Below are 110,426 nucleotides of genomic sequence, written 5' to 3' on the forward strand. Positions count from 1 at the left end.
TCTGATGTATTTTCAGATAGAACATTTCACAGCTTCCTATGGCTGATATTTTTGGATGCCCTGTGGGGTGCAGTTCCTCATTTAGAAATCTTCATAGTTCAGTCATTCTCTAATTTTATCACATAAAATAAAGTGTGTGTATGCCCTTCTCCACAACACCAGGGCCTGATTAGCATTTTTTCAGCTTCTCTTTTTTTTAAATTTTATTTATTTATGAGAGAGAGAGAGAGAGAGAGTATGAGCAGAGGCAGAGGGAGAAGCAGACTCCCCGCTGAGCAAGGAGCCCGACCCGGGGATCAATCTCAGGACCCTGGGATCATGACCTGAGGCCAAGGCAGCCACTTAACCAACTGAGCCACCCAGGTGTCCCCAGCTTCTCTCTTATTTTGAGGACAAATGGGTAAAAAACAGAACAAAACCCTCTGCCTTCCAAATGACTCCAAAAGTCCAGCAAGATGTGAATAGCATCTTGTTATTTGTGAACAAGGGACTGGGGATGCCTTTCTTTGATTTTTTTTTTCCTCCCTGATCTTTGGTTGAAAATCAGCTCCCGCCCAGAGTGTCTGCTTGCATTTCTAGCGCACTGGGTTATTACCAAGTTAAGACAACAGTAATGATACAAATCTGTTACCCAATTACTCCCATTCACAGTCTTCACCTTTAGGGGAATTTCTCCAGTTATTAAACATCGTTTCCTAAGTATGTGAAAGCCAAACAAGAATTCTGGAGGGTAAGGTCCAACTTCGCATCACAGAATCAACAAACACAGTCATGATGAGCTCTGTGTACTTACCTACGAGCACCAAGTGAGGGGGGGAGGGGGGGAACCCCACTTGAATTCACTAAGTGCATTCCTGTTTATTAAAATGCCTTCCACTGGACTTATCCAAACATGACCTCATCTCTTAGGGAATGAAGACCTAGTTATCTGAAGCCTTCAAGCATCTATCACCTCATGGCCCACCCCTCCTCACAACAAAGTTACCCACTTAATGGCAAGAGGATGTGTTCTCTTCTGATGAAGCTGCAGAACAGAGAAGTCATAATCCCCCCTCCCCCCCACCATCGCCATCCCCGCATCTGAATGTCAGCTTTGGAGTCACATCCTGAGACCTGGTGCCTGCCTTTCATCTTCCTGCAAGCTCTCCTCCAGCTTCTGAAGAGACCACGTGGCATACCAGCTCAGGTGCAGAGGCAGGAACCTCAGAGCAAAGACTTAAAACCCTCATGTCTGTTGACATATGAGAAGGCCCTGTGTTTCTCATCAGCTGGCTGATTTGTGGACGGCCACATTTCTGGAGCTCCGCCAACTGCCTCACCTGATGGAAAATGCTTATGAACTTATAAATCACCTTTGAATCTAGTTTCCCCATAGAAATAAAACAGATTGCTGGCTCCCCCATTGCCGGAAATGTATTTAAAAGCTTAGCTGACTGACTTAACAATGTGAGGCGATTAAGGACTAAAAATCGTATTTAAAATTCTATTAAAAGAAGACTAGTGAAGCGCTGTTTAGGGCTGGGGGTTCTGGAACATAGGAAGAGCAGGTAAAAATAATAGATACCTGTGATTTTGTTTGAGTCACAAAAAATTACAGACTCGAGTTAAACAGTGGACCTATTACATTAGTGCAGTGGTTTTTAAACCTGCCTGCAAGCTGGAATCACCCAGGGAGCTTTAAAAAAATTCCAATACCCAGGCTGCATCCCACCCCAATTAAATCTGAGTGTCGGGGGGGGCGGGGGCAGGTCTTTATATTTTTTAAAGCTCCCAGGCAATTCCATTGCGCAGGCTCGGTGGAGAAGCTCTGCACTGCAGAATGGGTTCATCTACTTGGCAGACAGTTTCCCTTCGTCATCTCTGCCAAGAGCTTCTTCAGGGCTGGACGCTGGAATAAAAAATAGCTGATCGATTGACTGAGTCACACGCATATATAAAAAATACATGCACACATATTTTTATTTATTTAACTTAGGCCCTGACAATTAGCATACAAATCAGAAAAACTGAGTGCCTCGGAACTTACATCGCCTCTCCAAATCTTTAAAGAACCAAACTCTAAAAAACACACATCAAAGGTATTTAAGTCATAAAAAAACACACACGCACACACAAACTTTAATCACCTTCAGGAACCATGATCCAATAATATATTTAATAGGTAAGATCTCGTTCATCAATATACAAAAGAAAAAAACAAAAACAACAACCCTCAACTTTAAGACACATGCCCTTAGCAAGAGCACTTAGAGTTAGAATGGTTTATCGGTAGCAGTTTGAGGTAGCATATTTTGTAAAGGAACAGAAGTCTCAGACCTGCTCTGCAGTTTCTCCTGGATGCCATGGGACAGGCCCTCAGCCTTTGCTCTTGGGAGAGGAGGGTGAATTTGTCCGTATTCACTGCCAAGTCAGCCTGAACTCACTTCCTACCCTCTCGCCATGGCCATGTCTTCAAACACTCCATGTATTGCAGGTTTGGGAAAGGGCGAAAGCATCCCCTCGGTGTGGTGTCATCCCTGGCTGAGGAGCTAATCTTTCTGCTACATGCAATTCTCACTGGCAGGACACACATGTACCCAGTGGGAAGGGAAATCTTGCATCATGGCACTTTGTTTTTAATTGGCTCTAACAATGTAATTAATTAAGAGTGACCAACTCCTCTAAGGCTCTACAGAGTACTGTTTCTGAATATCCCCCCCTCCATGATTCTGGCCCTTCAAAGGCTCTCCCTTTTTTCTCCCCCTGAGTACGATATTTTGGGGTATCATTAAGCTTTCTGTAATTTTCCTGGCAGGATAGTGAGCAGGAAAGCTTAAAAAAAAAAAAAAAAAATCACATGAAAACAACAATGAAATCCAGGTACAGGAGCCCACCCCAAGAACAGACTTCCTTTGTGCCACTTGAAACGACCCACGTGGACAGTTCAGGAACACGGCCTTCTTCTTTTTAAAAAAATGTAAATATTCAGCTCAGCTCTGCATTTTAAACACAAATATACAGTCGAAACAGGCTAAGGATTAAAGCTGCAAATACGGTCCCAACAACTTCAAACCTTGGTGCAGATCAAATTTTTTGCCCCGGGGGCCCAAGTTTAAAGGGATGTCAGATCCCTAAAGCCCTTTCATCCCAGTATGCTTTCCGTGTGAAACTTCGACCCTGGGAAGGAATCAATGTACGAATGAATAAAAATAGCACATGCCCCAGGCAAAAAAAAGGGCATGAGCTGGGCCTGAGTTGCCAGTTAAGACTCTGTCATTGAGCATCCTATAAAATCTGCAAAGGCTGCCGGCCCCGATCCAGGGCCCAGGGCATCACTGAACACACCAGCCACCTGTCAACAGCTGACCCAAAGCAATGACACAACCGGGCATCAGACTTCAAGTATCCAATGTACTACAAGAGCTGGTCTGCTCAAGGACTCGGGCTGACCCTCAGAGGCCCCCACCACACCCCCACGGCATCCTGTCCTACAAAAGGTGAAGCTGCTTACAGTCACTAAGAGACACACGGAGTGGCGGGTGAGGGACAAGAGAAATGCTCTCCGAATATACCAGTCTAACAAACACAAATAAATTCTTCAACACTTTGTACAACTAGAAGGTGCGCGAGCTGGTATTCAAGCCATCCCTTTAAATTCTTTCGTCCCCTCTCTGTTATCAAACAGGAAAATGGTTCCATTGGGTTAACAGTGTCACTTTAAAATGCCATAAATTAAATAAGTTAGTTCACATTTTTTCTTCCCCCAGCACTTAAGTTACAGTGAGTCCCTAATGTGCTTTTGCAGTCTGCATTAACAGCTCCAGATCTCTCCGGCGGACAATGCTGGCTCGGGGACAACCGTATTCATCCAGCTGCAAAGGTAGGAATTGTTCGAGCAGCCCAAGGCCCTGGCCAGCAGGACTGGTAAACAGCTTAGCCCATGATGGTTTAAACTTTCCGCTGAATCCCAAAAATATTGTACTCCCTTAAAAAAAAAAAAAAAGTGCAATTTGTCCATCTACTCATTCCAGGCAAGACAATGCAGGAGGTGAGTCGGAGGTGAGCAAAACAAAGATAGCTATGAAACAGAAAAGCTACACTTCCTTACGTCAATGAACTCTGACCACCCACCTCTTGCCCCAAATAACAAACCACATCCCCAAACGCTTCCTGGAATAATGTCTCCTTATTTAAAAATTATCTTAATGATACCCACTCCAGCAAAATAAGCTCACGAAGACAGGCTAGGGGCTATAGTCCACCCTAAAAATGCGTCTGTGGCTGGACTCATAAGAACTTCAAGGAATAATACAAATACAAACCTTTGTTATAAAGATGAGCTGGTTTGGCTAATCCCAGAGGTACTAACGAATCGGAAATATTTAAATGCTTTATTTCTCCTCTTGTGCTCAACAGAACAATTGACCTGTATGTAAAAGTCAGAAAATTGGAGGGAATTTAAATAAATCAGCATGTATTGAGTACCTTTCTGAACTTAATATAGCATAGAAATACTAGATAAAAGCAGAACTAAAAACAAACGGGGGGTGGGGGGAGCTCAGATGCTTTTCACTTCCCTGCTGTTACAAGTTCAGGCTCCCCAGCCCCACCCAGGACAGATGTTCTATCTATTCATGTCCTATTATCTACTTATAAAATAAATGAATAAACACCAATTTTAAAAAGAAATACAATCTGCGCCCCATGGTTTGGTTTAAATGCCATGTTTATTATGCAGCATATCAACACATATACTTAAATCTGTTTGTGGATTTTCTCTTCTCCTGATCTCTCTCGCTCTCTCTCTCCTCTTTCAATGCTATCCTGGCTTAATTACTATGGCCTTGTGATTTATTTTAGTATATTATAAAACAAGCCCCTTGTATTATTTTAAGTTGTTTACAAAGATTTTATTACTCTCCCACATTTATTCTTCTACTATCCTTTTCTTCAACTTTTATATAACCATTAGTATTCATTTTCTTAATGTGGGTCTTGACATGTCAATGTCATTCTAAAGCAAGGGTGACCATTCAGAGTCAGAACAGAGGTCCTACCACAGCAACCTTACAGGCCTGACCCTCTTCAGGCTCGTCCCATGAGATCACTTACAGGTCCCCAGGGACCCGCACACCCCAACAATCCTAGTTCTCTAAGAGACATTGGTAGTTGCTCCATAACCTCTTAACACTTAGTTAAGATACAACATACAGGGGCGCCTGGGTGGCTCAGTCAGTTAAGTCTTCGGCTCAGGTTATGATCCCAGGGTCCTGGGACTGAGTCCCATGTTGGGCTCCCTGCTCAGTGAAGAGTCTGCTTCTCCCTCTCCCTCTATAGCTCCCCCTGCTTAGGCTCTCTCTCTCTCAAATAAATAAATAAAATCTTAAGGAAAAAAAAAAAAGATACAACATACATACAGAAAAGTATCACTAAGTGTATAGCATACTGAATTTCTGCACACTAAACATACTCATGTAACCAGCCCAGATGAAGAAACAGAACACTACCCATATCTTAAAAGCCTTCCTTCAGTCCCCTTTCCAGAAACAACCTAGTGACTTTTTAATGAGTTGGTTTTAACTCTTAAATCTATAGGGTATCTTACAGGACTGCCGTGTTATCCTAAAAATTTATGGTGAGCTGTATGCCCAGGATTGGTTTCAGTGAACTGAGTACATATTTTCACCATTAGGAAAAATCTTTAAATCCTTAAAGAAAATTGAGGCCTTGGAAAGGAACTCCCTAGAAGCATCTCAAAGCAGAAGACAGAGCTTCACCTGCACACTGAATATTACACTCAAATAATTCAATGACTTTACGGGACTCACTGAAATCTGGTTCTGTCATATGTAAAGAGCGTCAAGTCATCAGATGACTGAAGAGGCGTTCAAAAACTAGACAGGATCTCACTCCCCAGGAAGCTTATGCCCTTCCCTTAGTTGCTTCATTAAGTATCTGCTTATGAGTCAGCATCTGCAGCACATCGAAGGGAGGCAGGGAGGAGCCTGAATTCGGCTCCTTGCCTCTAGGAGGCGGGGCCTAACCAGTCGCCAAAAAGAAAGGCTTCGCTTATGTGCATGCTTCTTCAGAGACCAACAAAACAAACTGCATCAGGCCAGGGCTCTTAAAAGAGAGACCAGATACCTGTCCACTTAAAACTCAGTGGACGGGGGCGCCTGGGTGGCTCAGTCGTTAAACATCTGCCTTCGGCTCAGGCCATGATCCCAGGGTCCTGGGATCGAGTCCCGCATCGGGTTCCCTGCTCAGCAGGGAGCCTGCCACTCCCCCTGCTTGCGCTCTATCTCTCTGTCAAATAAATAAATAAAATCTTTAAAAATAATAATAATAAAAATAAAATAAAACTCAGTGGACTTTCTAGTCACTTCCATGTGAGCTAGGTGGTGAATTCACAGCACAATGCTGTCTTATCAGTAGGACAGATGGCCACAAAGGTCAAATCGTGTATAAAATTGCTTTAAACTGGAAATGAACCTTCTGAGTGAGTTAGGTGCAATGTAATCGACCAACTACTAAAAAGTGGGCAGAAAGGTTCCAAAATACCGAGCAATTCCCCTTCTAAGAGGTTTCACACCATTTGCAAACTCTGCTCACATCCAGGCTCTCGCTGAGCAATACTATGCAGTTTAGACCACATGGGCGTCAATCGGAGACGGGAAAGGAAATGACCACCTTTCAACAGCCCTAAATGCCCACACCGTAAAAGGGTGGAAAGACAAACCAAAGCTTGGTGTTAACCAGGTGTCACCTGTTCCGATGGCCTGTCCCCTCTTGCAGAGCAAGCGTCACCTACCTTGGAGGGATACCTGTTCTCAAATACTCCTCCACGCGACTGATATCGGCAGGAGAGAAAATCTTTTTTTCCGTTAACCGGAAGGGAACGCTGCAGGCATCCACAATGAGGAGGAGGATGCCCGCGTCTTGGATGGTAAAGTCGGTGCCATTGACCTGAGAACAGAGAAACACGTCTTCTGCTGTCATCACCCCATTCATATCTCCAAGATGCCTCACCTTTGATGAGTCCGAGCCCTTCCCTCGGTCTTCTAAACCCATGAATCAAATTCTATTTCCAGGATTCAAACTGCATCATCCAGTGACTCTTTCTCCGCCAACATCTGAAACCCTGCCAGTGTTCTAGATTGTGCCTCTGATTGGTCTTTACTGGTTGGATTGGATGCTCTGAGCAAGGCGCGGCAGCTCAAACTCAGATGAGCAGCGTGACTCTCGCTGCCGGCGTAAGAGCTTCATGCCTGCCCCACTCTCCCACTGGGGTCAAAGCTTCTAAACTCAGTGACCAGGCCCCAGGCTCTGTGCCACAGGTCCTATAGCTCACTTACGGTCACACTGGTTCAGAGAAAATACCATGCCTTCCCCGACACAGCAACCCCCCAGCAGAGTTTAGGTTTGCAACACCAGAGGCGCTAGACGGCCTCATCTCCTTTGTCCCACCCATAGCTCTCCTTTAAAATCAAAATGGAGGGGCGCCTGGGTGGCTCAGTCATTAAGCGTCTGCCTTCGGCTCAGGTCATGATCCCAGGTCCTGGGATCGAGTCCCGCATCGGGCTCCCTGCTCCGCGGGAAGCCTGCTTCTCCCTCTCCCACGCCCCCTGCTTGTGTTCCCTCTCTCGCTGTGTCTCTCTGTCAAATAAATAAATAAAATCTTTTTAAAAATTAAATAAATAAATAAATAAATAAATAAATAAATAAATAAATAAAATCAAAATGGAAAAGTGGTCATTTCATCAGGATATAAGCCACAAGGTATTAATAGATTTTGTTCACAATTATTGTGAGCTGAAATTTCCAGTAGTCCTCTTTAAATTACATTAGCGGTTTGAGACCTCTTCAAGAAAAATGAACTCTAGACACATCCAAATATCATTAATTTGTCAGCCAGAAAAGAAGGAAAAAAGACTTGCTGGACTAAAAAATAATTGAACACTAATTTAAGCCATAGGCAATGTTCCTAGTTTTAAATGTGTAAAATTGGGGCACCTGGCGGGCTCAGAGGAGCGTGCAGCTCTTGATCTCGGGGTCCTGAGTTTAAGCCCTGCACTGAACATAGAGGTTACTTAAATAAATAAATAAAAACTAAAAAAAAAAAAAAAAAAAGGTTTATCTTGAAAAAAAATAAAATGTGTAAAATTATAAACTATGCTAAAGCTAACAAAGGAGAAATGCCATCATCACTACACTTGTCCATGTTTGGGGAAATTTTATTTCTTTTTTTTTTTAAGATTTTATTTATTTATTTGAGAGAGAGAGAGAAAGAACGAGCGCTAAGGGCAGAAGGACAAGCAGATTCCACACTGAGCAGAGAGCCCAACACGGGACTCGATCCCAGGACCCCAAGATCATGACCCAAGCCAAAGTCAAACACCCAATCGACTGAGCCACCCAGGTGCCCCTAAATTTTATTTCTAATCGCTACTGGTCTCATAGGAATCGAATGATTTTTTTTGGCTATGTTTATATTGCTCTAATCCAGAGAACAATTCTGGAAATCCTTGAGGTAAAGTACCACTTTATATTTGGGAAGACTGGAAGTGATTCTCTTATTTTAAAAAATCTGAATGCTTCAAATTGAGATACATTTGAGAAAAAATATATAATGATCCTCAACACACTTAAACTGTCCTCTTGAAAAGAACCCCTTAAAACCTGTTACTTAAAGACAACACAAAAGTGTCCATAAAGACTTAAGAAACACCATGTCCTAGCAAAGATTCTTCAGGCAATGCTTGGGTAAAGTATCGGAGGTAAATATGACAAAACACAATACTGTAACTTTTCTGGGGTCCTGAGCACCCCATGTGCAGCAATGGAGTTAAAAAAACTGTCTTCAGGGCGCCTGGGTGGCTCAGTCGTTAAGCGGCTGCCTTCGGCTCAGGTCATGATCCCAGGGTCCTGGGATCGAGCCCGACATCGGGCTCCCTGCTCAGCGGGAAGCCTGCTTCTCCCTCTCCCACTCCCCCTGCTTGTATTCCCTCTCTCGCTGTGTCTCTCTCTGTCAAATAAATAAATAAAATTTTTAAATATATATATATATATATATATATATATATATATATATATATATATATATATATAAAAACTGTCTTCAGACCCTGGAGCAGAGCCTGCCTGAGATTTTTTGGGCAAAACAGTATCTTCTTGAACTGTTTAGTGGACTTAGTGGAGCAGAGCTACTCAGCACCCACTTGCTTCCCTTCTGCAACTAACTCTCACCAGATACCATGACAACAAGGCTGGGATCAGGTTCTCCACGCAGCTGACTGCACTGAGATGCTGAGCTAACAAATTTTACGCCAAAAAAAATTACATCATGAACATGCTACAAAATGAACAGTTGCTAACAGAGGGCAATAGGCATACATATATAGTTGGGAAATCTTTGAGCTACATTTAAATAGAGATAGTCTGTCTTTCTTTTTAATTTTTTGTGTGTGAGGTCACAATATCCATCTGCTTAACAAATTTTAAGGGTACAATACATAATTACTGACTACAGGGACTATGTCATATAGCAGATCTGGAGAGCTTATTTATCTTACCTGAAACTACATGTCTGTTGATCAATAACACCCCATTTCACCCTCCCCTCCCCAAGTAGGGATATTCTTAATTCAGAGTTCAATCCTGGAGATGGGTGGTGGTGATGCTTGCATACCATATGAATGTACTTCACACCACTGAACTATACACTTAAAAATGGTTAAGACAATGAATTTTATGTGATGTATATTTTAACACAATAAAAGAAATTGGGAAAGAAAAAAAAAGAGTAAGATATAATTTTGTCCGCATACATGTGGATTTGTGATTGTGTTGCTCACTACTTTAAAAAACTGAGCTCCTATGGTTGGAGGATGCATCCAACAGGTGTAGGGGATTAAGAGATACAGATTTCTCCAGTATATGTATGTATAAAATACAGAAGTAAAAAAAAAGAAAAAAAGTAAGTCACAGGGAGGAAAAGTACAGCATAGGGAATAGAGTCAGTATTATTGTAATAACTTTGTATGGTGACAGATGGTGACTACACTTACCATGGTGAACATTTCATAATGTACATAGATGTCAAATCACTATGTGGTACTCCTGAAGCTAATACAATATTGTATGTCAGCTATATTTCAATTATAAAAAAAATGAGCTCCTTAAAGAGACCACGTGAGGGGCGCCTGGGTGGCTCAGTGGGTTAAGTGTCGGGGTCCTGGGATCGAGTCCCGCATCGGGCTCCCTGCTCAGTGGGGAGCCTGCTTCTCCCTCGCCCACTCCCTCTGCTTGCGCTCTCTCCCTCTCTCTCAAATAAATAAATAAAACCTATAAAAAATAAAAATAAAGAAACCACATGAGGCTAGGACCAGGCCCTGGCTAGATATTAGTTAGATGTCTAGATAGCTGCCACCCCGAGAGCTCATTATACAGTGGCACTCTGGTCAACCTGATTTTGGACAGACCTCAAGCCAAGAGCTGGTTACCACCGGCTAGCTTGGCTCTTCACCCAAATTCTATGTGTTGACAATGAGGCTCAGGCCTATACTTCCATAAACCCGCTTAGAACAGAGGACTAATACTTGGTGAACCAATTTTAACATTCACCTCAAAGTCATCAATAAACACAATCCAGTGAGAAAAAAGACTTAATACATTTAACGTACTTAAAAACGCAAATGTTGGGCACCTGGGTGGCTCAGTTGGTTAAGCGACTGCCTTCAGCTCAGGTCATGATCCCAGGGTCCTGGGATCGAGCCCCACATCGGGCTCCTTGCTCCGCGGGGAGCCTGCTTCTCCCTCTCCCACTCCCCCTGCTTGTGTTCCCTCTCTCGCTATGTCTCTCTCGGTCAAATAAATAAATAAAATCTTTAAAAAAAAAAAAAAACGCAAATGTTTAGGAGGTAGTTATACCTCTATTATATTGCTTGCCACCAAGCGGCTGTTGCCAGAGATAATTCATGTCACCGGGATAAAACATAAAAAGTGAGAAGCTGAGGCAGGGTACGTGCCAGATGGTACTTACAGAGATAAAAGACAGGTCTCCACGCTGAGTCTCTGCTTTACTGGGTGACTGGAATTGCACGGGGAGGTAGCTTTTATGAGGATCACTAGTAAACACCACCTAAACAGGGAAGAAGTTCCATATTTCTGTCAACCACATCTTCCTTCAAAAGGGCCTCAAAATCAACTCAATTATATCAAACCCAATGGTGTTTTTTCTCCCCTGTGAACTTTTTCTACAGATTGAATGGCCTGGATTTCCATCTTTTGATCCGGATTTAATATAAGAAATGTATGTTCCTCATTTTCTGGAATAATCCCAGTCTCAAATAATTGTAATCTTGTTCAGAAAATCAATTCTGCAAATGACTAAGTAAATGTGCTTTACACTTAGACGTTTGTCCTTTTCAGACCAGCTATCTTAAATTGGGACTCAGTCACTCCAGAACTGAGAGAAGTAACGGTGACAAGCATTACACTGTTCAAAAGTGCATCACCAGGCTAATCTTCTACCTGACTTGCAACGTGTCCCATAAATGAAGCCACACCTTATATCCAGGCCCCTAATCTCCCTGTTCTATTGCCTTCTGTAGCTATCGCTTTCCCACAAGTGCTTCATCTCCTTTCCCGCCACTCTGCCTTTGCAGATGCTGTTCCCTCCCCCAGAATGCCCTTCCTTGTTTCCTTCCACTCCTTGAAATCACTCCCAGCCTCCAAATCCCACCTTGCACCTCCTCCCTAAAGGCTTTCTTCTCATTCAAAAGCAGGCCGAACTCTCTCACAATTCAGCACTTAAAGTATATATTCCTGATGAATGCATGTCAACAACTTCATTCCAAGGGCAAACAATCATCATGATACTCAACGTTCAGAAGCTCAGGTTTGGAGTCAAAAACCTGTGTGAATTTTCCTACTTACTCCTCATGTACGTGTGTTTCTTTCTGACATTCAAAACAAACTCATTCTTCAAATTTCCAAGTAAAAGTGAGGTTCCCAAATGCTTCAAGTACTTTGCAACAGTACCAAGTCAGTAATCGATACATTTTTTAAAAAATAAATTCTAGGGGCGCCTGGGTGGCTCAGTCGTTAAGCGTCTGCCTTCAGCTCAGGTCATGGTCCCAGGGTCCTGGGATCGAGCCCCACATCGGGCTCCCTGCACCATGGGAAGCCTGCTTCTCCCTCTCCCACTCCCCCTGCTTGTGTTCCCTCTCTCGCTGTGTCTCTCTCTGTCAAATAAATAAAATCTTAAAATAAATAAATAAATAAATAAATAAATAAATTCTAATCAATGTTTCAAGCACAGACAAAAAAACAAGGAATGCTAAACATTAATGTATGGAACCATTTAAAAAGATAGGCTTAGGGTATTTCCAATGATGATTATTTTTATAAATTATCATGTTGCAATTGTTATAATAAATTATATAATATTTTCTGTAATGAAGGACGTTAACAAATTCAGCTTGAGAATTAGGCTGGAGAACTTACTTCCCCACAAAGATTATCTAAAAATATCACTTTAGGGACGCCTGGGTGGCTAAGTCAGTTAAGCATCTGACTCTTGATTTCAGCTCAGGTCATGATCTCAAGGGTTGTGTCATCGAGCCCGGTGTAACAGGGCTCTGCGCTGGGCATGGAACCTGCTTAAGATTCTCTCTCTCCCTCTCCCTCTGTCCCTCCCCCCCAGAAAATAAAAATTAAAATAAAATAAAAAATAAATAAAATGTCACTTTAATAGTCAAGATATTACATGGTACAGGCAAGGATCTATATAAACTTCTTCATGTACATGGTTGGCTTGGTTGATGGGTTGGTTGGTGAGTTGGGTGGCTGGCTGGTAGGTTGGTAGGTGGGTTGGTGGGCTGGTTTTAGCTGAGGTGGGAGAATAGAAGTGGCACAGGGATATGAAAGATTCAAACTGTGGATAGTGAACTGCCTTTGAAAAAATACTCATATATGATAACAGGAAGAATAAATCCATGTTCCTCTCTCAGACCTTACTGCTACCAATAGGCAAAAACAAATGAGAAACATTTTTGATTCAGTAGAACTAGGGTGGGACCAAGAATTCTAATATTTTACAAGTTCCCAGGTGACGCTGATACTTTAAGAACCATTTCCCTTGGGTGCCTGGGTGGCTCAGATGGTTAAGCGTCTGCCTTCGGCTCAGGTCATGATCCCGGGGTCCTGGGATCGAGTCCCACATCGGCCTCCCTGCTGAGCTGGGAGCCTGCTTCTCCCTCTGTCTCTGCCCCTCCCCTGCTTGTACACTCTCTCTGTCAAAAATAAATAAAATCTTTAAAAAAAAGAACCATTTCCCTTAACCTATATTTATCTGTGTAAAGGTTAAGTATTAATTAGAGCAATATTAACTCTATACTTCTTTTTCACTTGGAGCTGGTCTGACTTCCTTTGAAAACCCCATGCACAACTTGAGCTCATATTTTGGATTTACTTTCATTGCCATGTTTTCTCAAGATCCAGAGGGAGACCTTGTAATTAAGAAGGAGAAGAATTTTACTTCTAGCCAAAGTTAGTTTGTACTTTTAATTACAGGTAAATGTAATAGCACATGCTTCAAAATTAACAGTAGCTTTCCACCTTAAAAAAAGGGGGGGGGGGACAATTTTCATATGAGTTGCATTTTTTTTTAAGATTTATTTATTTATTTTAGTGGAGGAGGGGCAGAGGCAGAGGGAGAGAGAATCTCAAGCAAACTCCATGCTTAGCACAGAGCTCAATGTGGGGCTGGATCCCACAACCCTGAGATCGTGACCTGAGCCAAAATTAAAAGTCAGACACTTAACCGACTGAGCCACCCAGGTGCCCCATATATGAGTTGCATTTTTGGAAGAGAAATTTTATAGTCCTCAATAAAAGTATTTTTCTACATGACTGACATGTAAATCCAATAGCAATACTGTAACAGAGTCACATCTGAGGGGGGTAGGGGGAAGATGAGGACCAAAAAGTCTACAGTCATCCAAGGTAAACGGATGTATCACGGGGTAAAATATTTCTATTATGAATTTGGACTAGTTTGCTTCTTAGGATTATCACATTCTAGAATGGGCCAAAATTCAGGAGAAATCATGCAGTATTTATAACCTGGCAAGACCGATGTTTCAAAGAAAAATGTGCCTACTGCCAAAATAAAGGAACAAACAAAAAACTGCTTTTTGATTCTTTTCCGCCCACAGCCTACTCTTCCTCCTTGTTTACCTGGCGGGTCCCGCAGCCTTGACAGAGCTTGGTGAGCATGGAGGGCATGCGCTTGAGTGCTGATGGCTTCCTGTAGTACTGGGGATATGCTCTGGCCATGCAGTTACTGATGTCTTTTGAGTCTGTTGCTGCCTGGATCTTGACTCTTTCACATCCCTGAGATGAACAGTAACTGTGGCCGTCCCTGTAGCTTTTGGCTTTGAGATACAAAAACAGCAACCTGAGCGGAACACAAACCAATCCACGGGATGTTAGACGGACTCTCACAAACTCACAAAAATTCCTCACATTGGCCTCAACCCCATAGGGCTATTCCTCTAATAAAGTAACTTCTCCTTAAAAGAAAATAAATGACAAAACTAATGAAGTCGTTTCTCCTTCCTTTCTATCCTCCTAGGGCCCTAAGTCAAATGCAACACTACTTTCAGAAAATATTTTGATGACCCGATTCAGTCATTCTGGAACATATCAAAGTTAATTTCTGGAGTGAAATAGTTCAATAGGTAATTTGGGAGGACGGACTTTGGTTTGGTTCAAAACTTCCTTGGAAAATTTTAGACTTGTGTTGAGTTTAGGATTTCATAACTTAGTGTGGTGGTTTTTTGTTTTTTTCTTCTTTTGGTTTATAAATCATTTTGGTTTAAGGCATAAATTTGAAATAAATAAAAATAGCAACTGTGACTTGCTTGGCTAAGGCCAAGATATGGTCTCCCATCAATTCCTGTGATGATTACTAAGAGCAGATGGGCCTGAGGTCCTTCTGTCTGTACTTTGGCCAAAATCAAGGGAAAGGAACAGACCCGCCCACTCGGAATTATCCTCCTGCTGCCAAGATGAATGGAAAAGTAACTTCCAGGCAACAGTCCAACGTCTGTCAGCAAACCTAGTCTTTCTGAACCAAAGAAGTCAAGACTATAAAGCATTTGATCAAATGTGATTGATTACTGGAGATCATGAATTCATATTTTAATATGAAGTCAGTGAACAATGAAAAGTTGCAGTTATGAGGTAAAAACCAGCCATTGTCCTAACATCAGTACTTTTAACATATATACATAAGGAATGAAAGGGGCCTAATTAAAAGTCATCAAAATGAATAGAATTAAAAAAGAATTAGAACCTCGAAGGCTGAGGGATTCTAAAAATGTCGGAATGGAGAAAAATATTTCCCAGCTAATCATTCATTTGTGATCCCTAGACCATCCTCACAAATTGGGGTGCTCCATTTATTTTTGTGGAAAATCAACAGGGAATGTGGAAGTTCTGTCATCTGTAGAATAAATGTCCAAATAGGTTGTTTTAAGTCTTACTGAAAATCAGCGACAATTATGGTAAAAAAAGACTTAAGCTCGTCACACAGGCTGCTGGAGGGGCCCTGGAGGGCAAATGAGCTACATCTTCTTCAAAAAACTAACAAGACACTTAACTGAACCCCAACCTCATGCCCCTTCTCCCCATTCTGAACTTTCATCTTTCCCCCAAACATGCCATGCTGCGTTCTTCCATGCCTCCATGCACCTATCCGCACTGCTCCTGGGGACACCTGACCCCTCTCTTTTTCCATCTCCTCCTACTCATTCCTCAGGAGTTAGCCCCAGTGTCACCCTCTTGGGATGTCACTGGTCATCCTATGCTGGGCTTCTGGGTGACCTCAGAAGGCACAATGAATATCGCACTATAGGAATTACAGCATTTAAACCTCTAGCTCGCTAATGACTTGCTTTACGGGCCCATGTCCTTCAGTGGACTGTGAAAAATGGGTCTTATTCACATGAGTATCTTTACAGTACCTAGACAATGGCATGTGATAGGAATGTCAGCTTAAGGAATGGATACTGAAGGAGCATGCTACTTGCTGGAAGAGTACAGGAGATCAAGCCTACCATAGCCCAAAGGCTGAGAGACTGTAACTGGATAAAGGCAGACAAAGCCAACAGGACCCCGGGTGAACAGGATTAGAATTAAAAAGTGGAAAGACGCAGCCTAGAGAAAGTTGAAAGCAAATACGCCATGGTTAACAGTGGTTTGGTTTGGTTGTTTTTTTAAACTCAAGGTCAGCTTGAGAGATCACCTTAAAGGAAGAAAAAAATGAGCTTTTCCTGAAATATGAATTCTTTCCCATGTAAATAATCATCTTAAGGGCTGTCATAGAAAAAAAAAATTATTTTAATTTTCAATTGGGCCTACTGGTTCTTCATTGACAAGGGTAATTTCTCTCTCCCAATTGCCTTAATAGGTATATGCAAACATCTTCATTTGATTCCTGCCGCCAACTATAATTACGAGTCCTTCTACTTCTCTAAACCTCTAATAGTGATGAGCAGAGAATTACCCACATCAGCTGCTTTCCTAAACAGCCGTCCCATCACAACCTATTCTTAGTTAGGCTGAAGAACTAGTAATTTCACCATTAAAGAAAAATAGCAATAATTCTCATTCACTGGTTGCACCCAATTACCCCGTGCTGGAGTCAAAATAGAATTTCCTCTCAGACTGCTTCCTCTGCAATTCTTCCAGTGAATGCACAGGCTCATATTCTTCCATTTTGGATAACGAGCCATTATGGCGCTGTAAAAAGCCAAAGGTAACCTGAAAACTTGTGTTTGATGGATAGCAGAGGCCAAGTCGAATCCAGTCATTCCTGTAAAGGAGAGACAATAAAACAATGAATTCACACTTGAGCCTATGTATCTTGAGTACTACAGCATATGTAAATTTCAGCCACGATTTCTCTCCTCCTTAAATTTCTGATGCGTATTGATTGAGCCACTAACAATGGAAGTTCTGTACCACGACATACTAGCAAATCGCCTGCCTCTGTACGTTCCCCAAACTTCTCTTACCAATATATTTACGACAATTGTCTCGCTTACAAAAATGTCTTGGTCTCAACAGGACTTAAGAGAATGTGAATAGAAGTTGGATAAAATGTACTTAGACACTACAAGAGGATAATAAAATTAAGTGAGATTACTGGGAATGGGATGCATGAAAATGGAAGAAACACTAACAGCCTGACAGTGGGAGTGGAGTGTACGCTGGTAAAATCTTTCCAAAGAATTTTTTTTAATTTTACTTACTTTTTTTTTTTTTAAGTAATCTCTACACCCAATGGGGGACTCAAACTCACAACCCTGAGATGAGGAGTCACACGCTCCACAGACTGAGCCAGCCAGGTGCCCCTCCAAAGAATTTTTTTGTTCATAAATGTATTTTTTTCCTTTATGATTGCATTAGGATAAAAACTTAGTGGTAAAACTGCTGGATATAAAGGCATATGTATTTTATTTATTTATTTATTTAACAGAGAGAGAGAGAGAGAGCACAAGTAGGCAGAGCGGCAGGCAGAGGGAGAGGGAGAAGCAGGCTCTCCGCCGAGCAGGAAGCCTGATGTGGGGCTCGATATCAGGACCCCAAGATCATGACCTGAGCCGAAGGCAGATGCTTAATCAACTGAGCCACCCAGGTGCCACAAGACATATGTATTTTTAAAGCTTTCGATGCATATTACCAAATTGCTGTGGTTTTTTTTTTTCTTACGTAATATCCTGTCTTTAGATACAAAATCAACACTTTCTGGAAACCATTAAAAATATTTCCCCTTTTTTAATCATTTGCTGATTGAAGGCATTTTCTAAGTTGTGGTAAAATATCCATAACCAAAAATTTATCTTTTTATCCACTTTTAACTCCACGGTTCAGTGGCATTAAGTACATTCACAAGGTTCTACACTTACCACCACTCTTCCAAAGAATATTTAAACAACAGGTAACAAGGCCTTAAAATTATTCATGCAGATTTTACCAGTAATCCCACTAAAGAATAACTAGTAACAAAGACCAGGAAAGATGCTTTACACAGTATCATTTATAATAGCAAAAAGGGGGTGTAGAGGGGCTGGCAGAAGTAAAACAAGGTATGTGCTCACGGAGGAAGAGAGTAGTCAAGTAAATTTTGGTATATCTATATGCTCCGAAAACACATAAGGGTGGAGAGAGACAGGAGAATAATACGTTTCTAATGCCTCACTCTGATTAGAAGAATTATAGGTTATTTCCATTTTCTTTGTTTTTCTCTATTCTCCTTATTTTATTTAATGAATAAGCACAGCTCTTATTGTTTTTAAAGTGTTATTTGTAGAAATGGCACTGTGACAGGATCTATGACCTCTCCATAATCACATTAAATTTGGGGGGGAAAACTGTCCTTCTCTTCCTCTTGCCTCTGACCATGATGTAATTTTTATAAACTTTCAGCTACTTAAGCCAGGAAAATCTGACTGAACTTCCAAAGCCCATGCGGATTTTTGAAACTTCTGGGTTCAGCCTCGTTTCACTTTAAAAGATTTTTATTCACTCAGTACTTTTCCAAAAGTTACGTGTGATCTTTACAGAACCCTGTATACCATTTGGTTGTAATCTCTCGCCTCAAATTCATACCCTGCCGGATAGAAGTCTCTGAATTACTGATCACTCTGACATTTCTCCTCGGTCCTCTCTGACCATCACTGTTTCTTTCACTGCCTTCTCTGCGGCTCATTCCTGGGACTGGTCATATTGGACTGGCTTTTGGAAACCTCATCCTGGACACAATGTGAACTAAGGATTGGAGGTGGGGAGATCACGTAGGATCCAGGAGAGAGATGATAACGGTCTGAACTCAGCCACAAGCAGTAGGGGTGGAAAGAAGTGGAGAGACTTGAACACCGTTAAGGAGACAGGACCAACAGGCTTTGGTCGCTGATGGGATGGGATGAAGGAGAAGCAGAGTCAGTGATGAGTCCTGGGATTTTTGCCTTGGTTGACTCAGTAGGCAGGGTGGCGATTCTCCAGCAAAGGCACAGAGAAATAGCAGTTAATGTTAGAGGAAAACAGTCATGGTCCGGTTTAGAGCAGGTGCTGGGGCCCTAACATCACAGAAGGGCAACCACTGATATTCACAGCTCCTTGGAAGTGACCTACGTAGAGCTGAATTTCTACATGTTCTAGGCCCACCTCTGTTCATTTCAAGTGGGTGTTTTAAGAGAGCTGTGACAAGTCAGAGCATTAGGACCAGCCAGGGGAATAGGCCGTTTCAATTTTTCCAATACCTATCTGAGCAGTCTCATGGAGTCCCCAGCGTTCACCATCACACCCAACTAGACTGGTTACGATGGCCTTTCGAAATTGTCCCATTCCTCCTTTCCAGCATCATCTGTCACTTCCCCTGACGCACCCCATGCTCCCATCACACTGAATCCATCCGTCCCTGAGCAGAACCAGCCCTTTCTCAATGGTATTGCTTTTCCAACAAGACTGGTCCCTTAGTATCACTTCATCCGTGCAGCCTGGCCCAGGCCCCGGAGGCAGCATTATTGCTCTATCCTTTTTCCACTAAAAATAGCACTGGTTTGTCAATGTACTTAAAATTTATTCTACCTGGGTAATAGGCGCTCCCGAAAAACAAGTCCTTTTCTCATTCATCTTTAGATCAGCAGGCACACAGAAAACACTTGAATAAATTAATGTAAAAATAGAGCCTTTGATTGAAAGTAGTATTATTAGGACAGACAACTGAAATCAAGAAGGGACAGAAAGATGCTTTCCAGCAGGCGTGGTAAGTGCCTGGCATTCACACCCTGATTCTTCTCCCTCTTGCCTGTAGCTGACATTACTTATCAATCACGCCGCTCTCTTCTGTCAGGTCTAAACTGGGCCTCGAAAATTTTTTCATTTTCTAGATAACCAAGTGCTCAGTTGGAATGCCAGATAAAACTTCTTCCCATCCCAGCTATGGGGAATTAAAGCCCTCGACAGACTATAGTAAAGGCTCTTGTTAAGTGGCTTTCTGCACACAATACTTCGACCACAGACAAAAAGAAATGTTTTTTAGGGACGCCTGGGTGGCTCAGTCGGTTAAGCGGCTGCCTTCGGCTCAGGTCATGATTCCAGGGTCCTGGGATCGAGCCCCACGTCGGGCTCCCTGCTCAGTGGAGAGTCTGCTTCTCCCTCTCCCTCTGCCTGCCTCTCTGCCTACCTGTGCTCTCTATCTATCTGTCAAATAAATAAATAAATAAATCTTTAAAAAAAAAAAAGAAATGTTTTTTAAATGACAGGATTCAGTCTGTGAAACTGCTTAATTCCATCAACAAAAAACATGTAAGAAGAACAAAGTACGTGAAATCGGCATTCTTCACTTGCTACCAAAGCAATATGGTATCATTTGTCTCCACGAAATTACGACTTGCTCCACTATTTGAAATAACAGTAATGCAGACATACTTGTTGAAGTTTACGAGGTACAGAAAAGCAGTCCTTGGTGCCGGTCCATTCCAGTGGATGGTGTAGCCCTTTTCCAGCATGATCACAGGCTGGTACTGAGGAAAGGTAGCCTTCTGGTTAATGCCCCGGAGCACCATAGGGTAGGAGGGATACTCATCTCGCGTGATGGTCATAGTCAGATTCTGAGTGCTCCATGTCTGCACATAAACCTTCAAAAAGCAATTAAGAATTAAAGGGGAGAAGACTCTTAACTACAGAGAACACACTGGTGGTTACCAGAGGGGAGGTGAGGGGCGGGGGGTGAAATAGGAACTGGGGATTCAAGAGTACACTTATCGTGATGAGCACTGAGTCATGTGTAAGATTGCTGAATCACTACATCATACATCTAAAACTAATCGAACACTTTATGTTAACTATACTAGAATTAAAATTAAAAACCCAAGGGGCGCCTGGGTGGCTCAGTCGGTTAAGCATCTGCCTTCGGCTCAGGTCATGATCTCGGGGTCCTGGGATCGAATCCCACGTGGGGCTCCCTGCTCAACGGGGAGTCTGCTTCTCCCTCTCCCTCTGCCCTTCCCCCTCTGTGCTCCTGCTCTCTCTCTCAAATAAATAAAAATCTTTTTAAAAAATTAAAAACTTAATAAATTTATTTTAAAAAAAGAATTAAAGAGGAGAGAACGAAAGCTTAGATAAGCTAAACAAACATCTGCAGCACAAAGTTCATTGTCTCTCCTTCCAGAACAGAGGTTCTGTGATCTGAGCCAGACTAAATGAGTAGTAGCCAACTTCATCCTAAGTTATACTTAAAATGAAGCCGACTTAAACTGGAATGGTAAAAACAGACCAAGCATTCTGCTAGCCAAGATCTTCATCATCTCTTCCACTACCACAGGCCAGCTTATTCATCAGAACATAAAACCTTTGCGGCTTATATAGCTTGTCAAAGAAATACCTCAGTCTGAAGAACACACATACAAATCCGTAAATTAATATGAAAACTGATACCCTCCAGTCAAATCTGAAAGCCTTTCCTCTAAAACAAGAGATGGAAAACTGAAATATCTTTGAGCTTTGGCTTTCAATTTTCCATGACCTACCTCAGCCCAAGAAGTCATTTTTCATGCATTCAAAAAAAAAAAAAAAAAAAAAAGCTATAAAGCACTTTGCAAAAACTGGAAAAATATATTAAACAGAGACAAATTTGAAAATTCTGAATTTATTCCAGTGGCATTTGCGCCCCTCGCTGTGCCAAAATGAAACCTTCTCCAAATGCATCCTCCAAAGAACACACCTCAGAACAATTTCCTAAAACAAATCATTATCCTGTAACAGAATTCTCCAGGAGGATTAAAACATTTGCAGAAGACGGCATTTAATCCACAATAGTTCTTTTTCTTCCTGTCATTTCTACGTTTTGTCTGTATTGATTCCTCATGTATACAACCCATGAGCCAGAAAAGCTCCTTAGGTCTCATTCATGTTTGACTATTTCAATATAATAACACTCTTCTTGGGGCGCCTGGGTGGCTCAGTCGTTGGGCATCTGCCTTCAGCTCAGGTCATGATCCCAGGGTCCTGGGATCGAGCCCCGCATCGGGCTCCCTGTTTAGCGGGAAGCCTGCTTCTCTCTCTGCCTCTCCTACTCCCCCTGCTTGTGTTCCCTCTCTCGCTGTCTCTCTCTGTCAAATAAATAAATAAAATCTTTAAAAAATAATAATAATAATACTCTTCTTTATGGACACCCCTTAAAGATTTAAAATAAAGATAGGAAATACATATTTTGAGACTACCAATTGTCTTCATTTAAATATATTTAGTATGTACTATATATTAAATTATAGTTACTAGACATACATATTATACTTATTTTTAAAAACGTTTATATTTAATCTATATTTATTATATAGATTATATAAATATATAATATAAAATATAAGTTAAAATAATATAACTTTAAAACTAGGTTGTAATATAAAAAACAGATTATATATATTAGGTTATATGTAATAGACAACAGGAGATAGATCAATCTCCTGCCTTCTTTCAAATCCAGAAAGGATAGGAAGTGACACATGTAACTTTATTTTTTTTTTAAGATTTTATTTATTTATTTGGGGGGGGAGAGAGCAAAAACGGGGAGCAGCAGAGGGAGAGGGAGAGGGAGAAGCAGACTTCCCACTGAGCAGGGAGCCTGATGTGGGACTCGATCCCAGGACCCTGGGATCATGATCTGAGTCGAAGGCAGACGCTCAACTGACTGAGCCACCCAGGCACCCCTGTAACTTTAATTCTCCTTATGTTTCCACCTTTCTTCCTGAGCCCCTTTAACCCTCGAGTTAGCGAAGAGTTAAAATATATTTATAAAAGCCAAACAACTATTATTGCATCTTGAGATCCAGGTGCTTCTACCTTTTGCCTAAAAACATATAGTCTTATTTTGTTTCTACCTTTTGCCTAAAAACATATAGTCTTATACATTATCTAAGTAACAAATGGCTGCAGATCTGGGCTCCCAGCCCAAAACCCAAATTCTCAGGAGAAGATTTCTGACTTGTGGTCCTACCATTCCCAGAACCTCCTAGGAAGCATTAGATGACTTACTTCTTTCTTCGTCCTCCAATAAAAATTGAATTACTACTCTGCTTTGTAAGATAGGATTAGGTTCACATTCTCGAATACATTTGAAATCCAAAGGGTTGATGGGCACATTTATAATAATTTTCTATTTCATTGGTGAGCACATACCACTTTCAGACACACACCCATGAAATTTAACTAAAACTGTAGCTACAAAAAAGAGCTAAAAGCTTTTTGGTTTTGTTTTATTTTAATTCTAGAATTTCTACAGCATCTTAGGTTAACTTAGGTTTGCTGGCAATTCTGATTAAGAATAAGATGAAAGGAAAAAAGAAATTACATTTCAAACCACATTCTTTTCTTCTCTACTCTAGTTAATTCTCCATTTTTTCCTCGTCTTTTCCAGAACTTAGGCAAGAATAACATTTTTTTTTCCTTATGGGGATGAGAAATCCCACAACAAAGAAGTTAATACTCCTTTAAAATTAAGCCAGAAAACTCCCTCCAATATTTATCCCTCTGCCTAATTCTCTAATTTAGTAGAGATAATGACCCTGAAAGCAAAGAATAAATCTCCCTCTCAGAGGGCACTGTGGTAGCATGGCAAGAAAACCTGGCCTAAGACTTAGGTAATACGGGTTCTCACCCCACCTATATCCCAAGCATATTTAACCAAGGGCAAATTGTCCTACCACTCTTGGACCCACGTTTCCACTTGTTTAATTGCTTTGGAGCAAGAGAACTTGAAATAAAATTGTATGAGTCCATGATCCCTCATGAATTTTTTTTCCCTTTTTTCCTAAAGAAAAATCATGCTTTGGAGTCCATGATCCCTCATGAATTTTTTTTCCCTTTTTTCCTAAAGAAAAATCATGCTTTGGAAAGGATCAATCACGCTGAAGAGCAGGAGAACCCTGCTCGTGGAAGCGATGCTGCTGGGAGCTGGTTCGGAGCCAGGCATCGTAATGCACAAGGGCTTACCTGGGCATAGTTCCCGCTGCAGACCACCGCGTTCCATTTGGTAATGTTCACACAGCTCGGGTGGCGGATCAGGTAGTTGTCAATTCTTCCCACATAAGCATCCTTGTATCCTGTCACAGAGCCATCAATGTCGTGGAATATGGAGTTCTTATCACCATCCAGCTCGCAATCTTCAAACCAGGGGCCAGGCTTTCCAAAGAAGACATTCAAAGACACCTGCCGGCAGTGAAAAAACAGGACCTCACAACATGAAGGCTGCTACCATCCTGGCTGGCATCCCCTGCAAGGATCCAACAGCATATCTATTTCAACCGCTTTAAGGTTAGAGCACTTGCGAGTCACAGTTCACGGTCATCAACAATGGCACCCAGTCAGTCAAACTGTTCAATTACTTATGACATGGTTGGGCAAAAAAAAAAAAAAAAAAAGTTACAGAGCCTTGCGGATTGTGGAAGCCAAGTGGCAAATGTTTAAAACATATTTGGTGTTTTCCTTTTTTTCCATTTAAAAACGATTACCTGCTCTCCAGACAAAACTAACCTTGGTAAGAGACTCAGAACAGTCGTGGGAAGGGGAAATATGCAGTCATGCCTATTTGTTAAAAATTATAAACTTTACACTCAAGGTGTGTGCATTTCCCTGCCTGCTAATTATAACTCAAGTAAATAAAAATCTATTATAAATTCTATCTTCTGAGCTAGTTCATCATTTTATTTCACTCCAAATGCTTTAGTTGCTTGTTCATTTGACTCCCCCTACCCATCCCACCACCAAAAAACAAGTATAGCTGCAAACTGAAACACCGTCCAAGTGTTGCCTTGGTATGCTGGGGGACCGCTGGACGCACCAGAATCTGCTGAAAAGTGTTACTGTCTCCTCAACATCGACCAAACCCAGCAGAGTAATTTCCATGTCAGGTAGAGTTAATTTAAGGCTTTTGTTAAACACATAGTTCACAGCTGCAAAGCAGGCTGCAGGTGACACGTTTTATAGTCCTTAGCTGCTTCTTATTAGTGGTAAATTATTCACGTTATGCAAAGCCTTGCAGATACACCTCTAAAATGCTTTCATGTACTCATCACCCTCGGATGTTGTAAAATCAGCTGAACATCTAAATGATGGGCAACTCAATGAAAAATCAGTGATGTTTGGGACAAGTGGCTCTACATTCTTAGTTGTAGGCTTTTTTTTTTTCATTTCCCTGTACCTTCTATGGTTGAATCTAAGAGACGTTTAGGGCATATTTCCCACCTTTTCGGAGAGAACGAAATTGGCAAACCATCCCCTTTACAGACTGTTCCCAGGGCATTAGCACCATCAGACCCCCCCAGGCTGATGACCACTACACTCGAACAGCACGGATGTTAGAACTCGGGAACCCCACAGCCAATGTTAACACCCGATGAACTGTTTTTCAGAACAACTGCATCAGGGGTCACTAGAACTCCGCGTACGGAAAGGTCTGTGTGGGCAGTAAGTGAACGCCCAACCTCTACCCTGGAAAGCTGCTCCAAGGACCGCCCTATTTACTTATATGGGAAGCTATCCACTAGTGTAGCCCTCCCTCTTTCCCCTGGAGTCACAGGACCTAAAAGAGAACCGGTCAACCAAGATGGCACCCCAATCTGCACCTGGGCTTCTGTTTCATGCCTCAGCCATTCTGGAAAACCAGATACAGACTCTGGTAAACTATCCCATGTTCTATTTTAAACGAGGCAGAGTCTGCCTGTGGACATGAATGAGAGAACCACGAGCCACTTCCCAGTTGCAGCCCCCGTGGGAGCGGTGAGCAAGGAGGCCTGAGACTCAACCTCCCTGTTCCACAGTCATCTTGGAACAGGCAAGATGGCGGAGGGTGAGGTACGTAATCAACTATCCTGTGTGCTCAGGGTCCAGACGGCACTGATGAAACTACTAAGAAAACGATTTCTCTAGGCTACTGCATTGTAAACAATTATTTCTCAGTCTTCTTTGCAGTCTTCATAAAAACCTTCCAACAGTTTGTAGCTGTATCTGGCTTATACCAGCCCCGTACTCCTCTTCTTTCCCATCCTTTTATCCTCTGGTTCCCCAGAAGACTAAGCCCCAGACAAGTAAAATACCAGAAAGAACTCAGCTCTCTTCGTAGATTATTACAAAGAACTTCCCCAAATGCTATGTCCTGCTGTTCCTCTGAAACTCTCCCATACCCATGCCCGTGTCATCACTTTAAGCCAATGTCCCTTCTGAGGTATCACTTGAAGGTCAAAAATACCTCAGGTCACACGGGACTTCTGTTCTCAACTTGAACTCAACAGGACAGTGTGCATGGAATGAGGAGTCTCTCTTGCATCTACTTCTCCTGCCAGTTGTAAAGACTCAGTACAACTGAGTTACTTTGTTACTTTGTGTTTTTGTCTTTGGGAATGAGCTATTCTCCGCCCCCCCCCGCCCCCGCCCCCGCCATGGTCACCACATGGGTACAGTAAGGACATACTTACATGTGGACCAAACTTCACGAGGGAGATGTTATTCCTGGGAGTTATCTGCCAGGGATTCTTCACGAGGAACCCAATAGCACTGGTGTACCTATCCGGGGTGGGCACGTATTTTTTGAAAGTACACCTGGTTAGATGAATGGGTCCGTCATAAATCTGAAAGCCTCTAATGGGGAACGTCCTGTTGAAATACAAGATTTTGTTTAATGCACATGGGCCCCTCCCTGTATCGGCACTTCACTCACACATTTGTTTTATAAACACTATTGAATCTCCCGGACACACTAAGCACAATTCTAGGATCCAGTGGTACCAAGATAAGATCCCTGTTCAAACGAAACATACACTGCAATGGGAGAGGCAAAGAGAACAACAACGGATAATTTCAGATAGTAAGTGCTATGGGGGCAGTGAGAGATGGTACTACGACAGATTGGGGGTGAGAGACATGCTGTTTGGGACAGAATGGAGGCCCCTCTGAAGACGTGACTTTTACTGCCTTGAATCAACCCAGTTAAGACCTTTTATTTGGGAACGCATACACTTTCATTTTGATTCCAAAATCTCTGGCAGGAGAACAAAAGACAAATCTGTGCTTTCACAGAGAGAACCTCCTTTCAAGCCACTAAATGATAGTAATAAGATGAAATGATACACTTAAAAGTATAAAAGTGTAAATCCTCAAGGCTTACTATGTCAAAGGGGCTGGCTGGAATGAGAAATTCAGTTTATTCATTTTCCTCCTTTCTGTTCAAACACAAGCTCCTTAACCGACTAATCATATATCATTAATCATAATCAAGGTACAAAAACCCGTAATATTCTGTATCCTTTAGGTGTCTACCCTGTTAAATTCTTTTTTTTTTTTTAAAGATTTTATTTATTTATTTGACAGAGACAGAGAAAGCGAGAGCAGGAACACAAGCAGGGGGAGTGGGAGAGGGAGAAGCAGGCTTCCCCTCGAGGAGGGAGCCCGATGTGGGACTCGATCCCAGGACCCTGGGATCATGACCTGAGCCGAAGGCAGACGCTTAACGACTGAGCCACCCAGGCACCCTACCCTGTTAAATTCTTTAATGGCACTGCCGAGGATTTCTACAGCAACTTTAGTTTACAACTTGGCAGTGTTTTACAGTAAAAGCGTACATGCTAGCAAGGAAATGAAATAGTCTGGTTAAAAAATCTATGCATCTTGATATATTTCTAAGGATAGATCCCAAAATGGTTCTCTCTCATAGAAAAAGTCGTCAAGACCCAGTAAAATAAAGACTGGATCTATTGACCAATGAGGAGTCTTTGTTTTGGAAAATCCTCCTTCACAAAGAAGCAGTAAGCATTTTGAAATAAAACTGGAGGCCACATAATGTATATGATTGTCGAGTCAGGATTTTGCACACCTGAAACATAATACTGTAAGTCAACTATACTTCAATTAAAAAAAAAGAGGGGCGCCTGAGTGGCTCAGTCGTTAAGCGTCTGCCTTCGGTTCAGGTCATGATCCCGGAGTCCTGGGATCGAGCCCCGCATCGGGCTCCCTGCTCGGCGGGGAGTCTGCTTCTCCCTCTCCCACTCCCCCTGCTTGTGTTCCCTCTCTCACTGTGTATCCCTCTGTCAAATAAATAAAATCTTTAAAAATAAATAAATAAAAAGAGAAAAGAAAAAGAAACTGCAGGCTAATGTAAAATAAAAGAATGGAGCTGGCCACCATCAAACTCCCACCATCTGCCAACCAACAAGGTCGTTTTTCGTTACACATCAGAAGAGACAGCCACAGCGTAACTGTGACAGGCACCGTGCTGAAGGCAAACTCACAGGATTTGAATCCCACCTCAGCCGCTTTTAGTAAGCTCCTCATTTGTAAAGCAGGACAATGACAGTACCTACCTCATTGGGCTTTGCAAGGATTAAGCGAAGAATGAAGTATTTAGGACGGGGCCTGACACATTGTCAGCGTTTAATAAATGTTAGCTATTAAAAATCCATGAAGTTTCTGTCCCAGTGGTTTCCACATAGTCTGGCCAACAGCAGTGCTACACAGAGCGTAGCTTATAATGGCATTCAAGATTTCCCAACGACAAGCACAGGGGGAGTGGGACCAAACTCACTCTTGGCCAGAAGCTAGGAAAGCCTGTTTGGCCCTCAAAGCTAGCAGCCCGTTGGGCCCATCCCCCCCGACCCGTCCTGGCCCAACAGCCACAGACGGTGCACAACTTCAAGGGAATCGCTGCTTGATGGATTCTGGCAGTAGCTCTAATGTGAGACCTTTAGAACATGAGTTGTCAGGAAACAAACTGAGGGTTGCTGGAGTGGGGGGTGGGGTGGGAGGGATGGGGTGACTGGGTGATGGACATTGGGGAGGGTATGTGCTCTGGTGAGCACTGTGAATTGTGCAAGACTGTTGAATCTCAGATCCGTACCTCTGAAACAAATAATGCAATATATGTTAAGAAAGAAAAAAAGAAGAAGAAGAATGTAGCAGCAGGGGAAGAATGAAGGGGGGGAAATCGGAGGGGGAGACAAACCATGAGAGACGATGGACTCTGAAAAACAAACTGAGGGTTCTAGAGGGGAGGGGGTGGGAGGATGGGTTAGCCTGGTGATGGGTATTGAGGAGGGCACGTTCTGCATGGAGCACTGGGTGTTATGCACAAACAATGAATCATGGAACACTATATCTAAAACTAATAATGTAATGTATGGGGATTAACATTAACAATAAAAAAATAAAAAAAAATAGAACATGAGTTGTTTTTCTCACAAGGAAAATGAGGACAATTCCAAACTTCGTCTCAGAACTAAGGTATGGATTACGTAGTTAACAGTTCCCTAAAAGCTCTGAACAATCTTTCTGGGGGTAAGTACTATTTTAATGACTCTGTGATTATTTTGACAGAAAATATGCCAGTAGTCTCCTCCGTACAACTGAAACACTGGTAATTATATGGCCGGGGTTAGGGTTTGAGGCAGCTTCGGCTTCTACCACTCTTATTTTCTAGGACTCGTTTCAATAGGTTATTTCCTTTTTCCGGTGGCTATTTCTGCAAGCCAACCTCACAAATTGAGGCAAAAGTGACCTCATGTCATAGTTTACAATTTGGCCAACTTTCTGTGGCTCAAGAAAGAAGAAAACAAAAAAAGCGGCAGCTTATATAAGGCCTCACGCAAGAAATGAAAAACGAGATTGCTTCCTTTGTTAAACAATTGATAATGAAATCTATAAAGCATTTGATTGTTCATGCTCCAGAATTCCAGAAGATAACATACACAACGGTAATAGCAATGATACCAAAAATAATAATAGTGGTAATTAGATAAGGTGGGAAAAGTGTCACAGTGGGAACCAGTCCACCCAGGATTACTACAGAATCTTCCGTAAAGGGTTAGGTTTTCATTTACTGTTCAAATGTAACAGTCTGCTGCTAAGCAATGCTTACCTGTTCCGAGGCAGGGTCCGGGGCTTCTGGTCTATTCCTCCAGTACCCACATACTTGTTCTGACCACCCTGGAAGCCGTAATTCCTGCTCTCCCCAACAAAGAGAGATTCGGACACCTCTTGGCTGGAGCCTTCATCACTTGGGAAGCTTCCATCGCTGTGAAAACGAGTATAACCATTACCCTCCCCTCTCCAGGAGATTTAAATTGACCCTCAGATAAAGGCAAGCGATAGCTGGGGACCCCTGGGTGGCTCAGTCGGTTGGGCGTCTGCCTTCGGCTCGGGTCATGATCCTAGGGTCCTGGGATCGAGTCCTGCATCGGGCTCCCTGCTCAGTGGGGACCATGCTTCTCCCTCTCCCTCTGCTGTTCCCCCTGCTTGCGCTCTGACAAATAAATAAATAAAATCTTAAAAAAAAAAAAAAAAAAAAGGCAAGCTACAGCTGGAAAAGCTGAAAGTTTTCAAAACAGCCAGGAGCTTCTTCAAATACATATTATCAAGTCATCAGAAAGTCCTTCTAAACTGTGAACATACCTCATAGAAATCAATACGTGGTTTGCGGAGTAAACAAACGAAACTGCATTCAGCAGCAACAATGGATTAGTCTCAAGCAACAGCACTGCAACCGGGAGAATGAACTTGCCCAGAAAGTAACAGTTTCGAGGGCAAGCACGTTTACGACAACAGCCCAAATAACGGTTCTCCGGAGACAAAGATGTCACATGACAAGTTCAGGTCTAAAAGATCACTGCGAAGTTAGACCAGCTTCTAGGAAAGAAGTTACTTAATATGTTCCCAACTGTTATTCTTCCTCTCAAGTGTTTTCTTCTTTTTTTTTTTAAGATTTTATTTATTTATTTATGAGAGAGAGAGAGAGAGCACAAGCAGGGGGAGTGGGAGAGGGAGAAGCAGGGTCCCCACTGAGCAGGGAGCCCGACGCAGGGCTCGATCCCAGGACGCCGGGATCATGACCTGAGCCGAAGGCAGACGCTCAACCGACTGAGCCACCCAGGCGTCCCTCAAGTGTTTTCGTCTAAGCAAAAAATTTGACGGACCTGCCTTTCTATGTAATTCCAGCTATATTAACCTCCAACTTTGGTACGAATTCAATTAAGAAAAATGTATTTTTGGCCCTCTAGTGGTATCAGGAAGTGGGTGCTGTTTTGTTTTTTTTTTTTAATGCTAATATAATGATATAACATTCCTATGTCTGATCAAACAAAAACAAAAAACCCAGGCTATTATACCTTACAGCTTTAAAATAATCAAGGAAGTATTTTTAAAGTGACTACAAACCTGGCAAAGGTCAGTCCTATTCCATTATCTGCAAATCTAGAAGAGAAAAGAGAATAAAGAACACTTGATTTACCACCTCATGTGACAAGAGATCATTTCTCTCAGGATTCAAGTTTTAGGAAATGCAGAAGGTTCCAATAATGTTTACTCTCCAAGACCACAGAAAGCCGTTTCACTTCCCAGTAGCTAAAAGCACAGACTCCACAGTGAAGGCACCCGGTTCAAACCGTGGCTTTGCCGATTACTGGTTGCGTGACCCTGCGTGACCCTGCGTGACCCTGCGTGACCTTGAGCAAGTGACTCGAGCTGACTCTCCCTCAGTCTGCTCACCTAGAAGTTGAAGCAATAACATAACCCTCCTCATCGGATACTCAGGGGCATTAAACATCCTAATTAATCGCACCCCTTTAGGACAGCGCCTGGCACAGAGTCAGCAGGCTGCAGTGTGGGCTGTCATTGTTACTTTTATAATTATTTTGGAAAACAATCAGATCATGGTATCCTCTTTAAAATCTTCAACACTAATACCCAAGCTACTTCTACAGACTTAATACAAAATTAATTTTTTGCACGATGGAAGTCAGAGGTGACGGTAAAATGCCAGGAGCTAACATCAGTGCTAGCCAGAAAAAACATGTTTTTCTAGACTCTTGAACACCAACTCTTAGCTCAACGTACATGAAGACTTCTCCTAAAATTATACAAATGGGAAAAAGTGAGATGCTTACTGATTCAAGTCATGTTAAGACATAAGTCAACAGACTTATTAAGGTGGAATTCACAACTTTTGTTTTGAATGGCAGTGGAAGAGTATCAGAAAAACTTCTGAGTTTCCAAAAGGAAAGGAAAAAAACCCAGGTAGTTTCAAAATCTTTATTTAGCTCTCTGACATAGACCATGTTTGTTCTATCAAGTTAAATCCCCAGTTTCTGCTCAATCTCATCAAAAAACTCTCATGTCGGGCGCCTGGGTGGCTCAGTTGGTTAAGCGACTGCCTTCGGCTCAGGTCATGATCCTGGAGTCCCGGGATCGAGTCCCGCATCGGGCTCCCTGCTCGGCAGGGAGTCTGCTTCTCCCTCTGACCCTCCTCCCTCTCATGCTCTCTGTCTCTCATTCTCTCTCTCTCAAATAAATAAATAAAATCTTTAAAAAAAAAAAAAAAAAAAAAAAAAACTCTCATGTCACCAGACAAGTTCAGTTCCAATAAAAGCAGCAGAATTCCAAACATTTGCAGTCCGTGAGCGCGAGCATACTTCCTCAGAGCTCACCCTGTCTATTAGTAATAATAATATGATTCCAGGGGCGTCTGGCTGGCTCAGGCAGAAGAGCAGGCAACTCTTGATCTCAGGGTTGTGAGTTCGAGCCCCACGTTGAGTACAGAGATTATTAAAAACAAATAAACTTAAAAATAATAATAATACTAGGGGCGCCTGGGTGGCTCAGTCGTTAAGCGTCTGCCTTCGGCTCAGATCATGATCCCAGGGTCCTGGGATTGAGCCCTGCATCGGGTTCCCTGCTCCGCGGGAAGCCTGCCTCTCCCTCTCCTACTCCCCCTGCTTGTGTTCCCTCTCTCACTGTCTCTCTCTCTGTCAAATAAATAAATAAAATCTTTAAAACAAACAAAAATAATAATAATAATAATAATAATAATAATAGAATTCCAGAAACTATCACTGTACTTTTAGTATACTGGGGTTTTTTTTTTAATAGCTTTAAAAAATAAATACATCAAAAATAAATAAATAAATTCATACATACATCGGTGTTATCAGATAATGACTTTGCAGAGAATACCTACGCTGAATTCTGAACGACAATGTCTCCCCCTCTGACCCAAGCTCCGTTGTCATTATTTTTAAAAGAAATGAGCCTGTCAATTAAAGCAGCAACACGTGGCTTTTCAGGGTCTGCATCCTGATGAGGCCTAAACCTTGGGGTTTAAAAAAAAAAAAAAAAACTTTTTAAAAAGGCACTGGAAACCAACTATTTACAATTTTAAGCTTAAGTGTCAAAAGGCAGGATTTATATTTGACCAAAACAAACAAACAAAATCTTAAGGCACAACTTACAAATTCATTATTTGTATTTCAGATATTGAAAAAAAAATTTACGTTTACTTACGTAAGATTCCAGAGAACTAGTTTCATAAATTCTTAGTTATTTTTTTAAATCAACTTATATTATAGAATGGGATACTGCAGAACATTCTAAACATGAAAACCATTTCAAAACAAACAAACAAACAAAAAAACCCTCAGACCAGGAAATCTGGTATGTTTTCACAAATTCTTAAGCTACATGACACTAATATATAAACATACTGAGGGACGCCTGGGTGGCTCAGTTGGTTAAGCAACTGCCTTCGGCTCTGGTCATGATCCTGGAGTCCTGGGATCGAGTCCCGCATCAGGCTCCCTGCTCGGCGGGGAGTCTGCTTCTCCCTCTGACCCTCCTCCCTCTCATGCTGTCTCTCATTCTCTCTCTCAAATAAATAAATAAAATCTTTAAAAAAAGAATTTCTTTAAAACATACTGAATAAATTCATCAGATATGTCAACATACATATATGTGAACTAGAATATTATTTGAGTTGTGTGCTGGTGAAATGTTTTAGATACAGAGATAAAACTGTTCAAGATCTTAAACATCCCTAAATTTAAGACAGATTGTATTTAATTAACTTATTCATTACAGAGACTGAATTTTACCTTCTTTATTCTCTTCTTTCTAGAACACTTACAAGGACCTTAATAAAAAGGTCAAAAAATTGGTGTCAAAAACTGTCCCCTACAACAAATTGAATAAATAATTCCATAAGGTCACCTATTTTTTTAAAAAAAAGATCATTTCTATCTTAATCTTAAAAAGCTTGGGGAGGGGGGGAGAGAAACAACTAGATAGCTTTTAAAAACCAATTCAGCAGTTTGAGATTTTTTCTTTTTTTTTTTTTTTTTTAAGATTTTGTTTATTTATTTGTCAGAGAGAGAAAGCACACAAGCAGGGGGAGTGGCAGGCAGAGAGAGAAGCAAACTCTCCGCTGAGCAAGGAGCCCGATGCAGGACTCGATCCTGGGACCCTGGGATCACGACCTGAGCCGAAGGCAGATGCCCAACCACCTGCGCCATCCAGGCGTCCCAACAGTTTGAGATTTTCAAACATGCAGTCACCAAATACCATTCGCTCAAATGTCACTACCTTGGTTGCTGGCCCACGGTAGGTACTGTGATGGGAGAAGAAACCAGAGAACAGCAAGTGCAAAGATCCTTAGGCACGGCTGAGCTTGGCACATTCGGAGAACAAGCAAGTTGGCTAGAGAGTAAAGAGCATCAGGCAGGGGTGCCTGGGTGGCTCAGTGGGGTTAAGCATCTGCCTTCTGCTCAGGTCATGATCCCGGGGTCCTGGGATCGAGCCCCGCATCTGACTCCCTGCTCAGGGTGGAGGCTGCTTCTCCCCCTCCCACTCCCCCCTGCTTGTGCTCTCTCTCTCTCAAATAAATAAATAAAATCTTTAAAAAAGAAGAAGATAAAGAAAAAGCATGGGGCAGAGGATAGAGAGCTGAGCATGTGCCAGGCAAGGATGTGATTCTTTATTTTAAATGCAGTGGGAAAAGCGGAGCATAGAATAATAGCTGTGAGGGCCTGGGGGGAGCAGGATACAGGGAGGTGATGGCCGAACGGTACAAAATTTTACTTATGCAAGATAAACAAATTCTATTTTTTTTTTTTTTTTAGAGAGAGCACGTGCGCATGCACCAAGGCTGGGAGGGGCAGAGGGAGAGGGAGAAAGAGAATCTCAAACAGTCTCCATGCTCAGCAAGAGCCCCACACAGGGCTCAATCTCATGACACTGAGATCATGACCTGAGCCGAAATCAAGTCAGACGCTTAACTGAGTGAGCCACCCAGGCACCCCTGTGCAAAATAAATACATTCTAAGGATCTACCATACAGCCTGGTGCCCATAGCTAATAATCCTCTATTGTGCACTTAACATTTGCTCGGAGTGTAGATCTTAGGGTAAATGCTCTTACCACAGATGCATGAAAAATATTCTTAAATTTTTAAAATGATAAAGGATATGAGAGAAAACTTTGGGAGGTGATGGCTAGGTCTATGACCTTGACGGTGGTGATGGTTTCATGGTTGTATACCTATCCCCAAACTCCCCGAATTGTATACATTAAATATGCACAGTTACATAGTAATCATACCTCAAAAAAGCAGGTGGATAAATAGAAAGACAGACAGATAGATGTGATGGACTGTCTTCAGAAACAGGGAAGCAAGGAAGTGATACAACTAGATATCATTTTTTTTTTTTTTTTTAAACTGGTCACTAGCTGCTACTTGGTGAAAGGATTGTAGACAATGGACCACAGGAGACCAATCTGGCAAGTGTTATATCCGCCCTTCGACTGTGTATATGACCCCTTACACTAAATAGCTCTGACCTAAGGGGTGAAAAGTCTGACTCTAGGCCATCACCCACTCTCTGGCATTGTGCTTGCTGGAAAACAGATGCGCAGTCATTACATAATATCAAGCAAACGGAAGAGTTCTGGAAAGAAAACTAGACAATGTTCTAAAAGCAGGCAAAAAAAAGTATCATAAGGCAACACTGTGCTGCCATCTTGTCTTTTCTGAAATTCCTTTTTTTTTTAAGATTTTATTTATTTATTTGACAGAGAGAGACACAGCGAGAGAGGGAACACAAGCAGGGGGAGTGGGAGAGGGAGAAGCAGGTTTCCTGCTAAGCAGGGAGCCCAGTGCAGGGCTCGATCCCAGGACCCTGGGATCATGACCTGAGCCGAAGGCAGATGCTTAATGACTGAGCCACCCAGATGCCCCTTTTCTGAAATTCCTATCCATATAAATCAACTGTTGACCACTTGCTTGGATACTCTTTATTTTCAACCTCTTTCCTACTTGATGTGTAGATGATAGCTATCTTTCCCAATTTTTCATCATCCTCATTCATGAGCTTTCAGCATGCTTTCCAACCTCCCTTAATTGTCCACGGCTTTAAATACTAGTTGGTTTTCATGCTCTTTCATTCCTTTGGATGAAATGTCCCAATCTCAAACCAAGAGTTTTCTTGGGTTACAATTTCCCATATTTGGATGCCTGTCATTTCAGATCTTGAAGACACAAGGAAAGGCTCATCTGATTAACTGTTGAGTCAACTTCTCCTTTGTTGAACAGACTAAAAATCTTCTGGATCCCATGAGCCTGATGTTTAATTCATGGGCTGGCTTTTTACTCATTGTGTTAGAGTTTTATCATTTTTACTCATGTCTGGACTGCATGAATGCATGTGGGCATAGTCTACACATTAGTTTATACAAAATTAAATGTATACACCAGCTGCCAAATGTTTTGTTACTCATCTTCTATAATCAGTTCTTCTCAATAACAACTTCCAAATGGAGTCTAATTCCCAATATGTGTGCATTTATAAACTGGCAAGAGAAATAATAGAGAGCAGGGAAAAAACTACCATCATCATAATATCATATACACATACCCGGTAAAGAACTCAGGCCATTATGGATAAATTGTTTTATTGTCAAGTCTAATTCAGAATTCTAATGAATTCTGAAATATATATATTCTCATCCATCCACTCATACACTCACACATCACTTTTAGGGCAGGGAAGAGAGTCAACTGTGTTGTGTTTAAGGATCTTTCTGTTAATGCTAAGTAAAGTACACACTATTAGTTCTACCAGTTAAAATAAACTCTTAAAAAAGCAGGAGTGTCCTGCCAGCAAAGATTTCTTTGTTTTGCCAGTTACTATTCTCTTCTTGGTTCATCATTGGTTGTCATCTCTACGCTCCTTTTTCATTTTTAAGTTCATCTCCTCTTTCCCTATTTCATATCTTACTTGGCTATTACGTGTCTGGTAACTTGTGTTTTATTTAAATCATGTCCATAGTTTCTTGGCTTCTCAAATGCCATCTGATCATTGCCTGAAGATATTTCAGGCTCAACTTGACCTTTAAGGAATCCTGATGAGTAATTTTACTAACTGTACTTTGCCCAGTTTTCTCCTGACCTCATGCTTTATTACTGTGTTGGAAGAACCCTGCCTTGCACTTAAATGCACTCACCAACCCACAGTGTGGCTCTTATCTTATTCCCTCATGAACAACAGGGCCTGGTATCTTTTTCTTAAATGTCTATCAACAGAGCCTATTAAATCTAGCACCCTTTCAAAACCGGATGTCGGTCAGTCAACTTAAAGTATCAGGAAAATAACACGTATGCAGTTTCTGCTGAATAGGACTTTAAGTTGCTATCTCTTTTCCAGAAACTCTTATTTCCACTGGGGACACGTTATTTATTTTGGCTCTTATTTAGCATGGAAGAGAACTTTGTTGAAATGTTCTCCCTATTCCAACCACATTTTGCGGTTATAAAAGAGAGTAACATAGAGCCCAGCAATGATGGGACTCTGAGCCTACAGACAACTGAACCAAACTAGCTTGCTCATCAAGTTCAAGACCTTTCCCTGTGAAATACATGCAGTGCAATGCTCCATTTTGACCATTAACAATAAATTCTACATGCCTTGGTTTTCAGGAATGACACTAAAACATCTTAGCTCGTTTTTTCAAGGAATCATGCTCTACTTTAGGCCAAATGTAGACCCTGTTTTTCACATCTCTCTCTCCTTTTTCTTTCTCATTCTGCGTCTCTCTCTAAGATCAATTTACAACTGTGAAAAAAATGGAGAAAGTACTGACTTCTCTGGCATCTCAGTAAGATTTTAAAATAAACACACCAGCCACAGGACTTAGAACAGCAGAAAAAAATATTTTCCCAATGCCCTCCTGCAAACTTTGAGAACTTCAGTTTAAATGTGTTAGCAGAGGGGCACGTGGGTGGCTCAGTTGGTTGAGCGTCTGCCTTTGGCTCAGGTCACGATCCTGTAGTCCCAGGATCGAGCCCCGGATCCGGCCCCCTGCTCAGTGGGGAGCCTGCCTCTCTGCCCCCCACCCCGCTCATGCTCTCCTGTGCTCTCTCTCTGAAATAAATAAAATCTTTTAAAAAATAAATTGAATAATTAATTAAATAAAAATAATAAATGTGTTAGTGGAGAAGAGAGCACAATGGCTTAACTCAGGAAGTTTTGCTTTGGCAAGATATGGCTGGAGCGTGAGGTCCGACAATGAGCCCTACCTTGCACTGTTATCCAAACAGAGGTACTCCCTTGGGTCTGCCGCACTAGCGTTGGTTGTTTTGACACCTTTGTCAATAAACAAGCCAGCCTGGAAAATATAATAATGGACCGAAATGAATATGAATCCTAAAGAATCAATCTACACATATATAAGGATTCATGAAAATTAGTTGTAGCTTCTCACATCCACCAAAAAGAGGCGAAAGGAACAAACAGCAAAGGTTTTATGAAAACAATTATTTTTCTGGATATTTTACTTAATATAATTTTACTTAGTCATTCAACAAATATTTATTTAGTGCCTACCTTATGGGAGGCACCAAGCATTATACATTAACAAGAAAGCCATTGTCTTTGCTGTTGCTGACATATAAACTAGCAGGAAGAGGTGCAATTAAATAAACAATTATAATCCAGTATGATAAGCATATGATGAAGGAAGTAGACGATGCTTTAGCAACACAGAAGAGAGGCACCAAATGAGATCTTTCTCATAGGTGGGAGACACAGGGTGCAGAGGAGGTCCCCGCAAAGCAGTGACCTCCTAAAGCTGAACCAGAAAGGATGGGGAGGACACAGCCACAAAAAAGAATGGGTTGGGATAAAGAGCGGGGACTGCATGGGAAGCAGCTGAAGAGCCCAGAGGAAAGTACTCAGGGATATCGTTTGTACAAAAAGCCTGGAGGTGAGGGAGAGCATGGCACATCTGAGAAGAAAGTCTCAGATGGACTCACAGGAAATGTATGGAGGGAGGAATGGCAAGGAAGAAGGCTAAAGAGAAGCAAATGGTGGACAGTGTAGAGTCGATACATTAGAATCAATTCAACGGGACTTTTAACAAAGGCAATGTAATTAACTGTATGTTAAGAAGGAATGCTCTAGCCAACAGGATGGATAATGGATTAGAAGGGGACAAAAATTGGGTAACTGGGTGATGGATATTTAGGAGGGCACTCGATGGAATGAGCACTGGGTGTTCTATGCAACTGATGAATCACTAAGTTCTACCTCTGAAATGAATAATACACTCTATGTTACTTAAATTGAATTTAAATAAATAAATAAATAAAAATTTAGGAAAAAAGAAAAAAGAAAGGGACAAAAAGAGAGATAAGAGATAAGGTAAGACATGACCTCGATAATCCAGAAGAAAAATTAAGGTGACCTAGACCTGTGCCAGCCTAGTTAACGGGGGAAAATGGATAGAGCGAGACTTCTTCACGAGGTACAATATGCTTTAGGAATTAACAAAATGTCTGAGGGAAAGGGAGTGATAAAGATTCATATGTTTCTAAGTTTGGGCAATGGGGAAACCAGTGGTTTCATTCAGTGAAACAGAGCTAGGGGAATGGGTCTGAGGATAAAAATAAGCATTTTTAGTTTTGGACACATGTTACTTATATGTCCCTGAGACATCCAGATGGTACTCGGTTGGTGCTCAGACAGACGTGACTGACCTGGACTAGATACAGATTTGGGGGCATGAGCAACCACAGCAGAAGGGTCAGTGTTGCTGTACTGACGACTGATCCAAAGATGACAGGTTACTCTCAGAGGACTCCCAGGGGTCAGTTTCCCTTAGCTATAAAGTATCATTCTGGACAGTCAGCCCAAAATTAAACAAGTTAAAACCTAATCATCTACTCATAATTTAGGCCTCATATTCTTATAATTAATAGATTATTACATGTCCTCATGGCATATGACATTAAAAAATTAATTAGAATGAGATGTTTTTTATATCACATAATTAGAAAATTTTGAGGATTTCCACTTCGAAATGGTACTCTCAACAATGATTAGCTTTAATCAGCTACTCAGCTCACAAAAAACATAATTCTGACTAAGGTTTTTTGCTCTCTCAAGTCTTCAAGTGATTCCACTCATCAAATTACAGCACACTTAGGTTTCTAAAGGATCCTCTCAGTATCGGAAATGGGAAGTATTAATTGAACTTTGATGTGGATCACATCAGGGTAAAGAATCTGGGCACTGTATCATATAAATGAAAATATCAAAGTGCCTTGTGAGTACAAAATGAGGCAAATATAAGTTATCACTCGAGGGTGGGGATGAATGCTAAATATCGTGGAAACTGGACTTCCTAAGTGGCCTTCCGTTTACTTATCTGCATCATTTTAAGTTAGGTCAAATACCGTAAATAATATTTTACTACATAATCAGGATTAAATGCCCAAGAGGAAGTTCTACTGACATTGTGAACTGAGAGAAGAGAGAAAGCGTGCTTCTTATCTAATGTGTACATCCTCAAAACATGGTATTAACCATTGAAAAGAAGGTGAGAGGGAGGGAGGGAAGGAATGAGGGAGGGGACGAGGACACAGGGATCAAGTGCATCATTATAATTATTCAGATTGTATGCACATGCGTTTTGTTGGTGGACATGCCTGTGCATGTATAAATGGGATACTGTACATAATCCTGAATGTGGAAGGGTTATGGGTCTGTTATTTTAATCACAAATTACTTTTTCTGATGACAAGTTTTACCGAAAACTGACATTTCTCACTTGTATTTCTCAGCCTTCCATCCTTCACCCTGGAAATCACATGAACTGATTTTGTTAAAACCTAGGAACCTACCTTAAAACTTGAATGGACCCTGTTGTTATAAAATATACCCAATGGAGTGAGTTCTGGTTTTGCTAAGAGTTGCAATCCACTGGATTCTCCCGTAGGTTCCTTGTGGAATAAATACCATATTCCAGCATCCTGTCATTAAAAGGGCAAGATCATTAAAAGCCTTACTTTATAAAGCCACTCTAGGAAACATGCTCAATGAACTAAGTGCTTCATAAGCAAACTGAATCTTTTCAACACTAATTTTTCATTGTTTCGGGCTCAGAATTGACTATGAAAGTTGTGCACTCATTTAGCCCCCTCAAAGTCATTATAATCATGCTTTAAAAAAACAAATTTAATTCTACTTGCAGTACTGGATAGAAATAATTGGCTGATACCAAAACTCATTTTCAAAATATACTTCTCCCGTCATTATCTACGTTCAAAAGTTATGCAGAATTAGAACGAAACAAGCCTTCCTTCCTTCCGTGTGCCTCGGACAGCACGGCCTTTTAGCAATAGGAGTGTTTTTCTGTTTACCTCCAAACCTGATCAATAGATGAGTCATACTCATTAAACAACTATCCGCCAACACGCAGAGCTCACTGACTTCTTTCAAACAACTCCAATGCCCTTCCTGTCCCAAGGCAAGTTTTTGCCAAAGAAAAAAAACCACCACACGCATGAATCAGGATGCTGTCTCAGTCTGGATCCTGTCTGTTCACTTTCAGTATTACTGACCTAACAGCACTAACAGAGCAGTTTTCACAATTTTTGACCCTCAAAATGAGATACAAAAATCAAAATTAGTGGTCTTACTCCCCACGACAAGTGGTTTTGGTTCTTTTTTTTACTGTATGGTTTAATTAAAAACCAGCCCCATGCGAAGAACAAGTTCAAGCAATAGAACTTTGATTGAATAGGTTGTTCATACTTTAACATACAGTCCAAAACGTATGCTATAGATTCACTTTTGGCAAACATTTGTTTAGTGACCACTCTGTGCCATGTGTGGAGTACGGCTATTCTCAAAGAATTCATAGTCTGATGGGAAATAGAGAACTAAAATATATGTATTAGGTATTACACTCATTGTAACAAAGTTTTTTAGAAGCATAGAGAGATGAACTGAGGGAAGCATATACACCTACCCACCAAAATGAATGCAATATTTAACATTTTTCCATGATACAGGTTTAGAGATGGGTCTTAATAAAACAAACTACCCTGAAAAAACGTCTTTGCCTCCTCTAGTCTTTGGGGCACAAAACGGAGCACAGTAGAAGACCTGCAGGCTCCATACCACGGCCCTAAAAGCTGAGGGTAGAGAAAACCCTCCCAGGACGCAATGGAGTCTGGGGAGGGGGTGGGGGGGGGCATCAAGGGGGTAGCAACTGTTTCCTGTTAAACACTGTGGTGTCAAAACAGGTAAAGGGAGCTTTGTAAAAGGCAGTGGAAACGTACAAGAAGAAAGAGTTTGGTTTATTTTGGGAGGAAAATCCTTGCCAAAACATGAGTTTTACTGGAACAGTTTTTCTAGAAAGAAAAGAAAGAACTCACAGAATGACAAGGAAGAAGAACGAATATAAGATGGAAAACGAGAGACCCGCTTTCTTCTCATCCCACATGAGCCCCAGGAAGGGTTTCTGGCAACCTCACCTTACATTTTTTCATGAACCATTTGCAATTTGCTTTCATCTTCAACCCAGGACTTCTGAAACAAGCTGAAAGGAACCTCTGCTCTGGGTGTTCATTTGAAATGTAACACAGATCAGAAGATGATCCCAGGGTAAGGCTGTGTATCAAACCCGTGGCCATCTTGGCTCCAAAACTCATCTTCTAATTAGAAACTCTCAGCACAAACTTCATAGAGACTCAACAAACATTTGACAAAAAATTAATGGATGGAAAGCTGAAATGATTACATGTCCAAGTCTCTGCCCTGTGAAGTAAGAATTTTATGTTTTGGGCGCCTGGGTGGCTCAGTGGGTTAAGCATCTGCCTTCAGCTCGGGTCATGATCCCAGGGTCCTGGGATTGAGTCCCACATCAGACTCCCTGCTCAGCGGGGAGCCTGCTTCTCCCTCTGCCCCTCACCCGACTTGTGCTGTCTCTCTCGCTCTGTCTCTCAAATAAATAAATAAAATCTAGGAAAAAAAAGAATTTTATGTTTTATGTTTTTAAGGAAAAGCACGGAAGTGAATTCCACCATCACCCAGTGATGCCCGTATCCTAGTTATCTGGAAGAAATACTCCCTTCCACTAATCTTTTACTTGGTCCTGGGAAATAATGCTAGGTATCTCTTTCCTTTTAAAAATTTTAATAGCCGCAATATATAAATATGAATAGGCACTGCTACAAAGCTCATATTTCTGTACTACAGTTTGCAGCATAGATATAATCATAATAGTATAACGTCTTCAAGATTCACTTTTCCACTATAAATTAACAGTTTTAAATCACACTCAACTATAAATGTAAATCTCTCCCAAGTTTCTCCAGGAGACATTTCTGCCATCCAAAAATAGTTCATTTATTCTCTTAAGTTATTCTTGTGTATGTGCATGTCTCTGAAATTCAAGACAAACAGTTAATTTAAGGCACAGAGTTTAGCTGCTTTACCAAGGAGATGAAGCCCCTAAGTGTGTATGATCCCTGCACTGAACAAAAGGATATACACTTTGACCAGAATGACCCCTGTCATAATGTTCTACAGAATAATCCATTCCCATAAAGAAAAGCTAAGGCTTTCTTTGTTCATCAAAATTAAAAACTGAAATGATGAGGCACTTGGCCATGCATGTCTTGAATATGAGAAGCCAGAAAGATTGCACACGATTCACTAAAAATGCACTCTGAAGGTCCAATAACCCCACCCATCAGCCCACCTCTTTTCCTCCATTTGGCATCCATGTTACCACACTCATAACTACTACCTGGCATGAATGATGCAGAAGAAACAAAAAAGCATCTCAACCATATCCTGCTTTCAGTGAAATAAGCAGTATAGAAAACAATGCCATGCTTGAACTAGATTGTCACACATGACATTACATCCATATACACCAGAATACTTCTAAACATGAAGACCAAACACCTGAAAGCATTTAACGTTACTTACCTGCGAGCCCGCAGCTGCATTACTAATCAGGTTATTGTTCGGATGAGCAATCCAGAAAGTTGAAACAGCCCTGCAAGGCATTTTTTAAAAGTGACTTAAACACGAGTCATGCAAAAATCCTGCCCACTAAAAAAACCTCCCCCAAAACATCTACCCCACAAAGTTAAAGGCCTTGGGCGCCTGGGTGGCTCAGGTGGTCAAGCGACTGCCTTCGGCTCAGGTCAGGATCCTGGAGGCCCAGGATCGAGTCCCGCATTGGGCTCCCTGCTCAGCAGGGAGTCTGCTTCTCCCTCTGACCCCCCCTCTCATGCTCTCTCTCTCTCTCTCTCTCTCATTCTCTCGCTCAAATAAATAAAATCTTTAAAAAAAAACAAAGTTAAAGGCCTTGAACCGCACATATGAGTTTTTCTCTCTGCCAGTTACTCACATGCAGTCCGTGGAGGGCACAGGGACGTAACTGCCGAACACTTTGTCTCGCATGGTGGTGCACATGGAGTTATTCCTATCAGTGGGGAGGAGGGTGCCGGGTTTGGTGAGGAGGCCCAGATTGTGGAACAAAGTATTTCTCTGTTCGACACCATCTTCCAAAAAGAAACAATGACCCAGTGTGTCAAATCCGATTGTGTCTTTAATCTGCAAAAACACAAGTGTGCAATGTCAATGGTAACGTGAGTGACTGCGGTTTAAATGACAAGTGCTATCTACGCGGCACACTTGGTACAGACGCAAAGAGAAGTTTTCATCTTAACTGAAGGGGCAGAGTCAAATGCCAGGTGTTATCGATCTCTTCATAGAGAAAAACGCCAGAATTCTCAGGAAAAGGAGGCTAGAGTAAGGCATGCGCTACAAGAGCTTAGTTACACCAAATGGAGAGGTTGTGACAATGCAGGAGAGTTAACATGCATCCGTGTGGTGAGAGGCTACGTACCAGCAGACCATTTGTCCCATGCACAGTGATGCAGCGTGAGAAGCTGTGATGAATAGATAAGCCATCCACAAACGTCGCGTGTCTGTACCCCCCCTTGTAATCCACGTCTCCACACAGGTGAAAATGAACAGGATACCGCCCCAGCTGCTGCTGACCCATGTGTTTCAATTCCACGTAAGAAAGATGGACGGAAGTGAAATTTTTCTTTATCTGTAGGACAAGATAACCGAAATCAAACCGATACACTTTGGAATATTCACGTAGCAAAAAAATACGTTTCTTTTCTTTTTTTTTTTAAAGATTTTTTTAAATTTATTTGACAGAGAGAGACACAGTGAGAAAGGGAACACAAGCAGGGGGAGTGGGAGAGGGAGAAGCAGGCTTCCCGCCAAGCAGGGAGCCCGATGCGGGGCTCGATCCCAGGACCCTGGGATCATGACCTGAGCTGAAGGCAGACGCTTAACGACTGAGCCACCCAGGCGCCCCGCAAAAAAATACGTTTCTAATAGAAAATGTCTAAAGGGGAATGCATATTAAAATATTTCTTTTCTTTGGGACCCGGCTTTCCTGGATCTCCAGTTACTAATTTAGCAAATGCTTTTTTTTTTTCTTCTAAGTAATCTCCATGCCCAACATGGGACTCAAACTCACGACCCTCAGATCAAGAGTCGCATGCTCTATTGACTGAGCCAGCCAGACACCCCAGCAAATGCTTCTTAACATAAGTGAATACTTTCAAGAGCCATAAAAATAGCCTCTAATTAGGAATAAAAGGAAATGTAACCAGAAGAGCTACAGAAATGATTTCTATATATGTAACATGTTTTGATTTGTTCAAATATTTTGGTCATTTCCAGTCTTGTCTTGTTCTTTCATTTCTATAAACGCCACCATAGTTTGATAAATAGTTATCTGTAAATTTTCCCTCAATGTTCTAGCACATAATATTATTTACTTCAATTCTTTTTAAAAATTTCTCTGTGGGGTGCCTGGGTGGCTCAGTCCATTAAGCATCTGCCTTCAGCTCAGGTCATGATCCCAGGGTCCTGGGATCGAGCCCCGCCTCGGGCTCCCTGCTTGGCGGGAAGCCTGCTTCTCCCTCTCCCACTCCCCCTGCTTGTGTTCCCTCTCTCGCTGTGTGTCTCTCTCTCTCTATGTCAAATAAATAAATGAAATCTTAAAAAAAAAATTTCTCTGTGATCCACAATTTAAGCATTCTATTTTTAAACACTGGATTTTTAATCATACTACTAAAAACAAAGGAATAACACTGACCAACATTTCAGTAAACAGTGTAAAAGAAATGTTGTTAACAAGCATAACCTACTCAGTGCACAAAAACTGATTTTAAAACACATGTAGCCAAAACACAGCCCAGAAGTCCAGTTAGTATGCAGTGCAAGGCTTACCATATGGTAAGTGCTCAGTACTTTTAGAGAATAAAAATCTGCATACAAAAAATATTTTTACAGAAAGATATTACTACTGCTTACCCTTCCATAATATCAAGTTTTCAAAAAGAATCATCTGATCCTTTCAGAGATTGCATGCATGGGACAAAATGGTTTAACTACAGGTTGAGGTCAACTAAATGAAGATAGTAACTTTCTCTTTTAATTATGCAAAATCTCTTTACTGTCACTGAATAGAAAACTAAAATATGATTTCTTTTTAATATCCATATAGATCTCATTCCAAAACTTGAAAGTTTTGGGGCTCCTAGATGGCTCAGTTGGTTAAGCGTCTGCCTTTGGCTCGGGTCATGATCCCAGGGTCCTGGGATCGAGCCCTGCGTTGGGCTTCCTGCTCAGTGGGGAGTCAGCTTCTCCCTCGCCTTCTGCTCTTCCCTGCCCTGCTCATTCTCTCTCTAATAAATAAATTTTTTTAAATGTTAAAAAAAAAAAAAACTTGAAAGTTACTGCAAACATGTATTTGGCAACCAAGTCTCATTAAATCTTTTTGCCTACCATGACATGTCCCCCAAAGGTATCATAATCAAAGAATTGGCACTGGTTTCCAGCATAGCATGAGTCCTCCATCTCTCCTTGGATTACAACGTTCCGGGTGAGAATTCCGACCTCTGCTCTCATGTCTACACCATCGGTGATCTCACCCATGTGCAGGAACTGAGGGGCTTCTGGTTGACGTGGGCAAGAGACAAAAAATATTTTAAAAAAGAACATATGAAACATCAAAAAGGCAGTCCTATTTATTCTGCAATTCCAAGATACCAAAATTTATTGTCTGCTTCCATTCCTTAATACCTCAGAATCACAGACTACAAGGAAGCAAGGATTTTAAAGATTATTTACTCTAACCACTCACTCAATGTCAAAGCCACACACAGGGAGCTTAATCCTCTCCTGAATGGCACCAACATTCTGGAATATATGTAAGTATCCTCTTTCTCTCTCTCTATCTCACTCTCTCAGGTTCCTGTCCATATGCTCTTGTTCTTATCCCCGAGGGCACATGAAGAACCAAACGCATGGTGAATCCAGAAAAATGAATGGTTTTGTAGATGTTGATAACGAGGTATTAAGTTATTCTTGCTTTTACTTCAAAGCTAAACTAATATGCATTTAAATATTAACATTACAAACATTACCATCTTTCTTACTTCTTATTTTAATATTAGCATGCATTCTTTTAAATTTCCACCTTTTTGGAAGTCTAGAAACACTTTAATAATGAGCTTTTCTCTGATGTTTTTATTACATAAACTCAGGAAGGAAAAATACAAATAAATCAAGCAGTTGAGATCATGGGAGATTCATTATCATGTAGACTTGTTAACAAGAGTGGGAATTTCCAAAACAAAATTAATGCCAGATGGTAACATAGTTTTTTTTGGGTTTTGTTTTCTGCTTATGCTCTATATTATCAAGAAGGAAAAGTACAACATTGAATGAAGCACAGAGAGAAAGTGCCAAGTGAGCCAATCGTCCTATTTTTTTTTAAAGCAAAAGCTGTTTCCCTTAAACTGCAAAGCTCTAAATTACCCATGAGTGTGTGCTTATTAAATAGTTACTGTAAACTCTTTGGTTTTATATCATAAGTGTATATAATCTTGAGTACAGAAGGAAGGGAGACAATGTAATAAATGAAATGCATAGTAAATTCCACAAGTGAGGCAACATATAAAGGAGCTTTGCCTATTACCTGGCTCAGGATAAGTACCTGGTAAATGTCAGCAATTCTTCCTAAACACAGCTTACAGTACGGATCTCACTGCATATTGCTTTCCCTCAAAAAACATGATTCAAGCTTATGATAAAAAAATGTAGTCTATGAAAATACCTTTCTGGTTCTTTTTTTTTTTTTTAAAGATTTTATTTATTTATTTGAGAGAGAGAGAATGAGAGAGAGTGAGTACATGAGAGGGGGGAGGGTCAGAGGGAGAAGCAGACTCCCTGCTGAGCAGGCCCGATGCGGGACTCGATCCAGGGACTCCAGGATCATGACCTGAGCCGAAGGCAGTCGCTTAACCAACTGAGCCACCCAGGCGCCCAATACCTTTCTGGTTCTATTTTAAATATTAGTGAGATCTGTTTTTTTGCCAAGGAAGTAGGCACTCAAAAATCATGAGATTTAGGGGCGCCTGGGTGGCTCAGTCGTTAAGCGTCTGCCTTCGGCTCAGGTCATGATCCCAGGCTCCTGGGATCGAGCCCCGCATCGGGCTCCCTGCTCCGTGGGAAGCCTGCTTCTCCCTCTCCCACTCCCCCTGCTTGTGTTCCCTCTCTGGCTGTCTCTCTGTCAAATAAATAAAATCTTAAAAAAAAAAAAAAAAATCATGAGATTTTGTTTTAATTAAGAAGAAATTCATATGTAAATATGAATCAGTTGATAATTGGATGATTATTTGATAGTAGAAAATTAATAAGAAAGAAGTTGGAATCTTGGATCTTGGGGGAAAAAAAATCAATCCATCTAGTCCACATCATTTTTTTTCTTTTTAACAAAAAAAGAGCACAAAAACACTGATTTGCCTGCTACATATCATTAACAGCAACACTACTGTTCTCTAACTACTCTTATCTAACATCCTCTGGGATCTAGTGTTCAAAGCACCCCAGTGCTAAGATCTTCAATATCCAGATGATGATGGTGATGACACCTTGGCTTTGGGGTAAGGTTGACAGGGCGGTGGGGGAGGGGGGGAGAGACTGCAGGAATCAAATGCCAAGAAGGATTCTGAGCAGTCCGATACCTTTGACTTTGACCTGGAAGCGGTTGCACTCAGGACAGGGGAGTAGAGTAAACTCCTCTGCTTGGTACATAGAATAGTCTGTGCTTGCAACCACGATCTGGTCTCCAGGTTTCCAACTACTAACATCATCCAGCAGATGAAGCTTCACTCCATCCACAGCCTCCACCCGGAAGCCTGAAAGAGAAACACCTAAACCAAAAAGCAAGAAAGAAAATGATGCATTAGTAGGCACTTCCCCCCCTAAAATCAACCTCCCCACTGACTCACAAATCCAAAGTTAAGATAGACACAAGTCAGTATATTTTTACCAGCGCTAACTATGTGCCTGTCATTCTGCAGATACTGATGATAAAAAGATGAACATGGACAGCCCTGACCTCCAGGGTAGAGAGCCCCATGTTCCCCTAACCACGATGGTATAGGAAATGTCCCACTATTCTTCTTGATCCCCAATCTCTCGCTGTACTTCAACTCAGTGCTAAAACTATATTACTGCTTCCAAGCAGTCCTGAAATGTAGTAAGAACATATCACACATAAGTAGACGCCGCCAAACACGGAATAGGTATGTAATAAATACTCAGTGCTTCAATGTGATCCAAACACAGGATGAGAGATAGAACATTAGCACACACATAATCTTAAGAATAAAAGTCTGCCTCAGGCAATCTCTCATTTCTGGGCCTTTGTTCATACTTAATTCTTTAGCTACAATGTACTTCCACTCTTAATCCACCAACCAAGATACCATCCCCATCTTATAAAGGTCAGGCAAATCTTTTTTTTTTTTTTAGTAATCTCCCCCCAATGTGGGGCTCGAACTCACAATCCTGAGATCAAGAGCCACATGCTCTACTAACTGAGCCAGCCAGGCCCCCCCAAGATCAGGCAAACCTTTAAAGACTTCCCCAATATCCTTGCTGGAAGCAACCTCCTTCTCCAGTATTCTCATTCTAGTGTTCCCTCTGGTATTATTCATACCTGTCCAACGGGAGACTAGCTCACTTCCTTGGAAGGTGCATTCATGAAGGCAGCAGAGTACGTCCACCTGCATATTTGCTCCTCTATTTCGTCATGCAAACTCACAGATGTCTGCTGAAGGGATGAGCATTCCCACCATGATCTGCAATGTCACCCAGAGACCACAGGATAGTGTCCCTGTCCCACTCCGCTCCTTCCCTGTAATGACACCAACTCTGCAATCTATGTGACCCAGGGACTACTAATCACTGATCTCTCCCAATGCCTTCTTTCGAAACTCGAAGTTGGTTCCCAATTAGGCAGGCAAAAACCGCAAAGTTGATCCAACATCTCCTTCATTTACTCTTTTATGTGCAACCAAGTATAGAAGCATTTCCTGCTTCTAAAACATCCGTGATAGAATCTGTCCCAAACCAAAAGCTGACTTAATGCAACTGTATACACAACAGATAGAAGCTACTTCATAAGCTCGATGGAGAAGAAAACACCGCATCTCAAAGGTATCTGGTGCCCTGTATCTATACTTACAACCATCCTTCCAATTAACCGCACGCTGCTCTGGGGTGACTTTAAGATTCCGACACTAAGGGTCAATGGCAGGAGCGAAGAAACACATTGACTCAAGTGAGGGAACTCAGAAAGAGGGAAATTCGGGCAAGGCACAAGGAATGCCGCAAATAACCCTGACAATCCTGAGCCAACTCTCCTGATAAAACCTAACCTGAGCAAGTGTTCCTTCAGATGCCAAACTACCATACGTTTGTTTTCACAAAGGACCAAAAGAAAAGTACCGGGAAAAAAAAAAAAGTAAAGTAGCTTTTTTCTTTTACATATTTCTTGCATCCAGATACTAAAGCCTATGATGGGATTTGGTCTAAATAATAAGACTAACAATAATGACTCTAATAACAGGGGCGCCTGGGTGGCTCAGTCGTTAAGCGTCTGCCTTCGGCTCAGGTCCTGATCCCAGGGTCCTGGGATCGAGCCCCGCATCGGGCTCCCTGCTCAGCCAGGAGCCTGCTTCTCCCCCTCCCACTCCCCCTGCTTGTGTTCCTGCTCTTGCTGTGTCTCTCTCTGTCAAATAAATAAATAAAATCTTAAAAAAAAAAAAAAAAAATAATGACTCTAATAACAACAGCTAATAGTTGCTGGGACTTCACATGCATAATAAATTTTTTTTAAGCACAAAAATAACCAAGAACCCCTAGCAGCAATGACAATCGTTGCCCAAATTTTCAGATTTTACCAAAAAAAAAAAAAAAAATCTAAAAAAGAACAACTAAGAAACATTAATTTTTTTCACAGAATTTTTCAAAAACTGCTTTTTAAAGAAGAGGACTGCTAGATACATCAGGTTCAATGCCAAAGACCATTAGAATTTGTTTCTGTTTAAAAAAAGAATTCAGGGCGCCTGGGTGGCTCAGTCGTTAAGCGTCTGCCTTCGGCTCAGGTCATGATCCCAGGGTCCTGGGATCGAGTCCCACATCGGGCTCCCTGCTCAGCGGGAGGCCTGCTTCTCCCTCTCCCACTCCCCCTGCTTGTGTTCCTGCTCTCGCTACCTCTCTCTCTGTCAAATAAATAAATAAAAAATCTTTAAAAAAAATAAAAAAAAATAAAAAAATAAAAAAAAAATAAAAAAAGAATTCAGATGGTTAGAGCGGGAAGATCGTATCATTCACTAGGTCCTCACTTTTTCCTAGCTTCAGAAGAAAATCCTGCCTAAGATTTCCTCCCATTAACACTAGCGAATTGGAAATACGAAAGGCAATAAGCTCACCCTCCTTGCTTCCTGGAGAGATTCTCCACCTCTTCCAGAAAGTAAGAGTCATTGAGAACACGGGACCCAATATCCTATGATAGCTAGAGTGGACCCTCTTCCAGAAATGAGTAGTCACTGGTAATGTAGAAATGAAAACAAAATTTTCCACAGAGGAAATGTTGATTGAGGTTCGTCAGTAATTATCCTCTACATGAACTTTTACTGGAAGCAATTCCACTAACCTCTTCACGCAGGACCAAATTCTTGCTAAGAAATGTTTCTTGTCCACCTATGCTTTTTGCCAGAGGCAACCACGATGGGGTAGAAAGCAGTGGTCCTAGAGGCAAAAAGCAGAGCTTCCTCGTCCATAGTAAGTACCATCTCCTCAGCCCAAACCCAGAAGGCTGCTTAGAAGCAACATGTGAAAGTCTCTGTTTCATACAAGGAACTCTATTTACCTGTTTATTTTTTTTTTCAGATTTTATTAATTTATTTGAGAGAGAGTGAGTGAGCACGAGCTGGGTGAGGGGCCGAGGGAGCAGACTCCCCGCCGAGCAGGGAACCCGACGAGGGGCTCAATCCTGAACTCCGGGACCATGACCCGAGCCGAAGGCAGCTGCCCAACCAACTGAGCCACCCAGGCGCCCCTACCTGTTTATTTTAAAGCAAAAGATTTTGTCTCTTTAATTACAGTGGTACAAAATACACCATTATAACCCAAGTCATCTTTGGATCATCAATAAAATAGCTAACACCGGGATGCCTGAGTGGCTCAGTTGGTTAAGCGACTGCCTTCGGCTCAGGTCATGATCCTGGAGTCCCGGGATTGAGTCCCGCATCGGGCTCCCTGCTCGGTGGGGAGTCTGCTTCTCCCTCTGACCCTCCCCCATCTCATGCTCGCTCTCTCATTCTCTCTCTCTCAAATAAATAAATAAAATCTTAAAAAAAAAAAAAAATAGCTAACACCCAGTGCTTCCTAGGCACACTGTGTGAAAAACTTCATATTCTTCCCCCTGGATACCCACAGCAGCCCTATGTGATAGTTTCTCTCATCATGCCCATTTTTCAGATGAGGAAACTGAGGGTTAGGAAGTTAAAGTCACACGCCCACCATCACATAGTAAGTGAAAGAGCTGGGCTCTCTGTCTCCAGAAATCCATCTTAGTAAACAGTGCTACCCTGCTGCTCAAAACCAAGGTATGAGCCCTAAAATCAACCCTTCTAGGTAATAAGGCACTTCTCAGTTACTCATTTCACAATAATTTTGGTATAATTTTTGCTTGCAAAAGAAAGGTAGTGGGCAAGCACAGACAGGAGGCTGCCAATCCATACCTGGCGCCAAAAAACCTGGCCGCAAAGTAGGTGAGTAAACATCCTTAAAGAAACAAGTCAGGGCTACCCTAAACACCCAGTACTGGGCATTATTTGAACAAATTATGGTTCCTCTAAAAGGTGAATGAGAATAAAAATTATGTTGAAAAAAAAAAAGTTGAAGACCTAAAATATTATTTAAAGCGAGGGAAACAAGTCAAAACAAAATGAGCACTAGGGGAGAAAACACATAGAAGATAAAAAATGACTAGATTATTTGCACAAAAACAATTCTCTCTGAATGATAGGGTTAGAGCTTAATTTTTACTTTGTACTTTTCTGTGCTTTCCAATTCGTTTAGAAGATAAATGCATTAGCTGGATCATCAAGGAAAAACTGCTGAGAAAATGAGAGGTTTGTTTGTATAGCGTGTGTGCAAAAGTAATACTTACTACATGTCTACATAAAGAGAAGATCCAAAGTACAAGAGCATATTCATACAAGGCAGCTCACCCTGTCACATCTAGATTGGTTCAAAGGGTACCAAATCCAGGAAACAAATCCATCTCTAATAGTTAACCACACTTTATGACTCGAGGATCAAGAACAAAGTGACCAAACTAGAAAAGAGCATTCTCCAATCCAGCAAGAACTCTTTGAGTTGAAAGGATCAACTGTAGGAGGGAAACTATAGGTTTCACCTTCAACCAGTTGAGAAATCGAATCAGATTGTCCTTTGAATACAATACCACCCAAAGAAACCAGTCTTCCACAGTACTTACCAATGTCTCACAAGGGTCTAAACCATACTTGCTCACCTTCAATCCATTCACTATAAGCTGTCACGGTGAATTTCTGACCATCCACAGTATAAAATTCTCTTTGGGCAAGAGCCTTCCCTCCACTGCTATGATTTTCATAGTTTCTCACAGACTCATTGCAAGAAATACTTCCTCCATCGATGACACCAACCAAAGCCCACGCTTGCCTAGAAGGGAAAAGAGCATGTGCCTTATTTGTCATGGTACCAGCTCAGATCCTTGACACACATGTTGTGTCAGGTGCTGCTTAATGCATGTATTTCATTTTTATCAATCCCGCTCTCTCTTTTTCCATGAGGCTGCAAGTCCAAACCTTGACTGAAGTCACCGACGTCACAGAAGGAAATGCATCTGGATTTTAAATCCTTGTTTGTTCAGCTCTGTAAGAGGCGAAACACCGATGGTTGGGACTAAAATGAATCACTGTCTTCCTTCCTCAATACACACCCCTATTATTCACCCATCATTCTGGCCACAAACCCATCTATTCCCCTTGTTTTAAAATGAGTATGGCATGCACCCCAATGTTTAGAGCAGCATTATCAACAATAGCCAAAATATGGAAAGAGCCCAGACGTCCACCAACTGATGAATGAATAAAGAAGATGTGGTGTATATATACAATGGAATGTTACTCAGTCATAAAAAAGAATAAAATCTTGCCATTTGCGAAGACACGGATGGAGCTAGAGTTTATTATGCTAAGAGAAATAAGTCAGTCACAGAAAGACAAATACCATATGATTTCACTCATGTGGAATTTAAGAAACAAAACAGATGAACATAGGGGAAGGGGGAAAAAAAAGAGAGAGAGAGGGAAGCAAACCAGATGGGACTCTTATATATAGCGAACAAACTGACAGTTACCAGAGGGGAGGTGGGCTGGGGGCTGGATGAAACAGGTGATAGGGATTAAGGAATGCACCTGTCGTGATGAGCACGGGGTGATGTATGGAAGTATTCAATCACTATATTGTACACCCGAAACTAATATTACACTGTAGGTTAACTAACTGGAAACCTAAATAAAAACTTTAAAAAGAGAGAAAAGAAAAAATTAAAAAATAAAATGAGTATCGCCTGCTCTCTTTTGAGTTCTCAGCAATGTTCTCAAATCTGGCTGCATCATGGAATGACATGGGGAGCTTTAGGAAGCCATCCACACTCAGACCCAGCCCAGACTGACGCCATCATCATTTCTCCAGGTGGGGCATGGCATTAGTATGTTTTCAAAGCTCCCCAGACGATTTGAATGTGCAGCCACACTTGAGAACCACTGAGTTAGAGAGTGGTTCTCACTTTGGTCAAATCAGATTTGATTTGGGTCCCCACCCGCTGATTGCTTGAGGTGAGGCCAGAGCATGCGCATTTCTAACAAACACCCAGGTGACGCTGATGCTCCTGGTCTGGGGACCACACTGAGAACCCCTAAGTTAGAGGTCAGAGGTGAGAGCATCAAACACCTGGGGGCCCTCCCCTTCAGAGATTCTTATGTAAAAATTTCTAAGGTGGCCTTGGGCATGGGATTTAAAAAAAAATCTCAGGAGCGCAAAGCTGAGAACCACTGGGTTACTGGTTTCTTAATAATCTTAAATCAAAGTTGTATAATCACTATCCAACAGATTGAAAATTTTGCATGTCATGTATCTATTTGTTAAAAAACAACTGTGTTTGAAAATGCCCCTTGGGGCGCCTGGGTGGCTTAGTCATTAGGCGTCTGCCTTCGGCTTGGGTCGTGATCCCACGGTCCTGGGATCGAGCCCCACATCGGGCTCCCTGCTCCCCGGGAGGCCTGCTTCTCCCTCTCCCACTCCCCCTGCTTGTGTTCCCTCTCTCGCTGTGTATCTCTGTCATATAAATAAATAAAATCTTTAAAAAAAAAAAAGAAAAGAAAATGCCCCCTAATTTCATTTTATTTCTGTAATAAACATCCCAGGGACTTGCTCAAACTTGTGGCCAAACTAAAAAAAGAACAAAGACAAAAAGCCAAAAAAAATTTTGCCTTAAGATTCCTGGTTTAAAACCCGGAAAGAAAAATGTCAATTTCCTACTCTAGAGGGATATATATATATATATATATATATACATATATATATGCCAAATGTAATCTATGCCAGACAGATGGCTGGATACTCAGATAAAAGTTAACCAAAGCATGCCTATATCCTTATAAATTCCACACCTGCCCCTGCGTGGATTAGCTACTCTTCAGCTGACTACGCTTTATAGCTCTATTTATATTCCTTGATACAGCACAAAGAATCAAATGCCAAATGTCTCAATTTATTATCTCCTATGTGAGAGGAAAGGAGAAGAAATAGCAGAGGCTTCCTTTATTTACCAGAGCTGCCTCAGCAACTATAAAACAATGTTCTATTCTCCTGACATTATCTCCAAAACACTCCTACTTCCCTCCTCTACTTGAGAAAAATTTCACCACACAGAACAGTATCTTCAAAGGCGGGTGTTTATGTACATTGGAGATAAGGTCAAAGCAATGGAACATTGGCAAAGGATCACAACTCAAATTCCTCTGTCAAATCAGCAGCATTATTTTCAAGGGAATTTGGAAACCAGGAGGAAAGGAACCCAAAAAAGCCAAACAAAATATTCACCGCTGATGATCACACAAATCCAGGAAAATAATGGAGTAAACAGACAAAAGTTGTCATCCTGGCATATACTGGATAATGAAACAGAGAGATCGTGTTTCCACTCCTAGGGCTATAAATTACAGAACTACGGACACATGGGTTTTAAGAGATGGATAAAAGAACATTTGGAGAAAGCCTTTTTTTTTTTTTAAAGATTTTATTTATTTATTTGACAGAGACACAGCGAAAGAGGGAACACAAGCAGGGGGAGCGGGAGAGGGAGAAGCAGGCTTCCTGCCGAGCAGGGAACCCGATGCGGGGCTCGATCCCAGGACCCTGGGATCACAACCTGAGCTGAAGGCAGACGCTTAACGACTGAGCCACCCAGGCGCCCCATGGAGAAGCCCTTTTTATAACAGAGGTCCGAACTGGACGGGATGTCCAGCAGTGCGCGCTGGGGTAGTCACACAATAGAAAATGAACAGCAATGAAAACAAACCAGCCCCGCACATACCAACACACATAACCGTTATGTTATGTATATATAACTCAGTTAACACAGAGTTGAGCAAAGAAGCCAGATGCAAAATAGGATATATTGTCTGCTCGCATTGACACGAAGTCCAGAAAGAGGCAAACCTGAACTTTTCGCGATCTCCACAAATTCCGGTGAGTGGTTATCTTTGCTGAGCAGAGGGAGTGATCAGTGAAACAGAGGGGACACAGCCAGGGGGCTTCCGGGCCACTGGCAATAATGATCTATGTCTTCACCTGGAGGGTGACTATCCAGGTGTCACGTTGTGATTAGACCCTGCATTCTTGTTTTTAGCACTTTTCTGCATATTATATTTAATCCTGAAATTTTTAAGAACCCACCTCCGAGATTTGCCACCTGCTATTCCCTGTCTAGAAAGCCCTCCTTCTCCGACTGCCTACAGAGCATGCTCCTAAACTCCCCTCAGGCTTCTCACCTTTGGGAAGCCTCCACAGATTCCCCAAGCCGATCTGGGGGCTCCCTCTACCTGCACTCCCATTCCAGCCTATAAGCAAGGGTCTCACTGTACGCTCCCGTCTCTTTAGGTGTGTTTATCCACCAGATTAAACAAGGGCTCCGAGGCAGTGTTCTTTCATCTCAGCACCTAGGGGTAACCCAGCACTCAGCACCTCCTCAATATCCCCGGGGTGAAGAAAAGGCATTTTGAGAACATTACAGACACTTTTCTTCATTAATTTTGTCTTCTTAACTTTCTCTAGAATTTCCGCAGATACTGTTCCATTCCAACAACCAACGGAAGGAAAATAATAACTAGATCCATCAACCATCCGAGGAAAAAAATAACTAGACCCTTTCAATATGTGAGTTTTTTAAGTCCTCTTCCTTTTCACGGCAGACTCATTCCCTGGCTTTACGAAGAACAGTAAGCAGAATTAAAACTTCTCTTTTCTGAATTACATGTTGAGCCGGCTACTTCCCCCAGCCTCAGGGCTGGATGAGGAAATCCTGGTGAGCTACAGGACGGGGGCCCAGGCTCCAGCAGCGGCGGCGGCCAGGACTCTGTGTGCATGAACTTGCTAGCCCTCCAGTCTCTTGCTTTCCTCACCTGCGCCCAGGCTCCATAGACCTGCCCCAATCAAACAAGCAGACGCAAATCAGCAGGCAGAGGACTCCAAAAAAGGAAAACAACACTGGGCACGTGCCCCTCCCTCAGGCTGTCCCCTGCAACTTTTATACCTTCGTGCAGAATCAAGTAGCCTGCGTTTCATTCGGTTTGCCCAAGGTGATGAAAGAGGGAAAGAAACTGCCCTGGAGCTGCCAGTCTCTCAGTAGCACATTTCCATTCTTCACTTTTCAAAGCCCGACACTCTGGTTCACAGAGTGCTTCATCAACCGAAGCCAAGAGAAGAGAGTTTTGTAACCAGCATCCCGCGCCCCCCAGACCCATGTTTCAAAGCAAGAGTGGCCATATTCTGACACCCGAAGCCAGGCTGTGGCGTGTCCTGTCCCTTTCTGCAGCCCCTGTCATACAGACACAGACTCCAACACGGAGCTGGGGAGGAAGGTAAAAGGTCTGCCCACCTGTAGCCCAGTCCTTGGATCAGCTTACTTCCCAATCGGTCCTGGATCATCTGTATGGTTCCTTGCAAGAGGCTCTTGGCTGCCGAATCTCCGACCGCTATGGCGACAATCCGGCCTGGATCCTGTATTCTCAGAAATTCCTGCAGTCGTCTACTCTCATTGTGGTATTCATGGGTATCAAACCTCGCACTTTCCAAAATTTTGGCCGTGTCTTGGTCAATGATCCTCACGTTGAGGCCCCTAGAGAAGTCCTTTTCAAAGGCGTAGGACCCAAAGGTCAAGCCTGAGGAGTGCAGAGTTCTCGCCAACAACGTCCACGAGACCTTCTGTGTCCCGTGTATCTCCAGTGTCCCACCAGCTTCCACACCAATAAATTTCTTGCCAAATGTTGGCATACTTTCACCTTCATCTGACTTGCCATACAAGGCCATTGTCGCTTTGGATTTATAGCGGCATTTTTCTGCTCCAATATGAAGCGCCCCACCATCCTTGATCAGGATGTAACGAGTCCTCAAAGTAATATTTCTGGATCCATCTTTATCATCGCCAAATACAAGCAATCCTGCAAGGAACAACACTAGTATCAGCCAACTCCCAAAACATCTCTCTGGGATATAGAGAAACGGAGTTTACCTTAAGTGGGGGTGAGGAAGAAAAGACTTCTGCAGTTAAGTTGGGGAAAAAATTTATTAAGAGTCTGCTTAGAAAATTAAGCCTGTTTTCAAAATAGTAAAGGTAGAAATGGAGAGTTCATGTCTCAGCATGCTAGAAATGCCCAGGGGCATGAATTTCAACCCATTCACCTTAGGGCTAAATTATTTTTAGAAAAATATCTAAGAGCCTCCAAATCATTTTTACATATGTTAACCCATGTTAATTCTCTCATCACTCTCCGTAGCTGTAACAAAGATTTAGCTATGAGAGATCACCTTCTGGAACTGTTTCCTTTCCTTTCAATCCGAGGTCTTGACTTGAGTGATTTCTAAGGTCCTCTTAGCTCTTGAATTCTATGGTTCTACCTTAGGAACTTCTCATGCCCCATGGATAGACCAACACCACATTCTAAAGGCTAAGAACAGTTTTCTACATACAGAACATCAAATGCCCCCCACAGCAATGAGCAGCCTTGCAGCCCCCATAGGCAGGAACCATTCCTCACCTCCATCCTGAATGACTATAGAATTCACCGTGGCATCTGAGGTCAGCCGGAACATATCTCCCTCCTTGATAACAACTTGCTTTGCAGAATCTTGTCCTGGATCCCAGTTCCTGAGACGTGGGTTCTGATCTGGGCAATTCTCTATAAAAAAAAATGCAACATCAGTATCGCATCAATGCAACAAAATGCAAGAATGCCTTTAGCCAGATCCAAGTACTACCCTCATTTTTTGCAATCTGCAGGGGATGGGCAGACCTGTTTTAAGTCCCTGCCATAAGGATGGAAATCCCATCCCATTCCACCTAGCAGATATATCCAATCCTTTACTTCAATGCATAAAAAAGGTTGCCCTACACAACTAAGTTGCTACCATCTAGTTTGGGTCTAACTCCACAAGGGAAACACGGAGTTCCCCTGAATCATCTACTCTGGAAATAAATTAACAGCAAGAGGCAAAACTGTGATTTGTCTTTGGACCCACACTAGGAAGCAGTTTTAGAAAACAAAATATATTCACAACATACTAGTAAATTAAAAATGGGAACTGCTAAGTAATAGGTATGTCAGGTCTTCCCAGGCTCCTTCCTGTGCACAGTAGGTGACAGAAGCACCTCTATCATTCCACAGACCGCAGCTGATAAATACCAGCTGATAAATACCAGCTATCTGCAGATAGGCACGCTTTCCCAGTGAAACTGGAAGAGGCAAATGGCCCAAGGCATGACTTCTCATTTTCAGAGATGAGGAAACTACAGACCAGAGAAGCTAAATCCAAGATTACTCAGCAAGCTGAGTGACATGCAAGTTCCCCCTTAAGAAATGAGGTTTACTGGACGTGTCGCGTTCCTTTACTAGAATTAGGATTTGCCCCTTGAACAGAGGATGGAAACATAAAAGTATTCTGCATTGCCATAGCTATTTAATGCATGAGACCTTTAGTTGCTGCTATAATTGGGGGGGAGGGCAGGAATCACACGGGTTTCGATCAACTCCTGACCAAGTATTTACACGGGATTCATTTGCTCACTTTGTACTAGATACTGTAAAATTTATAAAGCACAGGATGAACTCACAGCCTGCAGAGCTTATACTATAGCTTGGGAGAGAAGCCACCAGCTAGGCAATAATTAAACACTGAAGAATGTGGTCGTCGCGTGATGCGCAAATGAGCTCAGAGAAAGGAGGGGTGGGCTGGAGCACCTGAGACAGTTTCAACGGAACAGGACCCTAGACCTGGACCCTCAAAGGGTGGATGGTACTTAAATAAGAGGAGCATGGGGGCGCCTGGGTGGCTCAGTAGGTTAAACATCTGACTCTTGATTTCGGCTCGGGTCATGATCTCAGGGTCCTGAGATGGGAGCCCTGTGTCGAGCTCCATGCTGGGGCGTGGAGCTTGCTTAAGATTCTCGCTCTCTCTCTCCCCCGCTCTGCGCCTCCGCGGGCTCCCTCTCCAAAAAAAAAAAAAAAAAAAAAAAGAAAGGAGCATGAAGGTGAGAGATGCAAGTACCCCTCGCTACCCAAGTCCGTTGGTTGCTCAGTTAGAAGGGCAAGGTGCAGCCCATATTTAAACTCAGCCAAGGGAGGGATAGGCAAGGTGTGCTTGGGAATCATATGAAGGTGAAAGGTACATGTTGGGAAATCATAGGAGGAAAAGTAGAGAGGCTGAGTGCAGCACCAAGATATTAATTTTTATGGAAAGAAAATTCTGATTCCTCGTTTTGAATTGTGTAACCCTTAATGCAAACATCTCATTTCTAAGCACTCGTGTTGCCCTAGGCTCATGCTCTCTCTTTGAGGTGACAGTAACTACTGCAGTTAAAATCAGCCTCACTAGTTAAGTCCTTGGCAATTATCTCATGTAATTTTTCTCAAAGCAGTTTCATAATCACCGACATTTAATTCAGATAAATCAGTGATCGTTACTATTAGACTAGAAATAATCCTTAAATGTTTCTTTCCGCTGAAGAAACAAGAAATCTCTTAAATGTGTTCTGACTTACTACTAAGGATTTCTTAAACTTCTCTTCAACCTCCCTCTCTTCCCATAAAACATCGAGCTGGAACTTTCCATGATGTTACATCACAAGCAAATGCATGCCCCATATAACAAGCACTATATACCCAGCTACTGAGAAGGAAATCCAGCCTTTTGACATGAAGAGCCTACCAAATGGTTATATAATTTCTCTTGGTTTTTGTTTTGTTGTTGTTGTTTTGTTGTTTTGTTTTTTTGAGAGAGGAAAAGAGAGAATCTTAAGCAAGCTCCATGCCCAGTGCAGAGCCCCCTGCTGGGCTCGATCTCACAACCCTGAGATCATGACCTGAGCTGAAATCAAGAGTCAGACGCTTAACTGACTGAGCCACCCAAGTGCCCCAATTCCTCTTGTTTTTAATTATTTCCCAGGAGAGCATGCTTCCTTAGGAACCATCACCAAAAACTCTCATCTATTTCCTTCCAGTAAAGTACACTTAATGAGGAAATCCATGGTCTGCAGAAAGCGCTGACAAACAGCTCGACAGCCCCACCTTCCCGGCTGCCCACTGTTAAGCTGCGGGTTCATTATTAAGATTATATAACAGCAATAACCAAAGTGAGGCTGACCCCGAAGGATGTCAGCATACCACGTATTTCTACCAAAGTTCTACACTTATACTGCCAAAATGTGAAACTACAGAACGTTGATTCAAAGGAACCACATCAGTGATTCACGGTCTTAGATGGAAAGTGAAAACATCAATTAAGGCCACGGATTTCAGCTCTGATCTTCCCCCCAGATCTGGCATCTCTTTACTGCAGATTACTTGTGAAGAATGACTCAACTGCAGCGAACTTGGTTATTTTGCTGGAGAAAAGGGAAGAGAAAATCAATTTGAGGAGCCAACAGAAAGCAGTGTGACAAATTCATTCCGTGGTCGACTGGCCTGGTCAACAAAGATGTTGATATGAACATCTCTTACTTCAGGTCTATTTTCTTAGAAGCATTGACACAATCTCCCCCAGGACTTCAAAGTCTATAAAACCGCTAAAGCACTCATGGAAACTAAATAAAATAGTATTTGTAAGTCTTGCAAATAATAACATGCTTCTCAGATGCTGTATCCATTTAAGGAGGCATCTAATTTGACAAAAATCTGTCCTAGATAGTAAAAGAAAAAAAAACTGCAGACAAAAATGATGCCCCAGTCCAGGTTGTTATGGTCCGCTTCTCCTTCAACAGCCCTGAGCCATCTGATTTTCAGCCTGGTAGATGGGACTCTATCCTGAGCCCATTCTTTATTGATACTAGATTGAGACTGACAATGAATTTCTTCAAAACCATTTGAAGTACTGATATATTACCAACTTGCAAAGCAAAGGCCATTTAAGAAATAAAAACGTGCCACAAGATATTTAATTATGAAGTAATAAGGGATTTTTAGATAAATGTATCAGACCTTAAAGCTCCTAATGGATGTTTTCCTTTCAGGATACACGTTGTTCCTCAAAAATACTTGAAGCTTCTCTTTTAGAACTGTCTCCTAGCCAGTTTCAAGCCACAGAACACAAATCTTAGTATTTTCACTCATTTAAAAATAAAATCAAATGTAGTTTTATCACTACATTTAGTGAATTTTTTTAATATATATATATTTTTAATTTTATTTTAAGTAGGCTCCACCCCAACATGGGGCTCGAACTCACAACCATGAAATCAAGTCACACACTCTACGGACTAAGCCAGCCAGGTGCCCCTACATTCAGTAATTTTTATCACTAAAAACTTTTGGCAGTCAGAAAATCATACTTACCACAAAGGATGAAATTATGCTACCTCAAGAATTAGGTAAAGATTCTTAAAATGAACATTTTGAAAAGAAATGCTCCAAAAACATCTTGAGCACTGGGACAAAATAGCAAAATGGAAGGAAGAGCAATCCTTCGGCTGTATCATTTCCAGTGGATTCCTTTAACAATTGCTTTAATAAGCAGTTAGGCCTTCTATTCTCTAATTATATATGAATTAGCTAGAGCCAAGTTAAGATAACACAAGCTTTTCTTTTTAATTCTATTCTCCTATTTCCTTCCCTCCTCCTTCTCCTAGAACATGTGCTCTGTACACGTGGGTGCCCACACGTGCGTACACACACACTTACCATCTGGAGCGTATTTTGAGGAGATCCCTAAAATGACCGCGAGTGCAACAAAAAATGAGAAACTAGTGAAAGCAAAGCAAATGAAGGTATTTTTGTGCCTCTTCTGCTTCTGTCTTTCTCTCTGGGCTTGCTGCTCTTCAGGGGAGAAAGCAAAGGTGGCCCGGGCTTCCTGTCTGATGGAGGTCAGTTTGGCTGAAGCTTGGCTCTTTGGAGGAGGAGGGGGCCGCAGGGGCACAACCTTCCCTGGCACGTAGCCAGACGAGCGATGGCTGCTTCCATTCTGAGGCTGGAGGAAAGCAGGGGAGTGTCCCCTGGAATCAGTGGCATGCATGATAAACTGTCACTGCAAAAAGAAAAAAAATTAAGGTTCAGAAATGTGAGAATTGGGGCACCTGGGTGGCTCAGTCGTTTAAGCGTCTGCCTTCAGGTCAGGTCACGATCTCAGAGTCCTGGGATCGAGCCCTACATCGGGCTCCCTGCTTGGCGGGGAGCCTGCTTCTCCCTCTCCCACTCCCCCTGCTTGTGTTCCCTCTCTCGCTATGTCTCTCTCCGTCAAATAAATAAATAAATAAATAAATAAATAAATAAAAACTAAAAAAAAAAAAGAAATGTGAGAATTGTAATGGCTTTTTTTTTTAAAGATTTATTTATTTGAGAGCGCGCGCGCGTGACCGAGCAGGGGAGGGACAGAGGGAGAGAGAGAGAATCCTCAAGCAGACTCCATGCTGAGTGCAGAGCCTGACGTGGGGCTCGATCCCAGGACCCTGAGATCGCGACCTGGGCCGAAACCAAGAGTTGGCCGCTCAACCGACCACGCCACCCAGGCGCCCCTGTAATGGCTTTACAAAGTGTTTTTTATTGTGATCAAATCACGTCGCATGAAACTCACAACTTAAACCATTTTTAAAGTGCACAATCTGGTGACATTCAGTACCTTCACAATTTTGCACAACCGTCACCACCAACCATCTCCAGGACATTTTCATCATCCCAAACAGAAACTCTGTAGCCATTATGCAAGAATTCCCCATTCCTCCCTTCCCCCCGGTCCCTGGTAACCACTGTAACGACTCTGAAAATACCAAGTCAGCTCACACCCCTGAGAGAGTCACTGTCTTCTAATGTCACTGCTTCTTGAGCCTGGCTGCACATCTGAATCACCCACTAACATTAAAGCCCCGTGCCACACCCCAAACAATGAAGTCAGGATCCAAGCATCTCTAGCTTTTAAATGCCCCCCACAAAGCGAGTCTAACGAGCACCTTGGTTGAGAGCCACTCTAAGGCAACCGTTCTCAATTTGCATTGTGCCTAAGAATCACCAGGGATATTTGTTATTTCCAGCTCAATTGGTGCATGGATTTTGTATCTTTAACACATACCCTGGTGAGACACTGAAGCAAGTGGTCACACTTTTTGAGTATCATGACTCTAAGCTCTTCCAGCTGAAGTTAAAGTCCATGCATCTTACGAAGACCGTAAGTTCCAATAGACAATCTTTCATGTTTAGGTGTTCGATTTCCCTGCTAGATTTTTCTTTTTCTCTTTTTTTTTTTAATTTATAGATTTTTTTTTTTTTTTAAGATCTTTATTTATTTATTTGACAGAGAGAGAGAGAGAGACAGTGAGAGAGGGAACACAAGCAGGGAGAGTGGAAGAGGGAGAAGCAGGCTTCCCACCGAGCAGGGAGCCCGACGTGGGGCTCGATCCCAGGACCCGGGAATCATGACCTGAGCCGAAGGCAGACGCTTAACGACTGAGCCACTCAGGCGCCCCTCCCTGCTAGATTTTTCTTTTGGTGAAGCAACTTAAGCATTCGTACCTGTGTTATCTCTTACCTATAGACTATGAATTCATTTACTGAGGAAACCTAAAGTCTACATTCTCTGGTTAAAAAAGAGACAACAGGCCCAAAACGGAGTCCCTTGTGCTAAGGCCATGTCACCAAACCAAGACTTAACATCTAACCTAATTGTGGTTTCAGACTCTCTCAGGAACGTAACCTTTAACCAGTCTGAAGTTACCTGGTCAGCACTAGTAAGATAATCTGCTTGACAGACCCCTGCCTTCCCCCAAAGGAAGGTGACCTCACCTGAAACAATCCACTCTTTGCTAGAAACTTCTTTTTCTGCCCTCTGCCTCCCATTTTGTAAAGCTCCTTGGAGCCCCTTTCTATCTGCTAACATAAGATGCTGCCTGATCCATGAATCATTAAGTAAAGCCAATTAGATCTTCAAATTCACTCAACTGAATGCTGTTTTTTAACAATCTCTTTAAATCTTCAAATTTTGTTTAAAAAATAGGCATTCAAATATTATGGTTAGAATAATTAAAAAAAAAAATCTAACTCAGAATCCTTACTGCCAGGCACTGTTCTAAACCTCTCACGTATATTACTCATCTAATACATTTAATACAACAAATCTCAGTAGCTCCCATGGTCCCCATTGTACACATGAGAAAAACTGAGGCCTACAAAGGTTAATTAGCAAGTATATGGGTAAACCAGGACTCAAACCCAGGGCGCTAGAGTTCAGGCTCTTAACCATTATACTAATGTGTCTTTCAGAACAACTGAGAGGCGATATGTCAAAGAAATCAGTTTTCTGATTTGCAAGGGTGTAACTAGAATGAGTTGAGTCTGAAAGAGCACATTAATATTTTCAAGAATTCTTCATGCAGAAGTTCACTACAAATGATTCTTATCTAAGAGAAGCTGACACATAAACCAAGGTCCTTTTTATTCTTTATAGTAAGCACCTGTTAAGTTTCTGAATGAAAGAGTAAGTTTTGAATGCAACCCTATTCTGTTACTTTGCAAAGTCAAAGAAAGAATGCAAGGAAGCAAGAAATGCTATGCTTATATCATGTTCTTATTGCAAGGACTGTGGGTAAATAAGATGTGTTCAGTGGCTTCGGAAACATGGTGTTCAACCTCTTTCCTTACTTCTCTTCCTTAATAAGTAGAGCATCTCAGAGTCACCTGATTTCATTCAGTACCCTTGTGATTAATCCCCTCATCTTCTGCCAAAACAATGAATAAGATCCAAGTCACAAGGGTACCCCCAAATTGCTCTAAACTACAGCAAATCCATGAAACACAAAATGTGGTCATTAGAAAAGCCATTAATAAGCATTCCCAGGAACCAAACGACCTGGAAATTAATGGGGACAGAAAGGGAATCTAATCAGGAATTGATGCGGATTTTACATGGGGCAAAGAACATTCCCAGAGTCAGAGTGTCTGTCAAAAACACTTGGTTAGTGGGGTTTGATTTCTGAACAAAAGTAATTATTGAGATGAAGCTTAAGCTCCGTGACAAAGGGAAGAGAACACGATTCAAGGTGCTATTGAAGAAACTGCTGTATGTGCCAAACAGCAGAACGAAATAATGGAGACATCCTGCTGGAACAAATGAGAGAGTATAACAAAGACCCCTTTATGATCCTCTATTAACAAAGACAGGATGAAACTAGATATTCTTGAGTGCCAGGCTCACCAGGGTGGGAGGGGAAGCAGGACTATAATCTGCTCTGAAAGGGAGTGGGAAGCTTTTGTTCGAGGCTGCAATCATCTGATACTTCATTGTTTCAGGGTGAGAAAGGTTGTTATTACTTAACAGGCTGGAGGGCCCTTTTGTGGGCGATGATGTGTCTCCAGATGTACCCACAATATAATAACAGGCAGTAAGAGGCTAAATGAAGCCGCCAACCCACTGGGAATAATTTGTGTCTTCACATTCACAAAACGATATCCTAACGTGGAAAACTCTGATGGTGTCTGCCACAAATTAAAATGGTGAATAAATGAAAAATAACTGTGGCTCTGTTTTCCCCATAACTCTTTTGTAAAACTAAATATATATATTTTTTTTAATTTTTTTTTTTTTTTGAGGAAACTCTACACCCAACATGGGGCTTGAACTCATGACTCCCCGAGATCGAGTGGCTTGCTCTGCCAGCCAGGCACCCCAAAATTAAATATATTTATGTTCATATATTCCGAGCCCATTAGCTCCACTTTACTGGAAAACATGTAAATGCATAAGCGACAGATACAAACATTCTTTTCCTAAAAAGTAAACACACTGTTGAAACCATCTTAAAAATTACAACCAGGGACACCTGGTTGGTTCAGTCAGAAGAACATGCAACGCTTGACCTCGGGGTCATGAGTTCAAGCTCCATGTTGGGTGTAGAGATTACTTAAATAAACAAATAAATAAACATTTAAAACATTACAACTAAAAAAATCATTTTATACAGACTTCTCTTTCAATTTATCATCATTTTTTAAAGATACAAGATACAAATACACTGCTTTAGAATTTCACTTTACATTTATGAGTTTACTTTAGGAGTAGGATTATGAATCAATTACTTAAAAATATGATTGCTAGTTACAGATTTCAATTCTTTGTGGGAAGAATTGACATTTCACTCATTCAATAAGCAATTGTGAGCTCTCTTGCAGTCACTAGAGAATTGTGGTAAGCACCATGGAGGACAGACAAAAGATTTGCAGCATCCCTAAGAAATACAATTCCTAAGTTCAATTTTAATGACTTGCTTGAAGGCAGAGTGGAATTGACCAAGGAAATACAGTTGACCCTTGAACTAAGGGGCGGTTAGGGGCACTGATCCCCACCTCCCCCACCAAGCAGTCAAAAATCCATGAATAACTTTTGACTCTCCAAAAATTTAACTACTAATAGCTTACTGTTGACCGGAAGCCTATGGATGACATAAAACAGTGGATTACCACACATTTCGTATGTTATATGTATCATATACTGTATTCTTACAATAAATGAAGCTAGAGAAAAGAAAATGCTATTAAGAAAACACATTTACAGCTTGGATTAGTGTGAGTTTAAGGTTCTGAGAACAAAGAGGCACCTAACAGAAGAAAACATGAAGAGTTCCCTCCAGCTCTCAAGACTTCAAGGTGAGTCTGAGCTGTCATTTTAAACTTTTTATGACAGACCAATGTTTTTATTCAATACACTAATAAATTTGCTCATATTACATGTCATTTTTAAGAGGGCTGTCTCCCTCGCGTAAAGAACACAGTACTCTATGGAAGGAACACGTTCGTATTTTATGATGTATTAGAAGAACTAGTACAGCCTGAGCTAAATCCCTAAACACTGACAGATAATCCAAAATGGGGCAAAACCAAGTCACTCGAGTTCGGAAATGCACCCCATGAGGGTTTTGAAACATAACTTTTGGCATTTGAAAGTATTCTCTCATATGTATTTACTGGATGGTAAAAAGTGGTAGCCCAAAAGGCTTAGTAATAATTAACTAAGAAGTAAAATCATTAATAAATAAATATCATCTGTCATATTTCATGCTATCATAAAAATAAATATCATGCCATTAAAGATCTTCACAGGCAATTTAGGCAAAGATTTAAAGTAGGTAATACAAGAAATTACTAAGAACATGAAACCATATCAACTTGAAAGATATAAATGCAAATGCTGAAAAAGGGGAAGCATTCAAAATCTACTATTTTTGTCAAAAAAAAAACCTCACAAAAAACATCTTTAAAACTTGCTATTATTTTATTTATTTTTTTAAGGATTTTATTTATTTATCTGTCAGAGAGAGAGGGAACACAAGCAGGGGGAGTGGGAGAGGGAGAAGCAGGCTTCCCGCCGAGCAGGGAGCCCGAGGCGGGGCTCGATCCCAGGACCCTGGGATCATGACCTGAGCCGAAGGCAGACACTTAACGACTGAGCCACCCAGGCACCCCAAAAACTTGCTATTATTTTAAATAAAATTCTTCTGTTGGATAAAAAAGAGTGTACAACCTCAAACAGTAACTCAAGGTGGGAGGAGTCTGTGCATTTGGCAAGAGCACTCAATTATAAGAAGTAATCGCAGAAAATAATTTATTTTGGAATTTCAATAACATTAAAGGAGATCAGGTTGGTGAGAGTTTCTTGCGCCTATAAAAAAAAAAAAGAGCATGGTTTTAAGAAAATTGATATATTCTCTTTTAAAGTCGTCAAACACCGTGCTATCCCATCCATGAAGCCCTGTCATCTCAGGATTCTACAAGAAGTTCCCTGGCTGTTCTTCCCTGCACTCTGTCTAAAATTCTTGGTCGGATGGCTCAGTTGGTAGAGCCTGTAACTCTTGACCTTGAGTTCAAGCCCCACGTTGAGTGTAGAGATTACTAAAAAAAAAAATTTTTAAATAAAACTCGAGTTGGATCATCTTGCTTTCTGCCTTATGTTTCAGTTAACATGTGGACTTGCCCATCCATCCCCTGCAGTTGACTATAAGCTTCTTGAGAACAGGGACTAGTCTTCCTTATCTTAGGATTCTCACAGGACCTTCCACATCGTAGGTCCTCACTAGGTGCTTGTTGAACTCAGATCACTCTAGCTCTATAAACCACACACACACGCACACACAGATTGGGATTTCCCACTCAATCTCTCCTTGACATCCTTGAGGCTCTGGGAAATTCGTCTCATCCATCTGGATCTGTTGCCCTGATTTGGGAAAAACTGAGAACATTTACTACTTGCAGCAGAAAAAGCCAAAGCATTAATTTTTACAAAACGCAATCCTAGTGTGCAATCTAGCGGGTGACTAAAGGTATAATTACCAACTGCAAATAGGCATTCTAAGGATAAAGAGTGGCAAACTAGACAAGCTCAGCCTTTCACAATATTTTGTAATACTTGTAGCAAAACAGTAGGAAATGCAGTAGGCACACAGGAAAAAGGAAAGTGTTCCATTCCACTTCGTATTGTCATGCTGACAGCCAGTAAGGGCTGCGATCTGGGGCACCTGGCGGGCTCAGTCGGTGGAGCGACTCTTGAGCAGCGGGTCGTGAGTTCAAGCCCCGCTTTGGGCACAGAGCTTACTTTGAAAACAATGCTGTGATCAAAGGGAAAGTCTTCTCAATACAGACATAGCAGTAATTCAAAGCCAATAAGTGCTCTTTAAAAGGACTGAGTTTTCAAGTTCTTTCTACTGCTGAGATGCTAACATAGAAGACAAACCGCCTACTATACGTGCTTATCATTCACAGGGTGGTTGAGGACGCTTGCCCTCGAAGCTGTATATTCAGTCCCCCAAATCCCCCAGCCTCTCCAACCCAGTGGAGAGGGGTTCTCACAGCCCACTGCCATGCCATGGGTATCAACCCCATCATATCCAACACCTAATGAAAATGCACTACTTTTGACTCATTTTAAGTCTTTGAAATCCTACCTACACTTGCCATGAGAACTGGTTTTTGAATGGAAAATCCAGGCTTACAGGGACAATCAAGAAGCTGGCATGATCTCAAGTTTACTCTTCTTTGATGAAGCGCATAATTTTTGAAACAGTATCCAGTCTAAAGATCAATTCTGCAAGTTACAGTCGAGTTTAGGGAACAACTGGCCAAAGTCTGGCTGAGAAAACTTCCTTTTATTAAGATCCTGGTAGGTCTTTACCACACACCCACTGGTATGCTCTCGGTCACAACAAAATGTAACACATGCCAGGAACAAGAGGTGTTCATGAATTATCCTGAAAACAAATGACAGATGTTTGTAATTATTAGTAATTATGACCTAATTAAAATTTTAACCAGCTCTTAATGGTCTTGAACTTCCAATTAATGGTTCCAACTTCCAATCTCCCATTTTTAGGAGGAAGATAACATCAAGGAATCAGGTTTAGGGTGTTGGGGGACGGTAGTAGGGTGTTTCTTTAGTTTTGTTGTACATTCAGAGTATGTCTATAGTTGATAAACAGTGAGCTCAACACTTTAATCATATAAAGCTGTTGTGTAAGAAATAAGCTTAGCAGGGGCGCCAGGGTGGTTCAGTCATTAAGCGTCTGCCTTCAGCTCAGGTCATGATCTCAGGGTCCTGGGATCGAGCCCCGCATCGGGCTCCCTGCTCAGCAGGAAGCCTGCTTCTCCCTCTCCCACTCCCTCTGCTTGTGTTCCCTCTCTCTCTGTGTCTCTGTCAAATAAATAAACAAAATCTTTAAAAAAAAGAAAAAAAGAAAGAAGCTTACCAAAACTGACTTTTAGGCCCTTTAGTTTCTCAAAACATCAAATAAATACTTAAGTGTGATCAATATTTTCATGAAGATTATGTATTTAAATACATATTATACAGATTTTTCAAAAACAATGGCTGAAAAGTTTCTGGGGGAACATCCTTCTACACATAGTTTAGAGGAATATATTTTATTGCATATCCTATTCCCAGAGCATGCAGGATAACATATATTTTTAAACAACAATCCCTGCAACAGAATTCAATAGAAATGCTAGGTCTGTACTTATAGCTCTTTGGGAGAAAACAGGTGGAGGAAAATTAAGTTCAGTTTCATTCAGAGAACAGCTTGGTTTGTGCAAGCATACACCCAAAGAATCCAATCCCCTGAGACCTCCAAACAGAACAGTGCTCTCAGACAAGACATACTCTCCATCATTACCTTGTACGGGTAGGCCTTTTGTCTTTTCTTTCAACTCTCCAAACCAAGATGAGTCACTATCACTTGCAATTGCCTGACATGGTCCCAAGAAATAAGACATTTGTCATGGTTAGTTTATTTACATTCATTCTGGGTCACTTTTACTAAGCTGATTGTGCCCGGGCCAATGTTGCAGAGACAGAGGGGAAGCTCCAACCCTCCATTAAAAACCTCTCCCTATGCAGGGGAAGGATACGGGGCCGAGAAATGTTCATTTTTATTCCCTACCTTCTTTTTCCACTTGGTCAATTTAGACACGTATGATGAATGATACTCCCCACAGTTGAGCTACTATTACATATAAACACCAATACACCCAGACCTGAAGTCTAGCACCATGGATCATTGTTCACATTACCTCCACCCTCAAAAGGAAACCACTCTCCCAGTACATACTAACTCCGTTAAAATATAATACAGAGAAATGACAAGGAATTTTTCAAACCTATAATCTCCTAAAAAGGCTAAATTGACTAGAAATTATTTTTTGTCACTAAGCATTTGAGTCAGAAAAAGTATTATTGAAAGCCAGAAGACATTTGTTTTTTCCTGCTTAGCAATTCACTTTTTGTTAAGCTCTACTGTTAAGCTCTTTGCCAGAAAACCATAGTCGGAAAATAATAAATCCCTGGAAAACAAAAATTAACTAAAAATACTAAGAGTTGGATTATGTTGAAAACAACGAAGCAACAAACGCTGAGTTTATGGGTCAGCGTTTGACTACTTTTGAAGGAATTCAGATGAGCAAATCAGCTACAGTTTCACGAAAGCGGATAAATCCTCGAAAATTATGTTGGAATCTCCTGTTAAATATGGATCCCTCTGAACAAAGAGTCCGTATTTATAATATCTAATGCCCAAAGTAAACCAAGTGAACACTTTCCCATCTTAAAGTTATATAGGCGACCTTTAAGAAATATTTTTAGTTCATTCTTATAGTCCTCTCATTTATGCAGGGTACAGGAGGCACATGTCTGATTTTCCTGACACCAAACATACTCATTAATCCTGTCTTTTTCAAATCTGTTACGCGTCTCCATGAAAAGCAGTGCTTGACCCCACAGCCAAGATGGCTGACAGAGCGAAAAGGCTGAAGAACATTACCATGGGCAACAAAAGAGAAGCAAAAGGAAAAAGGCAACAGATCCACAAACCAACAGGGGAGAAAGGCTGACAAGGAAGAATATCTAACACTCCTTACCAGGTCAAAAACAAATTTTAAGAAAGCAAAGTAGGTAGGCCCCTGGGTAGAAAGAAAGAACTAAAGGATAAACAAAACTGAAGGCAGAACAAGCTTCATCTTGGAAAACTGGAGAAAGGAGAGGGTGCGTCCTTTTACCTACCAGTCCTCTGCTCTTCACTCCTATTTCCTTCTCCCAATTATTATTCCTCAGCTTCCTTTTTCTCCTTCATGCTTTCTAGTGAAAAGCTGCCCTCTTTTCTCCCCTCCTTCCCAATGCTCCTTAGACCATCCCCCTTCGCCCTCGTTCCCCACAGGCTGGGAGGGCCCAGGCCCCCAGCCTGCTGACGGTGACGGATGGCTGTCAGAGAGGTACACAATGGCGGATGCAGGCGTGTCATCAGCCTTGCAGCTGGCCTTCGAAAGAAAGAACCAAAGCCCACGTCTGACCTGAGGGAGGCTGATTTAATTAAGGTTACAGCAAAGGGCAGAGCCGCCTGTGGGCTGCATTCTCTGCCGAGCGCCAGGGACAAAGCCTGAAAATACTTCTCAAGAAGAAAGAGCCAAGAAAGTTATGTTGGTTAAAGTGCTGAAAGTAGGGGAAAAGAAAAGGCAACAGAGATTGGTTTGATAAAGAAGCAGAGATGGACCAAAAGTCCACAATCTCTTGAGATACAGACATCAAAATGCAAGAACAGTAGAAAACGGGTAACGAGGATGTCTGGACATGCCTTTCAAACTAGGAAATATTCCAGATGAATAATGAGATGCCCAGATTGAAGTGATCTGGGGCCACTCAATCCAGGATCAAAGCAAAATCTCTATCAATGGCAGGGCCGGGACGGGAATCCAAATGTACTATTTCTTTTACCTACAACACATAGCCTATTTTTTTTTTAAAGATTGTATTTATTTATTTGAGAGAGAGAGAAAGAGAGAGAGAGCACATGAGAGGGGGGAGAGAAGAGGGAGAAGCAGACTCCCTGCTGAGCAGGGAGCCCGATGCGGGACTCGATCCCGGGACTCCAGGATAATGACCTGAGCCGAAGGCAGTCGCTTAACCAACTGAGCCACCCAGGCGCCCCAACACATAGCCTATTTTTAATACAATGTTCACCCCTGGGAGTAAAGGCTTGCCCGACAGGGAACACATTTAGGCTTGAACATCTCTTATGAGACAAGGACTCTGCTAGATGATGGGGACCCAGTGGTGTACAAACAAATCTCTACCTTCCAGGAGCTCAGAGCTCAGTGTTGGGGGGGTCAGGAGAGGACCCAAGGAAACAAGTAAGTACAATGCATGTCAGGGCAAAGACATTGACTGGGCTGGTGGGTCTGAAAAGGTGATCGCCTGAGTTTATTAGATCTCTACAAATGGAATAATTTTTAAAAGCCCTGGCAAACTGACTTACCCAAATGCATGCCACCAGACCACTACGAATAGCTTCCTTTGCATGTATAAACTAAAATCTACCACAGAACCCAGCCACTACCATGACAACGTACTGTCCAACGATGACCAATATGGGAGGAAACAACAGAAGTCTCTTGTATTTTGTGGAAGGCTGCAGATGAGTCCCTGGCCAAAACAAAAACAATGCCTGATCTCCTGGGGCGTCTGAAACCTAGGCCTACGGACAAGACCATATTATACCTCCTCCACTCTCAAAGTTCATCAAAACTCAATGGTGCCAGAGAGTCAGCAGGGAAGACCAACGAATGAGCAATTACTCAGCACTAGAGGGTGCTTAGACTTTGCATAGCCAAGCAGGGACAGGTTCTGGCCAGCAGCAATGAGACAGGCAAACGGGGGCTGCATGATGGGCTCAAGGGCCTTAAGCACAAACACGGAGCAAGAAGAAATACTTGAAGGTACTTGAAGGTTAAAGCCAAGCCCAGACCACATGGTAACTCAGCAGCGGGGGGGAGGGGGGGTACAGACACACCGACAGACAGTTATCCATGAGCTGACCATACATTGTGAAGCGTGACCATATGGAGAGGACAGGCAGTATCTAAATCAGCACAAGCACTTGGGAAAGCAGCTATTAACATTCATCAAAAGACGTCATTAACTGTGCTGAAAAGCCGATTCATCTTCCATTTGGCCTTTTCAGCTCTATCCCCATACACAGCCCACTTGCTACCAAACTGCTAGCTTCTCAATATTACTAGCACTTCGCTTCTATCGGAGCATGTCCTAGGGCGGCTGGGGAATGGCTGTCATCAAGTACCCGTTGCACAATTAAAGCCACATCTTTGGCATTAAGGAAAGAGACTTTTATAAATCCTCATACGAAGTGGATTTTCAGGGTACCACTGGCAGTAGTAAAAACCAAAATGACTCATTTTTCTCATTCCTTCTGAAACAGGAATCAAGCATTTGTCCTTGTGCTCAACTTAATCTGTCCACTGCCTAAAATGTTAATAATTAATTTTCCAACCTCACTGTATGCAAAAAAAATCATTCATTCTTCAGGGAAGCGAGTCACCATCAATAAGAACAGGAAATGGGCAGTATCCAAGTACGAGCCAGTAATTAGGCAGAAGCTCCCAAATCGGTAACAATTCACTCTTCGGAGAGACTTCATAATTAGATATGACCAAGACATCTGGCTTGTGGTGGATACTCCTATGTTTTAAGATACTTATATCAAACTCAGAGTCAATGAGGACAATTCTTTTCTCAGTGGCTCAACATGGATCGTCTTAAATTGCAATCCTTTCAGGCAACAATGTTCCAATCACACTTCTATGCAGTGTTAAGACCATTTTAAAAACTATATTGAAGCTAAGACTGCTACAAGCTCTCTGAGGCAAACTTTTCATAATATAAAGTCTCCAAATGCTGTCAATTTTTTACTTATTGTCCAAACTAAGATAGAGCCCTGATAAAATAAATATCAAAGGCTGATCACTTGTGACCATGTAATGGAAATAAATGTCATGTTACAAATCTGGCTACAAGGTTAGACTAATAATAACAATTTCAAGGCAGATTTGCCTAATCGATCAAAGGACTGATTTGATGGGAGATAGCAATTCTGTGCTTTAAGTCATACACAGCGTCCCAGTCTGTGCCATTTTTTTTAAAGAGGCATTTTAATAAAGACCCTATGCTTCATTCATCTTGGTACTGCTCACAGCAAGCAGCACAGAGCCTTGCACATCTTAGGAATGCAATAAAATATTTGCTGAACATAGTTCCTGACAACCAACATTAATGGCTTCCCAAAGCAAGTACAGGGAAAACAAAAGACCATGCCAACATATTTCTAACACACTTTTATCCTATGATTCACAACACAAATCGGAATAATGTTTCCAGGAACTCGCTTTTTAAAAAATGTGCACTTCTACAATATTTTACATTCGTGTACTATTTGTGAAAAATGCAAGTAAAGCTAACATTATTTTTACACTTAGTTCCCTATTTGCCAGAAATTTCTTACAAGTAACATCACCCCACTGCGTACATCGTATCATGGGTAAATCCTCCCAAACAAAAAAGGTAGAGTGTCTGCTTTAAACTTGGGTGCAATGGGTTTCTAAGCCCAAATGCAAATTACTTCCCCATTAAAACATTAAAATAACTAAATTGCTAACAAAACCAAACAGGAACAAATTAAGAGTATATTAGAGGGGGGGAAAAAACGCTGACTGGAAATAAGGACAAAGGGGTTCTTGTCCCTGCTCAGCCATTAATTTACTATATGACCTTACCTAATTAGTTAGCCTCTCTGGGTCTCAACTTTCTCATTTTAATATTATTTTTAAAGCCCTTTCAAACTACATGCTAAGATTCACCATGTCCTGAAAAGTGATTTACATTCGTACTGCCCCCCTCCCCCCAAATCACATTGAACATGATAGTTTTAAATATGTTGAGTATGGATTTCTATCAAAAGCAACTTATTAAAATGTCAGATGAGCTTAAGTCCATTTCAAGTGGAGAATAAGGCAAGTAGGTTAAAACACATAGTGCTTCCAGATTCACGTTTCACCCAGACAGCAACTGTTCTTACTGGGGGAACAGGCTTTTCTTTAATAGCATCGTTGAAAATTCCACCTCTTTACAAACGAAGTAAACTAGTCAGGGTCACTGTCAGGGTCTCAAAAATGCAGATGCATGGCTTTTCCTTCCTTTTCCCTATTCATCTTGTTGGGAGAGAGAAAAGCAGAAGGGCTAGCTTGACTTGGGAGATTGGGGCGGGGGGGGGAGGGAAGAACGTGGCAGTTACTGTACAAACCGAGACAAGCCCCTGTCAATTGAGGTACTGTACGAGCCAGCCCATCCTTCTAATTAGTGCTCACAACCCAAATGCAATGAAAGGGTTTCCTGTGGCTGGGATGGGAAGATGCCTGGACACGTTGAGGAATGCTCTATGACAATAACCAACACAACCATCTGAAAAACTGCACTCAAGCTGCGATTCAGAACACTCTGGAAAGGGCACTTTATTATATACACAGCGAATTAAATAAAAGTTAATCCTCAAAGAATTCAATAAAGTATTCTTAAACTAATTTTACAGATGAACAAACGTGAAGAAGTAGGGCATTTGGCCAGCAGCAAATGGTTAACAAATGTCAGAGCCTCGTTTGAAACTCAATTCTGACTTCAAGTACTCCAATCTTTACGTTTCAAAATAATACCACTGACACCACTGTTCAGCCCCTGTTATTTCTGTCTGATTTTGAAAACTTTATTTTTCACTAAATTGCTTCCTCATTACTGTCCCCCCCCCCCCCCATTCCCACTCTGGTCCTCTTCTGGATTCTTAAAGCATTCTATGCATGATGCTCCAAACACTCATACACACTTACTGGGCTTTCTCTAATTGTTCATTTCCTTTTCCCCCAGCCTAGACTCATTCCTTTCAACAGCAGAGACCAGCTCCTCTTTCCTTACAGACAGAAGCCACCACACAGATGATCTTGGCTCCCTGTGACTTCCAAGCTTGAACCACTCCATCCAACTCCCTCTCCCTACCGACAAACACACAGTGGGCGTTCAGAGTGCTTCCCAAGTGCCTGACACACAGTAGGTGAATAATAATTGTTAGTTGAACGCATGGTTGGTGGGTGGGTGGATGATGCAAGATCCTATTTTATAGCACTTTACAAAGTACACCCTTACATCCAATATGCCATGGGAGTCTAAAACTGTACTTAATAATAAGCATTCCAATGTTCTCTTTCTGCACCGTGGCTCGTCATATCATTCTCAAATTCAGGGCCCAGAGGTGCAGAGCTGGTAAGTTAGTGGTAGCCTTTCGACTTCAGAAATGGCCCAACGCTACTTTACTTTGTAGTCTGTCTTCCCGCCATTCCCAAAGTAGCTTGGGAACAGGCTAAATTAGGTTCATTAGAACACGAAGGAGGTGTGGTCCCATTCTGGTTTCCTGTTGTGAAATCTGAGACTTCGGAAAATCTGCAGGTTACAGGTTAGATCAACAAAGGAGCCTGGACTCAAACAATTCACAGTGACCAAGAAAACCTAAACAAGCACAGGAGAAGAATGTACTGATCCGACCTCCCTGTCCACACATGCCTCGGCTTCGTTCACAGGCTGTTAAAGCAGAACAAGTAGGTGAGGACTCAAAATTCCCTTCTAACCTTAATTTTCTGAGCTTAAACCCCATTCATCAGCTAAAGCAGCATCAGGTGGAATGAACTGAAACCCAGAGGCAGACTTCTAGTTCCACCCCACACACTGACCCTGGAGTGCAGGTCCGCAGAAAGTCAGGGGAGTAACTTTAAGGTAAAGGACACACCACCAGAAGGTACTACCTAGTGTCTCCTAAGCACCAGTGCCTACCGCACTTCCTTCTGCTTTGCCCAAAAATGCAAGCCCTAAAGAGCCCTTTGAATAGCTAATCAAAGGTGCACAAACCAGAGCATGATGCCCAGACCAATTCTGAAAATAGCAAGTTTCCTTCAAGATTAATACCTCCTTTTTGCCCACCAAAGAACCCTAAGGCTAAATACCTGAAATGCATTTCTAACACAGAGCCCCTGCCAAGACGTATGTCTACGTCTGGCCGCCCCCATGGCGGAGGCCTCCCTCAGCTCAGGTGAAATCTCCCACCAGCCCACTGCCTCTAAATTCACATTCCGTCCGGGGAAGGGCTCCCGAACACAACATCTGCACACCCTCAACACGTGCAATTATGCAACAGCGCATCACATTGTCACTCTGAGACCAGGAGAGTGGCCACAAGCCAGTGAGGGGCTCCCGAGTGGAATGAAAGTTCTTAAAATTATTAAGCACTCCATCCGTAACCCCGACTGTTGATGAAAGGAGAAGTATATCAAAGTCTGTTTTCCTAACCTTAGGCAGAGAATTTGAGTGAGTGGTTTCTGCTCCACAGCGAGGTCTGGTGACAATCCTCAGCAGAGAGCATCCAGGGACATCGGGACCTTGGTTTTATTGCAAAGGATACAGCAACTGGCATTAACTACTGACCTCCTCACAGAGCAGGACCCCCTCCCTTGCCAAGACCTCCCAACTCTGCAGAGTAAAGCTGGGAGTGGGGTCCAGTGCTAAGGCTACCCCCAGGTGTAAAGAAAGCTGCGAGCGATTTTTAAGTCCCCCCTTACTTTTACTAACACAAAGCGGGGTAAGGGGCGAGGGGTCGGTTCACCAACCCAGGGGAATAGTAAAGAGACAAAGGTCACCCCCAAACGCGTCCCGTGCGCGCACCGAAGCCGAGACTCTGCAATGCACATTCCACCAACCTTTCACCGTGGTCGGCTTCCTGTGGGGTTTATCCCCCCCACCCCAACCCTCTCCGGAAAGTTTGAGGCTGTTCACACCGACTTTCAAAGGTCCATTGTTTCCTTCTCCGTAAACGTAATGAAAAGAGAGACGGAGAGAAAGAAATCTAGACGCGGTTCCCCAGACCCTTTCTTACGGAGAGGATTTACTCCGGGGGAGTCCGGTTACTCCGGATCGAGAGGAGAGACCGGGAATCGCGGAGCGCGGGGGGAGGGCGGGAGAATGTTTGCCATTTCAGCAGAAATGCCTAAATGCCAGGCCGCCGGGAGCCGGGAGCCGGGAGCCGGGACGGTGCGCGGGGCCGCGGGCGGCGACCTCGCGGTGGCCCCTGCGCGCAGCTGGGGAGGCGGGGCGGGGGGGGAAGCCCTCCGCTGCTTACCTTCCCCTCCCCCACTTAGCGTCGGCTACTCCAGGTGCCTACACCGCGGTCCAAAGAGACGGAGCCGAGCTCCTAGCGTCCCCGTGTCCGGATCTTCTCTCCATGGCCAGAGAGCCCCGGGAGCCCCGCGCCCGCCGCCGCCGCCGCTGCTGCTTTTATGCAACTGGCAGCCGCAGCCTCTCTCTGCCTGGAGGTGAAACGCTCTCCTCCCGGGAATGACGCGCACTTCCCTCCGCCTCCGCCTCCGCCTCCTCCAGCCCCGAGCCTCGGGGGCAGGGGCCTCGGCTCGCTCGCTCCGGGAGCAGCCGCTCGGCTTTCTCCGCTCCTTCCCCTCCGGGAGGAAGGGAACCTCGGCCCCGGCGGCGCGCGCCCCAGCGTCCCCGCCACGAAGGGAGATGGCGGCAGCGCGGGGCAGAGCGGGGTCCCGGGAGTCGCGCTTGCCCCTGGTCGGCGGGCGCCGCGGCTCGCGAGGGTCGCGCTCAGCCTCCGCTGGCCAGACAAGCGGCCCCGCTCTGCTGGGCGGAGGGCTGCCGATTGGGCGGGCGGGCGGACGAGACGGAGGAGGCGGGGGGAGAGGAGGAGCCTGCGGCCGGAGGAGGCGGTGGCCACGCTGGGCTCCTCCCGCCGCCCGGCTCCGCGGGAGCTCCGGACCCCTGCGCTCAGTGCCTCCCGCTGCGGCGCCGGGAACCGCGGCCCCGGCTGCGGCAGCAAACTCCTACCCGGCCAGTGTGAACCTGAGCCGGCGCCCCCGCACCTCGCGGCCGAGCCTGACAATGAGCCCCCATCACCCCCGGCTGAACCTGACCATGAGCCCCCATCACCCCCAGCTGAACCTGACACTGAGCCCCCATCATCCCCGGGGGAGCCAGCCCCCCCATCCTGTCCTGGCTGAGCCTGACACTGCGCCCCCATCACTCCACGGCTGAGCTGTACCCTGCACCCCCAGCGCCTCCCGGCTGAGCCTGACTGCGCCCCAACACCCCACGGCTGAGCTGGACACTGCGCCTTCATCGCTCCCGCCAGAGCCAGACTCTGAGCCGCATCATCCCCAAAGGGACTTCTGTAATTCCCGAAAATGTTCTGTGAGTCCGGCCGGCGCACCACGGCCGCCCCCACCTGGCCAACCGCGGGCGCCGGGTTCTTAGCGCTTTCGGAAGAACCGGCCGGCTCTCTGACTCGGGACAGCTCCTCCGGCCGCGCAGAGCCGCCCCGGCACCCGGCTCTCCGGCCAGAATAAATACAACGACGCTTCCCCACGCCCCCTGGCCGCGTCACTCCGGAGTGGCTGCCCGCCCACCCCAGTGCCTACGGACGGGTCTACGGACTCCCGCACCCGGGCTGGAGTAGCCCAGCCGCCACCACCCCGCCCCTCGCTGGAGCTGCTCCCACCGAGGAAGAGGCTTGGCTACCGCCGAGGGCGCGGCCGGGGCTTGATTAGTCAGACCCACGAGGTCCCCAGCTAGTGACAGCGGCAGGACTGCCAAATCCAGGCAGTCGTCATCCTCTGTTTAATTCGGAATTGGAAGTTGTCCCGAAAGGGAACTCTTTCAGTGAATACTGTACAGATAGGAGTGTTCATCTTTCAGGGTTGCTCTTCCTCCCCTCCCCCCCTCCACCCTTTTAATAAAACCTTAGTCATGTAACCATGACACACCCAGCAGGCGGGAAAGGGAATTCCCTATTTCCAAGAGTTTGGTGCAGGAGTTTGTAGAAATCAAAAAGGTGCCAAATCTTGGCTGATGATAAGCTTCCCCTGGGGAGCTTTGAAAAATTCAGATTCCCAAATTTCACACGACCTACTGAATCACAGATGCCTGGAATATGTAAGTTTGAGAAACGGTGCTACATCCTCGAATTAATTAAAACCTTGGAAAGATGCCTCCACAATAGCAACATCGTCCAGTGCTGAGACCTTAATGAAACTACCCAACTTTGGGAGCCCCTGTCCCTCTAGGAGAGGGAGGAAGTTTCTTTTTTTTTCTTTTTTTTTTTTTTTAAAGATTTTATTTATTTATTTGAGACAGAGAGAATGAGAGAGAGAGAGCACATGAGAGGGGGGAGGGTCAGAGGGAGAAGCAGGCTCCCCGCCGAGCAGGGGGCCCGATGCGGGACTCGATCCCGGGACTCCAGGATCATGACCTGAGCCGAAGGCAGTCGCTTAACCAACTGAGCCACCCAGGCGCCCAGGAAGTTTCTTGAAATAAGGCAGTTGCGGGTGCCCCGGTGGCTCAGTTGGTTAAGCATCTGCCTTCAGCTAGGGTCCTGAGCTCAGGCTCCTGGGATCCAGCCCCATAAGGGGCTCCCTGCTCCGTGGGGAGTCTGCTCTTCCTTCTCCCTCTGCCCCTCCTACCTGCTCCTTCTCTCTCTCCAATAAGTAAAATCTTAAAAAAAAAAAAAAAAAAAAAAAGCAGGGACACCTGGGTGGCACAGTCGGTTAAGCGTCTGCCTTCATTCAGCTCAGGTCATGATCCCAGGGTCCTCAGATCAGGTTGGGCTCCTTGCTCAGAGGGGAGCCTGCTTCTCCCTCTGCCTGCCACTCTCCCTGCTAGTGCTCTCTCTCTCCCTCTCTGACAAAGAAAATCTTCCTCCAAAAATGCCCATTTTCTGAATCTTTATTAAGTCCCAGGCACTTTGCTTGGAGTTTGAATATGTTATCTAATTTAATCCTCCCAAAAATTGTTATTCCAATTGTAGACACGAGGACACTGGGACTCAGAAAAGGTCTAGCGAGCTGCATAGCAAGAGCCTATTGGAATCAAGTCTGCCAACCATTCAAACATTAAAAATAACAATTTAAAAAAATCACATAAACTATTTTAATGAAAGTTTTGGGTTTAAAGAGGTCTTACTTGCATAACCTATACCTATTGCCAAAATCAAAGGAAATGGACATGGATATCTGGGGATGCTGTGCCCAGAGGACGGGGTGGGCAGGTGGTGTAGGAGACTCTGTACCTTCTGCTCAATATTGTTGTGAACCTAAAACTTCTCTAAATAAAGCCTCCTGGGGGGCGCCTGGCCGGCTCAGTCAGTAGAGCATGCGACTCTGGATACCAGGCTTGTAAGTTCAAGCCCCACGTTGGGTGTAGGGATTACTTAAAAATAAAATCTTTAAAAAAAATTTTTTTTAATAAAAAAATAAAGTCTATCAACACAAAAGGGGGCACTGTGTCCTTGTATGGCTGACCTTTGAGAATTTTATAAATTTACGTTCTTGGGTATTTATCAGGAAACATAAAAAATCAAAGGTTCTTAAAATAAGGCAGATGGTTTTGAAATTACAGATGGTCACCAACTTCCGATGGTCTGACTTACTCGTTCAACTTCACAATGGTGCGAATGTGAAATGCATTCAGTAGAAACTATACTTCAGATTTCAAATTTGGATCTTTTCCTGGTCCAGCCAGAAGTGGTATGAGACTCTTTCATGATGCCAGGCAGAGACAGGGAGCCGAGGCCCCCGGTCAGCCCAGCGATCACGAGGGTCAACAACCGATACACTCACAACCATTCTGTACCCAGACAACCATTCTGTTTTTCACTTCCAGCACAGTACTCAATACATGACACGAGATATTCAACACTTCATTATAAAATGGGCTTTGTGTTAGATGATTTGGCCCAACTATAGGGTAATGTGGGTGTTCTGAGCACGTGTAAGCTGGGCTAGGCTAAGCTATGATGTTCGGTAGGTTAGGTGTACTAAATGCATTTTTGACTTAAGATATTTTCGACTTATCGTGGGTTTATCCAGATGTAACCCCATCATGAGCTGAGGAAGATCTATATTGTGAACGGAAGTTACACTGGACACAAAATGAGAGGCCACGGACTTCTCTGGTCAATGGAATTGATGTTGTCACAGATCGGGTTCCCAGGGAAGCAGGCTCTGAGACAGAGTGGCATGATGTTCATTAAAAAATGTCCATGAGGTCAACACCTTTGGAGGGAGGGACAGGAAGCAGGATGGGACAGAGGGAAAAGTTGAGCTGCCATGTGAACCCAGCAACGGGCTCAGCGAACCTCTGAATTATTGCCCCTAGATGCCGGAACTTTACATAGCCTCCTGAATTAGTCATTGGATGTGGTGCGCCCTGGGAAGTGGCATGACCTTGGGCAAGGCGGCTCAGCAGCCCCAGGCAGACCAAGGCAGACCTGGAGAGGGCTGGCTATGGATAACCCTCAGAGCTGGGCAGCCAGTCCTCCCTTGAAGCCAGATCTGGTAGCCTAGTACCAGTAGGTAGTCGCCTACTCCCTCACTGGTGTTCTGTCCTTTCCACATGAGGAGGGAAAGCCCGAGGATGAGTGAGATGCTCACATGATGCCTCTTGTTTGTTGTCCTGGTGGTGGTAGTGCTCACAGTCTTGACGAAGGACAGCGCATTGGCTAAGAGTGGAGGCCCTTCAGTCATGCGGCCTGGGTTAGAACCACAGGCCATAGCTCCCTGCAAGACAACTTTGGACAAAGATGCCCAGCCTCTCTGTGCCTATGTCTTCATTTAAAAATGGGAATAGGGGCTGGGTGCCTGGGTGGCTCAGTCAGTGAAGCGTCTGCCTTCGGCTCAGGTCATGGTCTCAGGGTCCTGGGATTGAGCCCCACATTGGGATCCCTGCTCAGCTGGGAGTCTGCTTCTCCCTCTACTTCCCCCTCTTCTGCTCCCCCAACTTGCATGCTCACACTCTCTCTCAAATAAATAAAATCTTTATTTTTTTTAGAAGATTATATTTACTTATTTGACAGAGACACAGCGAGAGAGGGAACACAAGCAGGGGGAGTGGGAGAGGGAGAAGCAGGCTTCCCACTGAGCAGGGAGACGGATATGGGACTCGATCCCAGGACCCTGGGATCATGACCTGAGCTGAAGGCAGACGCTTAACGACTGAGCCACCCAGGTGCCCCTCAAATAAATAAAATATTTTTTAAAAAATGGGAATGGGGGCACCTGGCTGGCTCAATGAATAGAGCATGTGACTCTTGATGTCAGGGTTGTAAGTTCGAGCCCCACATTTGGCATAGAGCTTACTTTGAATGGATGAATGAATGAAAGAATGATAGTACCTAGACCATGCAGTTGTTATGAGGGTTAACTATCATAACACTATAAGGGGCTTAGCCGAACACCTCATAAGTGCTCAGCATACTGTGTCATCAGTGCCTCTGGCCCTCTCTTCTTTAGCCTTCCATGATTGGCTAAGTTAGAATCTTCTATCAGGTTACACTCACAATGACTTTTTGGTGGGGATTGGAAACTGAGTACTCTAAGATCCAGGCTGGAGGTGAAGGCCATGAGAAACATACGATGAACATGATCTAAAGGAGGCTGGAACTTTCTTTTTAATGGTGAAAAACAACAGCTACACTCCAAACATGCCTTATTCTTTCAAGCTCTCTGGCTCTGTATGCATGCCCCTTTCCCCATCTTTCGGCAATGCCAGTTCTCCCAAGCCGTACCCTGGCCGGCCCGTCCCTTACCACGCTTACCACTGTCCTCTTACCTCCTGAGAACTAGATCAAATGTGACCCTCTTTGTGAACATTCTGGGGTCCGTCAGGGCCTCCCCTCAACTCCAATGGCTCTGTATCCACATCGGTTACATCCCGGCCAGCACCGCGCCATGATGGTCAAGTACGTACCCCAGCCATCCCCATCCTGCCCCTTTCCTTGCAGCTGGTAAACTGGACACCTGAAGAAACAGATTTAAGATGGAACCTCCTCAGGGCGCCTGGTGGCTCAGTCGGTTAAGCGTCTGCCTTCGGCTCAGGTCATGATCCCAGGGTCCTGGGATCGAGCCCCTCATCGGGCTCCCTGCTCGGCAGGAGGCCTGCTTCTCCCTCTCCTGCTCCCCCTGCTTGTGTTCCTGCTCTCACTGTCTCTCTCTCTCTCTCTCTCTCTGTGTCAAATAAATAAATAAAACCTCGAATTTATTTATTTATTTACTAAAGTTTATTTATTTATTTTGTAATCTCTACACCCAACGTGGGACTCGAACTCACCACCCTGAGATCAAGCTCACATGTTCTTCTGACTGAGCCAGTCAGGCGCCCCAAAGCCCATTCGTTTTTAAATCCTAAGGGTCTAGCACAGTGTTTCGAGAGTGACATTGCGTGCTGTGTGGACAGCAGAGGAATTCGCAGAGCCCTGCAAGACGGGGAGAGGATCAAACACCGGATCTGGAAAGAGCTTGTACACCTCCGCATTCAGCACTTTAGTGCCGCTGCTTGCTTTGTATGTCCCAGCTCCAAACCCTTTGAAGGCAGAACCTCCCTTGACTACCAGCCACTCTTCCCCTCTCTACTTCCACCCCCACCCCGCCACCACCAGGCTATTAGAACTTAATCCCTACAAACAGTGTTTCATTCTATGAGGGTCTGAACAGATTGTTTTCAAATCTCGTTTTTCTGTTCCTACTTGTTCCCGGCTACATTTAGCGTCTGGGTATGGAAATGATTCTCCAGGTGACTAATGCTTCTCCAGGAAGGTGTTGATATGCTGTTTGCTATCCTCACCTTAATTAAAAGTCTTAGAAGAATTTTCCCCCATTGACCGAATGCAATAACATTACGGAATGTTAGTGTGACCTTTCTCCACTGGGGTACCACTGAGTGTCTACAAAACCATCTTTTCTTTCTTTATGTCCTTGCATCCAACTAACCTCATTCTCACACTTCATCAGCTTGTCGTGAAGACTGTGTGTTTCCAGTTAAACTGTCTGGATCTTTGCTTTAAACTATGATGTAAGCAATTCTGCTATAGCTAAAACTCTGACACAGTCTTTTCAGAGAGAGGAGAAACATTTATTTATTTATCAGCCTCCAAAATCTGTTGGGTAAGTAGGAATGAAACCTCTTTTCTTTTTCTCATTTGAAAACACAGCCTTCTACTCTGAAAAAAGTGATATTCCATCCTGATTCCTATGCAATATATTCAAAATATGCACAAAATCATTTTAAGTTATATGCTATCTCTATATAACTTTGTTGTTGGCGCCCAGAACCAATATCTAGAACGTCTTCACAATTGAAGACACTGTCCCTGAGAAGGGAAATAAGTTGCCTGAGGTCACTCAGCTAGAATAAAGTTGCTACTGTAATGTATTTTGTATTAAGATTTTCTTTTACCATGTCTAAGGTATACGCAGCATTGCCGCCATTATCTTATAGGTTTGCTGTTTGAGGATTAGATGATATATGTAAACTGAAGAAATACACATGAGAAATGTACCATCTTTTTGTTATATTCACAAATGGATGTGTACTGAAAGATTTTAAATAGTGAATTAGCGTAAGAATTGAGAAAGCTGATTATGCATAAAGTACATAATTTAAAGTAATACCAACATCCTGGGACACCTGGCCGGCTCAGTGGGTAGAGCATGTGACTCTTGATCTAGGGGTTGTAAGTTCAAGCCCCATGTTGGGCACAGTGTCTCCTAAAAAATAAAAATTTAAAAAAATTTTTAATAAAATAAATAAATAATACCAACATCCTGAAATCATGTATTATCTCCTGGGTTTTATCCCTTCCTTCCTGTTCCTCCCCTCCAGGTTACCAATAAAGAAGCACAAGCTCACTGTACCCTGAAAGATTAAGAATCTTGTGTACTCGTCAAAGAAGCAGAATTAGAAAGGAGAAGCAAGATTAGCAGCACCTTACCTGCATAAATTCATAGCTGTCAAATTCCCCAAAGTATATTGTATAAAAGCTCCCCGCAGGGGCACCTCATTGGCTCAGTCAGTTAAGTGTCCAGCTCTGGATCTCAGCTCAAGTCTTGATCTCAAGGTCATGAGTTCAGACCCCAGATTGGGCTCCAAGTTGGACGTAGAGCCTACTGGAAAAAAAAAAAAACTCTCTGAATTTTCCATAGTTACAATTAAAAACTAACATACAAGAAAAAAATAATAGATCCTACAGTCTCAGGGCCATCTGGATGACAAAACAGCTCTTCAGGAAACTTGAAGTCACCAATGATTTGAAAATCCACAGTGAACAACCTGTCAGAAGTTCCTCTTTGTCTACCTCAATTCCACAAATCTCCTTTGTGATATGTCCACATTCCTCTCTAAAGAAATGAACATGAAACTATTTTGAAAGATAATCAAGATTACTTGAGACAAAGGACAAATACTATATGATTCCACTTATATGAGGCGCCTAGAGTAAACAAATTCATAAAGATAGAAAGTAGAGGGGCGCCTGGGTGGCTCGGTTGGTTAAGCGACTGTCTTTGGCTCAGGTCATGATCCTGGAGTCCCTGGATTGAGTCCCGCATCGGGCTCCCTGCTCTGCAGGGAGTCTGCTTCTCCCTCTGACCCTCCCCCCTCTCATGTGCTCTCTCTCATTCTCTCTCTCTCTCAAATAAATAAATAAAATCTTTAAAAAAAAAAAAAAGATAGAAAGTAGAGTGGTGCCGGCCAGGGGCTAGAGGAGAGGGGCATTGTTACTATTTAACAGATACAGAGTTTCAGTTTGGGAACATGAAAAAGTTGCAAAGATGATGGTGGTGGTGGTGCACCATAGGAATATATTTAATACCACTGAAACTTACACTTAAAAATAGCTAAAATGGTCAATTTTATGTTGTCACAGAAAAAAAGATTGCATCTTGAAATATTATAACCTAACAAAAGTCATCAAATATTTCTCCAAGTTTCTAAGAGTACAATGGGAAAATGACAAAAATAAAAAAATCTGATTTTATGTTCCATTTGGATGTAAGAACTTACTGCAACTTTAAACGGAAGCACTGTTTTCAGAAAACTGTTAAAATGCACTACTAAGGGGGTTGCTGGAGGGCTCAGTCGATGGAGCCTGTGGCTCTTGATCTCTGGGTCATGAGTTCAAGCCCCACGTTGGGTGTAGAGATTAGTCTAAAAATTAATAAATAAATAAAAATGTACTTAAAAATGGAGGAAGGAATTTCAGCCCTTTCCATGATCACATCAACACAGGTTTTCTTGTGTGGATGAGCTGAATACAGCTTAGGAAACTCAGAGCTCAGTTATTTATACAACAAATATTTATTGTTGGCCAACGTGCCAAACGCTGACAGATTTTGGCGGTAAGACAGCAGAGCTAATGCACTCCTGTTGGGAGTTCCTCTCTCTCATCGAAGGAAGCTGACAAGTAAGTAAACCAGTAAGCAAATGATAATACAGATTGTGATAAACTCTCTAAAGGACATAAGCAGAATTATGAATGGTGAGTGGGACAGAAGACATTGATGGCCCTCAATGACCCACGCTCCCAGTATTCATGCTCTTGTGAGGTACCCTCCCATACTAGCTCTGCACTTGGCCATGTGACTTGCTTTGGCCAATGCAACAGTGGTGGGGTGATGTAAGCAGAGGCTTCAAAAGCATTTGCACAAGTGGTTGGGGTTGAGGTGGGGGAAGGGGTATTTAAGATCCCATGGTCAGGGAATACAAAGATAGTGGTAGTTAAGATCTAAAGGATATGAACCCTGAGAACAAAACTTTGAAAAGGAAGATGCAGTATAATGGTGAAAAAGGAGGGACCAAGGAAGATGAAGCCCTGAGGATGGGAAATCCAGGCTTGGAATATTGTGGACCCAGGAGAGACTGATGGTGAACTTTTTGCATAATTTCTGCTTGGACTGGCCTTATCTGGATACTAAATAAATCATAAGAAGAAGCCATAAAGGTTGACGAATTTTCTGGACAGATTCCTTGCTTTATAAAGAAATATTTAAAATATTGCTAAGCTGAAAATAAGCAACAGATTTTTTTAAAGACTTATTTATTTATTTTAGAGAGTGTGCACGCACATGTTGGGGGGGGAGGGTCAGAGGGAGAGGATCTTCAAGCTGACTCCCTGCTGAGCATAGAGCCCCTCCCAGCTCAATCCCAGGACACATGAGATTATGACCTAAGCCAAAACCAAGGGTCGGAGGCTTAACCGACTGAGCCCCCCAGGGTCCCCAATAAGCAACAGTTTTAAGAAGGCCAAGCAGCTTTCACTTTTATGTCTTTGGAAGCCCTGAGTTACCATGTTAAAATCTGGCTACCCTGCCAGAGAAACCACATGTAGAGAGTGTTGTGCCTTCACTTTCTCAAACTGAGAGACCATGTGGGGAAAGAGGACCCAACACATAGTGAGAAGGAAGACCCAGCCATCTCAGTATCCCTGTTGAGTCCAGCCCCACCTGCCCCACCAAATAAATGCAGGCATATGAGTGACCCACTGGTAAGAACAGCAGAAGAACTGCCCAGCTGATTTCAGAATCCAGATTTCAGAATCACGAGCCAGGGAAATAGTTGTTATTTGAAGCCACTGAGTTTGGGGTGGATGCTATGCAACAATAAAAAAAAAAAAACCTCAACCAGTGGTTCTTGAATGGGGGTGATTTTGGCCCCCAGAGGATATCTGGCAATGTCTAGAAGCCATTTTGGTTGTCACACTGTGGGTAAAGTGGACAGATGTCCGGCATGCTGCTAAACATCGTACGATGGGGGCGCCCGGGTGGCTCAGTCGTTAAGCATCTGCCTTCGGCTCAGGTCATGATCCCAGGGTCCTGGGATCGAGTCCCGTGTCGGGCTCCCTGCTCAGTGGGGAGTCTGCTTCTCCCTCTGCCACTGCTCCCCCCCCACCACCACTTGTGTTCATGTTCTCTCTCTCTCAAATAAATAGAAATTTTAAAAAATAACATCCTACAATGCACAGGACAAAGAATTATCTGGCCCAAGATGTCAATAGTGCCATGGATGAGAAATGTGGATCTACATGAAGGGTATATGTATTTACGACTTTGATAAATAATTGTCAGTCTTTCGTGGAGCCTCTGCCCATGTATTTTCTCCAGAGCAATTATGAGAATGTCTCTCACCAGCAGCATTTATCACCATGTACATGGATATGTAGATATAACTACCGACATAGGTATAGATATGGCACCTATTTTTTTTAAAGATTTTATTTATTTATTTGAGAGAGAGAGAATGAGAGAGAGAAAGAAAGAGAGCACACATGAGAGGGGGGAGGGTCAGAGGGAGAAGCAGCCTCCCTGCTGAGCAGGGAGCCTGATGCAGGACTTGATCCTGGAACTCCAGGATCATGACCTGAGCCGAAGGCAGTCGCCTAACCAACTGAGCCACCCAGGTGCCCTGCATCTATTTTTGTCATAGGAAAAATACCATCACTCTGGCATGTATTTGTGTAATCATAATCAAGGATGAGGGTCGTTTCCCATATACAAGAGTCGTGTGTAGTTCCTCTGCTGTGACTTGTCTTTCATACCCTTTGCTCCTTTTTCTACTGGACTGTTGTGCTTATTTGTCATTGATTTGTAAAAGCTCTATATATGTTAAGGAAATTACCCCTTTGTTTGTGATTTGAGTTGAAAGTATGATTTCCCAGTTTCGCAGACTGATGCAGAGAGGTAAATAGCTAGAAAGCAAACTATACTAAGACAAGCACACTTAAATGAAAAAACATGTTTGTAAACTACAGCTTGAACCAGTGTAAGAAACTAACAAAGGGGGAGCCTGGGTGGGTGGCTCAGTTGGTTAAGCGTCTGCCTTCGGCTCAGGTCATGATCCCGGGGTCCTGGGATCGAGCCCCGCATCGGGCTCCCTGCTTCATGGGGGGCCTGTTTCTCCCTCTCCCACTGCTTGTGCTCTCCTGCTCTCTCTCTGCCAAATAAATAAATAAAATCTTAAAAAAAAAAAAGAAAAGAAAAGAAACTAACAAGGGATGTGTTGGCAAAAACCACACAATGAGGGACAGAGAGAAGCAGCGTGTGGGGGGCTGAAGAGACCGGGTGTCGTTGTCAGGGGAGAGAAAGCCCCATCTGAGGCCAGACTGTGAACCTTCGAGACTGAATTTCAAACTGTAGGAAATTATTTAAAGCAGTGGATGATACCATAGGTCGAAGATCAGGCTCTAAGTTCAGTCTGTAAGTTCCCCTTTACCTTTTGAACCTTTGGAGTCTTGTCCCTCTCTCAGTCTTGCTGATAAAAAAAAATGACTAGCAACGAGAGACACATAATAAGTAAGTGTTCTGGAGCCACACTGTTTCAGATCAAGTCAGCAATACCACCTACTTGCGGTGTGACTTTGGGGGACTTACTTCAGCTCTCTGGGCCTCCATTTCCTTATCTGTAAAATGCGACTAACCGTAGTACCCACCCCTACAGAGTTATTATGACAGTAAATGAGTTAATAAATATGAAGCATTTAGAAGAGTACCTGGTACGTATATGCATATGGTTAAAGTTATTTAATGTTATTGGGGCACCTGCGTGGCTCAGTCGGTTAGGCATCTGACTTTTGATTTCAGCTCAGGTCATGATCTCAGGGTCATGGGATCGAGTCCCATCTCAGGCTCCATGCTCAGCGGGGAGTCTGCTTGTCCCTCTCCCTCTGCTCCTCCCCCACTCATGCTCTCTCTCTCTCTCAAATAAATAAATAAATATCTTTAAAAAATAAAAATAGGGGCGCCTGGGTGGCTCAGTTGGTTAAGCGACTGCCTTCGGCTCAGGTCATGATCCTGGAGTCCCTGGATCGAGTCCCGCATCGGGCTCCCTGCTCGGCAGGGAGCCTGCTTCTCCCTCTGACCCTCCCCCATCTCATGTGCTCTCTCTCTCTCTCTCATTCTCTCTGTCTCAAATAAATAAATAAAATCTTTAAAAAAAAAAAAGAAAAATCCTCATTAAAAAAATAAAAAATAAAAATAAAGTTATTTGATGTTATTAATACACACTAATATACACACATACTTAGTATATTTCAGACAAGTAACACAGTATCTCAGATTTTCAACCACTGTTGTATACAATTATCCTCATTTCACAGTAAAGAAACTGAGGCTCAGGAAAAGGAAATAAGATCCACTTTTTTCATCACCTTTGGGTCATCTCCCAATATTAAAGAAAGTAGTATCTTTACAAGGAAAGCTTGTAGAAAAAAAAAATACCTTACACAGGCGACCAGAAACCATCTTCAAGTATAGGAAGGGTTATCGTGAGGACCAGAAATTAACATTACTCTGTTGCTCCAGGGAACAGAAGCGCTATCAATGGGTAGAAAAATCAAGGGATGTAGAATTTGGTTCGACCTCATGAAGAAGTTGCTGTTTATACTTTCCAATGTAGCTCCAGTTCCTAGCCCAGTGCTTGGCAACAGCTCTCAATAAATATTTGCTGAATGAATGTATAAATGAATGAAGAGCTTTCCAAAATGGCACAGACGGCCTCAGGAGCACTCCATCCCGGCATGTGTAAGAAGAGGCTATAGCTAAGCACCTTACGGAAGGCTAGAAGAAATGCTACTGACATACAACTATGCTACCTGAGTCTTCAGGAAGAAAAATGATCCTAGAGAATATGCAGTAGAGAAGTTCTTCTCAGAACCACTAAGGGACTGAATTCTGGCTTTAAAAGTTTCTGTATTACAGGTGAAAGTAACTTCAAAGGGGACCCTCGTCAAATGCTTCTCGTTGTTTTTGTGGGACACAGGTTTCAAGAGGCAAGACCACTCTAGTGATACTTTATACAGGTAAAATCAAGTAAAGGAAAAAAGCTGTAAGCAGCATGCCTTGGCAAGAAAAAAAAGAAGGAAGGGATGGTTCAAAAGGGCATTGGCAACATATAAAGTTTTAATAGAAATTAGTAATAATTCCCACCATTTGAAGATTTATGATGTACCAACCACTGTGAGAAACCGAAGTCTCAATGGAAAAATGAGTTCTCTTCCAATTTTTGGAGGTACTGGAGCCGGAGAGGACCAAGTTCAAATTCTGACTGGAACATTTAATGATTGTTTCACTCTAGGCAAGCTTCCCACATCCTCGGGTCTTCAGTTTTGTCACATGTAAATCGACAAAATTGGAGATAAATAACTCCACACAGATAGAACACTAGATGCAAAACGTCTCCCACAGGACCCAGTATATTTTGGCACTCCCCCCCCCCCCCCCCCCCCCCCCCCCCCCCCCCGCCTAGCCTGTACAATATAAGGAGCTGCCTATGACAGCTGAGAATGACCAAAGATTAAATGGCTCGCTTCATGAGCCAGGGAGTTCTCCATCTCTGGAGGTGTTTATGCACAGGCTACGTGCAAACAGCAACACTTACATAATGCTTCCTACGTGCCAGGAACTGCTGTGTGTGATTTATAGATATTTATGAATTCTGCTGATCCTCCCAACCCTATGAGGTAGATACGACTGTTAGCCACATTTTACAGATGAGGGAACTAGGGAGCAGCTAAGTGGTTTGTGTGAGATGATACCACTAGCAGGTGCCAGAAATTTCAGCCCAGAAGTCCCGCTCTTAACCACTTCACTAACTGCCTGTAAGCAATAGCGTGAAGGACCTTTCGCTCTTAGTGGTTGCGTACTGGAGTCCATGACCTTGACGTTCCTTCCAGCACAGAGATCCCATGCGCCCATAATCTCTGTCTAGTGTGAACAGCTAAAGGGCTTCGACCACGACGGACAGAAGAGCTCAAAGGAGAAGCAGTAGATGCCAGCACGAGGGGCGGCCCCAGGCGCAGCGCGTCCCACGCTCCGAGAGCGCCCCTCGGCCACGGGCTGCTCAGACCCACAGGACACCTGGCAGGCCAAGGCCGGGCCGCGAAGCGAAGGCGTTTCCCGGAGCCAGACCCTAGGTGTCACCAGTGTGACAGCAGGCCACTCCTCCGTCCTCTGCACTCGGGCTGCCACAGGAAATAACACTGTCAGCGGCGCGGAGGGGGGCGCTGACGCACGCAGGGCGGAAAGGGCGTGGGTGCGAGAGCCGCGAGCCGGGCTGTTTGTGCCCGCGGCGCCCTGCAGCCGTGCCCCGCCCCCGCCGCCCCGCGTCCCGTCTGCAGCCGTGCGGTGCCCGCCGCCGCGCGTCCCGCCCGCCTCCCCGCGCCCCGTCTGCAGCCGCCCCGCGCCCCGCGGCCCGCGCTTCCTTGCCCCGCGCCCCGCGGCCCGCGCTTCCTTGCCCCGCAGCGGCTCCGGGAGGGGGGGCTGGCAATCCACCGCCCGGAGCTCCAACTTTGGTTTTAAAGGTTATTGCCGCGGATTTAGGCTTGGGGTTTGGACTTCGAGGGGGAAGGGGAACGTAACAGGACTTTTCTTCGTTTCCCTCTGCCTTGAACTACATTTAGATCTAACGTCTCATGCTAACTCAATCGGCTGGAGAAAATAATAAAGCCGTGCTGACTTACATGTGCATATTAGGTGAAGAGAATGCTTTCACAAACTCTGTCTTGTTTGGTCCTCCTAACACACCTGTGGAATAGACAGGACAAGGGTTAGCATCCCCATTATACAGATGAGAACAGTGAGGTTCGAGGAGACGGTAAACGGGACTCAAAATGGTATTCACTTTGTCTCCAAGAGATTAAAAAAAATAATAATAATAATAATCCGGGGCGCCTGGGTGGCTCAGTCAGTTAAGCGGCTGCCTTCAGCTCAGGTCATGATCTCAGGGTCCTGGGATCGAGCCCCGCATCGGGCTCCCTGCTCGGTGGGGAGTCTGCTTCTCCCTCTGCGCTCCCCCTGCTCGTGCTCTCACGCTTGCCCCCCCAAAATAAATAAATAAAATCTTTAAAAAAAAAAAAATCCCTGGTTTTTAAATTAAATACTTTGTATAGTGAGCCCATGTAATATATAAAGACTCGGCATTATTCAAACTCCTTATTCATCATCTCCTTCCCACCCCCACCCCCACCCCCCCGCCAATATATTTGCTGGTCACAAGAGGAAAAAAGTTATAACCCAGAGCAAGGAAGAAGACGGTCCTAGATGAAAAGAGACTTAAAATACACACTAAGTGCACTAAGTGTGGTTCTTGAGCCAATCCTCATTTGAATGAATCAATGAAAGGGATATTTGGGATCAAATTTGAAATTTTGAATATAGACTAGGAATTAGGTAACATTAAGGAATTATTGTTAATTTTTGTCAGGGATGATGATGGTATTGTAGTTATAAAGAAAAATGTTCTTGTTTTTAGAGCTTCCCTGTGACATCTTTAAAATATGTTAGCGGGATGCCTGAGAGGCTCAGTGGATTAGTGTCTGCGTTCGACTCAGGTCATGAGCCCAGGATCCTCGGATCTAGTCCCACATGGGGATCTTTGCTCAGCAGGGAGCCTGATTCTCCCTCTGCCTGCCGCTCCCCCTGCTTGTGCGCTCTCTCTGACAAATAAATAAAATCTAAAAAATAAAATAAAATATGTTAGTAAAAAACTAATACATAAATAATAAACAAAATGAAATACACTAGCAAAAAATAATAAGCATATGTGACAATATACTGACAATTGTTAGCTCTAGGTTACGGATATACATAGAGGCGTTTATCTTACTATTCTATTTTTCTTGAGGTTTAAATTTTTCATAATGAGGTAAAAAAACTGCTGAGAAAAGCAGTGACTCATTCTTCCTTTTACAGTTAAGCGTCTTTGTCTTTTTAATTTTTTTGTATTTTGACATTTTCCTTGACTGCCTTTCAGTGTACAGAAAATTTGATGGGTGGGGCGCCTGGCTGGCTCAGTTGGAGGAGTCGCACATCAGGGGTAGAGATTACTTAAATAAATAAACTTTAAAAAAAAAAAAAAAGAAAATTTAGTGTGAAACATAAATGGGGGAAGAGGCCTCATGTTACATTTGACTGAAATTCTACAGCTATAATTGTCTTTGATCAGACCCTACAGATTACAAATGGGAGCCTAATACACAGAATGTGAAAAATTCCTCATAAAAGAAAAGAAAATGGTGCTCTGAAGGATTTTTTTTTTTTTTCCTTTTTGCTTCTCATTTTGAAACCATTCAAACTTACAGGAGTTGCAAGAATAGTATGAGGACTCCTGTGGACCCTTCACCCAGATACATCTATTGTTAACACTCTGCCATATTTGCTCACCACTCTTTCTTTCTCTCTACACAATTACATGTATTTTTTCCGGACCATTTGAAAGTAAACAGCAGACATCATTCCCTTTTACCCCTAAATGCTTCGTTGTGGATCTCATGGAAATGGGGACTTTTTTACATAACAACACAATTATCAAATTCAGGAATTTTTAGCATATACAGTCCCTACTCAAACTTTGCCAATTGGCCCAACAACGTCCTTTATAGTATCTTACCCAAATCCAGAATTCAGGATCAAACCTTTGTGCATTGCATTTTGTTGGTGCCTCTTTTTAGTTCCTCTTAATCTGGAACAGCCTGTTAGCCTTCCTCTGTCTTTCAGGACATGAACAATGAAGAGTACAATCCAGTTGTTGTGTATAATTTCCCTTAATTTAGGCAAAAAACCTACAAACGCTCTTTAATTCCAAGAATTTACCAATTCAACCTCTTCTTCAAGAGCTATAATTACACTTACAGGAGAAGAGAAAAATTGAACTGTTAAAACTTGAAAATATAGGGGCGCCTGGGTGGCTCAGTCGTTAAAGCATCTGCCTTCGGCTCAGGTCATGATCCCAGGGTCCTGATCAAGTCCCGTATCCGGCTCCCTGCTCAGCGGGAGGCCTGCTTCTCCCTCTCCCACTCCCTCTGCTTGTGTTCCCTCTCTCGCTGTCTCTCTCACTGTCAAATAAATAAATAAAAATCTTAAAAAAAAAACAAAACTTGAAAATATATATAAAGAACATTATTCTCCCAGAGAAGATTCAGAGAGACCTCACTGGTGAATGAAATTAGTTAAATAAATTTACATGATAATATCAGATTTAAACTAAGTGAAAAGATTAACAGGTGACTAATAATTTGGCAATAAAACATACTACTAAGTGAATCTCTAGTGATGTCTAAAAGTTTGGGTTTCTTTTATTTTAATTTAATTAATTTTTTTTTTTAATTTTATTTTTTACTTTAAAAAAGGGGCACCTGGGTGGCTCAGTTGGTTAAATGTCTACCTTCAGCTCAGGTCATGATCCCAGAGGCCTGGGATCAAGCCCCACATCAGGCTCCCTGCTCAGTAGAGAGTATGCTTCTCCCTTTCTCTCTCTCTCTGCCTCTCCCCCTATTCATGCTCATTCTCTATCTCAAGTAAATAAATAAAATCTTTAAATAAATAAATAAATATCAAACAGGGGTGCCTGCTCAGTTTATGGAGCATGTGACTCTTGATCTCAGGGTCATGAGTTCAAGCACCACATTGGGCATGGAGGGTACTTTAAAAAACAAAACAAAACAAAAAACAGCAAACAAACAAAAGCCTTAAAAAATAGCATACTTTTTTTTTAATCTGGGATGTGTAAGATATGTTTATACAAAAATAAGAAAATCAAATTACAACTTAAGATATCTTCCACAATGTGGATTCTGAGATAGAAGGAACCTTAGAGATTATCCAAGCAACTGATATTTTACAGAAAAAAAAAAAAAAAACACCAAAACCCAGACTGTATCCAACAGAAATACTCAGACAAGTGTACATGGGTGTTTGTACAAGGATATTCCCCCAATACTGTTTATAATAATGGGGGGGGAGGAAATGATCTCAATGCCCATCAATGGGAGGGGTTTTTTTTCATTAGGCAAATTTTTCAGAAGTTATTTTTTAAAATTTTGGGGGGGTTGCTTGGCTGGCTCAGTCAGTGGAGGATACGAGGCCTGATGTCAGGGTCATGAGTTCAAACCCCATGTTGGGCGTGGAGCCTACTTTAAAAAATAATAAAAATAGGGGCACTTGGGTGGCTCAGTTGTTAAGCATCTGCCTTCAGCTCAGGTCATGATCCCAGAGTCCTGGGATCGAGCCCCGCATCGGGCTCCCTGCTCAGCCCCCCTGATTGTGTTCCCTTTCTTGCTAGGTCTCTCTCTGTCAAATAAATAAAGAAAATCTTTAAAAAAAAAATAAAAAATAATAAAAACAAAGTTTTAAAAATAAGTTCTTATGAGAGGTTTTTTAAAAATGTTTTGTCGGGCGCCTGGGTGGCTCAGTTGGTTAAGCGACTGCCTTCGGCTCAGGTCATGATCCTGGAGTCCCGGGATCGAGTCCCACATCGGGCTCCCTGCTCAGCAGGGAGTCTGCTTCTCCCTCTGACCCTCCCCCCCTCATGCTCTCTGTATCTCATTCTCTCTCTCAAATAAATAAATAAAATCTTTAAAAAAAAAAAAAATGTTTTGTCAATATATTAGACTCTCTATAGCCATTAAATAATAATGCAAATGTATATTTAATGAAACATGCCTATTATACATGAAATGGTAAAGCAAACTCTAAAATACCATCTTTAGTATAATCCCCCCTTTTTAAAGTAAATGCGTACAGGTGTGTGTGGGAACTGAAAAAAATCTGAAAATAAATATACCAAAATATCACTAGTGATGGATGGCCTCCAGGCAAGACTAGAATTGATTTCAATTGACTATTTTATCTTTAGTAAAGTGTGAATTTTATATCACTTATTATTTCATTAAACAGGAAAAATAAAGTTATTTTCATTGCAAGAAGAAGCAAGTATCTTTTTTTCATTTTTACTCCAACCAGTGAGTATTAACCATGTCCCAAAGCGTGTAGAACAATGCTATGGAATCGTTACTGGCTGAAGACATTATTCTTTTTTTTTTTTTTTTTTAAGATTTTATTTATTTATTTGACAGAGACACAGTGAGAGAGGGAACACAAGCAGGGGGAGTGGGAGAGGGAGAAGCAGGCTTCCCGTGGAGCAGGGAGCCCGACGTGGGGCTCCATCCCAGGACCCTGGGATCATGACCTGAGCCAAAAGCAGCCACTTAACGACTGAGCCACCCAGGAGCCCCGAGACATTATTCTTAATATCCAAGATCAGAATTGCAGTAAAGATAACAGGGAAGAAAGCCTATTTGAAAGTGGAATTATGTCACTGGGATCAGAATGTGAAAAAAAAACAAAAACAGAGTATGTCTCACTCATTTGAGAATGACATGCTGTGGGAAATTTTTTGGATGAATGAGTAGAAGGATGGATGGATGGATGGATGGATGGGTGTATGGGTGGATGGATGCACAGATGGAAGAACGGATGGATGTGTGGGTGGACAGATGGGTGGGTGGATGAATGGGCAGATGGATAGATGGACGGATGGATGGGTGGATGGACAGATGGATGGACGGATGGACGGGCAGATGGATGGATGAACGGACTTCAATATGTGTGAATGTGCAAGGCATACCATTCCATAAAGAACTGGAGGCAGCTGGGAAGAGGGTTGAACAGCTAGATCGATCTAGGTTTTCATTCTTTAGTATTTATGGTCAACTTTCACAGTGACTGTACTTTTTTCACATTATTACACCCTCCTAAGGAAGAGAAGGGAGAAGTTCAGGCCTCTGCTACTCCTCCAATCTCTGCCCAATAAATAGCAACAAAGAGTGGATGAAAGCATGGTGAAGAGTGATAACCACCACTATCTGAGGAATTTTTAACTTCTGGAGGTGGTGTGGGGCCCCTGCAAAATCCAGAAATATGAACACCCAATTCTGGCTCTATTTCAGGAGATTTTTTTTTTTTTTAAGATTATTTATTTATTTATTTGACAGAGAGACACAGTGAGAGAGGGAACACAAGCAGGAGGAGTGGGAGAGGGAGAAGTAGGCTTCCCGCAGAGCAGGGAGCCCGATGCGGGGCTCGATCCCAGGACCCTGGGATCATGACCTGAGCCGAAGGCAGGCGCTTAACGACTGAGCCACCCAGGCGCCCCAGGAGATTCTTGAGCCCCCAGAATCCCACCCATTAATTTCGTTGAAGTTCACGAAGTCCATGTTAAGAACTCCCAAGGTAACCTGTAGCAAGAAGGACTGGACCTGGCAGTGACAGGCCGAACGGACCATAAAAGCTTTAGAGGTAAAGCCCTTGTATTTCTATTTGACAAGGGGATCTTGCTGCCTTGAATGTAGCTGCAGCAAACAGGCACTTAAATTTAGGAAGGAGGGGTGCCTGGGTGGCTCAGTCGTTAAGCGTCTGCCTTCGGCTCAGGTCATGATCTCAGGGTCCTGGGATCGGCCCCCCGCATCGGGCTCCCTGCTCCGCAGGAAGCCTGCTTCTCCCTCCCCCACTCCCCCTGCTTGTGTTCCCTCTCTCACTGTGTCTCTCTCTGTCAAATAAATCAATAAAATCTTAAAAAAAAAAAGAGTCCATGATTCCTCACGAAGAAAAAGAAAGACAACTGAGCGTGCATTTATTTATTCAACAAATCTATATTGAGTTTTCACTGTATGCCAGGCCTTGTTCCAGGAGCTGGAGACATAACAAGGAGCAAAACAAAGCCAGCCATGTGGAATGAGCTTTCTTGTTGAGGTTGGGGAGGAAGACAATAAACAGGTAAACAAGCAATTATTTAATATAATGTCACAATGTAATAAGTGCCAGAAAGAAAAATGCAGTAGGGGAAAGAGAAAAAGAGCAATGGGAAGCTTTTATGACAGAGGAGAGTTAGGGAAGGCTTGGCTGAGAAAAAGCACTTGAACAGACACCAGAATGGAGTGAAGGAGCGAGTCATGTAAGCATCTGGGGAAAGAGTTTTCCAGGAAAACAGAACAGGAAATGCAAAAGCCCTGGAGAAGGAATGTGCTCCATGTGTTAGAAACAGCTAGGAGGCCACTGTGGTTGGAGGGAGGTGATTAGGGGAGATGGTGGAGCGAAGTCCAGGACGTAAGCTGGTGTCAAACCACATAAAGGCTTGGAGGCCACAGGAGGGGCTTTGAATTGTCTTCTAAGAGTCATGGGAAACCACCAGAAGGAGGCTTTTCAGAAGGGCAGTATCACCATCTGACTTGTGTTTTATGATGGGTCATTCTAGCTGCTATGTGGAAAAGAGACAGAAGGAGGGTGAGTACGAAAGCAGAGAAGAGAAAAGAGAACATGTATTTTTCCCTTTCCACATGGTACTGATGATTTTTGGTGGCCCCAGGAAAGAGAACATAGATATAAAAATTATTGGATCAAATTGAATGCTTCAGACCAGTTCATTCTACCAGTATGTCACCAACATCTGGTTGATGGGCCCTAGAAATGAGACAGCAGTCTCCCACCTAATGTTAGCTGTGATATTGTGATTTATAATAATATATATTTGGTCTTTGTCCCATTTCTGGCACAGAGCTTTTTTTTTTTTTTTAAGATTTTTTTTTTTTTTTAAAGATTTTATTTATTTATTTGACAGAGAGAGAGACAGCGAGAGAGGGAACACAAGCAAGGGGAGTGCGAGAGGGAGAAGCAGGCCTCCCTGCGGAGCAGGGAGCCCGATGCGGGGCTCGATCCCAGGACCCTGGGACCATGATCTGAGCCAAAGGCAGACGCCTAACGACTGAGCCACCCAGGTGCCCCTTTTTTTAAGATTTTTATTTATTTATTTGAGAGAGAATGAGAGTGATAGGGATCACAGAGGGAGAGGGAAAAGCAGACTTGCTACTGAGCAGGGAGTCTGATGTGGGGCTCAATCCCAGGACCCTGAGACCCGACCTGAGCTAAAGGCAGATGCTTAACCAACTGAGCCACCGAGGCGCCCCTGTCACAGAGCTTCTAAAAACCTTAGAATTTCCTAAGTGATGAGAGTGACAACAGTGTCTCTGGTTGTATTAATAAGTCATCTTTAAGACTGAACCTAAGGATGGGGGCTGTTTACCTGGGGAAACAACCATATGACTAGAGGGTTGGAACTTTCAGTCCCATCCATCCCCCTGATCTCTGGGGTAAGGAGAGGGGTTGGATATTGAATCAATCCCCAGTGGCCAGTAATTTAATCAATCATTCCTATGTAATGAAGCCTCCATGAAAACCCAAGAGGACAGGGTTCAGAGAGCTTCCAGGTTGGGGAACACATGGAGATTTGGGGAGAGAGGCTTGCTCTAGAGAGAGCATGGAAGCTCCACATCCTCCCTTGCCCCATACCTTGCCCTCTGCATCTCTTGCATCTAGCTGCTCCTGAGTTATATTCTTTTATAATAAACAGGTAATCTAGTAAGTAAGAGGTTTCTTTGAGTTCTGTGATCCCCTCTAGCAAATTAATCAAACCTAAGTTGAGGGTCTTGGGAACGTCCAATCTATAGCTGGCCAGTCTGAAGCCTAGGCAACAAGCTGACTTGTGATTGGTATCTGATGTGGGGAGGTGAGGGGCAGTCTTGCAGGACTGAGCCTTTAACCTGTGGAATATGACACTATCTCTAAGTAGATAGTGTCAGAGTTGATTTGACTTGTAGGGCACCCTGCTGGTATCTGAAAATGGCTTGGTGGTATGTGAGTCTGCAGGTGTGGCCCATACCTCCTTGTGAAGCAACAAACAACATTGTATCCTAGCATCTAAAGGATTTAGGCATTTGGTCTCCATCATACTTCCAATAATTCACCAGTCTGGCACCTGTAGAATGAATCCGGTGGGATGATTGTAGACTTACCACAAACTCAACCGAGTAGTAGCCTGATCACTGCTGCCAGGCCAGATGTAGTATCTTAGATAGAGATTAATATGACCTCAGGCACATAGACTGCAGAGGACCTGTCGATAGATATTGCTAGACACCATGTTGCTCTGGACACCCGTAGCCAGCGAAATCAGTTGTTAGCACAGATGATGATCTAGCTTGACTTCTGAGACAAGTCTCCACCCTGGAGGTCTAAACCAGTAATACCCCACTCTGAAAAGGTAATCGAGATAACAGTTGAAGTCTCTTTCTTCCTCCAGTCTGGAAGAGTGTCAAGATGTCTTTCCATAAGCCAGCAAAAAGAATGAAATCTGGCCATTTGCAACGACGTGGATGGAACTAGAGGGTAATATGCTAAGCGAAGTCAGTCAGTCAGAGAAAGACAAATACCATATGATTTCACTCATATGTGGAATTTAAGAAAAAAACAGATGAACATAGGGAAAGGGAAGGAAAAATAAGATAAGATAAAAACAGAGGGAAGCAAACCATAAGAGACTCCTAACTATATAGGGAACAAACTGAGGGTTGCTGGAGAGGAAGGGGTAGAGGGATGGGGTAACTGGGTGATGGGCAGTAAGGAGGGCACTTGATGTAACAAGCACTGGGTATTATATGCAACTAGAGAATCACTAAATTCTACCCTTGAAACTAATAATACATTATATGTTACTAAATTGAATTTAAATAAAGAGTTTTTAAAAAAAATATCTTTCCATAGATCAAGCTTATATACTTGATCATTTTTTTTTTAAGATTTTATTTATTTATTAGGGAGAGAGAGAGTACGTGAGAGGGAGCGAACGAGAGAGAGCAAGGGCAGGGGCAGAGGGAGAGGGAGAAGCAGACTCCCCGCTGAGCAGGGAGCCCGATGTGGGGCTCGATCCCAGGACTCTGGGATCGTGACCTGAGCCAAAGGCAGATGCTTAACTGACTGAGCCACCCAGGCGCCCCTATACTTGATCATTTTTATTTATTTATTTATTTTAAGATTTTATTTATTTGAGAGAGAGAGAGAGAGAGAGCACAAGAGGGAGGAGGGTTAGAGGGAGAAGCAGACTCCCTGCTAAGCAGGAGCCCGATGTGGGACTCGATCCCAGGACCCCAGGATCATGACCTGAGCCGAAGGCAGTCGCCCAACCAACTGAGCCACCCAGGCGCCCCTACTTGATCATTTTTATACCACTTCTGTAAATATTCTTGTTCACATTCTACTTCAGCTTCGGATGTGGTTACCAAGTGTCTAACCCTTGAATTCCTGGACAGTATTGCCACATCTGGCCAAAGATGCACTTTCCCTCGGAAGCCCTATTCCAGCAATGAGACGTGTACCTCAGTGTGTACCTTCTGTAAATATCCCAGAGAACAATCACTGTTCTTAAGCACTCACAAATTTTTTTGTACGTAAATTCTTGTGAACAACGTCAATGACTGGGACAACAGACGTTGATTTTGACGCTGCAGGTGTGTTCTTTTCTAGCCCAGTCAGAAAAGAAGGACCTGCAACAGCTTGAATTCCCATGTAATAGACAACAACACACACTTACAGTTTTCCCTCCATGTTATATGAACTCTCCTTCCTTCTGTCACCCTACAGTCCAAAGAGATCTAGATGATCTTGACAGCGCACAGAACATCCCATTAACCTACGACCCTGGTGGCACGGCGGTGATCGGACTGGATGACATCAGAAGGCTTGGTAAGACACATGTGCTCCAGAGTGGGGGAGCCGTGCCGTAGCTCTACCTGAAGGGATATTTTATCTTGTGTCTTCTACCATGAAGAAGGAAACACAGTGCCTTCTGCCGCTCCCCCGGCTTGTGCTCCCTCTTTCTCTCTGTCTAATAAATAAATAAAATATTAAAAAAAAGAAAAGAAGAAGATACCATCCATTTTTAGCTTGCACTCAACATGCAGGGTGGACCCATCTGCCAATCAAACTTGACCCTTTTCTCATTCTTTGGTTGGTCATGCAGAATTGCAGAATGCCCATACAACCATGAGCATGAGCTGGAGGGACCATGGTGGGGCGGGGGAGGTGTGGAATCTGGGATCCTGCTCATGCAGCTTACTTGTACCCTCTGGTCCTGCTTATTCTCAATTCTGGATGTAGCACCTTCATTTTATGATGGATTGCTGATAGGACCCCCGTATTTATGACTTGGTTGATCAGCCCCAGTTCATGAGAAGTTTTACTGCATGATCACTTGGTGACCAATTGACAGGCCTGCCTTCTATCCTGACCAGAGCTTTACAGAATGACAGGAGTCATTTTCCAAAGGCATGTGATTCTCTACTACAGATAGCATGGCCTTTGTCTCCATCCCCAAGGCCCTGAATCGTGATCCCCCACTGGGACTGGCCACAGATCTATACACATCTTTTCCTACCACTGAGAGCTCCAATACCGTGGGGGCTGCAGGCCCACATGGCCTGAGTGATCACCCTGGATCTGAGACAGAGTGCTTTCCTGCGCAGGGGCCCACACAAATCCGGCAGTCTTGCACATCACTGAGTATAAGAACTGCAGCAGTAACCAAAAAATACATATGCCTTCAAGTTTTCATCTATTTTTGATAAACATGACAGTGAAGGGGGTTGAAACCTGGAGGGCCCAGCAGAAATACTTCAATTTGCATGTAAGGACCCAGTCTGGGTAAATAAAAGCTAGAGAATACAACCCCCAAACCATCTAGGATCTTCTTTCTTCCTGAGGCATGCAAATATCAAACTTCCTAGTTTATTAGCCAGGCATGAGTTCTACCTCGAAAACAAAAAAGTACATCCTGTTGTCGTCATGTCTTGATCTCAAATAGGTTCTCGTCAGCTATTAATACATTGCACTTTTTTAAGCAGAGGAAGTGGTAGGGCAAATTATTTTCTCAAAGGCTCAGAAAGGTGCCATGCTCCATTTCCCCCCACTACACGCTCAGCACGTAAGATGTTGTCTAGCAGGGAAAGCTCACTGGAAGACTCAGTGCCCAAGATTTTTATGGGGGACTGCTCAGATAGGCACTCTGTGCTCAGCATGTCTCAAGTTCCAGACTCCCTGAAGGAAATCAAGTTTTTGGCATAAACCATATCACTTGCACATTTCAGCCCAGTAAGCAACTCTTAATGAGACAATGGTGGGAACCCTTCCCAAATCCAAATTGCCAAACTTTCAAGCAGGCCTTTCAAAGGGGGGCAATCTCAGGACTGCTATGTCTGTCTATCTTACATCTTCTAACGCTTTTCTGCATATAGGCATTATTATCCTTCTTAAAATATATTTTACATTTTTACATTTTATATTTTTCTACTTATGTTACATATTTATTTAAAATATTTATATTATATTTTTAGGGCACCTGGGTGGCTCAATCGGTTAAGCGTCTGCCTTCTGCTCAGGTTATGATCCCGGGGTCCTGGGATCAAGTCCCACATCGGGCTCCCTGCTCAGCAGACAGCCTGCTTCTCTGTCTCCCTCTGCTGCTCCCCCTGCTTGTGCTCTCTTTCTGTCAAATAAATAAATAAAATCTGAAAAAAAAAAAAAAAAGGAAAAAAAACTCAAATAGGCTGATATCTTGCTCAAGACCATGCTGGTCATCTACGGCAAAGCCAATATCCAAACCCCAGTATATGCGGTTTACTACTACGTTGTAATGTCTCAAATCATAGCATCGAACATACGTAAAACGTTTTCATATTGAGATTATCTTACATACATACAGATGCCTCTATGAATAAATTCTTCCACTGATAATTATAGCTGCTACCAGTCTACAGACAGAAGGAAGAAAAGGAAGATGTTTTAGTCTCAGTATTTCTCATTTCTAAAAGATGTGTGAGAACTTTTGCTTTCCAGCACTGCATCTAAGAAGCTGAGAAGTCGCCATCTATCTTATTTTTTCCCTTTTTTTATTATGTTATGTTAATCACCATACATTACATCATTAGTTTTTGATGTAGTGTTCCACGATTCATTGTTTGTGCATAACACCCAGTGCTCCATGCAGAACGTGCCCTCTTTAATACCCATCACCAGGCTAACCCATCCCCCCACCCCCTCCCCTCTAGAAGCCTCAGTTTGTTTCTCAGAGGCCATGGTCTCTCATGGTTCGTCACTATCTTTTTTTTTTTTTTTTAAGATTTTTATTTATTTATTTGAGAGAATGAGAGAGAGAGAGAGAGAGCACAAGAGGGGGGAGCGGGAGAGGGAGAAGCAGACTCCCCGCTGAGCAGGGAGCCTGATGCGGGACTCGATCCCAGGACTCCAGGATCATGACCTGAGCCGAAGGCAGTCACTCAACCAACTGAGCCACCCAGGTGCCCTCGTCTCTATCTTAATAAAAGCTGAATGAACTGAAAAATCAACAATGCTTTTTCAATTCCTTAGAGAAGGGAAGTCACAGGGCAAACTGATGCCCACCTCCCCTGAATTGGAGGGACTGACAGGTAGATACAGAGAACTTCCCAAAGCAGACGCCTCCAGGGGAACCAGTGTCAAGGTAGGGAAACCTGAACTGTCACTGATGAATTACTGGAGGCTCAGTGTGGACAAGTCCAAGAGATACAAACTTCAGGGAACTCAGTTATCAGGAGGACCTTGTCCTTCTACGTTTTACATCCTGGAGCTCTACCACTTTCTCCCCCGGCAGGGGGAGGGAATAAGCAATTATTTTGAAATACTTCAGATCAGGGTACCTGGCTGACTTAGTCAGGAGATCATGCAACTCTGGATCTCAGAGTTGTAGGTTTGAGCCCTACCTTCGGTGTAGAGACTTACTTAAAAATAAAACCTAAAAGGGGCGCCTGGGTGGCTCAGCCGGTTGAGTGTCCAACTCTTGATTTCAGCTCAGGTCATGATCTCAGGGTCATGAGATCGAGCCCCACTACAGGCTCCCTGCTAAGTAGGGAATCTGCTTGAGAGTCTCTCCCTGTCTCTCTGCTCCTCCCCACACTCAAGCTCTCTCTCTCAAATAAATAAATCTTAAAAAAAAAACTAAAAAAAATTGAAATATATCAGATCATTCCCTTCTTAGCAAGGTCTGCCCTAAGGAGAAACTCTGACCGGACCCTAACCTGCTGGGGTTTATCAGAGCCCAATAGGGAAATGTCCAACCCCACCTACCTTCCCAAATGGGAGAAAAGAAATCCCCAGCTCCAGCCCAGGCTAGCCATCCTGTCCCACCTGAGGAGAGGAGGAAAATACGAGAAGCACCTTGAAGCTCATAGTCCACAGGCACAGACCTAATCACAGCACCACAGAACGCTTCTCCCCTACCTCACCATTCAAAGTAAGTGGATGGGACCAACACAAGAAAAACAGACTCAAATACAGAAAACAAACTGGCGGTGGTCGGAATAGAGGTGGGTGAGGGCATGGGTGACTAGGAAAAAGAGGTACAAAGTTCCACTTATAAAATAAACAAGTCATGGAGATGAAAAGTACAGCATAGGGAATATAGTCAATACCACCGGTCAAAACAAATGAAGAAATAACATGTGTATTTGTGAGCCTTTTAACCCAAAAATAAGGCCTCCCACGAAAAGTGTTTATCCGCTCTCTTCACTGTACTAAAGCACAACTACAAAAAGATAAATTCGTTGTCTAAAAATAATAATGAATCGATCTATTCTTAGCCACTTCGGCAGTGCAGAGAAACTACTTTGTAGCAGTCTAAACCCCCGGTGTGGGCTCTGTAAGCTCCTGGCATTTGATTTGCAAAGCAGAAAAGCATCCTTTTATGGGGCATTATTTCTATATCAGCACAACAAATACTTTGATCAACTGCCCAATCCTAACAAAATGAGGGGACATTCATGATTCATCTCAGCCACACATATTTCCTAGCAAATCATAGAAGCTTTATATAAATGCATGGGGTTTAGGCTTAAGGAAGTCAGTGGTTACTTCAATCACCCCTTGGCCCATATGTCCTTCCTTTGTCTCCCTAAACAATGCTTTTAAGACCCAAATGCCACTCTCAGCCTTCGTGAACATTTCAGCCCCATAATTTGCAAATGAAGTGAGCTTGAGCAAACTACTGTGACTTTCTGGATCTCTGTTTTTCTCATCTGTAAAATGGGGATAAGAATAATATTTTTCTCATGAAATGACTAAGGATTTCATG

General features: G+C 42.9%; 1 protein-coding gene and 1 long non-coding RNA gene across 7 annotated transcripts; both read right to left on the reverse strand.

Annotated features, from left to right (window-relative positions):
* Positions 1–1,934: 1,934 nt before the first annotated feature.
* CEMIP2 (cell migration inducing hyaluronidase 2) lies at positions 1,935–81,483 on the reverse strand. 6 transcript variants are annotated; one of them, XM_078062154.1, is made up of 26 exons: positions 80,950–81,483; positions 80,124–80,212; positions 72,571–72,643; positions 64,109–64,451; positions 59,975–60,115; positions 58,816–59,377; positions 54,142–54,311; positions 49,274–49,462; positions 47,031–47,200; positions 45,064–45,273; positions 44,563–44,768; positions 44,136–44,205; positions 41,036–41,164; positions 38,432–38,520; positions 33,047–33,178; positions 31,249–31,284; positions 29,954–30,109; positions 26,523–26,700; positions 24,043–24,258; positions 20,482–20,690; positions 16,679–16,861; positions 14,221–14,440; positions 11,021–11,119; positions 6,791–6,945; positions 4,302–4,405; positions 1,935–3,964 (listed from the first exon to the last, which is right to left on the reverse strand). In XM_078062154.1, exons 4-26 carry the CDS (start codon positions 64,437–64,439, stop codon positions 3,768–3,770), a joined length of 4,152 nt encoding a protein of 1,383 aa, XP_077918280.1. In that variant the 5' UTR covers positions 64,440–64,451; positions 72,571–72,643; positions 80,124–80,212; positions 80,950–81,483; the 3' UTR covers positions 1,935–3,767. The 6 variants fall into 6 exon arrangements, with proteins under 6 accessions (XP_077918280.1, XP_035935844.1, XP_035935860.1 ...); XM_036079951.2 differs by lacking the exon at positions 72,571–72,643; XM_036079967.2 differs by lacking the exons at positions 72,571–72,643; positions 80,124–80,212.
* Positions 81,484–88,162: 6,679 nt separating this feature from the next.
* On the reverse strand, positions 88,163–105,983 carry LOC144380022 (uncharacterized). The gene is made up of 6 exons (XR_013443709.1): positions 105,858–105,983; positions 96,121–96,184; positions 95,281–95,622; positions 94,589–94,759; positions 88,603–88,777; positions 88,163–88,378 (listed from the first exon to the last, which is right to left on the reverse strand). It is a non-coding gene; the product is annotated as an uncharacterized LOC144380022 (long non-coding RNA).
* Positions 105,984–110,426: the final 4,443 nt, after the last annotated feature.

Source organism: Halichoerus grypus, chromosome 14, assembly GCF_964656455.1.
Source record: "Halichoerus grypus chromosome 14, mHalGry1.hap1.1, whole genome shotgun sequence".
In the NCBI taxonomy this organism is placed as follows: Eukaryota; Metazoa; Chordata; class Mammalia; order Carnivora; family Phocidae; genus Halichoerus; species Halichoerus grypus.

Excerpts from the sequence above, each read along its gene's own strand:
- CEMIP2 (XM_036079967.2), bottom strand. The coding sequence starts at position 64,439 with ATGCATGCCACTGATTCCAGGGGACACTCCCCTGCTTTCCTCCAGCCT. Across the intron at positions 60,116-64,108 it reads CTCAAAATACGCTCCAGATG|AGAATTGCCCAGATCAGAAC; the intron begins GTAAGTGTGTGT and ends TTTTTTTTATAG. Across the intron at positions 59,378-59,974 it reads TATAGTCATTCAGGATGGAG|GATTGCTTGTATTTGGCGAT; the intron begins GTGAGGAATGGT and ends TGTTCCTTGCAG.